Raw genomic sequence first — 121,896 nt, 5'->3', positions numbered from 1 at the left:
AACACCGAAAATATTAATTTATAAACAGAAGAAATTTCAGCAGATATTAAAAAATACAAATTCTAAAAGCTGCGTTTTCTTGGGCACAGATTCCATAAGACATTTTAAGTTATTTAAATTAAAAGTTTATTTAATTAAAACTGACATAATAACTTAACATCGTTTATTAATATAATAACTCAAAATCTATGATAAAATTAATTTTACAGATAAGTTTTAGCACTTTAAAAATGCCACTGTATTAAGTATACTTGTTTATATAAGTAACAATGTTAATAAACCATACAAAATAGACTTGCAAGGTTTAAAAAGTTTATTAATTGTCTTAAAATTGTTTTTATTTTAGTTTTGAGGTTCTAACAGTAAGCCGATGATATTATCATTATTTAACAAATGTAAAGTAAACAAAATACCTTTTATTTGGTTGAGAATTTTTTCTAACAAGATTGCAACATCGCAAGAACACTCTCCAATAGCCCCAACTGACCCCTTGGGACCTATGGGGCCAATTTCACCCCTGAAACCTTGCACACCTTTAACGCCAGGACCCCCAACTGACCCAATTTCACCCTTAGGACCTATGGGGCCAATTTCACCCTTGAAACCTTGCTCACCCCTGGCGCCAGGACCCCCAATTGCCCCAATTTCACCCCTTGAACCTTTTTCACCTTTCTCCCCAGCTGGGCCAAGCTTTCCTGGTCTACCTTGTTTAGTTTCAGAAGGTTCATGAGCAGATGCAGTGGGACATGCACTAAAACAAACTGGGTTGTTTTGGGATGCAGCTAAGCATAACCAGAAGCACAAAAACATAAATATTTTCAAACTCATTTCAGTAAGTTTCAAGTTACAATTGTTTTATTCTAAACTCATTTAACAAGCTAGTTATAATTTTGTTATTAATATTTATCACAAATAATTGGAACACTATGACATAACAATGATAATAACGCTGCATTAAAATACTTTTTCGAATTGTTATCCATTAAGATTTGAAGCGGCAGTAACTTAAACTGTTTGAGTGTTAGTCTCTGACTGTTTAAATGGAAATGTAGATATAATTTATTTGTGATGTCATAATCTACTAAAGTGACAATAAAAGTAACGACAAAGCCCGCTATAGTTTAATTGTGATGTCATAATCTACTAAAGTGACGTTAAAGCCCGCTATCGGAGCCGCAAAGCGAGTCAGTTATTGTGGCATGCAACGAGGTTTCCCATAACAGCGTTAAAAAAGTGAAACGTTTCAAGATTGTGCCAGTTAAAGTGTGGGGCAACAATCAAAGTAATTTTGTGAACGCTTTTCTGGATGACAGTTCAGATACAAGTATTTGTACTGCAAGGGTTTCTGAATGGCGTTACTGCAATAATTTGCAGCCTTTCGGCCCGCATACGGCGTTGGGTTGGACGTTGTTTGGCTCAGACCATTCCCCAAGAAAATCCTCCCAACGAACTAATGTTAACTTTATGCATGATTCTGAACAAGTATTGACATCATGCAACGAAATTTCAGATGTTTTTGTCGAGCAATTTTCACGACCTTGATTGTGCGCAAATAAGCGAAATGTCATTAAACGACAAAAGTACGTTGAAAATTATGAACAAAACAGTTTCGCGAAATGGCTGACACTATGAAATTGGATTACTCTGGAAAAAAAAATATATTAAACCTTTAACGAATAGAAAAATGACACTTCAAAGGCTGCAATCTTTGAAGAAGAAGTTTATTGCTAACCCTAAAACTTTTAGTTAATATAGGGAAGAAATCGATGAATATATAAAATAAGGACATGTGACTGTATTGGCTAATAGAAATTGTGTAAACGATATAACGTGTTATATACCACACCACTGTACGGACCGTATAGTGTTTGATTGTGCTGCAAACTCTGCGTTGTTTCTTTTAATGACGTTTTATTACAGGGACTTTACTAACAGCCTCGTGGAAGTGCTTTTACGATCTGGTTCCAGAACTACATATTAACACTTGGAATAATTGGCTTAACACTCTTGGTAATTAAGAGAGCATTAGTATACATAGATGTTTTAAACCTTAATATTGATTATGGTTGTATTTAGTTTTATCGCTGAAAGAACTGAAGCCCGGTTTTAGTCAAAGGCAATATGTACGTTGGTGGCAGGCTACATAATCTGTCCCTCTAATCACCAAACATCCGATGATTCTTCCATCTAACCAGGTTGTAACTGAGCTCATTGTAACAAAGTATCATGGCATGGGCATTCGGGAACAATTCATCTCTTGTCCGCCATTGATGGCTGAGGTGGAACGAATTTTAAACAGCAGACCTCTGGTGCCACTCAGCGACGACTGCAAGGATGAATTGGCATTGACGCCAAGTATGTTGCTGAACAATGGACAACGACCTGCCTCCAAACACGTTTGTCAAGGAAGACAGTTACAAACGATCTTGGAGGTTCTACTTCTTGCTGATCAATTTTGGGGGAGATTGACAAAGGAGTATTTGACTTTGTTACAATTGCGACAAAAGTGGATTCAGCTGATGAGGAATTTCACAGTTGGCGACGTGGTTCGTTAATGAGAACGCGAAGAGATGACTCTGACCGAAAGGGATCATCAAGAAGTTAGACAAGAACGGGATGGTGCGCCGTGTCCAGGTGCGCACTGCATATGCTACCTTAACCTGAGACAAAATTTGCCTTCTAGAAGGGATCGCATAAATTTTGTATTGCTGCCATTGATCTAAATAGCGCAACAGTTGCCATTGTGCAGGCAGTTAACAACAATCTTTTCCCTAGATTCCATTCCCATAAAACAATATCTTAGACGAATGTCAGATGATCATAAGCTTAAGATGCATCTAATCTTGCTGTTGACTGTGTATTGTCTCAGTGTTTTGAGGGGGAGGAGCATCCAGTTGCACTTGGAGGACGTTCGCTCACGAGAGCAGAATTACTTAACTACAAGAAAAGAGCTTTTAGCGATTTTCGTTCCGGTCTTGGCTGGACTGATGATGATATTTCTAAAGCGCAACATGATGATGAACATGTATCGATAATATTTGACTGGTTAACAAAAGGTCATCGATCTCCATTTAAAAAGTTAAAAATAGACACGATGTCGTTAAACATTTTTTGTCTATATTTGGAGAAATTACTTGCAGAAATGGAGTTTTATATCGAAATTGCCAAGATACTCTTACTAATACAAAATACCAACCTTTTTAGTGTCCACAAAACTACGGACCAACGTGTTAAAATTAATGCATGATGATAAATCTGGTGTAGGTCACATGGGTTTTAAACGAACATACGAGCGGCTAAACGAGCGCTTCTATTGGCCAAAATCAAAATCAACCGCGGAAGATTATTGTCGAACTTGCCCCATGTGCGATGTACAGAAGCTCCCGCAGAAAACGGTGCGAGCACCTCTAATGCCATGCAGCGACGATTGCCCAATAAAGCTTAATGGCTTACATACTACAAAAAAGGAAAATAAGTATATTTTGGTGGCTTGCGATACTTACACTAAATATATGCGAGCCTGGCCCATGTCTTGGCAAAATGCTCATGAAACAGCGTACATGCTATATCACAACTGGATTACAATTCACGGCGTGCCAGATTGTATTCATTCCGATCAGGGGCGAAATTTTAAAAGCGATGTGTTTAAAGAATTATTACAAATATTGGGCTGTAAAAGGTCTAGAATTAGCCTTTATCACCCTGAAGGTAAATGCGAAAGAAACAATCGTACAATTTATCCATGTTTTTGTTATGTGCAACGCGACCCCTTTTGTTGGGATGATGCATCAAGTTCAATCAGAGCCCTTTATAACGCTAGCATCCACGAAGAAACGAACATGTCCCGCATTTTCTTCTCACAGGCCGTTCGTTACGTCTTCTGGCCGATTTAAAGTGTGGGTCGCTTGTAATATAGTTGCACCTAAAACCGCAATGATGGTGGAACTTCAAGATAAAATAAGACACCAGGCTGCCTGCTATGATAGAAACTCCGATAGCAGTGTTTTTAATGTAGGCAATGCTGTTTTGCTTGGGAACTCTGCACCAAATGTGGCCAAAAATGAAAAGAAAAAGTATTATTTGCCTTTTTTTGGTTCATTCTATGTAAAACAAGTTATTTTCCCTGTAAACTATGTAATTTGCGACGAGGCACAAACAAAAGTTATGACCGTTCATCGCAATCGACTAAAGAAAAGTTTAGGCGACTACTGTCGTTTTGACGATAACTACGACAACCATGGTGAAATGGTTCAAGATGCAGAAAACTTCAGCATTCCTTTAAGCGCACCTTGTGTTCAATATTTTACCTACGCCCACGAAACCCAACCGCAACAGCAGACTTCAGCGACAACGCTGACTTTGAACCTGACAGCGTTCAAACACGCTTTTTAAGACCTCGATGCCAGGTTCGGCACCCCGTTTTTTCAGCGATATTTACAATTTATATACAGTTAGTTTTACTTTACACACATATTTTGTGTTTAAAGGGGATTATTAAGTGATTTTGTTGCCATATATATAAGATATTTTTAAGTTGTGTAAAATTATTGTTTACATGTTACTTGTATTTTTTGCACTCTGTGTTCGTTTTATTTTCTCCTAATAAAATAAGTTTTTTTTTCACCGTTTTAATTATTTTTTTTTTGCTTTAATAAACCACTTAAAGGTCCACATTTTGTTATGTTTCAATGCCTATTTTCAATGTTTATTTACCTTTGCTTTTAGTGTTTTTTTTTTCATGTTTTTGTTCTTGCTTCCTATGATATTTACTGTTAATAATTTGTTTAAAAAAAATACTATAAGTAGTTGTTTGCTTTGTTATTCATGTTATTTTCTAATTGATGTATCTTGCTTATGTAAGTCTATGTGTTGCAAGATTTCATTGTTCTCTTACTTGTATTTTACCTGATTGTTTAATCTTGTGAGCGACATATTTTTTGGTGGAAGAAAAAGTGTGTTACATATGAGGTTTAAAAGAACCCAATTTAGTGTTTGGTGCCAGGAAGCTTGTAGCGGGTCTGGATAAAATCGCACTAATTAACGGCGCGCAAGTATTTCTCTCTGATAGAGCGTGGTAGTTTTATGGTGATCATTCTACTTCTGAATGTTTCAATTGTTTACTGCTTTTATTTTATCGCAAGTAACCTGTTTTTAATAAAGAGTAAGCCAATAAGAACGCCTGTTTAAATCTAGCAGAAAGCGAACCTTGAACGTTTTTGTAACACATTCTTCACCAATCTACCGATAGTTGGTCATCGTAATATCGTGGGGCCGATCTAGCAATAGTTGGCCACCGTTGCATCTTGCAATAACTGGACCTACAAACCGTACTGTTACTTTAACGTCAGTCTAGCGATCTAGCTGATCTTGTAACGTAACTTTTAATCAAACCAAGTGATTTGCCATATTACAATAAAAGTATTATTGTTTACGTATTGTCGTTTATAAATAAAATTTAAACAAAATACTAAACCAGATAATAATAACAAATAGAGTCGGTAAACGGAGTCAAATTAAACCAAATAAACAATCAAAATAATTATAACAACAAATCTAGTAACTCTACAAATGGCGATTTTCCGGCCTGATTAAAGGTTAATAATATAGTTGTAGAGTGCTATAATTAACCTCGAATACGCAAACCTTCCGATACTTCAAATCTTTTGATATTTTTAACCTTCCGAATTACGATATAAAATAAGATACCTTTATAAAAGTGTTAAATAATTAGTTTACTATGCGCGCACAAATAAAATATAACTAACAACTGCCTAAGGCTATTATGCCATTTTAACAAAGCGCAGCAAATAAACGTTTTATAGCGCAAAAATAAAACAAACGCCAAAACCTACATTCTGTAGGAAGCGTCACAACAACTTTGTTTTTAGATAATCCGAGACAACATAAACCCTCATTGGAGGCACAACAAATTACGACAGTTCCCATATCTTCTCGAACATTGGCGATACAAACAAAAGTGGTGAACAAGGGGCATACGCACTCCTCCGGACTTCCAAACGGGCTACGATTTTCTGACTGCAACTATTCCCTTGCCTGTAAGCCGACATTTGACATGTCCATGTCTACAAAGCCCACAGATGGCTCGTCTACTTTAACGCTACTTCAATGTCATTGACCGGACACGTACAACAATTATTCTTGTTACAACGGGCGTCAACTTCAAACAATGCACACTAAAATCGCCTTTAACGAGAATTAACCACGTAACATGTACGTAGAAGGCCAACGGCTTTACAACAAACGAATTTTTATTGCCTTCCGGTTTTGCTATAAATACTTGAACAACTTAAACTTTCTTCACCAATCTACCGATAGTTGGTCACCGTTGCATCTCGCAATAACTGGTCCTACAAACCGTACTGTAACCGTAACGTCAGTCTAGCAATCTAGCTGATCTTGTAACGTAAATTTTAATCAAACCAAGTGATTTGCCGTATTACAATAAAAGTATTACTGTTAACGTCTTGTCGTTTATAAATAAAATTTAAACAATATACCAAACCAGATAATAATAATAAAAATAGAGTCGGTAAACGGAGTCAAGTCAAATTAAACCAAATAAACAATCAAAATAATTATAACAATAAATCTAGTAACTCTACAAATGGAGATTTTCCGGCCTGATTAAAGGTTAATAATGTAGTTGTAGAGTGCTATAATTAACCTCGAATACGCAAACCTTTTGATACTTCAAATCTTTCGATATTTTTAACCTTCTGAATTACGATATAAAATAAGATACCTTTATAAAAGTGTTGAATAATTAGTTTGCTATGCGCGCACAAATAAAATATAACTAGCAACTGCCTAAGGCTGTTATGCCATTTTAACAAAGCGCAGCAAATAAACGTTTTATAGCGCAAAAATAAAACAAACGCCAAAACCTACATTCTGTAGAAAGCGTAACAACTTTGTTTTTAGATAATCCGAGACAACATAAACCCTCATTGGAGGCACAACAAATTACGACAGTTCCCATATCTTCTCGAACATTGGCGATACAAACAAAAGTGGTGAACAAGGGGCATACGCCCTCCTCCGGACTTCCAAACGGGCTACGATTTTCTGACTGCAACTATTTCCTTGCCTGTAAGCCGACATTTGACACGTCCATGTCTACAAAGCCCACAGATGGCTCGTCTATTTTAACGCTACTTCAATGTCATTGACCGGACACGTACAACAATTATTCTTGTTACAACGGGCGTCAACTTCAAACAATGCACTCTAAAATCGCCCTTAACGAGAATTAGCCACGTAACCTGTACGTAGAAGGCCAACGGCTTTACAACGAACGAACCTTTATTGCCTCTCGGTTTTGCTATAAATACTGGAACAATTTAAACTTTCTTTACCAATCTACCGATAGTTGGTCACCGTTGCATCTCGCAATAACTGGTCCTACAAACCGTACTGTAACCGTAACGTCAGTCTAGCGATCTAGCTGATCTTGTAACGTAAATTTTAATTAAACCAAGTGATTTGCCGTATTACAATAAAAGTATTACTGTTAACGTCTTGTTGTTTATAAATAAAACTTAAACAAAATACCAAACCAGATAATAATAATAAATAGAGTCGCTAAACGGAGTCAAATTAAACCAAATAAACAATCAAAATAATTATAACAACAAATCTAGTAACTCTACAAATGGCGATTTTCCGGCCTGATTAAAGGTTAATAATATAGTTGTAGAGTGCTATAATTAACCTCGAATACGCAAACCTTTCGATACTTTAAATCTTTCGATATTTTTAACCTTCCGAATTACGATATAAAATAAGATACCTTTATAAAAGTGTTGAATAATTAGTTTGCTATGCGCGCACAAATAAAATATAACTAGCAACTGCCTAAGGCTATTATTCCATTTTAACAAAGCGCAGCAAATAAACGTTTTATAGCGCAAAAATAAAACAAACGGCAAAACCTACATTCTGTAGAAAGCGTAACAACTTTGTTATTAGATTATCCGAGACAACATAAACCCTCATTGCAGGCACGACAAATTACGACATTTCCCATATCTCCTCGAACAAAAATAAAACAAACGCCAAAATCTACATTTTGTAGGAAGCGTAACAACAACATTGTTTTTGAATAATCCGAGACAACATAAACCCTCATTGCAGGCACAACAAATTACGACAGTTCCCATATCTTCTCGAACATTGGCGATACAAACAAAAGTGGTGAACAAGGGGCATACGCACTCCTATAGACTTCCAAACGGGCTACGATTTTTTGACTGCAACTATTCCCTTGCCTGTAAGCCGACATTTGACACGTCCATGTCTACAAAGCCCACAGGTGGCTCGTCTACTTTAACGCCCAAGCTGGCTCAACTACGCCCACAGAGGCTCATTCATCGTCCCTTTCCAATGTCACTTGTCGCAAGCAGGCCCACGACACAGCCCAAGAATAAGGAAGATTGCAACATGTCAACCAGTTCACTCCTCAATTTCGATTCGCTTTTCCGAAGAAGATATTGATTCTGCCGAATTTTTATATGCCAGAAATGCACAACTTTTTCCAAGGGGAGGTGATGTAGAATCAATTGTAATAAGCCTATCACAATCAATTCTAAGTTCAAGTCAGTTCAATGTCATTGACCGGACACGTACAACAATTATTCTTGTTACAACGGGCGTCAACTTCAAACAATGCACACTAAAATCGCCCTTAATGAGAATTAACCACGTAACATGTACGTTGAAGGCCAACGGCTTTACAACGAACGAACTTTTATTGCCTTTCGGTTTTGCTATAAATACTGGAACAATTTAAACTTTCTTTACCAATCTACCGATAGTTGGTCACCGTTGCATCTCGCAATAACTGGACCTACAAACCGTACTTAACTTTAACGTCAGTCTAGCGATCTAGCTGATCTTGTAACCTAACTTTTGTACAAACCAAGTGATTTTCCGTATTACAATAAAAGTATTACTGTTAACGTCTTGTCGTTTATAAATAAAACTTAAACAAAATACTAAACCAGATAATAATAACAAATAGAGTCGGTAAACGGAGTCAAGTCAAATTAAACCAAATAAACATTCAAAATAATTATAACAATAAATCTAGTAACTCTACAAATGGCGATTTTCCGGCCTGATTAAAGGTTAATAATGTAGTTGTAGAGTGCTATAATTAACCTCGAATACGCAAACCTTTCGATACTTCAAATCTTTCGATATTTTTAAACTTCCGAATTACGATATAAAATAAGATACCTTTATAAAAGTGTTAAATAATTAGTTTGCTATGCGCGCATAAATAAAATATAACTAACAACTGCCTAAGGCTATTATGCCATTTTAACAAAGCGCAGCAAATAAACGTTTTATAGCGCAAAAATAAAACAAAAGCCAAAACCTACATTCTGTAGAAAGCGTCACAACTTTGTTTTTAGATAATCCGAGACAACATAAACCCTCATTGCAGGCACAACAAATTACGACAGTTCCCATATCTCCTCGAACAAAAATAAAACAAAAGCCAAAACCTACATTCTGTAGAAAGCGTAACAACTTTGTTTTTAGATAATCCGAGACAACATAAACCCTCATTCCAGGCACAACAAATTACGACAGTTTCCATATCTTCTCGAACATTTACGATACAAACAGAAGTGGTGAACAAGGGGCATACGCACTCCTCCAGATTTCCAAACTGGCTACGATTTTCTGACTGCAACTATTCCCTTGCCTGTAAGCCGACATTTGACATGCCCATGTCTACAAAGCCCACAGATGGCTCGTCTACTTTAACGCTACTTCAATGTCATTGACCGGACACGTACAACAATTATTCTTGTTACAACGGGCGTCAACTTCAAACAATGCACACTAAAATCGCCTTTAACGAGAATTAACCACGTAACATGTACGTAGAAGGCCAACGGCTTTACAACGAACGAATTTTTATTGCCTTCCGGTTTTGCTATAAATACTGGAACAACTTAAACTTTCTTCACCAATCTACCGATAGTTGGTCACCGTTGCATCTCGCAATAACTGGTCCTACAAACCGTACTGTAACCGTAACGTCAGTCTAGCGATCTAGCTGATCTTGTAACGTAAATTTTAATTAAACCAAGTGATTTGCCGTATTACAATAAAAGTATTACTGTTAACGTCTTGTTGTTTATCAATAAAACTTAAACAAAATACCAAACCAGATAATAATAATAAATAGAGTCGCTAAACGGAGTCAAATTAAACCAAATAAACAATCAAAATAATTATAACAACAAATCTAGTAACTCTACAAATGGCGATTTTCCGGCCTGATTAAAGGTTAATAATGTAGTTGTAGAGTGCTATAATTAACCTCGAATACGCAAACCTTTCGATACTTCAAATCTTTCGATATTTTTAAACTTCCGAATTACGATATAAAATAAGATACCTTTATAAAAGTGTTAAATAATTAGTTTGCTATGCGCGCATAAATAAAATATAACTAACAACTGACTAAAGCTATTATGCCATTTTAACAAAGCGCAGCAAATAAACGTTTTATAGCGCAAAAATAAAACAAAAGCCAAAACCTACAATCTGTAGGAAGCGTCACAACAACTTTGTTTTTAGATAATCCGAGACAACATAAACCCTCATTGCAGGCACAACAAATTACGACAGTTCCCATATCTCCTCGAACAAAAATAAAACAAACGCCAAAATCTACATTCTGTAAAAAGAGTAACAACTTTGTTTTTAGATAATCCGAGACAACATAAACCCTCATTGCAGGCACAACAAATTACGACAGTTCCCATATCTTCTCGAACATTGGCGATACAAACAAAAGTGGTGAACAAGGGGCATACGCACTCCTCCGGACTTCCAAACGGGCTACGATTTTCTGACTGCAACTATTCCCTTGCCTGTAAGCCGACATTTGACACGTCCATGTCTACAAAGCCCACAGATGGCTCGTCTATTTTAACGCTACTTCAATGTCATTGACCGGACACGTACAACAATTATTCTTGTTACAACGGGCGTCAACTTCAAACAATGCACACTAAAATCGCCTTTAACGAGAAATAACCACGTAACATGTACGTAGAAGGCCAACGGCTTTACAACGAACGAATTTTTATTGCCTTCCGGTTTTGCTATAAATACTGGAACAACTTAAACTTTCTTCACCAATCTACCGATAGTTGGTCACCGTTGCATCTCGCAATAACTGGACCTACAAACCGTTCTTAACTTTAACGTCAGTCTAGCGATCTAGCTGATCTTGTAACGTAACTTTTGATCAAACCAAGTGATTTTCCGTATTACAATAAAAGTATTGCTGTTACCGTCTTGTCGTTTATCAATAAAACTTAAACAAAATATTAAACCAGATAATATTAACAAATAGAGTCGCTAAACGGAGTCAAATTAAACCAAATAAACAATCAAAATATTTATAACAACAAATCTAGTAACTCTACAAATGGCGATTTTCCGGCCTGATTAAAGGTTAATAATATAGTTGTAGAGTGCTATAATTAACCTCGAATACGCAAACCTTTCGATACTTCAAATCTTTCGATATTTTTAACCTTCCGAATTACGATATAAAATAAGATACCTTTATAAAAGTGTTAAATAATTAGTTTACTATGCGCGCACAAATAAAATATAACTAACAACTGCCTAAGGCTATTATGCCATTTTAACAAAGCGCAGCAAATAAACGTTTTATAGTGCAATAATAAAACAAACGCCAAAACCTACATTCTGTAGGAAGCGTCACAACAACTTTGTTTTTAGATAATCCGAGACAACATAAACCCTCATTGCAGGCACAACAAATTACGACAGTTCCCATATCTTCTCGAATATTTACGATACAAACAGAAGTGGTGAACAAGGGGCATACGCACTCCTCCAGACTTCCAAACGGGCTACGATTTTCTGACTGCAACTACTCCCTTGCCTGTAAGCCGACATTAGACACGTCCATGTCTACAAAGCCTACAGATGGCTCGTCTACTTTAACGCTACTTCAATGTCATTGACCGGACACGTACAACAATTATTCTTGTTACAACAGGCGTCAACTTCAAACAATGCACACTAAAATCGCCCTTAACGAGAATTAGCCACGTAACCTGTACGTTGAAGGCCAACGGCTTTACAACGAACGAACTTTTATTGCCTTCCGGTTTTGCTATAAATACTGGAACAATTTAAACTATCTTCACCAATCTACCGATAGTTGGTCACCGTTGCATCTCGCAATAACTGGACCTACAAACCGTACTTAACTTTAACGCCAGTCTAGCGATCTAGCTGATCTTGTAACGTAAATTTTAATTAAACCAAGTGATTTGCCATATTACAATAAAAGTATTACTGTTACCGTCTTGTCGTTTATAACTAAAACTTAAACAAAATACCAAACCAAATATAATCATAATAAAATGAGTCGGTAAACGGGGTCAAGTCGTAAAGTTGACCTTCCCACATCGAGTATAAACAGTTATAAAGAAAAAAAAAACTTACTAGCCAAGTAAAATCCTGGGTAAACGATGTACAGTGCTTCCCTGAAACCTAAAACTTTGATCATAGGTGGTACTATAAGAGGGGCATTCCCTCCAATATTATTGATCACAAAAATAAACATAGCGATCGCTGTCGCGCGTGACTGGGCAGGAAAGAACTCAACCAAAACAGTGAACAAAACTCCAAACCACATTTCCGCTGTGTTTTAAATAAAATTTGATTACAATAAAGTCATCTCGAAACTGGGTCGGGGTAACTGTTGTTACTCTTAAAAAAATATGAAACTATTTACCGAATAAATAAGCTCCAAAGAGCGAAATGAAAGCATAAGGCGGAGAAAAGTAAAGCGTTCCCGCCGCTAGAGAGCAGGCTATTGCTTGACTAACGACCAAAACCCACAATCTTGTTCGTACACCTAAAAAAATTTGATTTAAAATTAAACCCCCCAAAAATGAAATATTTCTAAATACAAATCTACAAAATTTGTGTTATATTAATAACACTGCCAATTTATACATAATGGGACATTTATATTAAACCCCTTATACCCTATCCCTTCTCTGAAAATAAAACTGTTTTATTGTACTTATTTATCTTTAACGTGGGAAGGTCGAATGCACAACCTAAACATAGAGTAACATCAGTTACCCCGACCCGGTCTCAAGTTGACAGTTTGGGATGTTATAATTGCTCAATAATTAAGCTGCTGATTAAGTGCTGGCTCAGCAGAAGTTAATATCGTTTATAGCGCCTTACTTAAGGGCTCTACAGCATGTAAGCAGTGGAGATCGAACAACGGAACTTATGTAGTAAAGACAAAGGTTTTGACCACTACACCATGCTGCCAACCTTCAATTTATGTCAAAATTTTCAGATAATGCCATTTTCGAAAACTATTTTAGAAAAGTGTCCATTCAGTAAATTGGATTTTTAATAATATGATCAAAATAAAGATTACCGTATTTAGAAGCGAGTAAATCGGACAAAATTCCACCAGTGATTATCCCAATCGTTCCACCAACGATGGAAGTTAAACTCATCCACAACCCCACCTCTGTGCCGGGGTAATATTGATCAAAATATAACTGACTGTTGTAAGACCAACAAAAACTTGCTGAAAATATTAAAATTTGATTTAGATTTTGTTATCCTCGATGTGGGAAGGTTAACTTGACTAAACAAAGATGAATATTTGTTACCTTGACCCAGTCTCGAGTTAACTTTAGCAGTTTGGGATATTATTATTTTTTTTGTATATATCTTTATCCTCGATGTGGGAAAGTCGAATGCGCGACTTAAACATAGAATAACACAAGCTACTCCGACCCAGTCTCGAGTTGCCTGTAGCAGTTTGGGATATTATAGGGAATATAGTTGCCCGATAATTAAGCTGCTGATTAAGTGTTGGCTTAGCAGGAGTACATACCGCTTATAGCGCCTTACTCAAGGACACTACAACATGAAAGCAGTAGGGATTGAACCAAAGACCTACAGTATGCAGGGTGAGGTTTAAAGTTTGATTCCCAGTAGCGACATGTTGAAGCACCGACTAAGGATTTTATTCATAAATATAAAAACTCACCAGAATGTCTGAATGAAGCCCCAACCAGTAACAATAAGATAGTTGGAGATTTGATAAATAATTTGAAAGTTGTCAAAATTGATTTCAACACCGACTGCTTTTCTAAATAATAAAATTTATAGCCAGGTTTATAAATAGCTTAGTTAAAAATATAGTTTGCAAAATAGGCCAAATAACTTTTAAACATTTCTTCAAAAAAATAAGAAATTTTACGACAAACTTAAAAAATACAATTCTTATAATAAAAACGGCAGCATGGTGTAGTGGTAAGAACACTTGCTACACCACACATAAGGTCGTGCATTCTATCCCTACTGCTCTCATGTGGTAGCGCTCTTTAGTAAGGCGCTATAAACAGTATAAACTTCTGCTGAGCCAACACTTAATCAGCAGCATAATTATCGGGCAATTATAATCTATAATATCACAAACTGCCACAGGCAACTCAAGACTCCGGGGTAACTGATGTTACTCTATGTTTAAGTCGTGCATTCGACCTTCCCACATCGAGGATAAAGATATACAAAAAAAGTTTTATTTATTAAACATTTTATCAAAAGTATTAAATACCAAAGCCTGTCTCATATTTGTTTTTCTCTTCAGCTTGTTCTATAATTTTACGTTCTGGTTCTTTGACAGAGAAATATAAAATAATCGCCATAATTATGCCTGGAGCTCCAGCTATAAAGTAACACCAACGCCAGCTCTAAGAAAAAATTAACAAAAGATTAGTTAAAAATTAATTTAAATTAATTCTGTTTTTTTAGAGGTTGATTTGATAGAAAAACCTAAAAATAAATCGTTCAAAAAAAGGGTAGGCTATAAGAGAAGTAAGAGAAGTGGGAATCGAATAAGTAAGAGAAGTGGGAAATCGAATAAGAGAAGTGGGAATCGAACCCAGGTCCTCATGTAGTAAAGCCAAGTGTTTTGATTACTACACCGCACTGCTGGTCAAAAATATTTTCACCATTCCAAGACGTCAGTCACATAATTTCCAACAGCAAATGCCAAACCATATCCAAAATAAATTCCAAAGTTGAAAAAACTCATCGCAAAAGCTCGAACTTTCTGTGAGAAAATGTCGGCCACCAAACTTGAGGTAAGAGGAGTACAGGCCGACCCTCTGGGAAAAAAATTTTAGGTTTTTAAGAGAATTTATTATACATACAAAACAAAAAAATATGATATTATTAAGGTTTGTTAAGACCCTATAGCATAAGAGCAGTGGGAATTGAAGGTTGCCAGAAGCTTCGGCCGTGAGAAGCTTCGGCCAGAAGGTTCGGCCTGCAAAAAACACGGGGGTCGGTGACGAAATTGCCGCGTAAAATGTCAGTTTAAGACCATATTTTACCGATATTCAAAATAAAATTTGACAAAAAGTATAATACATAAAAAAAATTTAACAAGTTGTTACTTTAAATATATATGTTAGTTTTTAGAATATTTATTTTTTTTTTAATTTTTGTTCCAAAAATGTATTTTTAAAACGGATTAAAGACGGGCGCTTATGGCCTGCATAATTTTTTATCTAACTGCGGGAAGTCCACGACGTAAAGCCCGCGTTTGATATTAACGTAAGACCGTATTTTATCGAAATTCAAAATAAAATTTGACAAAAAGTATAATATATAAAAAAATTTTAATTGGTTGTAACGTTAATGACATACGTTAGTTTTTAGAATATTTATTTTTTTTAAGATTTATGTTTCAAAAACTAATTTTAAAACGGATTAAAGACAAGTGCTTTAGGCCTTCAAAATTTTACGACTAATCGCTCTCGGCCTGCGAAATTTTTCATTAAACTGCGGGGAGTCTGCAACGTAAAGCCCGCGTATACCTTTAATGCAAGAGCATATTTTACCAATATTCAAAATGAAATTTGGCAAAAAGTACAATAGTTACAAAAGTTTTTACCTGTTGTTTAGATAAATATATATGATAATTTTTGGAATATTTATTTTTTTTTTAATTTTTTTTTCGAAAACGTAATTTTAAAACGCATTAAAGACGGACGCTTTTGAGGTAAAAAATTCGTGCTAGCGTACATCCCATTGATTTTAAATTTATATTATCAATATTTAAAACGAAATTACGGAAAAGTTTAATTAAAATTTCAATCCTACTGAAATAAAACGCATTTCTAAAAAATAAAAAAAATCTTAACAAACACATAAGCATAAAATTTTAGGAAAAAGGGGAAATTGCTTTAAAACAATTATTTAAAAGATGAACTTTATTTTTTTGTACCAAATCCGCTATATAAAAAAATCCAAGTTTATTTAATATACAATCCCAGATTTAAAATACAAAGCAATATTAACCCCCGGATTCAAACTGATGTTTATTAATTACCCCCAGTTTAAAACTTTTGTTTATTATTTAGCCCCAACAACATAAAAAATGTTATCAAATCCCAAGTTTTTTTTAATTAACAGCCCCAAATTTAAAATACAATTCATTATTTACCCCCGGATTCAAATTTTAGTTTATTATTTACCCCCAGATCCAATCTTTAGTTTAATTAACACCAGCTATAAACTTTAATTTATTAATAACCACTAGTTTTAAACTTTTATAATTTAAAATAGACTAAAAATTCAGCTTATACCAGCTTTACTTTTTAAATTTGGTGCCAAATAACAAACTGAAAACTCTTAAACCATTAAAACTAAAAACAAACAAAAAACCTTAAATTTGTTTTACATAAACCAAAATTTAATTTAAAAAAAATTGAATTACTTAACAATAAACAAACTTTTATTTGCAAAAAAACAAATTTGTTTTAAAAAAACCTAAAACTTAAAATTAATTAAAAAAATAAAATCTAATTTTCAAATACCGAAATTTGATTTATTAAAAACAATTTTTACATGTTGAAAACTAATAACCTAAACTAATAACCTGATAATATAAGTTTAAAATCAATTGGATGTACGCTAGCACAAAATTTTGACCTCAAAAGCGTCCGTCTTTAATGCGTTTCAAAATTACGTTTTCGAAAACAAAATTTAAAAAAAAAAATATTCCAAAAATTAACATATATATTTATCTTAACAACAGGTTAAAACTTTTTTAACTATTGTACTTTTTGCCAAATTTCATTTTAAATATTGGTAAAATATGGTCTTGCATTAAAGGTATACGCGGGCTTTACGTTGCAGACTCCCCGCAGTTTAATGAAAAATTTCGCAGGCCGAGAGCGATTAGTCGTAAAATTTTGAAGGCCTAAAGCACTTGTCTTTAATCCGTTTTAAAATTAGTTTTTGAAACATAAATCTTAAAAAAAATAAATATTCTAAAAACTAACGTATGTCATTAACGTTACAACCAATTAAAATTTTTTTATATATTATACTTTTTGTCAAATTTTATTTTGAATTTCGATAAAATACGGTCTTACGTTAATATCAAACGCGGGCTTTACGTCGTGGACTTCCCGCAGTTAGATGAAAAATTATGCAGGCCATAAGCGCCCGTCTTTAATCCGTTTTAAAAATACATTTTTGGAACAAAAATTAAAAAAAAAAAAATATTCTAAAAACTAACATATATATTTAAAGTAACAACTTGTTAAATTTTTTTTATGTATTATACTTTTTGTCAAATTTTATTTTGAATATCGGTAAAATATGGTCTTAAACTGACATTTTACGCGGCAATTTCGTCACCGACCCCCCGCGTTTTTTGCAGGCCGAACCTTCTGGCCGAAGCTTCTCACGGCCGAAGCTTCTGGTCCCCGAATTGAACACAGAACCTCATGTAGTGATGCCAAGTGCTCTTACCACTACACCATGCTTCACCCACAAATTTAGTAATGACGCCAAGTGACGTTCTCGTTTGTTAAGACCCTATAGCATAAGAGCAGTGGGAATTAAACGCAGAACCTCATGTAGTGATGCCAAGTGCTCTTACCACTACACCATGCTTCACCCACAAATTTAGTAATGACGCCAAGTGACGTTCTCGTTTGTTAAGACCCTATAGCATAAGAGCGGTGGGAATTAAACGCAGAACCTCATGTAGTGATGCCAAGTGCTCTTACCACTACACCATGCTTTACCCACAAATTTAGTAATGACGCCAAGTGACGTTCTCGTTTGTTAAGACCCTATAGCATAAGAGCAGTGGGAATTAAACGTAGAACCTCATGTAGTGATGCCAAGTGCTCTTACCACTACACCATGCTTCACCCACAAATTTAGTAATGACGCTAAGTGACATTCTTGTTTGCTAATGACGTTTAAATAACGCGATTGTTAACTTAACGAGTTTTGTGATGCTGCCCCTTGTCAAAAACTGCCCCACTTTAAAGGTGGGTAATGTTTGATTATAAGAAAAACGGTGTTTTTAACGTAATGTCAGTTAATTGTTACTCAACTTACCATGGACAATGGTGGTCCATTCTTCTGATACAACGGCGACATATTTTGCAGTGGTGAGCTCTCGGGGGTCGGTAACTTTCGCACCGCTGGCACACAGTCCAATCCTGGCTGCTGCTAGACTAAAATATTAATTCCTCTTTAGTTTCATTGACTTTAAATAAAGAATTATAAGCAGAGCTGAATCTAGCCATAAGGGCAACATGAACAAAAATAAATTAATTTAAGGCATGATACAGTTTTAATGCAGAATTTTCTTTCAAATAATAAAAAACTTTTGTAATACTTTATTTTAGTGACGTCAATATTACAAAAAAACATAAAACGCATATGAACTTCTGATAAGCCAACACTTAATCAGCAGCTTAATTATTAAAAAATTATATTCTATAATATCCCAAACTACTAAAGTCAACTCGAGACCGGGTAACAGTAACAGTTGTTAATGTTTTGGCTGTAAAGTCGACTTTCCCACATCGAGGATAAAGATATATAAAAATAATTAACGGTGAAGTTAATTTTATTGAATATTTTAAATTCGAAAAAATTTAACCTGATCTTTAGAGTTCATTCTGACATCAGAGAAATCGAGGCCTCTGATTGGTAGAGGAACAATGCCAGGATCAGAAAACACAGATCTACTATGGGCAAACAACAATGCTAAAACAACCATGTTGAACATTACAGCATGAAATGGGCCCCATAAACTAAAAAATTAAGTTTTTTTATTGTTACAGTGAATGATACAACCTGTATAAACTTTATTTTTGAAATTTAAGTTGAACAACATCATTTTTTTGTTTATTTATTTATCCTCGATGTGGGAAGGTCAAATACGCATACTAAACTTAGAGTAACATTAGTTACCCCGACCCATTATCGAGTTGCCTGTGGCAGTTTGGGATATTATAGATTATAATTTACTGATAATTATGCTGCTGATTAAGTGCTGGCTCAGCAGGAGTTCATACCGTTTACAGCACTCACTTAAGAACGCTACAGCATGAGATCAGTGGAGATTGAACCCAGGACTTCTTGTAGTGAACATTGTACTTAAAATTAGTTTTTTCCTTTTACAATAAAAGTATTTACGTGATTCGAAAAATGACAAAAAAATTAAAACATAAATTATAATATTTATATTTTAAAAAAATCCAATTTATTAATAAGCAATACAAACCAACCTTCCAGATAGTGATGTCATAACAATGTGTTGTATGATCACATAATCAGCATAAATCACTAAAAAGTACGTGAAAATAATACAAAAAATACCACATGGGTCTTTATGGAACACCATTACTTGAGTTTTCTGAAAAAAATACAATTTTATTAAAAGTTTTACCCAATCAAGACCCCATTTTTTTGTATATATCTTTATCCTCAATGTGGTAAGGTCGAATGCGCGACTTAAACATAGAGTAACATCAGCTACTCCGACCCAGTCTCGAGTTGCCTGTTGCCTGTGACAGTTTGGGATATTATAGATTATATTTGCCAGATAATTATGCTGCTGATTAAGTGCTGGCTCAACAGAAGTTCATACCGTTTATACCTCCTTACTCAAGGACGCTACAGCATGAGATCAGTGGGAATTAAACCTAGGACTTCATGTTCTCTGCGCATATCGAGCATTAACATTTTTAAGACACCAATTAACAAGATTTTTTATTTAGTACTAAAATGAATGCGGAACAGACGGAATATACAAGGAAAGATAAGGGTAAGGTTATAGAAATTCCGCCCTTTCCGCATTCATAAACTTGGTGGACGACCCTTATAGAGCTCTGAACTTTAAAGTGTTTATTTACTTTACTACGTTAACAAATTTCTTTATTTCAGAATAAATTCTAAAAACTTGCAAAAAAATTAATAAAAATCGAGAATTTCGTTTACGGTAGAAATTATAACATCACTCTGAAATGTCGAACAATAGTAACTGTTGCGTCACAATGGTAACTGTTTTGTGATAATGTCGATTATTTCGTTACAAAATTTTTTAGGCGCCAAACTGTTACAAAAAAAAAACGCCAAGCTTTTCAGCGCGAAAACCGGCATCTATTTTACCTAGTCTAAAAATTCAGACATTAGTCGCAGAAATATTGTTAGCGTTTTAAACTATAGCATAAGTCAGCATGAGATGTATAACAAAATGTGATTTTTTTAGGTTTAAGCTATTTTAAACCCCAAATATCTAAAATTAAGATTTTATCTTAATTAGTTTGTATTTAGCAAATCAAAAAGTCCTTTTCAGAGCTACTTTATTTTCAGGGCTATCTTGAGTTATTTTTGGTATATATATTTTAATTTCTTTTTAAAGGCAGGTAATTTGTTAAAAACATTTTGTCTTGCTTTTTTATATTGTAGTTAATTAATAAGTCCTATACAAGGCTACTTTTTTCGTATATACCTTAAGTCATTCATTTCTAAATTTATTTAGAAATATAACAATTTTTCAAGAATATTTTTCAGAACGTACAATCATAGTGATCAACATTTACCAGTTTATACTGTTAGAAAAAGAGCAAAATGTACACCAATGATGCCAACCAGAATTCTAGGCCAAGGAGCATGGTACGCTGTTATAAATTTTGTTAATTTTATAAAGACCCTCAATGCAATAATATATATTGTTTTAAGTTTGTTTCAACGCTTGCTGCAGCTGCTGAAGAAGTTATTCGCTTTGAAACTTTTACGATGACAAAGTTTATAGAACGAAAAAAGGATGATCATAGATGTGTGGCTTGTTAAATATTATTTTACCTCAACTAGTAGTTATATATTGAAATATTTAACCACACTTATTAAAGTTTTAACCACTTAAATTGTGTTTTAGCGAGTGATATGGTTTATTGGGATGAAGAAAATATTCCTTTTAAGCGAATAGAAACTATTCGGAGGGAGTGTCAACATTCGAAAGATCGAAATAAAGCGAGAAACCTTCGTGCCCAACATGGTCATGTAGTTCCCCAGGTTTGTGGGTTAGAGTTTAATACAACTGTCCTTTATTTAAAATTGCTACCAATGGTTTATTAATAAGGTTAAGGCAGGCAGAATTTTGTAATGCTTAAATATAAAGTTTGGGCAAAATCGGGTGCCAGTTTATAGTTGAAGAGTCAATCAGTCAAACTGTAGTAATGTTGTATATTTCTTACTGAGTTGATTGGTAATTTTAATTTTTAGTTAGCAGATCACTTTGAAAAAAAAGCAACTTGTGCCTTCAGGGAACAAAAAAGTTTAACTGTACTGCTAGGCTTACCATATCAAAAATAGTCAGATTTTCAGAATATCAGGTTTTATTAATAATTAAGATAAGTTAAATATTTAAAATAGTTCTGATCGCAATTTAAGAGTTTAAAGTAGGGTTTATGATTTAATGTTTTTAAAGTATGTACATACTATACATTTGCCATTTTATTTATTTATTAACACTTTTTAAGATCAAATCAAGCCCTTAATGAAACTGATTCTAAAAATAAAAAAAGAGCTGCCAGTGTAGATATCAGGAAAAAATTAAAGTTTCAGAATTACTTTGGCATGGTAGTTTACAAAATTAAGTTTCCACAAGACGAGGACCATAGTGGACATGTTATTGGAAAGGTTATTATTTTGTTTTAATCAATGTATTGTGTAAAACTTTTAAATTAAATATTTAAATTATATATGTATATTTATATATTATTATATTACTTAGTTTTTCCAAATTTTAATAGCACACCCATTTATAACGCCACATAATATTGTAAATAGCATAAACCCTTAGTAAATAAGTTTAATTTATAATAGTTGTATTTTCATTTAAGGCACATTCTCTTGCATTATAACTTCTAATTTTTTTACAGGACGCAGGATATATGCAAATGGTGGACAAACAAATTATTGCTAAAATTGGAAAATTGGTTGATGACGGTGTAAGCAATGTAAGAGAATTACAAAGAGCGGTTAATTTTTATGTGAAGCATGACCTATTTAAAGATAAAGAAGTTCCCATTTCTACGAATCGCCGATTTTTCCCGACCACAAGAGATTTAGCAAATCATTTTTATAAAGCATTTGTACAAAGAAAGCTCTCAAAATTTGATCAAACAAATGTAAAACTTTTAATTGATGAATGGAAAAAGTCATATGGTACTGATGACAATGTTTTGTATCGACCCTATGTCGCAGATGGAAGGGGACCAACTAGTGAAAAAAATGATGTTGAATTGGATAAAATCCCTATTATCAAAAGTAGGCAGTCACTACTATTTGTTCACCAATTTTCATGGCAAAAACGACTGCTTGAACGATATGGTCAAGAGATGTGTCTTTTAGATGCTACTTACAAAACTTCAAAATATGCTCTTCCCTTATTTTTTCTTTGTGTTAAGACTAACGTTAACTATCAGGTTGTTGGATCATTCATTATACAAATGAAACAGCTGATGATATTCAAGAGGCTCTTAAAGTTTTGCAAAAATGGTGTCCCAAGTGAAATCCTTCTTTTTTTATGACAGATAAGTGCGATGCTGAAATAAATGCAATTGAAGCTACATTTAAAGGTGTATATTTTATAAATAATTAAAATGTTAGATACCAAGATTATTTCGTAAGTTTAAAAAAAATATTTATTTGGTTGTTAGTTTATTTATTTTTTTTCATATATATTTTTAAACAGGCTGCCGGGTTCTTATATGTGATTTTCACCGTGAACAGGCATGGGAGAGATGGGTAAAAAAAAGGTGAAAATGGTGTTGGAGATAAAGAAAAACGGCAACTTGTGTTAAATTTATTGCGATCCATTGCTTCAGCTGATACAGAGGAAATGTTTAGCAATGCCCTTCATGACCTGCACTGCAGTGAAATTTGGAGAGAAAACAACAAATTCAAAAACTACTTTAATAATATCTGGGAACCTACAAAGGAAGTATGTTTAAGTTGTAATAACAAATTAACATGGATTTTGTTAATGACAAATATTTAACTTATGTGTATTTGTAGCGTTGGGCTTGGTTGTTCAGGAAAGGAAAGCTTCATGTTATAATTAACACCAATAATGGAGTAGAACGACAAAATAGAACTTTAAAGGAGTGTCATATTCGGTTCCGCGCTGACAAATCTTTGTCCAGTGTTATAACAGTATTACATGAGGAATTTTTGCCAGAAAATCTAAAACGGTGGAAATAGTTTTTTATTCTAGTTCTAAATTATACTTATATATTTTTTAGTCATTTTAATGTTTAATTTCATTGGAGCTAAAGTAAATTGACAAATTTTTAGGGCCAATAAGACCTGTTTTTTGCTTTAAATACTAATTTAAATAAGTTAAATAAAAACAATCCTTTTTAAGGCATCTAGGACTATTTTAAATTAAAAACACAGTTTTATTTTCTTTTTATTTTAGATACAAAAACGGCAATATTGCTGCATCCAGCAACTACAGGCAATACAATGATTTTGTGCCAACCTATTTGCGAGACAGACCGCATGATGTTATTAGACACTGCATGCGTAGGATAACATCTGCAGCTGAGGTTACTCTGAAATCAATAACCAAAAAGGAAGATTTGTACTTTGTGGACAGCGCAACCACAAAAGAAATTTATACGATTTCAATTAAGAAATTTCCTAAATGTACATGTCAAGACTTTCAAAGACACTTTTTACCATGCAAACATATGTTTAGCATTTTTGAAAAATTTTCTGATGTATCGTGGAATAGTTTACCATCATGGGACATAAATTCATCCTCCATGACTCTGGATCCTTGCATTGTTGATCCTACCACCCCAGATACCCAATCAGTAAGTGAAATAGACCAAAAGATACCAACTCTTTTTAAACCTTTTTGTGTAAAACCAAGTTCACAAAATTTTAATAACTTAAATGCCACACCACAACAGATTACTAAATCTAAAAAATCTAAACGTGGAACCCTAACCAGAATCTCTGAAGCCTTAACAACTATACGAGATTTATCATTTGATGTCATTTCAGAGGAAGCCTTAATGTGACTCGCTTTAGTCGAGTTTTTCTTTCAAGTTAATGTGACTCGCTTTAGTCGAGTTTTTCTTTCAAGTTAATGTGACTCGCTTCAGTCGAGTTTTTCTTTCAAGTTAATGTGACTCGCTTTAGTCGAGTTTTTCTTTCAAGTTAATGTGACTCGCTTTAGTCGAGTTTTTCTTTCAAGTTAATGTGACTCGCTTTAGTCGAGTTTTTCTTTCAAGTTAATGTGACTCGCTTTAGTCGAGTTTTTCTTTCAAGTTAATGTGACTCGCTTTAGTCGAGTTTTTCTTTCAAGTTAATGTGATTCGCTTTAGTCGAGTTTTTCTTTCAAGTTAATGTGACTCGCTTTAGTCGAGTTTTTCTTTCAAGTTAATGTGACTCGCTTTAGTCAAGTTTTTCTTTCAATTTATTGTGACTCGCTTTAGTCGAGTTTTTCTTTTAAGTTATTGTGACTTACTTCTTTTTTGGGCACAAAAATTTTGTTCAAAATGTTGATTTTATTGGCTGTGTTTTATAATGGTTTTGTTGACTGTCTGTCTATCTGTTTTGGAATTCATTACATAATTCTTCACATAATTTTTTTTGCGTTAAAAGATGTTAACTATGCTGTTTTTTGTTCATAAAATTGAGAATTTGTTGTTAATTTTAAGTTTTTGTTTTGCAGATTTATTTATCCTAAAAATTAAAAAAAAAAAATTATTTTAATAAAAAAATTAATTTTTTGGATTGTAACAATATCACAATCAACACGGGTGGGTGGGGGTTACACAAATAACTACTACAGCGGGTGAGTAAACATTTATATTTACCGAGATGTAATATTGCTTGCTAAATTTTATTAATAATTTTAGTATTTAACCTATGTACCATATTTTGTGTTCATTTATTTTAAATTAAATGCAATTTATGCAGAAATGCCAACAACAACAACAAGAGTAACAAAAACACATATAGAGGTGGTGTCCGAAAGGGAAATGGGGCGAAACGAGGAAGGCGCGCCAAAAAAGTGGATGCCCGCAGTATTATCTCTGCCGCAAAGTATAATTTAGTCAATATTATATAATTAACTATGACTAAAGATAATCCTGATCATTTTTTTGCTTAACTGCTAAAATCTTATGCAAGTAATTTAAACTTCTAATGTAGATATTTTACAGAGAACAAAAAAGTGCTAGCCTGGAGCCAAACAGCTCCATCCTCTCCATTAGATCAGAGAGGTTCCAGGCTAGCCAACCTCTTCGGTCGGTATCAAGGGTCTCCCTTCGTCGCGGCGGAACAACAACATCTTCCCGCGACGGAGAGAAGTCCCTGGCCGGAGAGGCAGCGGCAGAGGCAGAGGCGGGCATCCACCAGGAAGGCGTGCCTTCTTTTTCGACACCAAGGCCCATTCGGACACCACCTAAAAATAACAATAAAATTATTTCGGCCCCAAATACCCCCAACCCCCCCCCCACCTTCTTCCCCATTACCAACAAAACAATCCTTATATCCCCCTATCCCCCTTCCACCCCTTTAAATTTACCCCATTTCTTATACTGTTGTTGTTGTTGTTGTTAAAAATTAAAAATTCTACCAAAAACATTTTTTGTGGTTAATGACAAAATACCAACTAATGGAGCTCAGTATTAAACTAAAGTTATACCGATACTTACGAATAAAAACGAATTTTTAACTTGTTCAACAGTTAAATCTAGCTATTAAAGGGTCTAAAAGCTTTTAGTTTTGCTTATACATCTTTTATCCATCAAAACACGCTATTTTTTTTTACGCAAATTCCATAGTAAAATTTCATCGATTTTTATTGTTACGTAACATTTTCTTGTTTACAAAACAGTTACCATTGTGACGCAACAGTTACTATTGTTCGACATTTCAGAGTGATGTTATAATTTCTACCTTCGTTTACGGAAATAATTAACGGAAAGAAACGTGGAATCCCAGCGCTTCCAACTTTTTTAACGTCATTAACATAAAAAGTATCTGCTCATAAAAAGTATCTGCTCATAAAGTATCTGCTCATAACAACTTTTTACCTAAATTTAGGTAGAGCTGACATTTAGGAAAGATATATAACATATTTAGAGCATGAGATTTTCTTAAAATAGCATTTCAAGGCACAAGATTTTAGTAAAAGGTTATTAAAAAGTTAACTCAGGACATGAGTTCTTTTTTCATAATGATGCCCGCTATAAGGCTAATAATAAAGATGCTACAATATGCCATCAGTGGGAATTAAACTAAGGACCTCACGTTTTTACCTTAAGATACTATAACATGCCATCAGTGGGAATCAAACTAAGGACCTCACGTTTTTACCTTAAGATACTATAACATGCCATCAGTGGGAATCAAACTAAGGACCTCAGGTTCTTACTTAAAGATACTACAACATGCCATCAGTGGGAATTAAACTAAGGACCTCAGGTTCTACTTAAAATGCTACAACATGCTATCAGTGGGGTTGAAACTAAGGACCTCAGGTTCTTACTTAAAAATGCTACAACATGCCATCAGTGAGAATTAAACTAAGGACCTCAGGTTTTTACTTAAAGATCCTACAATATGCCATCAGTGGGAATTAAACTAAGGACCTCAGGTTCTTACTTAAAGATCCTACAACATGCCATCAGTGGGAATTAAACTAAGGACCTCAGGTTCTACTTAAAGATCCTACAACATGCCATCAGTGGGAATTAAACTAAGGACCTCAGGTTTTTACTTAAAGATCCTACAACATGCCATCAGTGGGAATTAAACTAAGGACCTCAGGTTCTTACTTAAAAATCCTACAACATGGCATCAGTGGGAATCAAACCAAGGACCTCAGGTTCTTACTTGAAGATCCTACAAACATGCCATCAGTGGGAATCAAACTAAGGACCTCAGGTTCTACTTAAAGATGCTACAACATGCCAGCAGTGAGAATCAAACCCAGAACCTCAGGTCTTACACGAATGCTATAAAATGCCAGCGGTGGGAATCAAAGCCAGCCTTTTCAACTAAAAATCAATTTATAGAAATCATGTCTTTAACATTTAAATATTTTAATAATTGTAAAAGCATAGTTGCATAAAAACAAAAAAACTTTCTACAGTATTTTAATAATTAGTAATGTGCCGATCGCCGTTTTTTTTCGGATCAGATCACGATCTAACGTGACCGAACAATCGATAACTTTATCGTCACTAAATACATAAAAAATTGAACCTGTATGTTAAACACTTCTACTTATTTACACGTTTAAATATTTAACCGTAATATTCAGTATAATTTACAAGAACTAAAAACAATTTTACCAGCGCGGAAATAAAGCGCTGTAAAAGTTTATGGAAATCTATGTGGTTAAGGCATGTAAAGTGCGTGTTTATTTGTGACGTAAAATTAAATCTGACGTAATTACCGATTTTGGACCTTGATCGGGTGATCGCAAAATCCCTTCAAAAATCGGCGATTTACGATCACCATTTTGATCGGCACATCACTATTAATAATTTGCATTTTCGAAAAATAATCTGAAAAAATAGATGATATCAATTTTATAGTTTTCTAAAATTTTAAAAGAAGTAACAAAAACAAAATATATTTCAGAAATATAAAACAATAATTCTCATAAAATATGGAGTAATTATAAAGTAAGGGAATACAAAATCTTAAAAGTAATAAAAACTGTAAAATTAACATTACTTAAATTTCTGTTTAGTTGATATAAATTAGAAAATAAAAACAGCAAGAATGGCAACAAATAATTTAGGAACTAAAATAACTCACTAGTATAATATTAAAAATAACTTTAAAAAAATTTTGGCAAAAATTATAAAAAAAATTTCACTAATAAATATTTAATAAAATTAAAATATTGTCATGATAAAATTTTTTAAATTTATAAATGTTTAAAATAATTAAAACTTTTTTTTAATTTAAAGTTTCGTTTTATTAACTATCGCTTCACTTTCTTCACAATTATTCGCTTCAATGCTCATGTGAGGTGAACCACGCAGAAGAGGATTTGGGTCAACAAAAAGAAAAAAGAACCTGAAATTAGAAAAAAGTTTTCGTAAAACTAACTAAAAAAAGGGTTTAAAAATCAAACTATATAAACCAATAAAATATTATTCAAAAAACTTGGCTTTGCTGCATGAGGTCCTGGGTTCGATTCCTACTGCTCTCAAGCTGTAACTTTATTGAGTAAGGTGCTATAAACTCCTGCTAAGCCAACACTTAATCAGCAGCATAATTATCAGGCATTATAATCTATAATATCCCAAACTGCCACAGGCAACTCGAGACTGGGTCGGGGTAACTAATATACCTCCATGTTTAGGTCGTAAAGTTGACCTTCCCACATCGAGGATAAACAATTACAAAGAAAAAAAAACTTACTAGCCAAGTAAAATCCTGGGTAAACGATGTACAGTGCTTCCCTGAAATGATCACAAAAATAAACATAGCGATCGCTGTCGCGCGTGACTGGACAGGAAAGAACTCCACCAAAACAGTGAACAAAACTCCGAACCACATTTCCGCTGTGTTTTAAATAAAATTTGATTACAATAAAGTCATCTCTAAACTGGGTCGGTGTAACTGTTGTTACTCTTAAAAAAATGAAACTATTTACCGAATAAATCAGCTCCAAAGAGCGAAATAAAAGCAAAAGGCGGAGAAAAGTAAAGAGTTCCCGCCGCTAGAGGGCAGGCTATTGCTTGACTAACGACCAAAACCCACAATCTTGTTCGTACACCTAAAAAAATTTGATTTAAAATTAACCCCCCAAAAAAATGGAATATTTCTAAATACAAATCTACAAAATTTGTGTTATATTAATAAAACTGCCAATTTACATATAATAGGACATTTATATTAACCCCCTTATACCCTATCCCTTCTCTGAAAATAAAACTGTTTTATTGTACTTATTTATCTTTAACGTGGGAAGGTCGAATGCACAACCTAAACATAGAGTAACATCAGTTACCCCGACCCGGTCTCAAGTTGACAGTTAAGGATATATTAATTTCTCAATAATTAAGCTGCTGATTAAGTGCTGGCTCAGCAGAAGTTAATATCGTTTATAGCGCCTTACTTAAGGGCTCTACAGCATGGAAGCAGTGGGGATCGAACAACAGAACTTACGTAGTAAAGACAAGGGTTTTGACCACTACACCATGCTGCCAACCTTCAATTTATGTCAAAATTTTCAGATAATGCCATTTTCGAAAACTATTTTAGAAAAGTGTCCATTCAGTAAAATCGAATTTTTAATAATATGATCAAAATAAAGATTACCGTATTTAGAAGCGAGTAAATCGGACAAAATTCCACCAGTGATTATCCCAATCGTTCCACCAACGATGGAAGTTAAACTCATCCACAACCCCACCTCTGTGCCGGGGTAATATTGATCAAAATATAACTGACTGTTGTAAGACCAACAAAAACTTGCTGAAAATATTAAAATTTGATTTAGATTTTGTTCTCGATGTGGGAAGGTCGACTTCATGACCTGAACATAGATAAATATTTGTTACCCCGACCCAGTCTCGAGTTAACTTTAGCAGTTTGGGATATTATTATTATTTTTTTGTATATATCTTAACCTCGATGTGGGAAAGTCGAATGCGCGACTTAAACATAGAGTAACACAAGCTACTCCGACCCAGTCTCGAGTTGCCTGTGGCAGTTTAGAATCTTACTGATTATAATTGCCCGATAAATAAGCTGCTGATTAAGTGCTAGCTCATCAGAAGTCAAAAGCACTACAGCACGAGAGCAGAAGGGATTGAACCCATGACCTCATGTAGTGACGACTTAAACATAGAGTAACATCAGTTACTCCAACCCAGTCTTGAGTTGCCTGTGGCAGTTTAAGAGCAGAAGGGATCGAACTAAAGACCCCATGTAGTAAAGCCAAGTGATTCGACCACTACAGTATGCAGGGTGAGGTTTAAAGTTTGATTCCCAGTAGCGGCATGTTGAAGCACCGACTAAGGATTTTATTCATAAATATAAAAACTCACCAGAATGTCTGAATGAAGCCCCAACCAGTAACAATAAGATAGTTGGAGATTTGATAAATAATTTGAAAGTTGTCAAAATTGATTTCAACACCGACTGCTTTTCTAAATAATAAAATTTATAGCCAGGCTTATAAATAGCTTAGTTAAAAATATTGTTTGCAAAATAGGCCAAATAACTTTTAAACATTTCTTCAAAAAAAATAGGAAATTTTACGGCAAACTTAAAAAATACAATTCTTATAATAAAAACGGCAGTATGGTGTAGTGGTAAGAACACTTGCTACACCACACATAAGGTCGTGCATTCTATCCCTACTGCTCTCATGTGGTAGCGTTCTTTAGTAAGGCGCTATAAACAGTATAAACTTCTGCTGAGCCAACACTTAATCAGCAGCATAATTATCGGGCAATTATAATCTATAATATCACAAACTGCCACAGGCAACTCAAGACCGGGGTAACTGATGTTACTGCATTCGACCTTCCCACATCGAGGATAAAGATATACAAAAAAAGTTTTATTTATTAAACATTTTATCAAAAGTATTAAATACCAAAGTCTATCTCATATTTGTTTTTCTCTTCAGCTTGTTCAATAATTTTACGTTCTGGTTCTTTGACAGAGAAATATAAAATAATCGCCATAATTATGCCTGGAGCTCCAGCTATAAAGTAACACCAACGCCAGCTCTAAGAAAAAATTAACAAAAGATTAGTTAAAAATAAAATAAATTTAAATTAATTTTGTTTTTTTGAGGGGTTGATTTGATAGAAAAACCTAAAAATAAATTGTTCAAAAAAAGGGTAGGCTACTACATTATGAGAGCAGTTGGGATCGAACCCAGGACCTCATGTAGTAAAGCCAAGTGTTCTGACTACTACACCGCACTGCCGGTAAAAAAATATTTAAAAAATTTTCACCATTCCAAGAATGTTGGCGTCAGTCACATAATTTCCAACAGCAAATGCCAAACCATATCCAAAATAAATTCCAAAGTTGAAAAAACTCATCGCAAAAGCTCGAACTTTCTGTGAGAAAATGTCGGCCACCAAACTTGAGGTAAGAGGAGTACAGGCCGACTCTCTGAGAAAAAAGTTTTAGGTTTTTAAGAAAATTTATTATACATACAAAACAAAAAAATATGATATTATTAAGGTTTGTTAAGACCCTATAGCATAAGAGCAGTGGGAATTGAACACAGGACCTCATGTAGTAATGCCAAGTGCTCTTACCACTACACCATGCTTCACCCACAAATTTAGTAATGACGCTAAGTGACATTCTCGTTCGCTAATGACGTTTAAATAACGCGATTGTTAACTTAACGAGTTTTGTGATGCTGCCCCTTGTCAAAAACTGCCCAACTTTAAAGGGGGGTAATGTTTAATTATTAGAAAAATGGTGTTTTTAACGTAATGTCAGTTAATTGTTACTCAACTTACCATGGACAATGGTGGTCCATTCTTCTGATACAACGGCGACATATTTTGCAGTGGTGAGCTCTCGGGGGTCGGTAACTTTCGCACCGCTGGCACACAGTCCAATCCTGGCTGCTGCTAGACTAAAATATTAATTCCTCTTTAGTTTCAGTGACTTTAAATAAAGAATTATAGGCAGAGCTGAATCTAGCCATGAGAACAACATGAACAAAAATAAATTAATTTAAACTAGGCATGATACAGTTTTAATGCAGAATTTTCTTTCAAATAATAAAAAACTTTTGTAATACTTAATTTTAGCGACGTCAATATTACAAAAAAACATAAAACGCATATGAACTTCTGATAAGCCAACACTTAATCAGAAGCTTAATTATCAAGAAATTATATTCTATAATATCCCAAACTACTAAAGTCAACTCGAGACCGGGTAACAGTAACAGTTGTTACTCAATGTTTTGGCTGTAAAGTCGACTTTCCCACATCGAGGATAAAGATATATAAAATAATTAACGGTGAAGTTAATTTTATTGAATATTTTAAATTCGAAAAAATTTAACCTGATCTTTAGAGTTCATTCTGACATCAGAGAAATCGAGGCCTCTGATTGGTAGAAGAACAATGCCAGGATCAGAAAACACAGATCTACTATGGGCAAACAACAATGCTAAAACAACCATGTTAAACATTACAGCATGAAATGGGCCCCATAAACTAAAAAATTAATGTTTTTTTATTGTTACAGTGAATGGGACAACCTGTATAAACTTTATTTTTAAAATTTAAGTTGAACAACATCATTTTTTTGTTTATTTATTTATCCTCGATGTGGGAAGGTCGAATACACGACCTAAACATACAGTAACATTAGTTACCCCGACCCATTATCGAGTTGCCTGTGGCAGTTTGGGATATTATAGATTATAAATGCCCGATAATTATACTGCTGATTAAGTGTTAGTTCAGCAGAAGTTTTTACCGTTTATAGCACTTTTCTTAAGAGCACTAAATCATGGAAGCAGTGGGAATTGAACCTAAGACTTCTTGTAGTGAAGCAATGTACTTAAAATTAGGACGTTTTTCTCTTATTATAATAAAGGTATTTACGTGATTCGAAAAATAACAAAAAAATTAAAACATAAATTTTTTTTATATATCTTTATTCTTGATGTGGTAAAGTCGAATGCGCGACTTAAACATAGAATAACATAAGTTACTCCGACCCAGTCTCGAGTTGCCTGTGGCAGTTTGGGATATTATAGAGACTATAATTGCCCGGTAATTATGCTGCTGATTAAGTGTTGGCTTAGCAGGAGTCCACACTGTTTACAGCACTCACTTAAGAACGCTACAGCATGAGATCAGTTGAGATTGAACCCAGGACTTCTTGTAGTGAACATTGTACTTAAAATTAGTTTTTTCCTTTTACAATAAAAGTATTTACGTGATTCGAAAAATGACAAAAAAATTAAAACATAAATTATAATATTTATATTTTAAAAAAATCCAATTTATTAATAAGCAATACAAACCAACCTTCCAGATAGTGATGTCATAACAATGTGTTGTATGATCACATAATCAGCATAAATCACTAAAAAGTACGTGAAAATAACACAAAAAATACCACATGGGTCTTTATGGAACACCATTACATGAGTTTTCTGAAAAAAATACAATTTTATTAAAAGTTTTACCCAATCAAGACCCCATTTTTTTGTATATATCTTTATCCTCAATGTGGTAAGGTCGAATGCGCGACTTAAACATAGAGTAACATCAGCTACTCCGACCCAGTCTCGAGTTGCCTGTTGCCTGTGACAGTTTGGGATATTATAGATTATATTTGCCAGGTAATTATGCTGCTGATTAAGTGCTGGCTCAACAGAAGTTCATACCGTTTATACCTCCTTACTCAAGGACGCTACAGCATGAGATCAGTGGGGATTACACCTAGGACTTCATGTTCTCTGCGCATATCGAGCATTAACATTTTTAAGACACCAATTAACAAGATTTTTTATTTAGTACTAAAATGAATGCGGAACAGACGGAATATTCAAGGAAAGATAAGGGTAAGGTTATAGAAATTCCGCCCTTTCCGCATTCATAAACTTGGTGGACGACCCTAATAGAGCTCTAAGCTTTAAAGTGTTTATTTACTTTGCTACGTTAACAAATTTCTTTATTTCAGAATAAATTCTAAAAACTTGCAAAAAAATTATTAAAAATCGAGAATTTCGTTCACGGAAATAATAAACAGAAAGAAACGTGGAATCCCAGTGCTTCCAACTTTTTTAACGTCATTAACATAAAAAGTATCTGCTCATATTCTTTGAAAATTTAAAAAACAACTTTTTACCTAAATTTAGGTAAAGCTGACATTTAGGAAAAATATATAACATATTTAGAGCATGAGATTTTCTTAAAATAGCATTTCAAGGCACAAGATTTTAGTAAAAGGTTATTAAAAAGTTAACTCAGGACATGAGTTCTTTTTTCATAATGATGCACACTATAAGGCTAATAATAAAGATGCTACAACATGCCATCAGTGGGAATCAAACTAAGGACCTCACGTTTTTACCTTAGGATACTATTACATGCCATCAGTGGGAATCAAACTAAGGACCTCAGGTTCTTACTTAAAGATGCTACAACATGCCATCAGTGGGAATTAAACTAAGGACCTCAGGTTCTTACTTAAAGGAGCTTCAACATGCTATCAGTGGGGTTCAAACTAAGGACCTCAGGTCTTACTTAAAGATGCTACAACATGCCATCAGTGGGAATTAAACTAAGGACCTCAGGTTCTTACTTAAAGATGCTACAACATGCTATCAGTGGGGTTCAAACTAAGGACCTCAGGTTCTACTTAAAGATACTATAACATGCTATCAGTGGGAATCAAACTAAGGATCTCAGGTTCTTACTTAAAGATACTACAACATGCTATCAGTGGGGTTCAAACTAAGGACCTCAGGTTCTACTTAAAGATGCTACAACATGCCATCAGTGGGAATTAAACTTAGGACCTCAGGTTCTACTTAAAAATCCTACAACATGCCATCAGTGGGAATTAAATTAAGGACCTAAATTTCTTACTTAAAGATCCTACAACACGCCATCAGTGGGAATCAAACTAAGGACCTCAGGTTCTTACTTAAAGATCCTACAACATGCCAGCAGTGCGAATCAAACTAAGAACCTCAGGTTCTTACTTAAAGATGCTACAACATGCTATCAGTGGGAATGAAACTAAGAACCTCAGGTCTTACTTAAAGATCCTACAACATGCTATCAGTGGGAATTAAACTAAGGACCTCAGGTCTTACTCAAGGATACTACAACATGCCATCAGTGGGAATCAAACTAAGGACCTCAGGTTCTTACTTAAAGATCCTACAACATGCCATCAGTGGGAATCAAACTAAGGACTTCAGGTCTTACTCAAGGATGCTACAACATGCCATCAGTGAGAATCAAACTAAGGACCTCAGGTTCTTACTTAAAGATGCTACAACATGCCATTAGTGGGAATCAAACTAAGGACCTCAGGTTCTTACTTAAAGATACTACAACATGCCATCAGTAAAAATCAAACTAAGGACCTCAGGTTCTACTTAAAAATCCTACAACATGCCATTAGTGAAAATTAAACTAAGGACCTCAGGTTCTTACTTAAAGATCCTACAACATGCCATCAGTGAAAATCAAACTAAGGACCTTAGGTTCTTACTTAAAGATCCTACAACATGCCATTAGTGGGAATCAAACTAAGAACCTCAGGTTCTTACTTAAAGATCCTACAACATGCCATCAGTGGGAATCAAACTAAGAACCTCAGGTACTTACTTAAAGATACTACAACATGCCATCAGTGAAAATCAAACTAAGGACCTCAGGTTCTTACTTAAAGATCCTACAACATGCCATTAGTGAAAATTAAACAAAGGACCTCAGGTTCTTACTTAAAGATCCTACAACATGCCATCAGTGGGAATCAAACTAAGGACCTCAGGTTCTTACTTAAAGATCCTACAACATGCCATCAGTGGGAATCAAACTAAGGACCTCAGGTTCTTACTTAAAGATCCTACAACATGCCATCAGTGGGAATCAAACTAAGGACCTCAGGTTTTTACTTAAAGATCCTACAACATGCCATCAGTGGGAATCAAACTAAGGACTTCAGGTCTTACTCAAGAATACTACAACATGCCATCAGTGGGAATCAAACTAAGGACCTCAGGTTCTTACTTAAAGATGCTACAACATGCCATTAGTGGGAATCAAACTAAGGACCTCAGGTTCTTACTTAAAGATCCTACAACATGCCATCAGTGAAAATTAAACTAAGGACCTCAGGTTCTTACTTAAAGATCCTACAACATGCCATCAGTGAAAATCAAACTAAGGACCTTAGGTTCTTACTTAAAGATCCTACAACATGCCATCAGTAGGAATCAAACTAAGGACCTCAGGTTCTTACTTAAAGATCCTACAACATGCCATTAGTGAAAATCAAACTAAGGACCTCAGGTTCTTACTTAAAGATCCTACAACATGCCATCAGTGGGAATCAAACTAAGGATCTCAGGTTCTTACTTAAAGATCCTACAACATGCCATCAGTGGGAATCAAACTAAGGATCTCAGGTTCTTACTTAAAGATCCTACAACATGCCATCAGTGGGAATCAAACTAAGGACCTCAGGTTCTTACCTTAAGATACTATAACATGCCATCAGTGGGAATCAAACTAAGGACCTCAGGTTCTTACTTAAAGATCCTACAACATGCCATCAGTGGGAATCAAACTAAGGACCTCAGGTTCTTACTTAAAGATCCTACAACATGCCATCAGTAAAAATCAAACTAAGGACCTCAGGTTCTTACTTAAAGATCCTACAACATGCCATTAGTGAAAATTAAACTAAGGACCTCAAGTTCTTACTTAAAGATGCTACAACATGCCATCAGTGGAAATCAAACTAAGGACCTCAGGTTCTTACTTAAAAGATCCTACAACGTGCCATCAGTGGGAATCAAACTAAGGACCTCAGGTTCTACTTAAATATTATACAACATGCCATCAGTGGGAATCAAACTAAGGACCTCAGGTCTTACTTAAAGATCCTACAACATCGAGGCCTCTGATTGGTAGAGGAACAATGCCAGGATCAGAAAACACAGATCTACTATGAGCAAACAACAATGCTAAAACAACCATGTTGAACATTACAGCATGAAATGGGCCCCATAAACTAAAAAATTAATGTTTTTTTATTGTTACAGTGAATGGGACAACCTGTATAAACTTTATTTTTGAAATTTAAGTTGAACAACATTATTTTTTTGTTTATTTATTTATCCTCGATGTGGGAAGGTCGAATACGCGACCTAAACATAGAGTAACATTAGTTACCCCGACCCATTATCGAGTTGCCTGTGGCAGTTTGGGATATTATAGATTATAATTGTCCGATATTTATGCTACTGATTAAGTGCTGGCTTAGCAGAAGTTTATACCGTTTACAGCACTCACTTAGGAACGCTACAGCATGAGATCAGTTGAGATTGAACCCAGGACTTCTTGTAGTGAACATTGTACTTAAAATTAGTTTTTTCCTTTTACAATAAAAGTATTTACGTGATTCGAAAAATGACAAAAAAATTAAAACATAAATTATAATATTTATATTTTAAAAAAATCCAATTTATTAATAAGCAATACAAACCAACCTTCCAGATAGTGATGTCATAACAATGTGTTGTATGATCACATAATCAGCATAAATCACTAAAAAGTACGTGAAAATAATACAAAAAATACCACATGGGTCTTTATGGAACACCATTACTTGAGTTTTCTGAAAAAAATACAATTTTATTAAAAGTTTTACCCAATCAAGACCCCATTTTTTTGTATATATCTTTATCCTCAATGTGGTAAGGTCGAATGCGCGACTTAAACATAGAGTAACATCAGCTACTCCGACCCAGTCTCGAGTTGCCTGTGACAGTTTGGGATATTATAGATTATAATTGCCCGATAATTATCAGATTATGCTGCTGATTAAGTGCTGGCTCAACAGAAGTTTATAGAAGCTTACTAAAGGGCGCTACAGCATGAGAGCTGTGAGGATTAAACCTAGGACTTCATGTTCTCTGCGCATATCAAGCATTAACATTTTTAAGACACCCATTAACAAGATTTTTTATTTAGTACTAAAATGAATGCGGAACAGACGGAATATACAAGGAAAGATTGGGGTAAGGTTATAAAAATTCCGCCCTTTCCGCATTCATAAATATGGCGGACGACCCTATTAAAGCTCTAAGCTTTAAAGTGTTTATTTACTTTGCTACGTTAACAAATTTCTTTATTTTAGAATAAATTCTAAAAACTTGCAAAAAAATTATTAAAAATCGAGGATTTCGTTTACGGAAATAATTAACAGAAAGAAACGTGGAATCCCAGCGCTTCCAACATTTTTAAAATCATTAACATAAAAAGTATCTGCTCATACTCTTTGAAAATTTAAAAAGCGACTTTTAACCTAAATTTAGGTAGAGCTGACATTTAGGAAAGATATATAACATATTTAGAGCATGAGATTTTCTTAAAATAGCATTTCAAGGCACAAGATTTTAGTAAAAGGATATTAAAAAGTTAACTCAGGACATGAGTTCTTTTTTCATAATGATGCACACTATAAGGCTAATAATAAAGATGCTACAACATGCCATCAGTGGGAATCAAACTAAGGACCTCACGTTTTTACCTTAGGATACTATTACATGCCATCAGTGGGAATCAAACTAAGGACCTCAGGTTCTTACTTAACGATCCTACAACATGCCAGCAGTGGGAATTAAACTAAGGACCTCACGTTCTTACTTAAAAATCCTACAACATGCCAGCAATGGGAATCAAACTAAGGACCTCAGGTCTTACTTAAAGATGCTACAACATGCTATCAGTGGGGTTCAAACTAAGGACCTCAGGTTCTTACCTTAAGATACTATAACATGCCATCAGTGGGAATCAAACTAAGGACCTCAGGTTCTTACTTAAAGATCCTACAACATGCCATCAGTGGGAATCAAACTAAGGACCTCAGGTTCTTACTTAAAGATCCTACAGCATGCCATTAGTGAAAATTAAACTAAGGACCTCAGGTTCTTACTTAAAAATCCTACAACATGCCATCAGTAGGAATCAAACTAAGGACCTCAGGTTCTTACTTAAAGATCCTACAACATGCCATTGGTGAAAATCAAACTAAGGACCTCAGGTTCTTACTTAAAGATCCTACAACATGCCATCAGTGGGAATCAAACTAAGGATCTCAGGTTCTTACTTAAAGATCCTACAACATGCCATCAGTGGGAATCAAACTAAGGACCTCAGGTTCTTACCTTAAGATACTATAACATGCCATCAGTGGTAATCAAACTAAGGACCTCAGGTTCTTACTTAAAGATCCTACAACATGCCATCAGTGGGAATCAAACTAAGGACCTCAGGTTCTTACTTAAAGATCCTACAACATGCCATCAGTAAAAATCAAACTAAGGACCTCAGGTTCTTACTTAAAGATCCTACAACATGCCATTAGTGAAAATTAAACTAAGGACCTCAAGTTCTTACTTAAAGATGCTACAACATGCCATCAGTGGAAATCAAACTAAGGACCTCAGGATCTTACTTAAAAGATCCTACAACGTGCCATCAGTGGGAATCAAACTAAGGACCTCAGGTTCTACTTAAATATTATACAACATGCCATCAGTGGGAATCAAACTAAGGACCTCAGGTCTTACTTAAAGATCCTACAACATCGAGGCCTCTGATTGGTAGAGGAACAATGCCAGGATCAGAAAACACAGATCTACTATGAGCAAACAACAATGCTAAAACAACCATGTTGAACATTACAGCATGAAATGGGCCCCATAAACTAAAAAATTAATGTTTTTTTATTGTTACAGTGAATGGGACAACCTGTATAAACTTTATTTTTGAAATTTAAGTTGAACAACATTATTTTTTTGTTTATTTATTTATCCTCGATGTGGGAAGGTTGAATACGCGACCTAAACATAGAGTAACATTAGTTACCCCGACCCATTATCGAGTTGCCTGTGGCAGTTTGGGATATTATAGATTATAATTGTCCGATATTTATGCTACTGATTAAGTGCTGGCTCAGCAGAAGTTTATACCGTTTACAGCACTCACTTAGGAACGCTACAGCATGAGATCAGTTGAGATTGAACCCAGGACTTCTTGTAGTGAACATTGTACTTAAAATTAGTTTTTTCCTTTTACAATAAAAGTATTTACGTGATTCGAAAAATGACAAAAAAATTAAAACATAAATTATAATATTTATATTTTAAAAAAATCCAATTTATTAATAAGCAATACAAACCAACCTTCCAGATAGTGATGTCATAACAATGTGTTGTATGATCACATAATCAGCATAAATCACTAAAAAGTACGTGAAAATAATACAAAAAATACCACATGGGTCTTTATGGAACACCATTACTTGAGTTTTCTGAAAAAAATACAATTTTATTAAAAGTTTTACCCAATCAAGACCCCATTTTTTTGTATATATCTTTATCCTCAATGTGGTAAGGTCGAATGCGCGACTTAAACATAGAGTAACATCAGCTACTCCGACCCAGTCTTGAGTTGCCTGTGACAGTTTGGGATATTATAGATTATAATTGCCCGATAATTATCAGATTATGCTGCTGATTAAGTGCTGGCTCAACAGAAGTTTATAGAAGCTTACTAAAGGGCGCTACAGCATGAGAGCTGTGAGGATTAAACCTAGGACTTCATGTTCTCTGCGCATATCAAGCATTAACATTTTTAAGACACCCATTAACAAGATTTTTTATTTAGTACTAAAATGAATGCGGAACAGACGGAATATACAAGGAAAGATTGGGGTAAGGTTATAAAAATTCCGCCCTTTCCGCATTCATAAATATGGCGGACGACCCTATTAAAGCTCTAAGCTTTAAAGTGTTTATTTACTTTGCTACGTTAACAAATTTCTTTATTTTAGAATAAATTCTAAAAACTTGCAAAAAAATTATTAAAAATCGAGGATTTCGTTTACGGAAATAATTAACAGAAAGAAACGTGGAATCCCAGCGCTTCCAACATTTTTAAAATCATTAACATAAAAAGTATCTGCTCATACTCTTTGAAAATTTAAAAAGCGACTTTTAACCTAAATTTAGGTAGAGCTGACATTTAGGAAAGATATATAACATATTTAGAGCATGAGATTTTCTTAAAATAGCATTTCAAGGCACAAGATTTTAGTAAAAGGATATTAAAAAGTTAACTCAGGACATGAGTTCTTTTTTCATAATGATGCACACTATAAGGCTAATAATAAAGATGCTACAACATGCCATCAGTGGGAATCAAACTAAGGACCTCACGTTTTTACCTTAGGATACTATTACATGCCATCAGTGGGAATCAAACTAAGGACCTCAGGTTCTTACTTAACGATCCTACAACATGCCAGCAGTGGGAATTAAACTAAGGACCTCACGTTCTTACTTAAAAATCCTACAACATGCCAGCAATGGGAATCAAACTAAGGACCTCAGGTCTTACTTAAAGATGCTACAACATGCTATCAGTGGGGTTCAAACTAAGGACCTCAGGTTCTTACTTAAAGATCCTACAACATGCCATCAGTGGGAATTAAACTAAGGACCTCAGGTTCTTACTTAAAGATACTACAACATGCTATCAGTGGGGTTCAAACTAAGGACCTCAGGTTCTTACTTAAAGATCCTACAACATGCCATCAGTGGGAATTAAACTAAGGACCTCAGGTTCTTACTTAAAGATACTACAACATGCCAGCAGTGGGAATCAAACTAAGGACCTCAGGTCTTAATTAAAGATGCTACAACATGCTATCAGTGGGGTTGAAACTGAGGACCTCAGGTTCTACTTAAAGATGCTACAACATGCCATCAGTGGGAATTAAACTAAGGACCTCAGGTTCTTACTTAAAGATCCTACAACATGCCAGCAGTGGGAATTAAACTAAGGACCTCAGGTTCTTACTTAAAGATGCTACAACATGCCACCAGTGAGAATTAAACTAAGGACCTCAGGTTCTTACTTAAAGATACTACAACATGCCATCAGTGGGAATTAAACTAAGGACCTCAGGTTCTTACTTAAAGATGCTACAACATGCCACCAGTGAGAATTAAACTAAGGACTTCAGGTTCTTACTTAAAGATGCTACAACATGCCATCAGTGGGAATTAAACTAAGGACCTTAGGTTCTTACTTAAAGATGCTACAACATGCCACCAGTGAGAATTAAACTAAGGACCTCAGGTTCTTACTTAAAGATACTACAACATGCCATCAGTGGGAATAAAACTAAGGACCTCAGGTTCTTACTTAAAGATGCTACAACATGCCATCAGTGGGAATTAAACTAAGGACCTCAGGTTCTTACTTAAAGATGCTACAACATGCCATCAGTGGGAATTAAACTAAGGACCTCAGGTTCTTACTTAAAGATCCTACAACATGCCATCAGTGGGAATCAAACTAAGGACCTCAGGTTCTTACTTAAAGATCCTACAACATGCCATCAGTGGGAATTAAACTAAGGACCCCAGGTTCTTACTTAAAGATCCTACAACATGCCATTAGTGGGAATTAAACTAAGGACCTCAGGTTCTTACTTAAAGATCCTACAACATGCCATCAGTGGGAATTAAACTAAGGACCTCAGGTTCTTACTTAAAGATCCTACAACATGCCATCAGTGGGAATTAAACTAAGGACCTCAAGTTCTACTTAAAGATGCTACAACATGCCATCAGTGGGAATTAAACTAAGGACCTCAGGTTCTTACTTAAAGATCCTACAACATGCCATCAGTGAGAATCAAACTAAGGACCTCAGGTTCTTACTTAAAGATGCTACAACATGCCATCAGTGGGAATCATGCAAGAATATGAAGCGAATTTTATTAATTACAAACTGTTTTTAGTTGTTGGTTGTTTACATGAATATAAAATTCTGGCTAATTCTTACGGAAATAAACTCAGAATTTCAGTAATGTCTAAATCCATGTTTATTAAGTGGCGTCCGTTCAGCAGAACGGAATTGCCTAACTGTTTAAAACAAACATTTGCATTTAATAAAAAGCAGAAATGAATTGTTGAAAAAATGATTCAATACCAGAAAAACGATGTTAGAGTTCCCATGTAAAAAGAGTTGTTAAATAACCCGCAAATTCGATAAACGAGTTATAGTTAAAAGCATTGAAACTTATTATTTAAATAGGGAGGAAAAATACGTCAAAGCTTGTCAGCAAATAAATAACAAATTCATTTTAAATCAACATCAAAAACTGTTTGTTTATAAAATTAAAAGTTAACTGATGTGGATTTATCCAAAATAAGTTACAATTGTGACATTAATAGGGCCAATACCTTCTTTGTTTGACCCAGTTACACCGATGTAGCTAATTGTTTGCTTGCTGGTCCGCAAATCAGTAGTAATCGTAACAGCACTTACTTTTTGTTCAACCTCGTCTTCTAATCTTTCCCACACCTCTGTTTTAAGAGCAGGTAGTATTGTGCGGGATGGTATTTTAAACCTGGGCTCTAGAACTTTCATAAGATCTCCAAAACCTTCGTCATTTAAAACCTTTCGTCAATGAAAATGGCTGCAAATTTTTAGTATTATAACTTCTTTTGTTGCCTGGACAGCCACTTAAAATAACTAATTTGCATTTATTACCCATTGCTTTACTTTCATTATCTTTGATTACAATCTTTACCAAATATTAGACCTACGATTTGACATCGCAGTAACTGTTCACTTGAAAATTAGGAAATTTAAATATTACTACTATAGACTTTGTTACATTATGTTTATTTACACATTTAATAAACCCAATTATTACAGCCTTAACATTTTAGTACATTTACAGAATTTTGTAAGATTTAATTAATATAACACGGATTATTTGTTCAAAATTATAAAATTAATTAGTTTACAAGTTTTAATATATTACATAACTAAAGAATTTTAATTAACAACTAGGAGTTAAAATAATTAACCGAAAGAAATATGTGATTACTAGCAAGATAAAAGCTCTATGCGAAGATGGGGATAATCATGCCAGGTTTGTGGATACAATCGAACATAGCGAGCACTTATAGGTTGAGGAAAGTTGTTCAACTTGTGACCATTTCTATCTTCATTACCAACAAACCCTTTAAAAAGATTTAATATAATATTTAACGTAATAATATTCAAGTTTTGTTTAAGATATTAATTATTTAAATTTTATAACTTTAATAATCGCGCGTAGTTCATCGCTTTACATTTAACTTAAAGGGACTGCAACATGCAAAATTAAAATGTTTATAAAGGGCATTGTGACGTGTTTGCCAGCCCCTGATTATAATCTAAATGGCTTATTTCCTGCCCAAAAGTTACGGATTTTTGCTATTTTAAATAAAAAAATGTTACGACGGTGCTTAAATTTAAGTTATCGACTTTATATTTAAGTTGTGCATAAATTTAAGCTTAAGCGTTTGTGCTGACACTGGTTTTTAGGGAGCTAGAACAGCGTCCATAGCAACGTGATATAAATACGTTCCATGTCTTGCAAAAAACAGTTTTATAGACATAAATCACAACCACAAAATCAAATGTAGTCTGCACTTTAAAAAACTGTTTTTAATTAACACTAAGGCTAAGGGGGTATTTTCACACCGGTTCGCGGGATTTTTACAATGTCAATTTTTAAAATTACAAAACTTTAGATTAATAAAAATTTAAAACTGTCGCAGACCCTTTATTGTTAAAAACGACGAATAATTAAGTTTTGTAACAAGCTATGACGTCACAAAACAATTAGAATGGGGTTTGTTTAAACAATGGTTTGCTTGGTTATTATCATCTAGCTTGTAAACAACACACAACTTTTAAAAACAAGTTTTGGTGATTTTAATTAAAACATTTTTAATAAAATAAACTTTTAAAATTAATTAACACCAATTAATTAAAAACTGTTTCTAAACTTTAATAAGTTAAACAAAATAAATTTTCGTTTCAAATTTAAGCTTACCAGATCATTTCTATTATTTTGGATGAACTGCATATCTGATGTACTGGACCCATAAGATATCTTAAAGCTGGTGACCCAATAAGGACCATAGTAACTTCCTTGTGTCACAACTCCTGTCACTTGAGTTGATCTCTTGAGGTCAATTTGGATCCATTCCCCAACCCTGTCTATTAATTAAAACAATGTTAATGTTAATTTTCCACTAATTACAAAAGTTGTAAAACTTTATTATAAGATAGAAAATAATTCTAATAACTCACTTTGTTTAGGATACCAACCACTGTTATGAGCATCCAACCTTGCTTTATGTGGTGGGAAGTTGTTGTTATAATAAGAACTAGCTGTGATGTCACTATCCGGTATTCTTCCATCTTTTAACCCAAGCGCACAAACACTAACTATAAATATTTATGTTTAATTAGAATTAATCTTATAAGTTAGCATGATTTAGCTTAACTCTCAAATATTTAAATTGTAAAATTAAATATTACAAAATGTTTATAAATTTTTATATTGTCTGCTTACTGTTAGAACCTCGTAACTCAAAATTTGACAACAAATATAAATTTAGCGGAATTTAAAAAATGATTTTATTTGTTATTAAAAAATATCTTTTTATTAATTTATCATTTGATTTTTGAACTTTAAATAACCCTGTATTTTAAGTAAAAAGATCGAGTGGTTAAAGTTTTGTTAACATACAAATGTTGTTAAATTAAAACTGGCTTAATAACTAAATATCGGGTGTTAATATAATAATGTAGGAAAAGCACTTAGCATCGAAATCAGTTACGCTGCAAATGCTTTCCTAGCCTCAAAACAGCTGTGGTACTGGTTCGCAAAGAACGGCAAAAATCACCTGCATTGACAGCCGTGATGTAATTTTCGCCGTGAAACTGGGGGTATCAAAAGCAAAAATATTTACGAACTTTATCAACACTATCAACAAGAACCAACCCATTATGAAGTACAAAAAAAGGGGTCGAATGAAAATGAAGGATGGAAATTGAAGGAACGGAAAATGAAGAAACGGAAAATGAAGAAACCGGAAAACGAAGGAACCGGAAAATGAAGGAATCGGAAAAGGAAGGAACCGGAGAATGAAGGAACCGGAAAATGAAAGAACGGAAATTGAAAGGACCGTAGAATGAAAGAACGGAAAATGAAGGAACCGGAAAATGAAAGAACGGAAAATGAAAGGACCGTAGAATGAAAGAACCGGAAAATGAAGGAACAGGAAAATGAAGGAAACGGAAAATAAAAGAACCGGAGAATGAAGGAACGGAAAATGAAGAAACCGGAAAATGAAGGAACCGGAAAATGAAGGAACGGAAAATGAAGGGACCGAAGAATGAAAAAACAGAAAATGAAGGAACCGGAAAATGAAGGAACCGGAAAATAAAGGAACCGGAGAATGAAGGAACGGAAAATGAAGGAACCGGAAAATGAAGGAACCGGAAAATGGAGGAACCGGAAAATAAAGGAACAAAAAATAAAGGAACCGAAGAATGAAGGAAAGTGAAGTAAGAAGAGGCGGAATCCTAAAAAATAAAAAATTCCGCGTCCCCCAAAAAAGAATACGTAAGAACCCATTCTCAGGCAAAATAATAACTTTCGTTCTGTGAACCCAAATAACTGTGCAAACTCGCTGCCATCCTATGCGGTTAAAAGCCGTACAAATTTATTAACAATAAGAGAATTACAGAGAAACAATATTTATATGTATTGGTTACTTAAAAGGGTATGAAAACTAAGAAATACCTTTTTATTCAAGGACAGATTTAATTACCCATAAGGTAATTAAATAAGCAAATTTATTTCGTCATTATATTGAAGTAGTCAAACATTGTATAGACGCTATCTATGTACATATCAACGCCCCAATTTTGGATTTAGGTTATATCTCGATAACATTTCCTGTTGTTGTTTAGTTTTTACTATATAGTAAAAACCTTTAAAAAACATTATCAATAGTGACATAGTTCTTTTTATGTATGCGTTAGATTTTTGCTGAATATATTTTTTCCTGAATCTTGTGATAATTAATTAATTTGATATAGAATTACCATCCATTTTAATGACAGTGAAACGTACAGCCATGTAATGTAGTTTTGTATTATTTAACCCAGTATATTATTTATTTTCGCATCGCAGAATAATTTAGTTTATGTCTATTATGTAACATTTGATTAAGGTGTCGCTTTACGTGGAAGGCGAAGTTGTGAGTGTGTTGTATTTTTGATAATTGTGATTGTGGAGAAAGAAGTTAGTGTATTTTATATGATAATGATGTTAGTTTAGAAATGATTTAGCGTAATGTAATATTGTAATATTATCGCCCCCATTTTTGTATATATATTGTTACCAATAAAGTATGTTAACCAGAATTCTATTTGAATAAGGTTTTACCTAGGAATATATTTAAGTATTTTAATACATTACTGGACCTTTCTGTCACCTTAACCCAATTCCCTACAATAACTAAATATCTATGATAAAATTAATTTTACAGATAAGTTTTAGCACTTTAAAAATGCCACTGTATTAAGTATACTTGTTTATATAAGTAACAATGTTAATAAACCATACAAAATATACTTGCAAGATTCAAAAAGCTAATTATTTGTCTTAAAATTGCTTTTATTTTAGTTTTAAGGTTCTAGCAGTAAGCCGATGATATTACTATTATATAACAAATGTAAAGTAACCAAAATACCTTTTATTTGGGGGAGAATTTTTTCTAACTCCGACACGACCTCCCCATCGCAAAAACACTCGCCAGTAACCCCAACTGACCCCTTGGGATCTATGGGGCCAATTTCACCCCTGAAACCTTGTTCACCCTTGACGCCAGGACCCCCAATTGTCCCAATTTCACCCCTGAAACCTTTTTCACCTTTCTCCCCAGCTGGGCCAAGCTTGCCTGGTCTCCCTTGGGTTGATCTTAGCTCCCTGAAAGCGGGACTATCGGGGCTTGCATTAAAACAAACTTTGTTTTTTCTGGATGCAGCTAAGCATAACCAGAAGCACAAAAACATAAATATTTTCAAACTCATTTCAGCAAGTTTCAAGTTACAATTGTTTTATTCTAAACTCATTTAACAAGCTGGTTATAATTTTGTTATTAATATTTATCACAAATAATTGAAAATAACTTTCCGTCTGTTCCGATATTTTTGTATCAAAACACGCAGGTACCAAAACGCACCAAAAATTATATCTTGATTAATTTTAAATCGACTGCAATTTAAAATTAGTTAAAAACTTTTTAAACAAGATATGACGACACTATGACGTAACAATAATAGCAACGCTGCATTAAAATACTTATTCGAATTGTTGTCTAACAAGATTTGACGCTATAGTTTAATTGTGATGTCATAATCAACTAAGGTAACGACAAAGCCCGCTATAGTTTAATTGTGATGTCATAATCTACCAAAGTAACAACATAGCCCGCTATAGTTAAATTGTGATGTCATAATCTACTAAAGTAACGTTAAAGCTCGCTATCGGAGCCGCAAAGCAAGTCAGCTATTGTGACATGCAACGAGGTTTCCCATAACAGCGTTAAAAATGTGAAACGTTTCAAGATTGTGCCAGTTAAAGTGTAGGGCAACAATCAAAGTAATTTTGTGAACGCTTTTCTGGGTGACGGTTCAGATACAAGTATTTGTACTGCAAGCCTTGCAAAGAAATTGGAAGGAGACAAAAGAACACACCGAACTTTATATAGCAAATTAAAGAACTAGTCATGGGAGCCGAGTTGACTCACTGTATGTAAAGGAGGTCAAACCGAATCGTTTATTGTCGACAAGCTTTTGGTACTTGATCATATTGTCAATATAGGTGACAGCATTACAACCAAAAAAGTGGCAAACATGTATCCGCATCTGCGTGACCTGAAGTTTCCTGAACTTAAAAGAAAATCAGTGGAGCTACTTCTGGGAAACAATGTTCACGATGCATTCAGGGTTTCTGAATGGCGTTACGGCAAAAAGTGGCAGCCTTTCGGCCCGCATACGGCGTTGGGTTGGACGTTGTTTGGCTCAGACCATAACCCAAGAAAATCCTTCCAACGAACTAATGTTAACTTTATGCATAAGCCTGAACAAGTATCGACATTATGCAATGAAATTTCAGATGTTTTTGTCGAGCAATTTTCACGATCTTGATTGTGCGCTAAAGAGCGAAATGTCATTAAACGACAAAAGTACGTTGAAAATTATGAACAAAACAGTTTCGCGAAATGGCTGACACTATGAAATTGGATTACTCTGGAAAAAGAAATATATTAAACTTTGAAAGAATAGAAAAATGACACTTCAAAGGCTACAATCTTTGAAGAAGAAGTTTATTGCTAACCCTAAAACTTTTAGGCAATATAGGGAAGAAATCGATGAATATGTAAAATAAGGACATGTGACTGTATTGGCTAATAGGAATTGTGTAAACGATATAACGTGGTATATACCACACCACTGTACGGGCCCTAAGTTCATTATAGTGTTTGATTGTGCTGCAAAACACTGCGTTGTTTCTTTTAATGACGTTTTATTACAGGGACTTTACTAACAGCCTCGTGGAAATGCTTTTACGATCTGGTTCCAGAACAATATATTAACACTTGGAATAATTGGCTTAACACTCTTGTTGATTGAGAGAACATTAGTATACCCAGATGTTTTAAACCTTAATATTGATTATGGTTGTATTTAGTTTTATCGCTGAAAGAACTGATGCCCGGTTTTAATCAAAGGCAATATGTACGTTGGTGGCAGGCTACATAATCTGTTCCATTAATCAACAAACATCCGATGATTCTTCCATCTAACCAGGTTGTAACCGAGCTCATTTTAACAAAGTATCATGGCATGGGCATTCGGGAACAATCCATGTCTTGTCCCCCATTGATGGCTGAAGTGGAACGAATTTTAAACAGCAGACCTCTGGTGCCACTCAGCGACGACTGCAAGGATGAATTGGCATTGACGCCAAGTATGTTGCTGAACAATGGACAACGACCTGCATCCAGACACATTTGTCAAGGAAGACAGTTACAGACGATCTTGGAGGTTCTACTTCTTGCTGATCAATTTTGGGAGCGATTGACAAAGGAGTATTTGTCTTCGTTACAATTGCGACAAAAGTGGCTTCAGTCGATAAGGAATTTCACGATTGGCGACGTGGTCCGTTAATGAGAACGCGAAGAGAGGACTCTGACCGAAAGGGATCATCAAGAGTTTAGACAAGAACGAGATGGTGCGCCGTGTCCAGGTGCGCACTGCATATGCTACCTTAACCCGAGACAAAATTTGCCTTCTAGAAGGGGTCGCATAAATTTGTATTTTCTATGTTGTTTGTGTTTACGCCTGCCTCACAGTTTTCTTTTTTACACATTATTAATTTCGTTGAATGTATTTTTGTGATATGGTGTGCCTTGTATTGTATGAACTGGGCTTGCTACCTTATAGAAGTAACGTTAGCTTTATCGTTATGTTGACTGAAGACTTTGTGTGTTTGTTGTAGTTTCGAATTAATTTTGTCATTTGGGGCCGGTATGTTATTTCCCCAGCTGCGGGAGATTTTTCACTCTCCATCGTCATTGATGAAGCATTTGTTGTTTAGTTTATCGATTATGTTTTGTATCTTCTTTATTGTTTGTACGCGCTTTCTCCTATTTTAATTTTGCTTTAAATAACTGGCAATATAGCTTTTTGGTCGAAATACCAGACACTTCGGCCCCCAGACACCTCGGCCAAGACACTTCGGAAGTGTCTGGTTACCTTTGAAGTGTCTGGTTAACTTTTGAAGTGTCTGGTTACCTTTTTTGTTAGTTCGCTGGGGGCTGAAGTGTCTGGTTACCTTTTTTGTTAGTTCGCTGGTCGTAAAAACTCATAAAAAAGTAAGGCTGAAGTAAGGTTTAACATACAATTAGACTTTCGCTTCCATACTTAATTTGTTGATCGTATACTTTATAGTTTGTGTTTCGTATCATATAGTTTTTGTCGCATTTTTGTTTTAATAAAGCGTGGCCTTCTTATCGATGCGCATCTTTACAGCGTACTCTATTGGGGTTTAATAATTGTTTAAGTCATAGTAGGAGTTTATTAGATCCTACATTATTCAAGATATAAACTGCAGTCAACTAATCAAAATTTTGCGCCAGATTCATCCCGCGGTGCTGCGATTTTTTAAAATTATTCCTCCTTTCTAGTTATATAGCCCATGAGCCACCTCTGTTATCTACACTTCAAAAATAAAATATAATCTGACAACAACCTAACGTTAAAATAAAATTAAAATGTACGACCCTGAGCCCCACTGTTTAAAAATAGGTTTTGTTTATAAATTCTGGTATTTTTTCGTAAAGTTATTCTATATATATCTTAAACACTTTAACCTAGCAATCAAAATGCGATCCCAGCAAAAGAACACTCGTTTATAAATGCTGATTTGAAACAGGTAGAAAAAGGCAATCTTTAAATTAAGGAGAATTAGTCACAAGTTTTTTTTGAATATATCTTTATCCTCGATGTGGGAAGGTCGATTGCGCGAACTAAACATAGAGTTACCCAGTTTCGAGTTGCATTAAGCAGTTTGGGATAATATAGAGATTATAATTTCCCGATAATTATGCTGCTGATTAAGTGCTGACTCAGCAGGAGTTTATACCGTTTATAGCACTTTACTCGAGGGCGCTACAGCATAAGAGCAGTGGGGATTGAACCCACGACCTCTTGGTGGTGTAGCAAATGTTCTTACCACTACACCACGCTGCCAAATGTTTAATAATTACCAATAATTATTATTTTTTTAAATTAATTAAACCCCCCCCAAAAAAAAATTGTCCTGTTGCTAGGACATCGAACTAAAATTAAAAGCAACAAAATGTAAATAATTTAAAAACCAAACCAACTTTTAAACAACGAAATTTTTCAAGTTAATTTTATTACATTTTAAAGCAGTTAGATATCCCATACCAAACAACTTGGTAGTTTACATTAAACTGAGTATTGTCAACATGGTGGTGTCAGCTAAATATGACGCAAAACCTGATGCCGAATATTTATTTAAATTGTAAGCGAATATGTTATAAGGTTGTTGAACTTGGTTAATCATTTATAATATCGATAAATGAAACTCGGTAAATACAGCTAGGACAAATATTGATGGCTGAATAACAGGAAGTTCTATTGATGGCTGAATAACATATACGATCACCATTTTGATCGGCACATACCTTTAATAAATTGCATTTTCGAAAAATAATCTCAAAAAATAGATGATATCAATTTTATAGATTTCTAAAATTTTAAAAGAAGTAACAAAAACAAAATATATTTCAGAAATACAAAACAATAATAATTTCTCATAAAATATGGAGTAACTATAAAGTAAGGGAATACAAAATCTTAAAAGTAATAAAAACTGTAAAATTAACATTATTTAAATTTCTGTTTAGTTAATATAAATTAGAAAATAAAAACAGCAAGAATGGCAACAAATAATTTAGGATCTAAAATAACTCAAAAAAAAATTTTGGCAAAAAATTATAAAAAAAATTTCACTAATAAATATTTAATAAAATTAAAATATTGTCATGATAAAATTTTAAAATTTATAAATGTTTAACATAATTCAAAAAATCTTTTTTTTTAATTTAAAGTTTCGTTTTATTAACTATCGCTTCACTTTCTTCACAATTATTCGCTTCAATGCTCATGTGCGGTGAACCACGCAGAAGAGAAATTTGAGTCAACAAAAAGAAAAAAGAACCTGAAATTAGAAAAAAAAAGTTTTCGTAAAAACTAACCAAAAAAATAAAAATCAAACTATATAAACCAATAAAATATTATTTAAAAAACTTGGCTTTGCTGCTTAGGGTCCTGGGTTTGATTCCCACTGCTCTCAAGCTGTAACGTTATTGAGTAAGGCGTTATAAACGATATAAATTCTGCTAAGCCAGCACTTAATCAGTAGCATAATTATCAGGCAATTATAATCTATAATATCCCAAACTGCCACAACTCGAGACTGGGTCAGGGTAACAAATATACCTCCATGTTTAGGTAGTAAAGTTGACCTTCCCACATCGAGGATAAACAATTATCAGAAAAAAAAACTTACTAGCCAAGTAAAATCCTGGGTAAACGATATATAGTGCTTCCCTGAAACCTAAAACTTTGATCATAGGTGGTACTATAAGAGGGGCATTCCCTCCGATATTATTGATCACAAAAATAAACATAGCGATCGCTGTCGCGCTTGACTGGGCAGGAAAGAACTTAACCAAAACAGTGAACAAAACTCCGAACCACATTTCCGCTGTGTTTTAAATAAAATTTGATTACAATAAAGTCATCTCAAAACTGGGTCGGGGTAACTGTTCTCTTAAAAAAATATGAAACTAATTACCGAATAAGTAAGCTCCAAAGAGCGAAATAAAAGCATAAGGCGGAGAAAAGTAAAGAGTTCCCGCCGCTAGAGGGCAGGCTATTGCTTGACTAACGACCAAAACCCACAATCTTGTTCGTACACCTAAAAAAATTTGATTTAAAATTAAACCCCCAAAAAAATGGAATATTTCTAAATACAAATCTACAAAATTTGTGTTATATTAATAACACTGCCAATTTACACATAATGGGACATTTATATTAAACCCCTTAAACCCTATCCCTTCTCTGAAAATAAAACTGTTTTATTGTACTTATTTATCTTTAACGTGGGAAGGTCGAATGCACAACCTAAACATAGAGTAACATCAGTTACCCCGACCCGGTCTCAAGTTGACAGTTTGGGATATTATAATTGCTCAATAATTAAGCTGCTGATTAAGTGCTGGCTCAGCAGAAGTTAATATCGTTTATAGCACCTTACTCAAGGGCTCTACAGCATGGAAGCAGTGGGGATCGAACAACAGAACTTATGTAGTAAGGACAAGGGTTTTGACCACTACACCTCGCTGCCAACCTTCAATTTATGTCAAAATTTTCAGATAATGCCGTTTTCGAAAACTATTTTTGAAAAGTGTCCATTCAATAAAATCGATTTTTTAATAATAAAATCAAAATAAAGATTACCGTATTTAGAAGCGAGTAAATCGGACAAAATTCCACCAGTGATTATCCCAATCGTTCCACCAACGATGGAAGTTAAACTCATCCACAACCCCACCTCTGTGCCGGGGTAATATTGATCAAAATATAACTGACTGTTGTAAGACCAACAAAAACTTGCTGAAAAAATTAAAATTTGATTTAGATTTTGTTATCCTCGATGTGGGAAGGTTAACTTCATGACCTGAACATAGATGAATATTTGTTACCCCAACCCAGTCTCGAGTTGCCTGTGGCAGTTTAAGAGCAGAAGGGATCGAACCAAAGACCTCATGTAGTAAAGCCAAGTGATCTGACCACTACAGTATGTAGGGTGAGGTTTAAAGTTTGATTCCCAGTAGCGGCATGTTGAAGCACCGACTAAGGATTTTATTCATAAATATAAAAACTCACCAGAATTTCTGAATGAAGCCCCAACCAGTAACAATAAGATAGTTGGAGATTTGATAAATAATTTGAAAGTTGTCAAAATTGATTTCAACACCGACTGCTTTTCTAAATAATAAAATTTATAACCAGGTTTATAAATAGCTTAGTTAAAAATATAGTTTGCAAAATAGGCCAAATAACTTTTAAACATTTCTCCAGAAAAATTGGAAATTTTACGGCCGACTTAAAAAATATAATTCCTATATTAAAAATGGCAGGATGTTGTGGTAGTAAGAACAATTTTTATAATGAAAACGGCAGCATGGTGTAGTGGTAAGAACACTTGCTACACCACACATAAGGTCGTGGGTTCAATCCCCACTGCTCTCATGCTGTAGCACCCTTAAGTAAGGTGTTATAAACGGTGTGAACACCTGCTGAGCCAACACTTAATCAGCAAATTAATTATCGGACAAATATATTGAATAATATTCCAAAACTACCAAAGTCAATTTGAGACCGGGTCGGGGTAACTAATGTAACTCTTTGTTTAGGTCGTGGGATTGACCTTCCCACATCGAGGATAAAGAATTACAGAAAAACAGGTTCATTTATTAAACATTTTATCAAAAGTATTAAATACCAAAGTCTATCTCATATTTGTTATTCTCTTCAGCTTGTTCTATAATTTTACGTTCTGGTTCTTTGACAGAGAAATATAAAATAATCGCCATAATTATGCCTGGAGCTCCAGCTATAAAGTAACACCAACGCCAGCTCTAAGAAAAAATTAATAAAAGATTAGTTAAAAATAAAATCATAAAAAATTTAAATCAATTTTGTGTTTTTGGGGGTTGATTTGATAGAAAAACCTAAAAATAAATCGTTCAAAAAAAGGGTAGGCTACTACGTTATGAGAGTAGTGGGAATCGAACCCAGGTCCTCATGTAGTAAAGGCAAGTGTTCTGACTACTACACCATGTTGTCGGTCAAAAATATTTAAAAAATTTTTACCATTCCAAGAATGTTGTCGTCAGTCACATAATTTCCAACAGCAAATGCCAAACCATATCCAAAATAAATTCCAAAGTTGAAAAAACTCATCGCAAAAGCTCGAACTTTCTGTGAGAAAATGTTGGCCACCAAACTTGAGGTAAAAGGAGTACAGGCCGACTCTCTGAGAAAAAAAGTTTTAGGTTTTTAAGAGAATTTAATATACATACAAAACAAAAAAATATGATATTATTAATGTTTGTTAAGATCCTAGCATAAGAGCAGTGGGAATTGAACGCAGAACCTCATGTAGTGATGCCAAGTGCTCTTACCACTACACCATGCTTCACCTGCAGATTTAGTTAAAAATAATAACTGGTACAAAAAACTTTTTTTTTTTTAAATATTTTTTTACTGAAACAAACTTTAAACTCACCCTGCCCCAAAGCCAACTCTCAGCAAAGCTAACAACCAATAAGTGTCGGCAAATCCGGTGGTAAAAGTCATTACCGAGTAAAAGAAAACACTTGCAAATAATATCTGGATTCTAAACCATAAAATAAAAAGAGTTTTTTTAAAGTTAATTAAAAATTTAAATATTAAAAAACAAAATAAATAAAAAAAAGTTTTAAAAGATTTTAGGTTTGCATAGAAAATGGAGTTACTGACATTTTTACAAAAACTATATGCCCAAAACCACCATTTTATCGACAAAAAGACATTTTCTATTTTCTATTAACTCTCTTTTACCCAAGGAATAATCTCTTTAATTTCTTAAAAAAATAATATCCCCACAGCTCTCATGCTGTAGCGCTCTTGAGTAAGGCGCTATAAACAATATAAACTTCTGCTGAGCCAATACTTAATCAGCAGCTTAATTATCGGGTAATTATAATCTATAATATCCCAAACTGGCACAGGCAACTCGAGACTGGGTCAGAGTAAATGATGTTACTCTATGTTTAGGTTGTTATGTTGTCTGTCGCACATTGAGGATAAATAAAATAATTAGTCGGTAATCAACCTGTTATATTTATCGCCAACAATTCCCATTACAACTCCCATAACAGTAAAAATGGCAATAAACATTGGACCAGCAAGAACTTGCTATTCTATTCCCTGGCCTGAGTAATTTCATTCACAATATATCGTTCCATTCAATCCCATCTAAAAATTAAGAATATTAATAATTTACTTTGTTAGTTAGCATGTTGTAGCATCTTTGAGTAAGACCTAAGGTCCTGAATTTAATTCCCACTGCTGGCATTTTGTAGCATTCGTGTAAGGCCTGAGATCCTGGGTTTGATTTCCACTGCTGGCATGTTGTATCATCCTTGAGTAAGACCTGAGATCCTGGGTTTGATTCCGACTGCTGGCATGTTGTAGCATGCTTAAGTCAGACCTGAGATCCTGGGTTTGATTCCTACTGCTGGCATGTTGTAGCATTTTTAAGTAAGGCCTGAGATGTTGGGTTTGATTCTCACTGCTGACATATTGTAGCATCGTTAGGTAAGACCTAAAGTTCTTGGTTTGATTCTTACTACTGGCATGTTGTAGCATCGTTAGTTAAGATCCTGGGTTTGATTCTCACTGCTTAAGTAAATATCAACTTTATCTCGCAGTAAAATACAAAATTTTCTTTCCATCCCACATTCTGCAAATTTTTGTTAACGTTTACCTTTAGTATTGCTTAATATAGATCTAAGAAAATAAAATAATATTAGCATGCAAAATTAACAACTACTCACTGTGTTAAATTCTTCACATCTCTGCATTTTGTGTTTGACAGTTATTCAACATTTATGTCCAAGATCAAACAAGCCATGTCTCCAAAATGAACAGCCTGTGCCATTTCCTTTGAGGTGACACCGATCATAAAATGACCCAACTCCCCAAACCCATAACACAACATTAGGATTGTTATACAATACCAATGATACATGGGCTCCCCTTTAAATGTTTTAACCATTTTGAAATTGTTTTCCTAATGTTAAAGTAAACTAAATTTAAATTCTGTTAAAATATATTTTTACATTTATTAATTAGCGATGTAGAAAGGTTCACTTGACAACTTAAAAAAAGCTGCTGATTAAGTGCTGGTTCAAGTTCATACGGTTTATAGCGCCTTACTTAAGAGCGCTACAGCATGGAAGCAATGAGAATCGAACCCAGGACCTCATGTAGTGAAGCCAAGTGTTCTGACCACTACACCATGCTGCCATTATTACAGTATATATAATTTTTAAATTTGATCAAAAAAAATTGTTTGTTAATCGTTTAAATATTAATAAAATAATTAAAATCATATTCGGCAAAAAAGATTTAATTTATGCCTAAAATTAACTTAAAATTTTATCCAGAATATATCAGCTAACGCAAACAATTTTGGCAAATATTGCCAGACCATAACTTTTCTGATTTTTTTAACTTAAATATATCTTAACATCTTTTTGTTTTTACTTTATAATTTGCTCAATTAATCTAAAAACATCTGTTTTTGGTCTGTTTACAAAATCACATTTCCTCAACGCGATGTCAACAAAAAGTTGAAGTAGTTAATCATATGCGGCGTACGAAAAATGTCACCACTTTTTAAATACTTATTGGAAGAAAGTCGCCTTCAAGACCTAAATATAGAGTAACAACTGTTACCTTGACCCAGTCCTAAGTTGCCTTTAGCAGGTTAGAGTATTATTGATTATATTTGCACAATAAATAAACTGCTATATAAGTTATGACCCAGCAAGAGTTTATGTCGTTTATAGCACCTTACTTAAGAGCGCTACTGCATGAGAGCAGTGGGACTTAAGTCTAGGACCTCGTATAGAAAAGCCAAGTGTTTTGACTACTAAACCTGGCTGCCTTAACATAATTTAACTAAAAACATTTTACCAAATAAACATGAATTAGAAACTGTACAAAAAACGATGTTTTACCATTTTTATCACAAACAAACAAGCCCAAGATATTCACCTCAAAAACTACCAAGCGACCTAACTACTAAGACTAAAACGCAAGACATCTACCTAAAAACCTAGCAAGCGAACCAACTACTAAGACTGTAGTGCAAGACATCTACCAAAAATCCTAACAAGTGACCTAACTACTTAGAATAAAGCGCAACACATCTACCAAAAAATCTCGCAAGCAACCTAACTACTAAGACTGAAGCGCAACACATCTACCAAAAAAACTAGCAAGCGACCTAACTACTAAGACTGAAGCGCAAGACTTCTACCAAAAAAACTAGCAAGCAACCTAACTAATAAGACTAAAGCGCAAGACATCTACCAAAAAACCCAGCAAGCGACCTAACTACCTAAACGGACCAAAGCTTTAAAACTATGCCAACTTAGGGGAAAACAGTTCCTGCCATAGCGTAGGTGATCCGATATTTAAAAAAGCGAACAGTCGATCAAAGCCATCGGCCTAAAGGCACTACAAGCTAGTCAGACGCGCTTATAAAACCAACGAATATCCAGGTACGGAGAAGTGGTTGGCCTCCCATTGTCGCTGGGAGGCCTCCCATTTACACTTCCCTAACTGTTAGTTGAACATCGAAATCTTGAGCCTAGGTTAAGCTTAAAATAAAGCAATTTGTGGTCCTTTGTAAAAGTCCAAGTTTACGCTTTGTATATGTGTTGGCTTAGCATAAGCAAAAATTTATTTTAAACGACAATTTTTTTGATTTTTGTAAATAAAAAATGTTTTGGGTGAAAATTGTGACATGTTGAAAATTAAAAGCTTGCGTCGTTCGTCCGGTTTATAAAATGCGGAAAAGCGGAATTTTTAAACCTTACCCTAATCTTCCCTTGAAAAGTATCTGCCCATACTCTTTAAAAATAAAAAAAACGACTTTTTACCTAAATATAGGAAAGATATTTAACATATTTAGAGCATGAGATTTTCTTAAAATAGCATTTCAAGGCACAAGATTTTAGTAAAAGGTAATTAAAAAGTTAACTCAGAACCTGAGTTCTTTTTTCATAATGATGCACACTATAAGGCTAATAATAAAGATGCTACAACATGCTATCAGTGGGAATCAAACTAAGGACCTCACGTTTTTACCTTAGGATACTATTACATGCCATCAGTGGGAATCAAACTAAGGACCTCAGGTTCTTACTTAAAGATACTACAACATGCCATCAGTGGGAATTAAACTAAGGACCTCAGGTTCTTACTTAAAGATCCTACAACATGCCATCAGTGAGAATCAAACTAAGGACCTCAGGTTCTACTTAAAGATGCTACAACATGCCAGCAGTGGAAATCAAATTAAGGACCTCAGGTTCTTACTTAAAGATACTACAACATGCTATCAGTGGGGTTGAAACTAAGGACCTCAGGTTCTACTTAAAGATCCTACAACATGCCATCAGTGGGAATTAAACTAAGGACCTCAGGTTTTTACTTAAAGATACTACAACATGCCATCAGTGAAAATCAAACCAAGGACCTCAGGTTCTTACTTAAAGATCTTACAAACATGGCATCAGTGGGAATCAAACCAAGGGCCTTAGGTTCTTACTTGAAGATCCTACAAACATGGCATCATTGGGAATCAACCAAAAAACCTTAGGTTCTTACTTAAAAATGCTACAACATGCCAGCAGTGGAAATCAAACTAAGGACCTCAGGTTCTTACTTAAAGATCCTACAACATGCCATCAGTGAGAATCAAACCAAGGACCTCAGGTTCTTACTTAAAGATCCTACAAACATGGCATCAGTGGGAATCAAACCAAGGACCTTAGGTTCTTACTTGAAACTCCTACAAACATGGCATCAGTGGGAATCAAACCAAGGACCTCAGGTTCTTACTTAAAGATCCTACAACATGCCATCAGTGGGAATTAAACTAAGGACCTCAGGTTCTTTCTTAAAGATACTACAACATGCCATCAGTGGAAATCAAACAAAGAACCTCAGATTCTTACTTAAAGATCCTACAAACATGGCATCAGTGGGAATCAAACAAAGAACCTCAGGTTCTTACTTGAAGATCCTACAACATGCCATCAGTGGGATTTCAACTAAGGACCTCAGGTTCTTTCTTAAAGATGCTACAACATGCCATCAGTGGAAATTAAACTAAGGACCTCAGGTTCTTACTTAAAGATCCTACAAACATGCCAACAGTGGGAATCAAACCAAGGACCTCAGATCCTACTTAAAGAAGCTATAACATGCCAGCAGTGGGAATCATGCAAGATTATGAAGCAAATTTTATTAATTACGAACGGTTTTTAGTTGTTGGTTGTTTACAAGAATATAAAATTCTGGCTAATTCTTACAAAAATAAACTCAGAATTTCAGTAACTGCTTTTAGAAACGAACATTTGCATTTAATAAAAAGCAGAAATGAATCGTTGGAAAAATGATTCAATACCAGAAAAACGAGGTTAGAGTTCCCATGTAAAAAGAGTTGTTAAATAACCCGCAAATTCGATAAACGAGTTATAGTTAAAAGCATTGAAACTTATTATTTAAATAGGGAGGAAAAATACATCAAAGCTTGTTAGCAAATATAAATAACAATTCCATTTCAAATCAACATCAAAAACTGTTTGTTTATAAAATTAAAAGGTAACTGATGTGGATTTATCCAAAATAAGCTACAATTGTGGCACTAATAGGGCCAATACCTTCTTTGTTTGACCCAGTTACATCGATGTAGGTAATTGTTTGTTTGCTGGTCCGCAAATCATTAGTAATCGTAACAGCACTTAATTTTTGTTCAACCTCGTCTTCTAATCCTTCCCACACCTCTGTTTTAAGAGCAGGTAGTATTGTGCGGGATGGTATTTCAAACCTGGGCCCTAGAACTTATATAAGGTTTCTAAAACCTTCGTCATTTAAAACATTTCGTCAATGAAAATAGCTGCAAATTTTTAGTATTATAACTTGTTTTGTTGCCTGCCACTTTAAATAACTAATTTGCATTTATTACACATTGCTTTACTTTCACTATCTTCGATTACAGTCTTTACCAAATATTAGACCTACGATTTGACTGTTGCAGTAACTGTTCACTTGAAAATAGGAAATTTAAACATTACTACTATAGACTTTGTTACATTATGTTTATTCACACATTTAATAAACCCAACTATTACAGCCTTAACATTTTAGTACATTTACAGAATTTTATTGTTTGTAAGATTTAATTAATATAACACGGATTATTTGTTCAAAATTATAAAATTACTTAGTTTACAAGTTTTAATATATTACATAACTAAAGAATTTTAATTAACAACTAGGAGTTAAAATAATTAACCGAAAGAAATATGTGATTACTAGCAAGATAAAAGCTCCATGCGAAGACGGGGACCACTATGCCAGGTTTGTGGATACAATCGAACATAGCGAGCACTTATAGGTTGAGGAAAGTTGTTCAACTTGTGACCTTTTCTATCTTTATTACCAACAAAGACCTTTAAAAGATTTAATATATTATTTAACATAATAATATTCAGGTTTAAGATATTAATTATTTAAATTTTATAACTTTAATAATCGCGCGTTGTTCATCGCTTCACATTTAACTTAAAGGGACTGCAACATGCAAAATTAAAATGTTTATAAAGGGCATTGTGACGTGTTGCCAGCCCCTGATTACTATCTAAATGGCTTATTTCCTGCCCAAAAGTTACGGATTTTTGCTATTTTAAATATAAAAATGTTACGACGATGGTTGATTTTAACTTATCGAATTTATATTTAAGTTGTGCATAAATTTAAGCTTAAGCATTCGTGTTGACACTGGTTTTTAGAGAGCTAGAACAGCGTCCATAGCAACGTGATATAAATACGTTTCATGTTTCGCAAAAAACAGTTTTATGGACATAAATTACAACCACAAAATCAAATGTAGCCTGCACTTCAAAAAAACTGTTTTTAATTAACACTAAGGCCAAAAAGAAGGCTGTTTTTAAGTAAGTTAAGTACCAAAAACTACTTTCCAAGCTACTTCGTACGCTAGGACCAAAGTAGCTACGTTTGGCCTTAAGAAAACAGTAGATTATAACTTGCGTTAAATTATAAACTGGCAACTTATTTACTACTTGAAAAAACAAAAAAACGTCTTTCAACAAGTAGTAAACCCCATTTGTGGCTAAAAGTGTAAAAGAAAGTCAGCACTGGAAAATAATAAAACTGAAATAAAAAATCGGTAAAAAATTGTGCTCCAGTTTAGCCTTAGAACCTGTAGAATTTAAAAAAACATCAATATTGCAATATTGGACATGTTTCAATAAAAAAAACGTTTTTCCAGTCAAACAACAAATGAAGACCGAGTACAAACATAAGAAAAGCCCACATAATTATTTTCACACATGTTCGCGGGATTTTTACAATGTCAATTTTTAAAATTACAAAACTTTTCTTTTAGATTAATAAAAAATTTAAAAACTGTCGCAGACCCTTTATTGTTACACGACGAATAATTAAGTTTTGTAACAAGCTATGACGTCACAAAACAATTAGAATGGGGATTGTTTAAACAATGGTTTGCTTGGTTATTATCATCTAGCTTGTAAACATCACACAACTTTTAAAAACAAGTTTTGGTGATTTTAATTGAAACATTTTTAATAAAATAAGTTTTTTTAAATTAATTAACACCAATTAATTAAAAACTGTTTCTAAACTTTAATAAGTTAAACAAAATAAATTTTCGTTTTAAATTTAAGCTTACCAAATCATTTCCATTATTTTGGATGAACTGCATATCTGATGTACTGGACCCATAAGATATCTTAAAACTGGTGACCCAATGAGAAGCAAAGTAATTTCCTTGTGTCACAACTCCTGTCACTCGAGTTGATGTCTTGAGGTCAATTTGGATCCATTCCCCAACCACCCCTATTAATTAAAATAAAACAATGTTAATGTTTATTTTCCACTAATTACAAAAGTTGTGAAACTTTATTATAAGATAGAAAATAATTCAAACAACTCACCTTGTTTAGGTTCCCAACCCAAGGTACGAGCATCCAACCTTGCTTTATGTGGTAATGTGTTGCTGTACCGATAAGAACTAGCTGTGATGTCACTATCCGCTATTCTTCCATCTTTTAACCCAAGTCCACATACACTAGCTATAAATATTTATGTTTATTTAGAATTAATCTTATAAGTAAGCATGATTTAGCTTAACTCTTAAATATTTAAATTGTAAAATTAAATATTACAAAATGTTTATAAATTTTTTTATTGTCTGCTTACTGTTAAAACCTCGTAACTCAAAATTTGACAACAAATATAAATTTAGCGGAATTAAAAAAATGATTTTATTTGTAATTAAAAAATAACTTTTTAATAATTTATCATTTGATTTTTGGCCTTTAAATAACCTTGTATTTTAAGTAAAAAGATCGAGAGGTTTTGTTAACATACAAATGTTATTTAATTAAAACTGGTTGCGATTTAAAAAAACACCGAAAATTTTAATTTATAAACAGAAGAAATTTCAGCAGATATTAAAAAAAACAAATTCTAAAAGCTGCGTTTTCTTGGGCACAGATTCCATAAGACATTTTGAGTTATTTAAATTAAAAGTTTATTTAATTAAAACTGACATTATAACTTAACATCGTTTATTAATATAATAACTAAATATCTATGATAAAATTAATTTTACAGATAAGTTTTAGCACTTTAAAAATGCCACTGTATTAAGTATACTTGTTTATATAAGGAACAATGTTAATAAATCATACAAAATATACTTGCAAGGTTTAAAAAGTTATTTAATTATCTTAAAATTGTTTTTATTTTAGTTTTGAGGTTCTAACAGTAAGCCGATAATATTATCATAATTTAACAAATGTAAAGTAATCAAAATGCCTTTTATTTGGGGGAGAATTTTTTCCAACTCCGACACGACACCCTCATTGCAAGAACACTCTCCAATAGCCCCAACTGACCCCTTGGGACCTATGGAGCCCATTTCACCCATCAAACCTTGTTCACCTCTAACGCCAGGACCCCCAATTGCCCCAATTTCACCCCTTGAACCTTTTTCACCTTTCTCCCCAGCTGGGCCAAGCTTTCCTGGTCTACCTTGTTTAGTTTCAGAAGGTTCATGAGCAGATGCAGTGGGACGTGCACTAAAACAAACTTGGTTGTTATGGGATGCAGCTAATCATAACCAGAAGCACAAAAACATAAATATTTTCAAACTCATTTCGGCAAGTTTCAAGTTACAATTGTTTTATTCTAAACTCATTTAACAAGCTAGTTATAATTTTGTTATTATTATTTATCACAAATAATTAAAACACTATGACGTAACAATGATAGAAAATACTTTTTCGAATTGTTATCTATTAAGATTTGAAGCGGCAGTAACTTAAACTGTTTGAGTGTTAGTCTCTGACTGTTTGAATGGAAATGTAAAGTCGCCTCATTTTTCTCTAATATATAGACTCACAGTCAGAAGCTTTACGATATCTACTTATGACAATTCTTAATTAACTTAATAACCAAACAACGTTAATATTTGTAAACTTAAACAATTTTATCTAGTAACGCATTCAAATATCTTTTGAAACGGTAATTTAATTGTGATGTCATAATCTACTAAAGTGACGACAAAGCCCGCAATAGTTAAATTGTGATGTCATAATCTACTAAAGTGACGACAAAGCACGCTATAGTTAAATTGTGATGTCATAATCTACTAAAGTGACGACAAAGCCCGCTATCGGAGCCGCAAAGCGAGTCAGCTATTGTGGCATGCAACGAGGTTTCCCATAACAGCGTTAAAAATGTGAAACGTTGCAAGATTGTGCCAGTTAAAGTGTGGGGCAACAATCAAAGTAATTTTGTGAAAACCCTTATCTGGATGACGGTTCAGATACAAGTATTTGTACTGCAAGCCTTGCAAAGAAATTGGGAGAAGACAAAGTAACGAGCTATTGTGGCATGCAACGAGTTTTGAAATTACGTTTTCGAGTTAAAAATCTTTAAAAAAAGAAATATTTAAAAAATTAACATATATATTTATCTTAACAACCGGTTAAAACTTTTTTAACTATTATACTTTTCGCCAAATTTTATTTTAAATATCGGTAAAATATGTTCTTGCGTTAAAAGTATACGCGGGCTTAACGCTGCAGGCTCCCCGTAGTTTAATAAAAAATTTTGCAGACCGAAAGCTATTAGTCGTAAAATTTTGCAGGCCGAAAGCTATTAGTCGTAAAATTTTGCAGGCCGAAAGCTATTAGTCGTAAAATTTTGCAGACCGAAAGCTATTAGTCGTAAAATTTTGCAGGCCGAAAGCTATTAGTCGTAAAATTTTGCAGGCCGAAAGCTATTAGTCGTAAAATTTTGCAGGCCAGAGGCACCCGTCTTTAATCCGTTTATAAAAAGGTTTTTGAAACAAAAATCTTCAAAAAAAAATAATATTCTAAAAACTAACATATGTCATTAACGTAACAACCAATAAAAACTTTTATATATACTGTACTTTATGCAAAATTTTTATTTTAAATATCGGTAAAATATGGTCTTACGCTGACTTTATTCATAGGAATTTCATTGCCGACTCCCCGCCGTTTTTTGCAGGACAAATCTTCTGGCAACTCTTTAAACGTTTCATTCTTTGTGTTTTAATATATAAATTGATATACATTAACACGGGCAATAACTAATAACATATTTATGCACATTCTCCAGTGTAAAAAATGATAAATTAATGCTTTTTCTTCAAATATTGTTTAGAGATACGGCCTATTTCGCAAAATACGTGATATCATAAGGCATCGTCTTGCGTCACCTAAAAGCGCGCGCGCTTTCAAAATTAGTTTTTTATAAGTTTTAGTTGTAAAATTAAAAAATTAATTGACACGGGAAAAGAAAGATAACATGTTCTTGCACATTATTCTTTCAAAAAAATATTAATTTACTGCTTATTTTATTTCAAATACTGTCTAAAAAACTGTATAAAACTACGCGAAAATAAAATTTCTCGCGGTAATTAAAATGCAAAATCCTAGCTGTTCTAAAAAAAATCTTCGGGCTGAAGTGTCTGGTTACCTTTTTGGTCAGTTCGCTGGACGTAAAAACTCATAAAAAAGTAAGGCCGAAGTAAGGTTTAACATATAATTAGACTTTCGCTTCCATACTAAATTTGTCAATTAAATACTTTGTAGTTTGTGTTTCGTATCATATAGTTTGTGTCGCATTTTTGTTTTAATTAAGTGTAGCCTTCTTAACGATGCCCATCTTTACAGCGTACTCTATTGGGGTTTAATAATTGTTTAAGCCATACTAGGAGTTTATTAGATCCTACATTATTCAAGATATAAACTGCAGTCAACTAATCAAAATTTCGCCAGACTCATCCCGCGGTGCTGCGGTTTTTTAAAATTATTCCTCCTTTCTAGTTATATAGCCCATGAGCCACCTCTGTTATCTACACCTCAAAAATAAAATATATTCTGACAACAACCTTACGTTAAAATAAAATTAAAATGTACGACCCTGAGCCCCACTGTTTAAAAATAAGTTTTGTTTATAAATTCTGGTATTTTTTCGTAAAGTTATTCTATATATACCTTAAACACTTTAGCCTAGCAATCAAAATGCGATCCCAGCAAAAGAACACTCGTTTATAAATGCTGGTTTGAAACAGGTAGAAAAAGGCAATCTTTAAGTTTAGAAGAACTTAGTCACAAGTTTTTTTTGAATATATCTTTATCCTCGATGTGGAAGGTCGATTGCGCGAACTAAACATAAAGTTACCCAGTTTCGAGTTGCATTTAGCAGTTTAGGATGAATGCCAGACACTTCGGCCCCCGGACACTTCGGCCAAGACACTTCGGCCAAAATTTTTTTTTCAAAACAGCGGGGATTTTGCATTTTAATTACCGCAAGAAATTTTATTTTCGCGTAGATATATACAGTTTTTTAGACAGTATTTGAAACAAAATAAGCAGTAAATTAATATTTTTTTTAATAATAATATGCAAGAACATGTTATCTTTCTTTTGGTGTGTCAATTTTTTAATTTTACAAACTAAAACCTATAAAAAACTAATTTTGAAAGCGCGCGCTTTTAGGTGACGGAGGACAATGCATAATGATATCTCGTATTTTGCCAAATAGTGCCGCCTTTCTAAACAATATTTGAAGAAAATAGAGCGTTAATTTTTTATTTTTTCCACTAAGGATTATGCATAAATATGTTATCTTTCTTTTTCCGTGTTAATTTTTTAATTTTACAAACTAAAACTTATAAAAAACTAATTTTGAAAGCGCGCGCTTTTAGGTGACACAAGACGATGCATTATGATATCACGTATTTTGCGAAATAGGACCGTCTTTCTAAACGATATTTGAAGAAAATAGATCATTAATTAATCATTTTTTACACTGAGGAATGTGTATAAATATGTTATTAGTTATTGCCTGTGTTAATATATATAAATTTATATACTAAAACACAAAGAATAAAACGTTTAAAGAGTTCCCAGAAGATTTGTCCTGCAAAAAAACGGCGGGGAGTCGGCGATAAAATTCCCGTGTATAATATCAGCGTAAGACCATATTTTACCGATATTTAAAATAAAATTTTGCATGAAGTACAGTATATATAAAAGTTTTTATTGATTGTTACTTTAATGACATATGTTAGTTTTTAAAATATTTATTTTTTTTAAATTTTTGTTTCTTTTACCAAATTTCATTTAAAATATCGGTAAAATATGTTCTTGCGTTAAAAGTATACGCGGGCTTAACGCTGCAGGCTCCCGCAGTTTAATGAAAAATTTCGCAGGCCGAAAGCGATTAGTCATAAAATTTTGAAAGCCAAAGGCACCCGTCTTTAATTCGTTTTAAAAAAGGGTTTTTGAAAGAAAAATTAAAAAAAAAATAATATTCTAAAAACTAACATATGTCATTAAGGTAACAACTAATAAAAACTTTTATATATACTGTACTTTATGCAAAATTTTATTTTGAATATCGGTAAAATATGGTCTTGCGCTGACTATATACACGGGAATTTCATCGCCGACTCCCCGCCGTTTTTTTGCAAGGACAAATCTTCTGGCAACTCATTAAACGTTTCATTCTTTGTGTTTTAGTTTATAAATTTATATACATTATCACGGACAATAACTAATAACATATTTATGCACATTCCTCAGTGTAAAAAATGATTAATTCATGATCTATTTTCTTCAAATATCGTTTAGAAAGACGGCCCCCATTTCGCAAAATACGTGATATCATAATGCATCGTCTTGTGTCACCTAAAAGCGCGCGCTTTCAAAATTAGTTTTTTATAGGTTTTAGTTTGTAAAATTAAAAAATTGAAACGGGAAAAGAAAGATAACATATTTATGCATAATACTCAATGGAAAAAATAAAAAATTAACGCTCTATTTTCTTCAAATATTGTTTGGAAAGGCGGCACTATTTGGCAAAATACGAGATATCATTATGCATTGTCCTCCGTCACCTAAAAGCGCGCGCTTTCAAAATTAGTTTTTTATAGGTTTTAGTTTGTAAAATTAAAAAATTGACACACCAAAAGAAAGATAACATGTTCTTGCATATTATTATTAAAAAAAAATATTAATTTACTGCTTATTTTGTTTCAAATATTGTCTAAAAACTGTATATATCTACGCGAAAATAAAATTTCTCGCGGTAATTAAAATGCAAAATCCCCGCTGTTTTGAAAAAAAAATTTTGGCCGAAGTGTCTTGGCCGAAGTGTCCGGGGGCCGAAGTGTCTGGTTACCGTTTAGGATATTGTAGATTATAATTGCCCGGTGATTATGCTGCTGATTAAGTGCTGACTCAGCAGGAGTTTATACCGTTTATAGCACTTTACTCGAGGGCGCTACAGTATAAGAGCAGTGGGGATTGCACCCACGACATCATGGTGGTGCAGCAAGTGTTCTTACCACTACACCACGCTGGCAAATGTTTAATAATTAACAATAATTATTCTTTTTTAAATTAATTAAAAACCAAAAAAAAACATTTAAAAAAATTGTCCTGTTGCTAGGACATCGAACAAAAATTAAAAGCAACAAAATGTAAAAAATTTAAAAACCAAACCAACTTTTAAACAACGGAATTTTAAGTTAATTTTATTACATTTTAAAGCAGTAAGTTATCCCATACCAAACAACTTGGTAGTATATATTAAACTTAGTATTTTCAACATGGTGGTGTCAGCTAAATATGACGCAAAACCTGATGACGAATATTTATTTAAATTGTAAGCGAATATGTTATAAGGTTGTTGAACTTGGTTAATCATTTATAATATCAATAAATAAAACTCGTTGGTATCAGCTAGGACAAATATTGATGGGTGCATAACTGGAAGTTCTTTATAACACTTGATGTTTTTATAAGGTCGATATCAGCTGTGATTACAAAAATTCTGCGAAATATTTACGCAATGTTTTCGAAATTCTCAGTAAATTTGTGTTTACTGAATTGCAACATTTTGCAGACCTTGAACTAAAGTCAATATAATAAACATGTCAATCACTTGAAACTTTGGTTTAAAATTGTGTAAAACTTAAGGTAATGTTGCTAACAAATTTCCACTAAAATAAACGACAGTTTCATAAAATTAAAGCAATTAAATATCTATAACTATTTGTTTTACATGTTTATAATTATTTACCAACCAATTACTAATTTTTAGGCCTTACAGTTACCCAGTCTCGAGTTGCATTTAGCAGTTTGGAATAATATAGAGATTATAATTTCCCGGTAATTATGCTGCTGATTAAGTGCTGACTCAGCAGGAGTTTATACCGTTTATAGCGCCTTACTCAAGGGTGCTACAGCATAAAAACAGTGGGGATCAAACCCACGACATCATGGTGGTGCAGCAAGTGTTCTTACCACTACACCACGCTGGCAAATGTTTAATAATTAACAATAATTATTCTTTTTTAAATTAATTAAAAACCAAAAAAAAAACATTTAAAAAAATTGTCCTGTTGCTAGGACATCGAACAAAAATTAAAAGCAACAAAATGTAAATAATTTAAAAACCAAACCAACTTTTAAACAACAAAATTTTCAAATTAATTTTATTACATTTTAAAGCAGTAAGTTATCCCATACCAAACAACTTGATAGTTTACATTAAACTGATTAAGTATTTTCAACATGGTGGTGTCAGCTAAATATGACGCAAAACCTGATGACGAATATTTATTTAAATTGTAAGCGAATATGCTATAAGGTTGTTGAACTTGGTTAATCATTTATAATATCGATAAATAGAACTCGTTGGTATCAGCTAGGACAAATATTGATGGCTGCATAACAGGAAGTTATTTAAAACACGTAATGTTTTTATAAGGTCAATATGAGCTGTGATTACAAAAGTTCTGCGAAATATTTGCGCAATTCTTAGTAAATTTGTGTTCACTGAATTGCAACATTTTGAAGACCTTGAACTAAAGTCATTATAATAAACATGTTGTTTACATGTTTATAATTATTTACTAACTTTAAGGCTTTACACGAATGCTACAAAATGCCAGCAGTGGGAATCAAACCCAGCCTTTTCAACCAAAAATCAATTTATAGAAATCATGTCTTTAACATTTAAATATTTTAATAACTGTAAAAGCATAGTTGCATAAAAACAAAAAAACTTTTAATAATTTCAGAAATTTAAAACAATAATAATTTGTCATAAAATATGGAGTAATTATAAAGTAAGGAAATACAAAATCTTAAAAGTAATAAAAACTGTAAAATTAACATTATTTAAATTTCTGTTTAGTTAATATAAATTAGAAAATAAAAACAGCAAGAATGGCAACAAATAATTTAGGAACTAAAATAACTCACTAGTATAATATTAAAAATAACTTTAAAAAAATTTTCGAAAAAAATTATAAAAAAATTTCACTAATAAAAATTTAATAAAATTAAAATATTGTCATGATAAAATTTTTTAAATTTATAAATGTTTAACATTATTCAAAAACTTTTTTTTTTAATTTAAAGTTTCGTTTTATTAACTATCGCTTCACTTTCTTCACAATTATTCGCTTCAATGCTCATGTGCGGTGAACCACGCAGAAGAGAAATTTGAGTCAACAAAAAGAAAAAAGAACCTGAAATTAGAAAAAAGTTTTCGTAAAACTAACTAAAAAAAGGGTTTAAAAATCAAACTATATAAACCATTAAAATATTATATAAAAAACTTGGCTTTGCTGCATGAGGTCCTGGGTTCGATTCCCACTGCTCTTGAGCTGTAACTTTATTAAGTAAGGTGCTATAAACGATATAAACTCTTGCTAAGCCTGCACTTAATCAACAGCATAATTATCGGGCAATTATAATCTATAATATCGCAAACTGCCAAAGTTAACTTAAAACTAGGTCAGGGTAACATATATACCTCCATGTTTAGGTCGTGAAGTTGACCTTCCCACATCGAGGATAAACAATTATCAGAAAAAAAACTTACTAGCCAAGTAAAATCCTGGGTAAACGATGTACAGTGCTTCCCTGAAACCTAAAACTTTGATCATAGGTGCTACTATAAGAGGGGCATTCCCTCCAATATTATTGATCACAAAAATAAACATAGCGATCGCTGTCGCACGTGACTGGGCAGGAAAGGACTCAACCAAAACAGTGAACAAAACTCCGAACCACATTTCCGCTGTGTTTTAAATAAAATTTGATTACAATAAAGTCATCGAAACTGGGTCGGGATAACTGTTGTTACTCTTAAAAAAATATAAAACTATTTACCGAATAAATAAGCTCCAAAGAGCGAAATAAAAGCATAAGGCGGAGAAAAGTAAAGCGTTCCCGCCGCTAGAGGGCAGGCTATTGCTTGACTAACGACCAAAACCCACAATCTTGTTCGTACACCTAAAAAAATTTGATTTAAAATTAAACCCCCAAAAAAATGGAATATTTCTAAATACAAATCTACATAATTTTTGTTATATTAATAAAACTGCCAATTTACATATAATGGGATATTTATATTAACCCACTTACACCCCATCCCTTCTCTGAAAATAAAACTGTTTTATTGTACTTATTTATCTTTAACGTGGGAAGGTCGAATGCACAATCTAAACATAGAGTAACATCAGTTACCCCGACCCGGTCTCAAGTTGACAGTTTGGGATATTATAATTGCTCAATAATTAAGCTGCTGATTAAGTGCTAGCTCAGCAGAAGTTAATATCGTTTATAGCGCCTTACTTAAGGGCTCTACAGCATGGAAGCAGTGGGGATCGAACAACAGAACTTATGTAGTAAAGATAAGGGTTTTGACCACTACACCATGCTGGCAACCTTCAATTTATGTCAAAATTTTCAGATAATGCCATTTTCAAAAACTATTTTAGAAAAATGTCCATTCAGTAAATTGGATTTTTAATAATATGATCAAAATATAGATTACCGTATTTAGAAGCGAGTAAATCGGACAAAATTCCACCAGTGATTATCCCAATCGTTCCACCAACGATGGAAGTTAAACTCATCCACAACCCCACCTCTGTGCCGAGGTAATATTGATCAAAATATAACTGACTGTTGTAAGACCAACAAAAACTTGCTGAAAATATTAAAATTTAATTTAGATTTTGTTATCCTCGATGTGGGAAGGTCAACTTCATGACCTGAACATAGATGAATATTTGTTACCCCGACCCAGTCTCGAGTTAACTTTAGCAGTTTGGGATATTATTATTATTTTTTTGTATATATCTTTATCCTCGATGTGGGAAAGTCGAATGCGCGACTTAAACATAGAATAACATCAGTTACTCCGACCCAGTCTCGAATTGCCTGTGGCCGTTTGGGATATTATAGATTATAATTGCCTGATAAATAAGCTGCTGATTAAGTGCTAGCTCATCAGAAGTTTATAGCACTTTATTTAAGAGCACTACAACATGAGAGCAGAAGGGATCAAACCAAAGACCTCATGTAGTAAAGCCAAGTGATTCGACTACTACAGTATGTAGGGTGAGGTTTAAAGTTTGATTCCCAGTACCGGCATGTTGAAGCACCGACTAAGGATTTTATTCATAAATATAAAACTCATAAGAATGTCTGAATGAAGCCCCAACCAGTAACAATAAGATAGTTGGAGATTTGATAAATAATTTGAAAGTTGTCAAAATTGATTTCAACACCGACTGCTTTACTAAATAATAAAATTTATAGCCAGGTTTATAAATAGCTTAGTTAAAAATATAGTTTGCAAAATAGACCAAATAACTTTTAAACATTTCTCCAAAAAAATAAGAAATTTTACGGCAGACTTAAAAAATACAATTCTTATAATGAAAACGGCAGGATGGTGTAGTGGTAAGAACACTTGCTACACCACCATGAGGTCGTGGGTTCAATCCCCACTGCTCTCATGTGGTAGCACCCTTAAGTAAGGCGATATAAAAAAGTATAAACTCCTGCTGAGCCAACACTTAATCAGCAGCATAATTATCAGACAAATATATTTAATAATATCCAAAACTGCCAAAGGCAACTCGAGACTGAGTCGGGGTAACTAATGTTACTCTATGTTTAGGTCATGAGATCGACCTTCCCACATCGAGGATAAAGAATAACAAAAAACAGTTTCATTTATTAAACATTTTATCAAAAGTATTAAATACCAAAGTCTATCTCATATTTGTTATTCTCTTCAGCTTGTTCTATAATTTTACGTTCTGGTTCTTTGACAGAGAAATATAAAATAATCGCCATAATTATGCCTGGAGCTCCAGCTATAAAGTAACACCAATGCCAGCTCTAAGAAAAAATTAACAAAAGATTAGTTAAAAATCAATTCAAAACAATAAAATAAATTTTTTGGGGTTGATTTGATAAAAAACCTAAAAATAAATTGTTCAAAAATAGGGGAGGCTACTACGTTATGAGAGTAGTAGGAATCGAACCCAGGTTCTCATGTAGTAAATTCAAGTGTTCTGACTACTACACCGCACTGTCGTTCAAAAAATATTTAAAATATTTTCACCATTTCCAAGAACAAAGTTGAAAAAACTCATCGCAAAAGCTCGAACTTTCTGTGAGAAAATGTCGGCCACCAAACTTGAGGTAAGAGGAGTACAGGCCGACTCTCTGAGAAAAAAAGGTTTAGGTTTTTAAGAGAATTTATTATACATACAAAAAATTTGATATTATTAAGGTTTGTTAAGACCCTAGCATAAGAGCAGTGGGAATTGAACACAGAACCTTATGTAGTGATGCCAAGTGCTCTTACCACTACATCATGCTTCACCCACAAATTTAGTTAAAAATATTAACTGGTACAAAAAACTTTTTTTTTTTTAAATATTTTTTTACTGAAACAAACTTTAAACTCACCCTGCCCCAAAACCAACTCTCAGCAAAGCTAACAACCAATAAGTGTCGGCAAATCCGGTGGTAAAAGTTATTACTGAGTAAAAGAAAACACTTGTAGATAATATCTGGATTCTAAACCATAAAATAAAAAGAGTTTTATAAAAGTTAATTCAAAATTTAAATATTGTAAAGCAAAATAAATAAAAAAAAAATTTTTAAGAGATTTTAGGTTTGCATAGAAAATGGAGTTACTGACATTTTACCAAAAACTATATGCCCAAAACCACCATTTTACTAACAATAGCATATTTTCTATTAACTCTTTTTTACTCAATGAAAAATTCTCTTTAATTTCTAAAAAAATTTTATCCTCATAGCTCTCATGCTGTTGCGGTATAAACAGTTTAAACTCCTGCTAAGCCAACACTTAATCAGCAGCATAATTATCGGGCAATTAAAATCTATAATATCTCAAACTGTTGAAGGCAACTTGAGACTGGGTCGGAGTAAATGATGTTACTTTATGTTTATGTCGTGCAGTTGACCTTTCCACATCGAGGATAAATTAATATAAAAAATAGTTGGTAATCAACCTGTTATATTTATCGCCAACAATTCCCATTACAACTCCCATAACAGTAAAAATGGCAATAAATATTGGACCAGCAAGAACTTGGTATTCTATTCCCTGGCCTGAGTAATTCCATTCACAATATATCGTTCCATTCAATCCCATGAGATTACATCTAAAAATTAAAATTATTAATAATTTACTTTGTTAGTTAGCATGTTGTAGCATCATTAGGTAAGACCTAAGATCCTGGGTTTGATTCCCATTGCTGGCATGTTGTAGCATCCTTAAGAAAGACCTGAGATCCTGGGTTTAATTCCCACTGCTGGCATGTTGTAGCATCCTTAAGTAAGACCTGAGATCTTGGGTTTGATTCCACTACTGGCATGTTGTAGCATTCTTAAGTAAGACCTGGGATCCTGGGTTTGATTCCCACTACTGGCATGTTGTAGAATCCTTTAATAAGAACCAAGATCTTGGGTTTGATTTCCACTGATGGCATGTTTAAGCAAATTTAAGTTAGCTTTAGAATTTATGGATATTATTAAATATATTTTACAGTCATTAATCTGCTGATAATTGTCGTAGCAAAAGTTTATATTAATAATGGCTCCTTACTTAAAGAAGCTACAGTATGGAAGCAGTGGGGATCAAACCTAGAACCTAGTTTAGTGAAGCCAAGTGTCTTACCACTAAACTATGTCGTCAGGAGTTAGATTTATTTACAATTAAACCTTTTGAAACTGGAAATAAAACAGTCAATATATAAAAGATGGTACTAAAATACAGAATGCAAAAAGTTCAGGGTGCAGAAAATAGTGAGGCCATATTATGTAAACCTTAACAAAAAATCACTGAATGCGGAAAGGGCAAAATTTTTATACTTTTTCCTATCATCCCTCAGTCCTAAATAAATACAGACTTTAACCCACAGTAAAATACAAAATTGCCGTTCCATCCCACATTCTCCAAATTTTTGTTAACGTTTACCTTTAGTAATGTCTAATATAGATCAAAGAAAATAAAATAATATTAGAATGCAAAATTAACAACTACTCACTTTGTTGAATTCTTCACATCTCTGCATTTTGTGTTTGACAGTTTTTCAACATTTATGTCCAAGGTCAAACAAGCCATGTCTCCAAAATGAACGTCCTGTGCCATTTCCTTTGAGGTGACACCGATCATAAAATGACCGAACTCCCCAAACCCATAACACAACATTAGGATTGTTATACAATACCAATGATACATGGGCTCCCCTTTAAATATTTTAACCATTTTGAAATTGTTTTCCTAATGTTAAAGTAAACTGAATTTAAATTTTGTTAAAATATATTTTTACATTTATTAATTAGCGATGTAGAAAGGTCGACTTGACAACTTAAAAAAAGCTGCTGATTAAGTGCTGGTTCAAGTTCATACGGTTTATAGCGCCTTACTTAAGAGTGCTACAGCATGGAAGCAATAAGAATCGAACCCAGGACCTCATGTAGTGAAGCCAAGTGTTCTGACCACTACACCATGCTGCCATTATTAAAGTATATATAATTTTAAAATTTGATAAATAAAAATTGTTCGTTATTTGTTTAAATTTTAATAAAATAATAAAAACATTATTTAGCAAAAAAGATTTAATTTATGCCTAAAATTAACTTAAAATTTTATCCAGAATATATCAGCTAACGCAAACAATTTTGGCAAATATTGCCAGACCATAACTTTTCTGATTTTTTTAACTTAAATATATCTTAACATTTCTTTGTTTTTACTTTATAATTTGCTCAATTAATCTAAAAACATCTGTTTTTGGTCTGTTTACAAAATCACATTTCCTCAACGCAATGTCAACAAAAAGTTGAAGTAGTTACTCATATGCGGCGTACGAAAAATGTCACCACTTTTTAAATACTCATTGCAAGAAAGTCGCTTTCAAGACCTAAATATAGAGTAACAACTGTTACCTTGACCCAGTCCTAAGTTGCCTTTAGCAGGTTAGAGTATTATTGATTATATTTGCACAATAAATAAACTGCTATATAAGTTATGACCCAGCAAGAGTTTATGTCGTTTATAGCACCTTACTCAAGGGCGCTACTGCATGAGAGCAGTGGGACTTAAGTCTAGGACCTCGTATAGAAAAGTCAAGTGTTCTGACTACTAAACCAGGCTGCCTTAACACAATTTAACTAAAAACATTTTACCAAATAAACATGAATTAGAAACTGTACAAAAAACGATGTTTTACCATTTTTATCACAAACAAACAAGCCCAAGATATTCACCTCAAAAACTATCAAGCGACCTAACTGCTAAGACTAAAACGCAAGAAATCTACCTAAAAACCTAGCAAGCAACCTAACTACTAAAACTGAAGCGCAAGACATCTACCAAAAAAACTAGCAAGCGAACCAACTACTAAGACTGTAGTGCAAGACATCTACCAAAAATCCTAGCGAACGACCTAACTTTTAAGACTAAAGCGCAACACATCTACCAAAAAACCTAGCGAACGACCTAACTACTAAGACTAAAACGCAAGACATCTATCGAAAAACCTAGCAAGCGACCTAATTATTAAGACTAAAGCGCAACACATCTACCAAAAAACCTAGCGAACGACCTAACTACTAAGACTAAAACGCAAGACATCTATCGAAAAACCTAGCAAGGGACCTGACTACTAAAACGGACTAAAGCTTTAAAACTATGCCAACTTAGGCGAAAACAGTTCCTGCCATAGCGTAGGTGATTCGATATTCAAAAAAGCGAACAGTCGATCAAAGCCATCGGCCTAAAGGCACTACAAGTTGATCAGACGCGCTTATAAAACCAATGAATATCCACGTACGGAGAAGTGCTTGGTCTCCCATTGTCGCTGGGAGGCCTCCCATTTAATCTTCCCTAACTGTACGTTAAACATCGAAATCTTGAGCGTAGGTTAAACCTAAAATAAAGCTATTTGTGGTCCTTTGTAAAAGTCTAAATTAAAGCTTTGGCAAGAGAGATTTGTTCAATCTCGTCTTCTAATCCTTCCCACACCTCTGTTTTAAGAGCAGGTAGTATTGTGCGGGATGGTATTCAAACCTGGGCTCTAGAACTTTCATAAGGTCTCTAAAACCTTCGTCATTTAAAACATTTCGTCAATGAAAATGGCTGCTAATTTTTAGTATTTTAACTTCTTTTGTTGCCTGGACAGCCACTTGAAATAACTAATTTGCATTTATTACACATTGCTTTACTTTCACTATCTTTGATTACAGTCTTTACCAAATATTAGACCCACGACTTGACATTGCAGTAACTGTTCACTTGAAAATAGGAAATTCAAATATTACTACTATAGACTTTGTTACATTATGTTTATTCACACATTTAATAAACGCAACTATTACAGCCTTAACATTTTAGTATATTTACAGAATTTTGTAAGATTTAAATATATTAACACGGATTATTTGTTCAAATTATAAAATTAATTACTTTAAAAATTTTAATATAGTACATAACTAAAGAATTTTAATTTACAACTAGGAATTAAAATAATTAACCGAAAGAAATATGTGATTACTAGCAAGATAAAAGCTCCATGTGAAGAACGGGACCATGAACGGGACCACTATACCAGGTTTGTGGATACAATCGAACATAGCAAGCACTTATAGGTTGAGGAAAGTTGTTCAACTTGTAACCATTATAATCTTCATTACCAACAAAGACCTTAAAAAGATTTAATATAATATTTAACGTAATAATATTCAGGTTTAAGATATTAATTATTTAAATTTTATAACTTTTTTAATCGCGCGTTGTTCATCGCTTCACATTTAACTTAAAGGGACTGCAACATGCAAAATTAAAATATCTATAAAGGGCATTGTGACGTGTTTGCGAGCCCCTGATTACAATCTAAATGGCTTATTTCCTGCCCAAAAGTTACGGATTTTTGCTATTTTAAATAAAAAAATGTTACGACGATGCTTAAATTTAAGTTATCGATTTTATATTTAGGTTGTGCATAATTTAAGAATTCGTGTTGACACTGTTTTTAGGGAGCTAGAACAGCGTCCATAGCAACGTGATATAAATACGTTCCATGTCTTGTAAAAAACAGTTTTATGGACATAAATCACAACCACAAAATCAAATGTAGCCTGCACTTTAAAAAACTGTTTTTAATTAACACTAAGGCTAAAAAGAAAGCTGTTTTAAGTAAGTTAAGTACTATAAACTACTTTCCAAGCTACTTCGCACACTGGGACCAAAGTAGCTACGTTCGGTCTTAAGAAAACAGTAGATTATAACTTGCGTTAAATTATAAACTGAAACTTATTTACTACTTGGAAAAACATAAAAACGTCTTTCAACAAGTAGTAAACCCCATTTGGGGCTGAAAATGTAAGAGAAAGTCAGCACTGGAAAATAATAAAACTGAAATACAAAATCGGTAAAAAATTGTAATCCAGTTTAGTCTTAGAACCTGTGGAATTTAAAAAAACATCAATATTGCAATATTGGACATGTTTTAATAAAAAACGTTTTTATACCGGCTCGCGGGAATTTTACAATGTTAATTCTTAAAATTACAAAACTTTTACTTTTAGATTAATAAAAAATTTAAAACTGTCGCAGACCCTTTATTGTTACACGACGCATAATTAAGTTTTGTAACAAGCTATGACGTGACAAAACAATTAGAATGGGGATTGTTTAAACAATGGTTTGCTTGGTTATTATTATCTAGCTTGTAAACATCACACAACTTTTAAAAACAAGTTTTGGTGATTTTAATTGAAACATTTTTAATAAAATAAGTTTTTTTAAATTAATTAACACCAATTAATTAAAAACTGTTTCTAAACTTTAAAAATTTAAACAAAATAAATTTTCGTTTTAAATTTAAGCTTACCAGATCATTTCCATTATTTTGGATGAACTGCATATCTGATGAACTGGAACCATAAGATATCGTAAAGCTGGTGACCCAATAAGAACTATAGTAATTTCCTTGTGTCACAACTCCTGTCACTTGAGTTGGTGTCTTGAGGTCAATTTGGATCCATTCCCCAACCCTGCCTATTAATTAAAATAAAACAATGTTAATGTTTATTTTCCACTAATTACAAAAGTTGTGAAACTTTATTATAAGATAGAAAATAATTCCAACAATTCACTTTGTTTAGGTAACCAAACCATGGTATGAGCATCCAACCTTGCTTTATGTGGTAATGTGTTGCTGTTAAAATATGAACTAGCTGTGATGTCACTATCCGGTATTCTTCCATCTTTTAACCCAAGTCCACATACACTAGCTATAAATATTTAGGTTTATTTAGAATCAATCTTATAAGTTAGCATAATTTAGCTTAACTCTTAAATATTTAAATTGTAAAATTAAATATTACAAAATGTTTATAAATTGTTATATTGTCTGCTTACTGTTAGAACCTCGTAACTCAAAATTTGACAACAAATATAAATTTACAAATTTTAAAAGCTGTATTTTTTTGGACACAGATTCCATAAAACATTTAAAGTTATTTAAATTAAAAATTTATTTCAATAAAACTGACATAATAACTTAACATCGTTCGTTAAAATAATAACTAAATATCTATGATAAAATTAATTTTACAGATCAGTTTTAGCACTTTAAAAATGCCACTGTATTAAGTATACTTGTTTATATAAGGAACAATGTTAATAAACCATACAAAATATATTTGCAAGGTTTAAAAGGTTATTTAATTGTCTTTAAATTGTTTTTATTTTGGTTTTGAGGTTCTAACAGTAAGCCGATGATATTATCATTATTTAACAAATGTAAAGTAACCAAAATACCTGCTTTATCAGGAAAAACTCGTTTTATTACTGCAACAATTTCATCATGACACGAACACTCTCCAGTAGCCCCAATTGCCCCAATTTCACCCCTTGAACCTTTTTCACCTTTCTCCCCAGCTGGGCCAAGCTTGCCTGGTCTCCCTTGGGTTGATCTTAGCTCCCTGAAAGCGGAACTATCGGGGCTTGCATTAAAACAAACTTGGTTGTTTTGGGATGCAGCTAAGCATAACCAGAAGCACAAAAACATAAATATTTTCAAACTCATTTCAGCAAGTTTCAAGTTACAATTGTTTTATTCTAAACTCATTTAACAAGCTGGTTATACTTTTGTTATTAATATTTATCGCAAATAATTGAAAATAACTTTCCGTCTGTTCCGACATTTTTGTATCAAAACACGAAGGTACCAAAACGCGCCAAAAGTTATATCTTGATTAATTTTAAATCGGCTGTTATTTAAAATTAAAAAAAAATTTTTAAACGAGATGTGACGACACTATGATGTAACAATGATAGGAACGCAATAAAATACCCATTCGAATTGTTATCTATTAAGATTTGAAGCGGCAGTAACTTAAACTGTTTGAGTGTTAGTCTTTGACTGTTTGAATGGAAATGTAAAGTCGCCTCATTTTTCTCGTATATATAGACTTACAGTCAGAAGCTTTACGATATCTACTTATGACAATTTTTAATTAACTTAATAACCAAACAACGTTAATATTTCTAAACTTAAACAATTTTATCTAGTAACGAATTCAAATAATTTTTAAAATTTAATTGTGATGTCATAATCTACTAAAGTGACGACAAAGCTCGCTATCGGAGCCGTAAAGCAAGTCAGCTATTGTGACATGCAACGAGGTTTCCCATAACAGCGTTAAAAATGTGAAACGTTTCAAGATTGTGCCAGTTAAAGTGTGGGGCAACTACCAAAGTAATTTTGTGAACGCTTTTCTGGATGACGGTTCAGATACAAGTATTTGTACTGCAAGCTTTGCAAAGAAATTAGAAGGAGACAAAAGAACACACCGAACATTATACAGCAAATTAAGTAACTAGTCATGGGAGCCGAGTTGACTCACTGTATGTATAGGAGGTCAAACCGAATCGTTTATTGTCGAAAAGCATTTGGTACTTGATCATATTGTCAATATAGGTGACAGCATTACAACCAAGAAAGTGGCAAACATGTATCCGCATCTGCGTGACCTGACGTTTCTTGAATTTAAAACAAAGTCAGTGGAGCTACTTCCGGGAAACAATGTTCACGATGCATTCAGGGTTTCTGAATGGCGTTACGGCAATAAGTGGCAGCCTTTCGGCCAGCATACGGCGTTGAGTTGGACGTTGTTTGGCTCAGACCATAACCCAAGAAAATCCTCCCAACGAACTAATGTTAACTTTATGCATAAGCCTGAACAAGTATCGACATCATGCAACGAAATTTCAGATGTTTTTGTCGAGCAATTTTCACGATCTTGATTGTGCGCAAAAAAGCGAAATGTCATTAAACGACAAAAGGACGTTGAAAATTATGAACAAAACAGTTTCACGAATTGGCTGACACTATGAAATTGAATTACTCTGGAAAAAGAAATAATTACACTTTTAACGAATAGAAAAATGGCACTTCAAAGGCTACAATCTTTGAAAAAAAAGTTTATTGCTAACCCTAAAACTTTTAGCCAATATAGGAAAGAAATCGATGAATATGTAAAATAAGGACATGGGACTGTATTGGCTGATAGGAATTGTGTAAACGATATAACGTGGTATAAACCACACCACTGTACGGGCCCTAAGTTCATTATAGTGTTTTATTGTGCTGCAAACTCTGCGTTGTTTCTTTTAATGACGTTTTATTACAGGGACTTAATTAACAGCCTCGTGGAAATGCTTTTACGATCTGGTTCCAGAACTATATATTAACACTTGGAATAATTGGCTTAACACTCTTGTTGATTGAGAGAACATTAGTATACCCAGATGTTTTAAACCTTAATATTGATTATGGTTGTATTTAGTTTTATCGCTGAAAGGACTGAAGCCCGGTTTTAGTCAAAGGCAATATGTACGTTGGTGGCAAGCTACATAATTCAACCGTCCCTCTAATCACCGAACATCCGATGATTCTTCCATCTAACCAAGTTGTAACCGAGCTCATTGTAACAAAGTATCATGGCATGGGCATTCGGAAACAATTCATGTCTTGTCCGACATTGATGGCTGAGGTGGAACGAATTTTAAACAGCAGACCTCTGGTGCCACTCAGCGACGACTGCAAGGATGAATTGGCATTGATGCCAAGTATGTTGCTGAACAATGGACAACGACCTGCCTCCAGACACGTTTGTCAAGGAAGACAGTTACAGACGATCTTGGAAGTTCTACTTCTTGCTGATCAATTTTGGGGGAGATTGACAAAGAAGTATTTGCCTTCGTCATAATTGCGACAAAAATGGCTTCAGCCGATGAGGAATTTCACGGTTGGCGACGTGGTTCGTTAACGCAAAGAGAGGACTCTGGCCGAAAGGGATCATCCAGAAGTTAGACAAGAACGGGATGGTGCGCCGTGTTTAGGTGCGCACTGCATATGCTACCTTAACCCGAGACAAAGTTTGCCTTCTAGAAGGGGTCGCATTAATTCTGTATTTTCTATGTTTTTTGTATTCGCGCCTGCCTCACAGTTTTTTTCTTGACACATTCATATTAATTTCGTAGAATGTATTTTTGTGATATAGTGTGCCTTGTATTGCATGAACTGGGCTTGCTACCTTATAGAACTAACGTTAGTTTTATCGTTATGTTGACTGAATACTTTATGTGTTTGTTGTAGTTTGGAGTGTATAGTTATTGTGTTTATTTCTTGTATTTTGTTATCGTATAATAAACATTTTTGTTGTTAAATGCCCTCGTGTTAGTACATTTTGTCATTTAGGGCCGGTATGTTATTTCTCCAGCTGCGGGAGTCTTTTCACTCTCCATCGTCTATAACACATATGTTGTTTAGTTTATCGATTATGTTTTGTATTTTCTTTATTGTTTGTGTGCGCTTGGTCGAATACCAGACACTTCGGCCCCCGGGCACCTCGGCTAAGACACTTGCGGCCCGAAGATTTTTTTTTTAAACAGCGGGGAGTTTGCATTTTAATTACCGCGAAAAATTTTATTTTTGCGTATTTATATACAGTTTTTTAGTTTGTAAAATTAAAAATTTGACACAGGAAAAAAAAAATTAACATGTTCATGTTCTTGCACATTATTCTTTAAAAAAATTATTAATTTACTGTTTATTTTATTTCAAATACTGTCTAAAAAACTGTATAGGAATACGCGAAAATAAAATTTTTCGCGGTAATTAAAATGCAAAATCCCCGCTGTTCTAAAAAAATCTTCGGGCTGAAGTGTCTGGTTACCTTTTTGGTCAGTTCGCTGGACGTAAAAACTCATAAATAAGTAAGGCCGAAGTAAGGTTTAACATACAATTAGACTTTCGCTTTTATACTTAATTTGTTGATTATATACTTTGTAGTCTGTGTTTCGTATCATATAGTTTTTGTCGCATTTTTGTTTTAATAAAGTGTGGCCTTCTTATCGATGCCCATCTTTACAGCGTACTCTATTGGGGTTTAATAATTGTTTAAGTCATAGTAGGAGTTTATTAGATCCTACATTATTCAAGATATAAACTGCAGTCAACTAATCAAATATTTTGCTAGAATCATCCCGCGGTGCTGCGATTTTTAAAATTATTCCTCCTTTCTAGTTATATAGCCCATGAGTCACCTCTGTTATCTACACCTCAAAAATAAAATATAATCTGACAACAACCTTACGTTAAAATAAAATTAAAATGTACGACCCTGAGCCCCACTGTTTAAAAATAAGTTTTGTTTATAAATTCTGGTATTTTTTCGTAAAGTTATTCTATATATACCTTAGCCTAGCAATCAAAATGCGATCCCAGCAAAAGAACACTCGTTTATAAATGCTGGTTTGAAACAGGTAGAAAAAGGCAATCTTTAAATTAAGGAGAATTAGTCACAAGTTTTTTTTGAATATATTTTTACCCTCGATGTGGAAGGTCGATTGCGCAAACTAAACATAGAGTTACCCAGTCTCGAGTTGCATTAAGCAGTTTGGGATAATATAGAGATTATAATTGCCCGGTAATTATGCTGCTGATTAAGTGCTGACTCAGCAGGAGTTTTCACCGTTTATAGCACTTTACTCGAGGGCGCTACAGCATAAGAGCAGTGGGGATTGAACCCACAACCTCCTGGTGGTGTAGCAAATGTTCTTACCACTACACTACGCTGCCAAATGTTTAATAATTACCAATAATTATTATTTTTTTAAATTAATTAAAAAAAATTCCTAATTTGCTGCCCATAATAAATGATTTACCCTATTACAGTATTGCTGTCTGGCAGTAAAAAAACAACATAAATATTTAGTTTTGGTAATAAAAACGCAAATAAGGCTTGTTAATTTAAATCGGATCTAATGTTGCCTGCACTTTCTATTTTTAAACTAACTGCTACATTTTCAGCTTGCACGTCAGTCCTACCAATTCGGCTTCTGAATCTCCCGCTGATTTCGCTTGTTTACATTTGCGACGCTAACTAGTACTTGTGACGTCACACGAAAAATATGGTAACCTGGTATTTGGCGTTTATTATTTTCAATATTTTTTGAAAATTAAATTGTAAGTACCACATACATTTTTTAGGAGTTCTAAAGACATTTTGTGATTCAGTGTCAACTATACTAACGTGATATATATATACATTACTTACAAAATTGCAAAACCTACTAACATAGCTGTTTAAGTTAATTTTATTACAATTTTAAAGCAGTTAGTTATCCCATACCAAACAACTTGATTGTTTACATTAAACTGAGTATTTTCAACATGGTGGTGTCAGCTAAATATAACGCAAAACCTGATGCAAATATTTATTTAAATTGTAAGCGAATATGCTATAAGGTTGTTGAACTTGCTTAATCATTTATAATATCGATAAATAAAACTCGTTGGTATCAGCTAGGACAAATATTGATGGCTGCATAACAGGAAGTTATATATAACACTTGATGTTTTTATAAGGTCAATATGAGCTGTGATTACAAATTCTGCGAAATGTTTGCGCAATGTTTACGAAATTCTTAGTAAATTTGTGTTTACTGAATTGCAACATTTTGCAGACGTTGAACTAAAGTCCATATAATAAACATGTTGTTTACATGTTTATAATTATTTACGAACTTTTAGGCCTTACACGAATGCTACAAAATGCCAGCAGTGGGAATCAAACCTAGGATCTTAGGCCTTACATGAATGCTACAGAATTCCAGCAATGGGAATCAAACCCAGGATCTCAGGTCTTACACGAATGCTACAAAATGCCAGCAGTGGGAATCAAACCCAGGATCTCAGGCCTTACACGAATGCTACAAAATGCCAGCGGTGGGAATCAAAGTAAGCCTTTTCAACAAAAATCAATTTATAGAAATCATGTCTTTAACATTCAAATATTTTAATAATTGTAAAAGCATAGTTGCATAAAAACAAAAAAACTTTCTACAGTATTTTAATAATTAGTAATGTGCCGATCGCCGTTTTTTTTCGGATCAAATCACGATCTAACGTGACCGAACAATCGGTAACTTTATCGTCACTAAATACAAAAAAATTGACCCTGTATGTAAAACACTTCTACTTATTCACAAGTTTGTTTAAATATTTAACCGTAATATTCAATATAATTTACAAGAACTAAAAACAATTTTACCAGCGCGGAAATAAAGCGCTGTAGAAGTTTATGGAAATCTATGTGGTTAAGGCATGTAAAGTGCGTGTTTATTTGTGACGTAAAATTAAATGTGACGTAATTACCGATCTGCCAATTTTGGACCTTGATCGGGTGATCGCAAAATCCCTTCAAAAATCGTCGATTTACGATCACCATTTTGATCGGCACATCACTATTAATAATTTGCATTTTCGACAAAATAATCTTAAAAAATAGATGGTATCAATTTTATAGTTCTCGAAAATTTTAAAAGAAGTAACAAAAGCAAAATATAACTAGATTTATTTGATAAATAAAATATGGTTCGAAATCGTTTGATTCTTTTTTATAAATATAATTTATTTAGTAGGTTTATTAAATAAATTATAAATTTAAGTATTAACTTTTTTAAATTTAAACCTAATTTTAACAAACGAACACGCATTCATTGATATTGTAATATAAAAGTAAACTAAATTTAAAAGCAAAATACCGTTCTTAATTTTTGGTAATCAAACGAGTATTAAAATATAATAATAACAAAACAATTAAAAAAAAAATTTTACACATTTTCTACTTATACTTTAACATTTTACTTAAATTTTCAACCAATATATTTTACTTTAATGGACAGCGAAAAGGACGATTTTTGACGGCGACCAGAACGCTATTAAATTATTCAAGCGTTAAACTCACACTGATTCGTTATTTTATAAAAAACTAAAATAATGATTAAATGATATTTAGCTAGAGTTAAATCTTCATTTTAAATAGCAACATACAAAATAATAATACCAACAACATATTAAAATTTCAGAAAATTTAATCTTTAAATTTTAATAATAAAATATATTAATTAGTAATTAGTGACATTTAAATGTCGTAAATAGGAGGTTTGCGATTCGTTGGGATAATAACAAACATACTAAAAATTTAGAACTTTTACTTTTAAAGAACAAAAGTTATCGTCTTTCAAAATTTGTCAAATAAGAATAAAAACAATAATAAATATAATGACAATAACAATATGTTTCGAAATCTAAGATTTCGAACCATAATAATTTCAGAAATATAAAACAATAATAATTTCTCATAAAATATGGAGTAATTATAAAGTAAGGGAATACAAAATCTTAAAAGTAATAAAAACTGTAAAATTAACATTATTTAAGTTTCTGTTTAGTTAATATAAATTAGAAAATAAAAACAGCAAGAATGGCAACAAATAATTTAGGAACTAAAATAACTCACTAGTATAATATTAAAAATAACTTTAAAAAAATTTTGGCAAAAAATTATAAAAAAAATTTCACTAATAAATATTTAATAAAATTAAAATATTGTCATGGTAAAATTTTTTAAATTTATAAATGTTTAACATAATTCAAAAACTTTTTTTTAATTTAAAGTTTCGTTTTATTAACTATCGCTTCACTTTTTTCACAATTATTCGCTTCAATGCTCATGTGCGGTGAACCACGCAGAAGAGAAATTTGAGTCAACAAAAAGAAAAAAGAACCTAGAATTAGAAAAAGGGTTTTCGTAAAAACTAACTAAAAAAAGGGTTTAAAAATCAAACTATTAAAAAAAAAACTTGGGTTTGCTGCATAAGGTCCTGGGTTCGATTCCTACTGCTCTCAAGCTGTAACTTTATTGAGTAAGGTGCTATAAACTCCTACTAAGCCAGCACTCAATCAGCAGCATAATTATCAGGCATTATAATCTATAATATCCCAAACTGCCACAGGCAACTCGAGACTGGGTCGGAGTAACAAATATAACTCCATGTTTAGGTCGTAAAGTTGACCTTCCCACATCGAGGATAAACAATTATCAGAAAAAAAACTTACTAGCCAAGTAAAATCCTAGGTAAACGATGTACAGTGCTTTCCTGAAACCTAAAACTTTGATCATAGGTGGTACTATAAGAGGGGCATTCCCTCCGATATTATTGATTACAAAAATAAACATAGCGATCGCTGTCGCGCGTGACTGGACAGGAAAGAACTCCACCAAAACAGTGAACAAAACTCCAAACCACATTTCCGCTGTGTTTTAAACAAAATTTGATTACAATAAAGTCATCTGGAAACTGGGTCAGGGTAACTGTTCTCTTAAAAAATATGAAACTATTTACCGAATGAATAAGCTCCAAAGAGCGAAATAAAAGCATAAGGCGGAGAAAAGGAAAGAGTTCCCGCCGCTAGAGAGCAGGCTATTGCTTGACTAACGACCAAAACCCACAATCTTGTTCGTACACCTAAAAGAATTAGATTTAAAATTAAAACCCCCAAAAAATAGAATATTTCTAAATACAAATCTACAAAATTTGTGTTATATTAATAATACTGTCAATTTACACATAATGGGACATTTATATTAACCCCCTTATACCCTATCCCTTCTCTGAAAATAAAACTGTTTTTGTACTTGTTTATCTTCGATGTGGGAAGGTCAAATGCACAACCTAAACATAGAGTAACATCAGTTACCCCGACCCGGTCTCAAGTTGACAGTTTGGGATATTATAATTGCTCAATATTTCAGCTGCTGATTAAGTGTTGCCTCAGCAGAAGTTAATATCGTTTATAGCGCCTTACTTAAGGGCTCTACAGCATGGAAGCAGTGGGGATCGAACAACAGAACTTATGTAGTAAAGACAAGGATTTTGACCACTACACCATGCTGGCAACCTTCAATTTATGTCAAAATTTTCAGATAATGCCATTTTCAAAAACTATTTTAGAAAAATGTCCATTCAGTAAATTGGATTTTTAATAATATGATCAAAATAAAGATTACCGTATTTAGAAGCGAGTAAATCGGACAAAATTCCACCAGTGATTATCCCAATCGTTCCACCAACGATGGAAGTTAAACTCATCCACAACCCCACCTCTATGCCGAGGTAATATTGATCAAAATATAACTGACTGTTGTAAGACCAACAAAAACTTGCTGAAAATATTAAAATTTGATTTAGATTTTGTTATCCTCGATGTGGGAAGGTCGACCTCATGACCTGAACATAGATGAATATTTGTTACCCCGACCCAGTCTCGAGTTAACTTTAGCAGTTTGGGATATTATTATTATTTTTTTGTATATATCTTTATCCTCGATGTGGGAAAGTCAAATGCGCGACTTAAACATAGAGTAACATCAGTTACTCCAACCCAGTCTCGAATTGCCTGTGGCAGTTTGAGAGCGGAAGGGATCGAACCAAAGACCCCATGTAGTAAAGCCAAGTGATTCGACCACTACAGTATGCAGGGTGAGATTTAAAGTTTAATTCCCAGTACCGGCATGTTGAAGCACCGACTAAGGATTTTATTCATAAATATAAAACTCACCAGAATGTCTGAATGAAGCCCCAACCAGTAACAATAAGATAGTTGGAGATTTGATAAATAATTTGAAAGTTGTCAAAATTGATTTCAACACCGACTGCTTTTCTAAATAATAAAATTTATAGCCAGGTTTATAAATAGCTTAGTTAAAAATATAGTTTGCAAAATAGGCCAAATAACTTTTAAACATTTCTTCAAAAAATAGAAAATTTTACGGCAGACTTAAAAAATACAATTTTTGTAATGAAAACGGCAGCATGGTGTAGTAGTAAGAACACTTGCTACACAACACATAAGGTCGTGGGTTCAATCCCCACTGCTCTCATGCTGTAGCACCCTTAAGTAAGTGTTATAAACGGTGTGAACACCTGCTGAGCCAACACTTAATCAGCAGATTAATTATCGGACAAATATATTGAATAATATCCCAAACTGCCAAAGTCAACTCTATGTTTAGGTCATGAGATCGACCTTCTCACATCGAGAATAAAGAATTACAGAAAACGGGTTCATTTATTAAACATTTTATCAAAAGTATTAAATACCAAAGTCTGTCTCATATTTGTTTTTCACTTCAGCTTGTTCTATAATTTTACGTTCTGGTTCTTTGACAGAGAAATATAAAACAATCGCCATAATTATGCCTGGAGCTCCAGCTATAAAGTAACACCAACGCCAGCTCTAAGAAAAAATTAACAAAAAATTAGTTAAAAATTAATTTAAAAAAAGTTAAATCAATTTTGTTTTTTTGGGGGTTGATTTAATAAAAAAACCTAAAAATAAACTGATCTAAAAAAGGGGTGCTACATCATGACAGCAGTTGGGATCAAACCAAGGTCCTCATGTAGTAAAGCCAAGTGTTCTGACTACTACACCATGCTGCCGGTCAAAAATATTTAAAAAATTTTCACCATTCCAAGAATGTTGGCGTCAGTCACATAATTTCCTATAGCAAATGCCAAACCATATCCAAAATAAATTCCAAAGTTGAAAAAACTCATCGCAAAAGCTCAAACTTTCTGTGAGAAAATGTCGGCCACCAAACTTGAGGTAAGAGGAGTACAGGCCGACTCTCTGAGAAAAAAGTTTTATGTTTTAAGAGAATTTATTATACATACAAAACAAAAAAATATGATATTATTAAGGTTTGTTAAGACCCTAGCATAAGAGCAGTGGGAATTGAACAAAGAACCTCACGTAGTGATGCCAAGTGCTCTTACCACTACACCATGCTTCACCCGCATATTTAGTTAAAAATATTACCTGGTACAAAAAACTTTTTTTTTTTAAATATTTTTTTACTGAAACAAACTTTAAACTTACCCTGCCCCAAAGCCAACTCTCAGCAAAGCTAACAACCAATAAGTGTCGGCAAATCCGGTGGTAAAAGTCATTACCGAGTAAAAGAAAACACTTGCAGATAATATCTGGATTCTAAACAATAAAATAAAAAGAGTTTTATAAAAGTTAATTAAAAATTTAAATATTGAAAAGCAAAATAAATAAAAAAAAAGTTTTAAGAGATTTTAGGTTTGCATAGAAAATGGAGTTACTGACATTTTACCAAAAACTATATGCCCAAAACCACCATTTTACTAACAATAGCACATTTTCTATTAACTCTTTTTTACTCAATGAAAAATTCTCTTTAATTTCTAAAAAAAAAATTATCCTCATAGCTCTCATGCTGTTGCGCTATAAACAGTTTAAACTCCTGCTAAGCCAACACTTAATCAGCAGCATAATTATCGGGCAATTAAAATCTATAATATCTCAAACTGTTGAAGGCAACTTGAGACTGGGTCGGAGTAAATGATGTTACTTTATGTTTATGTCGTGAAGTTGACCTTTCCACATTGAGGATAAATAATATAAAAAATAGTCGGTAATCAACCTGTTATATTTATCGCCAACAATTCCCATTACAACTCCCATAACAGTAAAAATGACAATAAATATTGGACCAGCAAGAACTTGGTATTCTATTCCCTGGCCTGAGTAATGCCATTCACAATATATCGTTCCATTCAATCCCATGAGATTACATCTAAAAATTAAGATTATTAATAATTTACTTTGTTAGTTAGCATGTTGTAGCATCTTTGAGTAAGACCTAAGGTCCTCAATTTAATTCCCACTGCTGGCATTTTGTAGCATTCGTGTAAGGCCTAAGATCCTGGGTTTGATTCCCACTGCTGGCATGTTGTATTATCCTTGAGTAAGACCTGAGATCCTGGGTTTGATTCCGACTGCTGGCATGTTGTAGCATTCTTAAGTCAGACCTGAGATCCTGGGTTTGATTCCTACTGCTGGCATGTTGTAGCATTTTTAAGTAAGGCCTGAGATGTTGGGTTTGATTCTCACTGCTGACATATTGTAGCATCGTTAGGTAAGACCTAAGGTTCTTGGTTTGATTCCCACTACTGGCATGTTGTAGTATCGTTAGTTAAAATCCTGGGTTTGATTCTCACTGCTTAAGTAAATATCAACTTTATCTCGCAGTAAAATACAAAATTGCCGTTCCATCCCACATTCTGCAAATTTTTGTTAACGTTTACCTTTAGTATTGCTTAATATAGATCTAAGAAAATAAAATAATATTAGCATGCAAAATTAACAACTACTCACTGTGTTGAATTCTTCACATCTCTGCATTTTGTGTTTGACAGTTTTTCAACATTTATGTCCAAGGTCAAACAAGCCATGTTTCCAAAATGAACGTCCTGTGCCATTTCCTTTGAGGTGACACCGATCATAAAATGACCCAACTCCCCAAACCCATAACACAACATTAGGATTGTTATACAATACCAATGATACATGGGCTCCCCTTTAAATGTTTTAACCATTTTCAAATTGTTTTCTTAATGTTAAAGTAAACTAAATTTAAATTTTGTTAAAATATATTTTTACATTTATTAATTAGCGATGCGGAAAGGTCGACTTGACAACTTAAAAAAAGCTGCTGATTAAGTGCTGGTTCAAGTTCATACGGTTTATAGCGCCTTACTTAAGAGCGCTACAGCATGGAAGCAATGAGGATCGAACCCAGGACTCTCATGTAGTGAAGCCAAGTGTTCTGACCACTACACCATGCTGCCATTGAAGGATATATAATTTTTAAATTTGATCAAAAAAAATTGTTCGTTAATCGTTTAAATATTAATAAAATAATAAAAACATTATTCAGCAAAAAATATTTAATTTATGCCTAAAATTAACTTAAAATTTTATCCAGAATATATCAGCTAACGCAAACAATTTTGGCAAATATTGCCAGACCATAACTTTTCTGATATTTTTAACTTAAATATATCTTAACATTTCTTTGTTTTTACTTTGTAATTTGCTCAATTAATCTAAAAACATCTGTTTTTGGTCTGTTTACAAAATCACATTTCCTCGAATCGGACTTAATCTACCTGACGAAAATATATATTTGACGGATCAACGGATCGAACGGATTAATGGATCGAGTTTTATTAACTGAATTAAATATATATTAAATAGATATTACATAGTTCAAATGCATATTTGACGGATATTTAATTAAACAAAAAAAATTTCATGAATTAAACCCTTACCCTAACCCTCACCTATTCAGATTACCCATTAACACATCCGACCCATTCGATCCTTCTATCCATGTAATAGTCAATCAATCCATACGATCCGAAAATATATTCTCGTCAGGTGGATTAAGTTGTAATCCATTTCCTCAACGCGATGTCAACAAAAAGTTGAAGTAGTTACTCATATGCGGCGTACGAAAAATGTCACCACTTTTTAAATATTCATTGCAAGAAAGTCGCCTTCAAGACCTAAATATAGAGTAACAACTGTTACCTTGACCCAGTCCTAAGTTGCCTTTAGCAGGTTAGAGTATTATTGATTATATTTGCACAATAAATAAACTGCTATATAAGTTATGACCCAGCAAGAGTTTATGTCGTTTATAGCACTTTACTCAAGGGCGCTACTGCATGCTACAGGGGTTATAACTTTTTTTGTCGGTTGTCGGGTTGTCAGGTCTAGGTTGTCGGGTTGTCGGGTCTAAGTTGTCAGGTCTAAGTTGTCGGGTTGTCAGGTCTAGGTTGTCGGGTCTAGGTTGTCAGGTCTAAGTTGTCGGGTTGTCGGCTTGTCAGGTCTAGGTTGTCGGGTCTATGTTGTCAGGTCTAGGTTGTCACGTCTAGGTTGTCGGGATGTCAGTCTAGGTTTTTTTTGTATGTAACTTTATCCTTAGTGTGAAAGGTCGAATGCACGACCTATAAATTTTTTTTTATTATTTTTATTTTGGTTTTTCGCACACTGATAAAAGTAAATAATAATTACGATATACGATTATAATTACAACAATGCGACGGGAAAAAATGACAAAATCAATTTAATGATTTAAAACATGCCAAAAGTATTAATGTTTACATAAAGATTTTAAGTATGTTATGGCATGGTCACCAAACCCAAAAATAATAAAGTAACATCAGTTACCCCGACCAAGTCTCGAGTTGCCTATGCCAGTTTGGGTTATTATAGATTATAATTGCCCAGTAATTATGCTGCTGAATAAGTGCCGGCTTAGCAGAAGTTCACACCGCCTTACTTAAGGGCTACAGCATTAGATCACTGGGAATCGAACCCTGCACCTTGTGTATGGTAGAAGAGTGTTCTGACCACTACACCACGCTGCCGGTTGTCGGGATGTCATGCCCATGTTGTCAGGTCTAGTTTGGTCTAGATTGTCTTTTTCGGATTGTCATGTCTTAGGTTGTCGGGATGTATATTGAGTTAAAAATAAATACATATTTTTATAAATCATATTTTTGGGTGGAATTTTATTCTTGTTTGTTTTATTTTATACAATCCTTTAAGGGTAGATATACCGATAATGTGTATGAATATATATTTAAAAAAATAAAAGAACCATTTATGAGTTTATTTGACGACAATATACAACAATCAATACAAAATATAAGTGGTCAGTCAATTCATCCCATAGACAACTCATCGAACGACTCAACTCGTGGACAATTCAACCCATGGATAACTGACCATGTAGACACATAACTTGTGTGTTAATGGGTTATCTGAATGGGTGAGGGTAGGGATAAGGGTTTAATTCATGCAAAATTTTATATCTGTTTGATATACGTTCGATCTATTAAGTTGTTTACGGGTTGAATTGTCCGCTGTTGGGTTGTCTGGTGTTAAGTTGTCCAGTGCTAAGTTGTGCTCGGTTTGAATTGACTTATGAATTGGAACCAAAATATTTACAGCAATGATAAGGCAGCAAAAATGACACACTAAGGGGCGCAGAATTTAATCGAACAAAAAATAAAGAACAAAAAAGGATAGGCAGATTTAAAAAAAAATGCAAAAATTGTGTAGACTGATTATTTGTACTTGATTTAATATTATTTTAAAAGTTATACCGAGTTTTTCACAAAAAGGTTAGGGTAAGCTTAGGTTCCTTCAATTTCAGTTCTCCTTTTTTCAGGTGGTCCATTTAAAAGAACATCATTTTGAATTTTAAAAACTATTTGCAATTATTGCAAAAAAAAGCATTCTTTTGGTCAAAGGGAACATTAATGCAAAGTTTGTGAGCCCATCTTAAGCAACCGTCACAATGTACCTGTAAAAATATTGGTGTAGTATTTTATGACAACATATTTAATTTATTTTATTATTTAAATAAAAATTTAAATTGAAACCTGTTTTATTTAGTTGTTTTTATATAGAATAAGTAAAACCCCACACCTTACCCAATCAGTATTCTTTTTTTTGGTAGCAGTTGATCGAAAGTTACAGTGGATGCAATAGTCATTAAGTTTATCAAAATCTAATTAAAAAAATTGCAAAATAAAAAACACATAGCAAATTTCAAAAGGCCTAAACAAACGACTTAAGTCAGAAAACTAGTATGTGGAACACAACTAGTCCTGTGTCATCTCATGTGTAATTTACCAATTATTTTCTGTTTTTTATTTTTTTTAAATAAATATTTAACTAAATAAATTTAAAAAGATAAGTGTACATACCAGTAAGGTTTAGCAATACATTGCCAAAGTCACTGCGATAATCTTGGCAGGCAGCAGCAGAACAACACAAATCTTTAATAGCCTTTTTTGTTATCCAATATTCAGCAGCCTTAAGTTTACATAACAATTGTTTAGGTTAAATTTTAAAACATTGATTACGCTGTAGTAAAAAGTAACCTTTAAAGTAAATGGCCCGCAGTTGAATCCATCCTCTTGTAAGGGATGTTTGCTTGAACTGAAGTTCCACTTATCACCTACATCTATCTCCTTACAATAAAACTGACAAAATTTTCTAAAAGAAATATTTGTTTACACCAAAAAAATTAATATTAACCTTAATTAATAAGACCTTGCTTTCTATTTTACACGTTAAATAAAAAAATTTTAATTTATGTAGCCCAGCAAATATTGCCATACTTCCAGGAAATTTGCAATTTTTTGATAAGTTTAGATTCTCCCCCTATTGGATCATTTAGAAAAAATTCTATAACATAAAAATATCAAGATTTAGTTTATTTTACTAGTTTTGGGTGGAATTATTTTTGTTAATTTATTTTAATTGATACATTGTCACCTACATTAAAACAAAGACCTTGAATAACTCTATCCATTATCTAAATAAAACAGTAAATTAACAAAATACTCTAAAATTTAAAATATATTTAATTTTTTTACGTAATCATCAAGTTCGTTAGCGCCCTCCAACAATCTCATTGTGTTAGTATTTAAAACAATGTCGGAAAAAACAACTTCAATTCTATTTTGCAGTGATGAAGACCACAAATGCATTACTTCTAAAAACCCCAAAAAATGATGAGAATCACTTTTACATGATGTTAGATTTAACAGAACATAAATTGAATGCTAACCAAGAAATTTTGGAGGATCGTATTTTTTTTCTGATTGCAAATGCTTCACATTTTCCTTTTCTTTTTCCTTAATTAAAATACCTTCACAATTAGCTGGATTCACCTCTTCAATTAAGTTGCCCTTATAGGATGAAAAAGAAATGATCCTTCGGTCTAATAACAAAACATTTGTTTGTCCCCTTTATAACCTGTATATATTTAAATATACATAAATACAGTCTCTATGAGTTTTTTCATATCTATAAGTCTTTTGTATGGTGTTTAAATCGCACAGGATGGCAGCGAGTTCGCACTGTTTCGGTTCGCCGAACGAAAATTATTATTGCGCCTGTGAAAATGGGTTTCAATATCAGTAGATTCTGGTTAATAATGTTCTGTTTTTGGTACCCCAGTGGCCAACGCTGTATTTTATTGTCCAAGGCCCACAACAGGTCATACGGTTTTCTCGTCGCTCGGTGTGAACCGGCATCAAGTCTGGTTTGAGGCTAGGAAAGCCTCGGCATTGGAATTAATGGAGATGCTAAGTGCTTTCCTACAAAAGCTTACAACCTGACTAAATATTTATATAATTTATGCATCATATAACATATTACCTAAACTAGACTATCTTAACCTAACAACTCGACAAACTAGTCCTGACTGCTACAGGGGTTATAACAATTTTTTGGCGGTTGTCAGGTCTAGGTTCTCGGGTCTAGGTTGTCGGGTTGTCAGGTCTAGGTTGTCGGGTCTAGGTTCTCGGGTCTAGGTTGTCGGGTTGTCAGGTCTAGGTTCTCGGGTCTAGGTTGTCGGGTTGTCAGGTCTAGGTTGTCAAGTCTAGGTTCTCGGGTCTAGGTTGTCAGGTCTAGGTTCTCGGGTCTAGGTTGTCGGGTTGTCAGGTATAGGTTGTCGGGTCTAGTATTTTTTTGTATGCAACTTCATCCTCGCCGTGGGAAAGTCGAATGCGCGTCTTAAACATAGAGTAACATCAGTTACCCCAACCCAGTCTCGAGTTGCCTATGCCAGTTTGGGATATTATAGATTATAATTGCCCAGTAATTCACTGCTGCATAAGTGCCGGCTCAGCAGGAGTTCACAATTTTAAGCAGGAGTTCACACCGCCTTACTCAAGGCCTACGGCATGAGATCACTGGGAATTAAACCCTGCACCTTGTGTATGGTAGGAGAGTGTCCTGACCACTACACCACGCTGCAGGTTGTCACGTCTAGGTTGTCGGGTTGTCAGGTCTAGGTTGTCGGGATGTATATTGAGTTAAAAATAAATACATATTTTTATAATTCATATTTTTTGGGTGGAATTTTATTTTTCTTTGTTTTTATTTTATATAATCCTTTAAAAGTAGATATATGGTTAATGTGTATAAATATATATTTAAAAAAAATTAAAGAGCCATTTATGAGTTTAGTTGACGACAATATACAACAATCAATACAAATATAAGTGGCTAGTCAATTTACCCCATTGGCAACTCAACACCAGACAACTCAACGAACGCCTCAACCCGTAGACATTTTAACCCATGGATAACTGACCATGTAGACACATAACTTGTGTGTTAATGGGTTATCGGAATGGGTGAGGGTTGGGGTTAGGGTTTAATTCATGCCAAATTTTTGTTTAATTTTATATCCGTTTGATTTCATTCGATCTATTGAGTTGTCCATGGGTTAAGTTGTCCGCTTTTGGGTTGTCTGGTGTTGGGTTGTTGTAATGTTCAACATCTTTTTGTTTGATATTTGGTTATAAAGCAAACATTTTATATTCTATAATAGTAAACAATTTTGCCTACAAATAACCCAAAAATTATACAAGTTTTTTTGTAATGTGACCTTTTTTCAATAGCATTAATAATTGATAGATGCATTTTTGCATAAAATCTGATAGTAGAGTGTTAAACCACTCAACAACCTACTGACCAAAATCAAACAACCTAGATAGCTAACAACCTGACCAAATATTTATATAATTCATGCATGCACCATATAACATATTACCTAAACTTGACTAACTTGGTCTAACAACTCAGCAACCTAGACCTGACAACCTGGGTATGACAACCCGACAACCTAGACCTGACAACCCGACAACTTAAAACCTGACAACCTAGACCTGACGACCCGACAACCTAGACCTGACGACCCGACAACCTAGACCTGACAACCCGACAACTTAGACCTGACAACCTAGACCCGACAACCTAGACCCGACAACCTAGACCCGACAACCTAGACCTGACAACCCGACAACCTAGACCTGACAACCCGACAACTTAGACCTGACAACCTAGACCCGACAACCCGACAACCTAGATCTGACAACCCGACAACCGCCAAAAAATAGTTATAACCCCTCCTCACTGCATGAGAGCAGTGGAAATTAAGTCCAAGACCTCATATAGAAAAGCCAAGTGTTCTGACTACTAAACCAGGCTGCCTTAACATAATTTAACTAAAAACATTTTACCAAATAAACATGAATTAGAAACTGTACAAAAAACGATGTTTTACCATTTTTATCACAAATAAACAAGCCCAAGATATTCACCTCAAAAACTACCAAGCGACCTAACTACTAAGACTAAAACGCAAGACATCTACCTAAAAACCTAGCAAGCGAACCAACTACTAAGACTGTAGTGCAAAACATCTACCAAAAATCCTAACAAGTGACCTAACTACTTAGACTAAAGCGCAACACATCTACCAAAAAATCTCGCAAGCAACCTAACTACTAAGACTGAAGCGCAAGACATCTACCAAAAAAACTAGCAAGCAACCTAACTAATAAGACTAAAGCGCAACACATCTACAAATAAAACTAGCAAGGGACCGAACTACTAAAACGGACCAAAGCTTTAAAACTATGCCAACTTAGGGGAAAACAGTTACTGCCATAGCGTAGGTGATCCGATATTTAAAAAAGCGAACAGTCGATCAAAGCCATCGGCCTAAAGGCACTACAAGCCAATCAGACGCGCTTATAAAACGCGCTTGTAAAAATAAAACCAACAAATATCCACGTACGGAGAAGTGGTTGGCCTCCCATTGTCGCTGGGAGGCCTCCCATTTACACTTCCCTAACTGTTAGTTGAACATCAAAATCTTGAGCCTAGGTTAAGCTTAAAATGAAGCTATTTGTGGTCCTTTGTAAAAGTCCAAGTTTACGCTTTGTATATGTGTTGGCTTAGCATAAGCAAAAATTTATTTTAAACGACAATTTTTTTGATTTTTGTAAATAAAAAATGTTTTGGGTGAAAATTGTGACATGTTGAAAATTGAAAGCTTGCGTCGTTCGTCCGGTTTATAAAATGCGGAAAAGCGGAATTTTTAAACCTTACCCTAATCTTCCCTTGAAAAGTATCTGCCCATACTCTTTAAAAATGAAAAAAACGACTTTTTACCTAAATATAGGAAAGATATTTAACATATTTAGAGCATGAGATTTTCTTAAAAGAGCATTTCAAGGCACAAGATTTTAGTAAAAGGTAATTAAAAAGTTAACTCAGGACATGAGTTATTTTTTCATAATGATGCACACTATAAGGCTAATAATAAAGTTGCTACAACATACCATCAGTGGGAATCAAACTAAGGACCTCACGTTTTTACCTTAGGATACTATAACATGCCATCAGTGGGAATCAAACTAAGGACCTAAGGTTCTACTTAAAGATGCTATATCATGCCATCAGTGGAGTTCAAACTAAGGACCTCAGGTTCTTACTTAAAGATGCTACAACATGCCAGCAGTGGGAATCAAACTAAGGACCTAAGGTTCTACTTAAAGATGATATAACATGCCATCAGTGGAGTTCAAACTAAGGACCTTAGGTTCTTACTTAAAGATGCTACAACATGCCAGCAGTGGGAATCAAACTAAGGACCTAAGGTTCTACTTAAAGATGCTACAACATGCCATCAGTGGGAATTAAACCCAGGATCTCAGGTCTTAAGGATGTTACAACATGCCATCAGTGGGAATCAAACTAAAGACCTCAGGTTCTACTTAAAGATCCTACAACATGCCATCAGTGGGAATTAAACTAAGGACCTAAAGTTCTTACTTAAAGATCCTACAACATGCCATCAGTGGGAATCAAACTAAAGACCTCAGGTCCTACTTAAAGATCCTACAACATGCCATCAGTGGGGTTAAAACTAAGGACCTCAGGTTTTTACTTAAAGATCCTACAAACATGCCATCAGTGGGGTTCAAACTAAGGACCTCAGGTTCTACTTAATGATCCTACAAACATGGCATCAGTGGGAATCAAACTAAGGACCTCAGGTTCTTACTTAAAAATCCTACAAACATGGCATTAGTGGGAATCAAACCAAGGACCTTAGGTTCTTACTTAAAGATCCTACAACATGGCATCAGTGGGAATTAAACTAAGGACCTCAGGTTCTTTCTTAAAGATCCTACAACATGCCATCAGTGGGAATCAAACTAAGAACCTCAGGTTCTTACTTAAAAATCCTACAACATGCCAGCAATGGGAATCAAGCTAAGGACCTTAGGTTCTTACTTAAAGATCCTACAAACATGGCATCAGTGTGAATCAAACCAAGGACCTCAGGTTCTTACTTGAAGATCCTACAACATGGCATCAGTGAGAATCAAACTAAGGACCTCAGGTTCTTACTTAAAGATGCTACAACATGCCATCAGTAAGAATCAAACTAAGGACCTTAGGTTCTTACTTAAAGATCCTACAACATGCCATCCGTGGGAATCAAACTAAGGACCTCAGGTTCTTACTTAAAGATCCTAAAACATGCCAGCAGTGGGAATCATGCAAGAATATGAAGCGAATTTTATTAATTACAAACTGTTTTTAGTTGTTGGTTGTTTACATGAATATAAAATTCTGGCTAATTCTTACGGAAATAAACTCAGAATTTCAGTAATGTCTAAATCCATGTTTATTAAGTGGCGTCCGTTCAGCAGAACGGAATTGCCTAACTGTTTAAAACGAACATTTGCATTTAATAAAAAGCAGAAATGAATTGTTGAAAAAATGATTCAATACCAAAAAAACGAGGTTTGTTTATAAAATTAAAAGGTAACTGATGTGGATTTACCCAAAATAAGTTACAATTGTGGCACTAATAGGGCCAATACCTTCTTTGTTTGACCCAGTTACACCGATGTAGCTAATTGTTTGCTTGCTGGTCCGCAAATCAGTAGTAATCGTAACAGCACTAACTTTTTGTTCGATCTCACATTCTAATCCTTCCTGCACCTCTATTTTAAGAGTAGGTAGTATTTTGCGGGATGGTATTCAAACCTGGGCTCTAGAACTTTCATAAGGTCCCTAAAACCTTCGTCATTTAAAACATTTCGTCAATGAAAATGGCTGCAAATTTTTAGTATTATAACTTCTTTTGTTGCCTGGACAGCCACTTGAAATAACTAATTTGCATTTATTACACATTGCTTTACTTTCACTATCTTTGATTACAGTCTTTACCAAATATTAGACCTACGATTTGACATTGCAGTAACTGTTCACTTGAAAATAGGAAATTTAAATATTACTACTATAGACTTTGTTACATTATGTTTATTCACACATTTAATAAACGCAACTATTACAGCCTTAACATTTTAGTACATTTACAGAATTTTGTAAGATTTAAATATAATAACACGGATTATTTGTTCAAATTTATAAAATTAATTACTTTAAAAGTTTCAATATATTACATAACTAAAGAATTTTAATTTACAACTAGGAATTAAAATAATTAACCGAAAGAAATATGTGAATACTAGCAAGATAAAAGCTCCATGCGAAGAATGGGATAAATATGCCAGGTTTGTGGATACAATCGAACATAGCGAGCACTTATAGGTTGAGGAAAGTTGTTGAACTTGTGACCATTTCTATCTTCGTTACCAACAAAGACCTTTAAAAGATTTAATATAATATTTAACGTAATAATATTCAGGTTTAAGATATTAATTATTTAAATTTTATAACTTTAATAATCGCGCGTTGTTCATCGCTTCACATTTAACTTAAAGGGACTGCAACATGCAAAATTAAAATGTTTATAAAGGACATTGTGACGTGTAGCGGGCCCCTGATTTCAATCTAAATGGCTTATTTCCTGCCCAAAAGTTACGGATTTTTGCTATTTTAAATAAAAAAATGTTACGACGGTGCTTAAATTTAAGTTATCGATTTTATATTTAAGTTGTGCATAATTTAAGCATTCGTGTTGACACTGGTTTTTAGGGAGCTAGAACAGCGTCCATAGCAACGTGATATAAATACGTTCCATGTCTTGCAAAAAACAGTTTTATGGACATAAATCACAACCACAAAATCAAATGTAGCCTGCACTTCAAAAAAACTGTTTTTAATTAACACTAAGGCCAAAAAGAAAGCTGTTTTTAAGTAAGTTAGGTACTATAAACTACTTTCCAAGCTACTTCGTACGCTGGGACCAAAGTAGCTACGTTCGGCTTAAGAAAAGCTCACATAATTATTTTCACACCGGTTCGCAGGATTTTGGCAATGTTAATTTTTAAAATTACAAAACTTTTCTTTTAGATTAATAAAAAATTTAAAACTGTCGCAGACGCTTTATTATTGAAAACGACGAATAATTAAGTTTTGTAACAAGCTATGACATCACAAAACAATTAGAATAGTGATTGTTTAAACAATGATTTGCTTGGTTATTATTAGGTTGTAAACAACACACAACTTTTAAAAACAAGTTTTGGTGATTTTAATTGAAACATTTTTAATAAAATAAACTTTTCAAATTAATTAACACCAATTAATTAAAAACTGTTTCTAAACTTTAATAAGTTAAACAAAATAAATTTTCGTTTTAAATTTAAGCTTACCAGATCATTTCCATTATTTTGGATGAACTGCATATCTGATGTACTGGACCCATAAGATATCTTAAAGCTGGTGACCCAATAAGAACTATGGTAACCTCCTTGTGTCACAACTCCTGTCACTTGAGTTGATGTCTTGAGGTCAATTTGGATCCATTCCCCAACCCTGCCTATTAATTAAAACAATGTTAAAGTTTATTTTCCACTAATTACAAAAGTTGTGAAACTTTATTATAAAATAGAAAATAATTCCAACAACTCACCTCGTTTAGGACACCAACCATTGGTATGAGCATCCAACCTTGCATTATGTGGTGAGTAGTTGTTGTCATAATAAGAACTAGCTGTGATGTCACTATCCGGTATTCTTCCATCTTTTAACCCAAGTCCACATACACTAACTATAAATATTTAGGTTTATTTAGAATCAATCTTATAAGTTAGCATGATTTAGCTTAACTCTTAAATATTTAAATTGTAAAATTAAATATTACAAAATGTTTATAAATTGTTATATTGTCTGCTTACTGTTAGAACCTCGTAACTCAAATTTTGACAACAAATATAAATTTAACGGAATTTAAAAAATAATTTTATTTGTAATTAAAAAATAACTTTTTATTAATTTATCATTTGATTTTTGAACTTTAAATAACCTTGTATTTTAAGTAAAAAGATCGAGTGGTTAAAGTTTTGTTAACACACAAATGTTGTTAAATTAAAACTGACATAATAACTAAATATCGGGTGTTAATATAATAACGTAGGAAAAGCACTTAGCATCGCAATCAGTTACGCTGCAAATGCTTTCCTAGCCTCAAAACAGCTGTGGTGCTGGTTCGCAAAGAACGGCGAAAATCACCTGCATTGACAGCCGTGATGTAATTTTCGCCGTGAAACTGGGGGTATCAAAAGCAAAAATATTTACAAACTTTATCAACACTATCAACCAGAACCAACCCATTATGAAGTACAAAAAAAGGGTCAACTGAAAATGAAGGAACGGAAAATGAAGGAACGGAAAATGAAGGAACCGGAAAACAAAGGAACCGAAAAATGAAGGAACCGGAAAAGGAAGGAACCGGAGAATGAAGGAACCGGAAAATGAAAAAACGGAAAATGAAGGAACCGGAAAATGAAAGAACGGAAAATGAAGGAACAGGAAAATGAAGGAACGGAAATTAAAGGAACGGAGAATGAAGGAACCGGAGAATAAAGGAAGGGAAATGAAGGAACCGGAAAACGAAGGAACCGGAAAATGAAGGAACCGGAAAAGGAAGGAACCGGAGAATGAAGGAACCGGAAAATGAAAAAACGGAAAATGAAAGGATCGTAGAATGAAAGAACGGAAAATGAAGGAACCGGAAAATGAAAGAACGGAAAATGAAAGGACCGTAGAATGAAAGAACGGAAAATGAAGAAACAGGAAAATGAAGGAACCGGAAAATGAAAGAACCGGAGAATGAAGGAACGGAAAATGAAGAAACCGGAAAATGAAGGAACCGGAAAATGAAGGAACGGAAAATGAAGGGACCGGAGAATGAAAAAACAGAAAATGAAGGAACCGGAAAATGAAGGAACCGGAAAATAAAGGAACCGGAGAATGAAGGAACGGAAAATGAAGGAACCGGAAAATGAAGGAACCGGAAAATGGAGGAACCGGAAAATAAAGGAACAAAAAATAAAGGAGCCGAAGAATGAAGGAAAGTGAAGTAAGAAGAGGCGGAATCCTAAAAAATAAAAAATTCCGCGTCCCCCAAAAAAGAATACGTAAGAACCCCTTCTCAGGCAAAATAATAACTTTCGTTCTGTGAACCCAAATAACTGTGCAAACTCGCTGCCATCTTATGCGGTTAAAAGCCGTACAAATTTATTAACAATAAGAGAATTACAGAGAAACAATATTTATATGTATTGGTTATAGAAAAGGGTATGAAAACTAAGAAATACCCTTTTATTCAAGAACAGATCTTATTACCCATAAGGTAATTAGAATAACCAAATATATTTCGTCATTATATTGAAGTAATCAAACATTGTATAGACGCTATCTATGTACATATCAACGCCCCAATTTTGGATTTAGGTTATATCTTGATAACATTTCCTGTTGTTGTTTAGTTTTTACTATATAGTAAAAACTTTTAAAAAACATTATCAATAGTGACATAGTTCTTTTTATGTATGCGTTAGATTTTTGCTGAATATATTTTTTCCGTAATCTTGTGATAATTAATTAATTTGATATAGAATTACCATCTATTTTAATGACAGTGAAACGTACAGCCATGTAATGTAGTTTTGTATTATTTAACCCAGTATATTATTCATTTTCGCATTGCAGAATAATTTAGTTTGTGTCTATTATGTACCATTTGATTAAGGTGTCGCTTTACGTGGAAGGCGAAGTTGTGAGTGTGTTGTATTTTTGATAATTGTGATTGTGGAGAAAGAAGTTAGTGCATTTTATATGATAATGATGTTAGTTTAGAAACGATTTAGCGTAGTGTAAAATTATCGCCCCTATTTTTGTATATATATTGTTACCAATAAAGTATGTTAACCAGAATTCTATTTGAATAAGGATTTACCTAGGAATATATTTAAGTATTTTAATACATTGCTGGACCTTTCTGTCACCTTAACCCAATTCCCTACAATAACTAAATATCTATGATAAAATTAATTTTACAGATAAGTTTTGGCACTTTAAAAATGCCACTGTATTAAGTATACTTGTTTATATAAGGAACAATGTTAATAAACCATACAAAATATACTTGCAAGGTTTAAAACGTTAATTAATTATCTTAAAATTGTTTTTATTTTAGTTTTGAGGTTCTACCAGTAAGCCGATGATATTATCATTATTTAACAAATGTAAAGTAACCAAAATACCTGCTTTATCAGGAAAAAATCTTTTTAATATTGCAACAATTTCATCATGACAGGAACACTCTCCAGTAGCCCCAACTAACCCAATTTCATCCTTAGGACCTATAGGGCCAATTTCACCCCTGAAACCTTGTTCACCTCTAACGCCAGCGCCCCCAACTGACCCAATTTCACCCTTAGGACCTATGGGGCCAATTTCACCCATGAAACCTTGTTCATCCCTGGCACCAGGACCCCAATTGCCCCAATTTCACCCCTGAAACCTTTTTCACCTTTCTACCCAGCTGGGCCAAGCTTTCCTGGTCTACCTTGTTTAGTTTCAGAAGGTTCATGAGCAGATGCAGTGGGACATGCACTAAAACAAACTTGGTTGTTTTGGGATGCAGCTAAGCATAACTAGAAGCACAAAAACATAAATATTTTCAAACTCATTTCGGCAAGTTTCAAGTTACAATTGTTTTATTCTAAACTCATTTAACAAGCTAGTTATAATTTTGTCATTAATATTTATCACAAATAATTGAAAATAACTTTCCGTCTGTTCCGATATTTTTGTATCAAAACACGCAGGTACCAAAACGCGCCAAAAATTATATCTTGATTAATTTTTAAATCGACTGCAATTTAAAAATTAAAAAAACTTTTTAAACGAGATATGACGTAACAATAATAGCAACGCTGCATTAAAATATTTATTCGAATTGTTGTCTAACAAGATTTGACGCTATAGTTAAATTGTGATGTCATAATCTACTAAAGTAACGACAAAGCCCGCTATAGTTTAATTGTGATGTCATAAACTACTAAAGTGACGACAAAGCCCGCTATCGGAGCCGCAAAGCGAGTCAGCTATTGTGGCATGCAACGAGGTTTCCCATAACAGCGTTAGAAATGTGAAACGTTTCAAGATTGTGCCAGTTAAAGTGTGGGACAACAATCAAAGTAATTTTGTGAACGCTTTTCTGGATGACGGTTCAGATACAAGTATTTGTACTGCAAGCCTTGCAAAGAAATTGGGAGGACACAAAAGAACACAACGAACTTTATACAGCAAATTAAGTAACTAGTCATGTGAGCCGAGTTGACTCACTGTATGTATAGGAGGTCAAACCGAATCGTTTATTGTCGAAAAGCATTTGGCACTTGATCATATTGTCATTATAGGTCACAGCTTTACAACCAAGAAAGTGGCAAACATGTATCCGCATCTGCGTGACCTGAAGTTTCCTGAACTTAAAACAAAATCAGTGAAGCTACTTCTGGGAAGCAATGTTCACGATGCATGCAACGAAATTTCAGATTTTTATCTGCTAAAGAACAGAAAAATGGCACTTCAAAGGCTGCAAACTTTGAAAAAGAATTTTATTGCTAACCCTAAAACTTTTAGGCAATATAGGGAATAAATCGATAAATATGTAAAATAAGGACATGGGACTGTATTGGCTAAAAGAAATTGTGTAAACGATATAACGTGGTATATACCACACCACTGTACGGGCCCTAAGTTTATTATAGTGTTTGATTGTGTTGCAAAACACTGCGTTGTTTCTTTAAATGACGTTTAATACAGGGACTTTACTAACAGCCTCGTGGAAATGCTTTTCGTGGAAGTGCTTTTACGATCTGGTTCCAGAACAATATATTAACACTTGGAATAATTGGCTTAACACTCTTGTTGATTGAGATAACTTTAGTATACCCAGATGTTTTAAACCTTAATATTGATTATGGTTGTATTTATTTTTATCGCTGAAAGGACTGAAGCCCGGTTTTAGTCAAAGGCAATATGTACGTTGGTGGCAGGCTACATAACTCAACCGTCCCTCTAATCAACAAACATCCGATGATTCTTCCATCTAACCAGGTTGTAACCGAGCTTAATGTAAGTATCATAACAGGCATGGGCATTCGGAAATAATCCATGTCTTGTCCGCCATTGATGGCTGAGATGGAACGAATTTTAAACAGCAGACCTCTGGTGCCACTCAGCGACGACTGCAAGGATGAATTGGCATTGAGGCCAAGTATGTTGCCGAACAATGGACAACAACCTGCCTCCAGACACGTTTGTCAAGGAAGACAGTTACAGACGATCTTGGAGGGGCTACTTCTTGCTGATCAATTTTGGGGGAGATTGACAAAGGAGTATTTGACTTTGTTACAATTGCGACAAAAATGGATTCAGCCGATGTGAAATTTCACGGTTGGCGACGTGGTCCGTTAATGAGAACGCGAAGAGATGACTCTGACCGAAAGGGATCATCAAGAAGTTAGACAAGAACGGGATGGTGCGCCGTGTCCAGGTGCGCACTGCATATGCTACCTCAACCCGAGGCAAAATTTGCCTTCTAGAAGGGGTCGCATTAATTCTGTATTTTCTATGTTTTTTGTATTTACGCCTGCCTCACAGTTTTCTTCTTTACACATATTAAAAAAAGAAATATTTAAAAAATTAACATATATATTTATCTTAACAACCGGTTAAAACTTTTTTAACTATTATACTTTTCGCCAAATTTTATTTTAAATATCAGTAAAATATGTTCTTGCGTTAAAAATATACGCGGGCTTAACGCTGCAGGCTCCTCGCAGTTTAATAAAAAATTTTGCAGGCCAAAAGCTATTAGTCGTAAAATTTTGCAGGCCGAAAGCTATTAGTCGTAAAATTTTGCAGGCCGAAAGCTATTAGTCGTAAAATTTTGCTGGCCAGAAGCAGCCGTCTTTAATTCGTTTTAAAAAGGTTTTTGAAACAAAAATCTTCAAAAAAAAAAAATATTCTAAAAACCTACATATGTTATTAACGTAACAACCAATAAAAACTTTTATATATACTGTACTTTATGCAAAATTTTTATTTTAATTATCGGTAAAATATGGTCTTACGCTGACTTTATACACGGGAATTTTATCGCCGATTCCCCGCCGTTTTTTGCAGGACAAATCTTCTGGGAACTCTTTAAACATTTTATTCTTTGTGTTTTAGAATATAAATTTATATACATTAACACGGGCAATAACTAATAACATATTTAGGCACATTTTTTAGTGTAAAAAATGATAAATTAATGCTTTTTCTCCAAATATTGTTTGGAAATACGGCCCTATTTCGCAAAATACGTGATATCATAAGGCATCGTCTTGTGTCACCTAAAAGCGCGCGCTTTCAAATTATTTTTTTATAGGTTTTAGTTTGTAAAATTAAAAAATAAATTGACACGGGAAAAAGAAGATAACATGTTCTTGCACATTATTCTTTAAAAAAACTATTAATTTACTGCTTATTTTATTTCAAATACTGTCTAAAAAACTGTATAAAACTACGCGAAAATAAAATTTCTCGCGGTAATTAAAATGCAAAATCCCCGCTGTTCTAAAAAAAATCTTCGGGCTGAAGTGTTTGGTTACCTTTTTGTTCAATTTGCTGGTCGTAAAAAATCATAAATAAGTAAGGCCGAAGTAAGGTTTAACATACAATTAGACTTTCGCTTTTATACTTAATTTGTTGATTATATACTTTGTAGTTTGTGTTTCGTATCATATAGTTTGTGTCGCATTTTTGTTTTAATAAAGTGTGGCCTTCTTATCGATGCCCATCTTTACAGGGTACTCTATTGGGGTTTAATAATTGTTTAGGCCATAGTAAGAGTTTATTAGATCCTACATTATTCAAGATATAAACTGCAGTCAACTAATTAAATTTTGCGCCAGACTCATCCCGCGGTGCTGCGATTTTTTAAAATTATTCCTCCTTTCTAGTTATATAGCCCATGGACCACCTCTGTTATCTACACTTCAAAAACTGATAAAATATAATCTGACAACAAACTTACGTTAAAATAAAATTAAAATGTACGACCCTGAGCCCCACTGTTTAAAAATAAGTTTTGTTTATAAATTCTGGTATTTTTTCGTAAAGTTATTCTTTAACTATCTTAACCACTTCAGTCTAGCAATCAAAATGCGATCCCAGCAAAAGAACATTCGTTTATAAATGCTGGTTTGAAACAGGTAGAAAAAGGCAATCTTTAAATTAAGGAGAATTAGTCACAAGTTTTTTTTTGAATATATCTTTATAAAACTATAAAAAAGATAAATAAAACTCGTTGGTATCAGCTAGGACAAATATTGATGGCTGTATAACAGGAAGTTCTTTATAAAACTTGATGTTTTTATAAGGTCAATATGAGCTGTGATTACAAAAGTTCTGCAAAATATTTGCGCAATGTTTGCGAAATTCTTAGTAATTTTGTGTTTACTGAATTGCAACATTTTGCAGACCTTGAACTAAAGTCAATATAATAAACATGTTGTTTACATGTTTATAATTATTTACTAACTTTAAGGCTTTACACAAATGCTACAAAATGCCAGCAGTGGGAATCAAAAACAGGATTTCAGGTCTTACACGAATGCTACAACATGCCATCAGTGGTAATCAAACCCAGGATCTCAGGCCTTACACAAATGCTACAAAATGCCAGCAGTAGAAATCAAACCCAGGATCTTAGGTCCTACACGAATGCTACAAAATGCCAGCAGTAGGAATCAAACCCAGGATCTCAGGCCTTATACGAAAGCTACAAAATGCCAGCAATGGGAATCAAACCTAGAATCTCAGGCCTTACACGAATACTACAAAATGCCAGCAATGGGAATCAAACCCAGAATCTCAGGTCTTACACGAATGCTACAAAATGCCAGCGATGGGAATCAAACCCAGGATCTCAGGTCTTACACGAATGCTACAAAATGCCAGCAATGGGAATCAAACCCAGAATCTCAGGTCTTACACAAATGCTACAAAATGCCAGCAATGGGAATCAAACCCAGGATCTCAGGTCTTACACGAATGCCGCAAAATGCCAGCAGTGGGAATCAAGCCCAGGATCTCAGGCCTTACACGAATGCTACAAAATGCCAGCAGTGGGAATCAAACCTAGAATCTCAGGTCTTACACGAATGCTGCAAAATGCCAGCAGTGAGAATCAAACCCAGGATCTCAGGCCTTACACGAATGCTACAAAATGCCAGCAGTGGGAATCAAACCCAGAATCTCAGGTCTTACACGAATGCTACAAAATGCCAGCAGTGGGAATCAAACCCAGGATCTCAGGCCTTACACGAATGGTACAAAATGCCAGCAGTGGGAATCAAACCCAGGATCTCAGGCCTTACACGAATGCTACAAAATGCCAACAGTGGAAATCAAACCCAGAATCTCAGGTCTTACACGAATGCTACAAACTGCCAGCAGTGGGAATCAAACCCAGAATCTCAGGTCTTAAACGAATGCTACAAAATGCCAGCAGTGGGAATCAAACCCACAATTTCAGGTCTTACACGAATGCTACAAAATGCCAGCAGTGGGAATTAAACCCAGAATCTCAGGCCTTACACGAATGCTACAAAATGCCAGCAGTGAGAATCAAAACCAGAATCTCAGGCCTTACACGAATGCTACAAAATGCCAGCAGTAGGAATCAAACCCAGGATCTTAGGCCCTACACAAATGCTACAAAATGCCAGCAGTGGGAATCAAACCCAGCCTTTTCAACAAAAATCAATTTATAGAAATCATGTCTTTAACATTTAAATATTTTAAAATTGTAAAAACGTAGTTGCATAAAAACAAAAAAACTTTCTACAGTATTTTAATAATTAGTGATGTGCCGATCGCCGTTTTTTTTCGGATCAGATCACGATCTAACGTGACCGAACAATCGGTAACTTTATCGTCACTAAATACATAAACAAAATTGACCCTGTATGTTAAACACTTCTACTTAATCACAAGTTTGTTTAAATATTTAACCGTAATATTCAGTATAATTTACAAGAACTAAAAACAATTTTACTAGCGCGGAAATAAAGCGCTGTAAAAGTTTATGAAATCTATGTGGTTAAGGCATGTGCGTGTTTATTTGTGACGTAAAATTAAATGTGACGTAATTACCGATCTGCCGATTTTGGACCTTGATCGGGTAATTGCAAAATACCTTCAAAAATCGGCGATTTACGATCACCATTTTGATCGGCACATCACTATTAATAATTTGCATTTTCGAAAAATAATCTTAAAAAATAGATGACATCAATTTTATAGTTCTCTAAAATTTTAAGAAAAGTAACAAAAACAAAATATATTAGTTTCAGAAATATAAAACAATAATAATTTCTTATAAAATATGGAGTAATTATAAAGTAAGGGAATACAAAATCTTAAAAGTAATAAAAACTATAAAATTAACATTATTTTAATTTCTGTTTAGTTGATATAAATTAGAAAATAAAAACAGCAAGAATGGCAACAAATAATTTGGGAACTAAAATAACTCACTAGTATAATATAAAAATAACTTTAAAAAAATTTTGGCAAAAAAATATAAAAAAAATTTCACTAAAAATTTTAAATAAAATTAAAATATTGTCATGATCAAATTTTTTAAATTTATAAATGTTTAACATAATTCAAAAAATCTTTTTTTTTAATTTAAATTTTTGTTTTATTAACTATCGCTTCACTTCCTTCACAATTATTCGCTTCAATGCTCATGTGCGGTGAACCACGCAGAAGAGAAATTTGAGTCAACAAAAAGAAAAAAGAACCTGAAATTAGAAAAAAGTTTTCGTAAAAACTAAAAAAATAAATTAAACCAGGTTTAAAAATCAAACTATATAAACCAATAAAATATTATTTAAAAAACTTGGCTTTGCTGCTTAGGGTCCTGGGTTCGATTCCCACTGCTCTCAAGCTGTAACGTTATTGAGTAAGGCGTTATAAACGATATAAATTCTGCTAAGCCAGCACTTAATCAGTAGCATAATTATCAGGCAATTATAATCTATAATATCCCAAACTGCCACAACTCCAGACTGGGTCAGGGTAACAAATATACCTCCATGTTTAGGTAGTAAAGTTGACCTTCCCACATCGAGGATAAACAATTATCAGAAAAAAAAACTTACTAGCCAAGTAAAATCCTGGGTAAACGATGTATAGTGCTTCCCTGAAACCTAAAACTTTGATTATAGGTGGTACTATAAGAGGGGCATTCCCTCCGATATTATTGATCACAAAAATAAACATAGCGATTGCTGTCGCGTGTGACTGAGCAGGAAAGAACTTAACCAAAACAGTGAACAAAACTCCGAACCACATTTCCGCTGTGTTTTAAATAAAATTTGATTACAATAAAGTCATCTCGAAACTGGGTCGGGGTAACTGTTCTCTTAAAAAAATATGAAACTATTTACCGAATAAATAAGCTCCAAAGAGCGAAATAAAAGCATAAGGCGGAGAAAAGTAAAGAGTTCCCGCCGCTAGAGGGCAGGCTATTGCTTGACTAACGACCAAAACCCACAATCTTGTTCGTACACCTAAAAAAATTTGATTTAAAATTAAACCCCCCAAAAAATGGAATATTTCTAAATACAAATCTACAAAATTTGTGTTATAATAATAATACTGTCAATTTACACATAATGGGACATTTATATTAACCCCCTTATACCCTATCCCTTCTATGAAAATAAAACTGTTTTATTGTACTTATTTATCTTTAACGTGGGAAGGTCGAATGCACAACCTAAACATAGAGTAACATCAGTTACCCCGACCCGGTCTCAAGTTGACAGTTAGGGATATATTAATTTCTCAATAATTAAGCTGCTGATTAAGTGCTGGCTCAGCAGAAGTTAATATCGTTTATAGCGCCTTACTTAAGGGCTCTACAGCATGGAAGCAGTGGGGATCAAACAACAGAACTTATGTAGTAAAGACAAGGGTTTTGACCACTACACCATGCTGCCAACCTTCAATTTATGTCAAAATTTTCAGATAATGCCATTTTCGAAAACTATTTTAGAAAAGTGTCCATTCAGTAAAATCGAATTTTTAATAATATGATCAAAATAAAGATTACCGTATTTAGAAGCGAGTAAATCGGACAAAATTCCACCAGTGATTATCCCAATCGTTCCACCACAGATGGAAGTTAAACTCATCCACAACCCCACCTCTGTGCCGGGGTAATATTGATCAAAATATAACTGACTGTTGTAAGACCAACAAAAACTTGCTGAAAATATTAAAATTTAATTTAGATTTTGTTCTCGATGTGGGAAGGTCGACTTCATGACCTGAACATAGATGAATATTTGTTACCCCAACCCAGTCTCGAGTTAACTTTAGCAGTTTGGGATATTATTATTTTTTTGTATATATCTTTATCTTCGATGTGGGAAAGTCAAATGCGCGACTTAAACATAGAGTAACACAAGCTACTCCGACCCAGTCTCGAGTTGCCTGTAGCAGTTTGGGATATTATAGAGAATATAGTTGCCCGATAATTAAGCTGCTGATTAAGTGTTGGCTTAGCAGGAGTATATACCGCTTATAGCGCCTTACTCAAGGACACTACAACATGAGAGCAGTAGGGATTGAACCAAAGACCTACAGTGTGCAGGGTGAGGTTTAAAGTTTGATTCCCAGTAGCGGCATGTTGAAGCACCGACTAAGGATTTTATTCATAAATATAAAAACCCACCAGAATGTCTGATTGAAGCCCCAACCAGTAACAATAAGATAGTTGGAGATTTGATAAATAATTTGAAAGTTGTCAAAATTGATTTCAACACCGACTGCTTTTCTAAATAATAAAATTTATAGCCAGGTTTATAAATAGCTTAGTTAAAAATATAGTTTGCAAAATAGGCCAAATAACTTTTAAACATTTCTCCCAAAAAAATAGGAAATTTTACGGCAGACTTAAAAAATACAATTCTTATAATGAAAACGGCAGCATGGTGTAGTGGTAAGAACACTTGCTACACCACACATAAGGTTGTGGGTTTAATCCCCACTGCTCTCATGCTGTATAGCCCTTGAGTAAGGCGCTATAAATGGTATGAGCTCCTACAGAGCCAGCACTTAACCAGCGGCATAATTATCGGGTAATTATAATCAATGATTTCCTAAACTACCAAAGTCAATTTGGGACCGGGTCGGGGTAACTAATGTTACTCTATGTTTAAGTCGCGCATTCGACCTTTCCACATCGAGGATAAAGATATACAAAAAACAGTTTTATTTATTAAACATTTTATCAAAAGTATTAAATACCAAAGTCTATATCATATTTGTTATTCTCTTCAGCTTGTTCTATAATTTTACGTTCTGGTTCTTTGACAGAGAAATATAAGATAATCGCCATACTTATGCCTAGAGCTCCAGCTATAAAGTAACACCAATGCCAGCTCTAAGAAAAAATTAACAAAAGATTAGTTAAAAATAAATTCAAAAAAATATAAATCAATTTTGTTTTTTGGGGGTTGATTTGATAGAAAAACCTAAAACTAAATTGTTTAAAAAAAGGGTAGGCTACTACGTTATGACAGCAGATGGGATCGAACCCAGGTTCTCATGTAGTAAAGCCAAGTGTTCTGACTACTACACCGCACTGCCGGTCAAAAATATTTAAAAAATTTTCACCATTCCAAGAATGTTGGCGTCAGTCACATAATTTCCAACAGCAAATGCCAAGCCAGCACTTAATTAGCAGCTTAATTATCGGCTTATTGTAATTTATAATATCCCAAACTGTTGAAGGCAACTCGATACTGGGTCAGAGTAAACGATGTTACTCTATGTTTATGTCGTGAAGTTGAACTTTCCACATTGAGGATAAATAAATATAAAAAATAGTCGGTAATCAACCTGTTATATTTATCGCCAACAATTTCCATTACAACTCCCATAACAGTAAAAATGGCAATAAATATTGGACCAGCAAGAACTTGGTATTCTATTCCCTGGCCTGAGTAATTCCATTTACAATACATCGTTCCATTCCATCCCATAAGATTACATCTAAAAATTAAGATTATTAATAATTTACTTTGTTAGTTAGCATGTTGTTGCATCCTTAAGTAAGACCTGTGATCCTGGGTTTGATTTCTACTGCTGGCATGTTGTAGCATCCTTAAGAAGACCTGAGAGCCTGGGTTTGATTTCCACTGCTGGCATGTTGTACCATCCTTAAGTAAGACCTGAGATCCTGGGTTTGATTCCCACTGCTGGCATGTTGTAGCATCTTTAAGTAAGACCTAAGATCCTGGGTTTAATTCCCACTGCTGGCATGTTGTAGCATATTTAAGTAAGACCTAAGATCCTGGGTTTGATTCCTACTACTGGCATGTTGTAGCATTCTAAAGTAAGGCCTGAGATGTTGGGTTTGATTCTCACTTCTGACATGTTGTAGCATCGTTAGAAAGACCTGAAGTTCTTGGTTTGATTCTTACTACTGGCATGTTGTAGCATCGTTAGTTAAGATCCTGGGTTTGATTCTCACTGCTTAAGTAAATATCGACTTTATCTCGCAGTAAAATACAAAATTTTCTTTCCATCCCACATTCTGCAAATTTTTGTTAACGTTTACCTTTAGTATTGCTTAATATAGATCTAAGAAAATAAAATAATATTAGCATGCAAAATTAACAACTACTCACTGTGTTGAATTCTTCACATCTCTGCATTTTGTGTTTGACAGTTTTTCAACATTTATGTCCAAGGTCAAACAAGCCATGTCTCCAAAATGAACGTCCTGTGCAATTTCCTTTGAGGTGACACCGATCATAAAATGACCCAACTCCCCAAACCCATAACACAACATTAGAATTATTATACAATACCAATGATACATGGGCTCCCCTTTAAATGTTTTAACCATTTTGAAATTGATTTCCTAATGTTAAACTAAACTGAATTTAAATTTTGTTAAAATATATTTTTACATTTATTAGTTAGCGATGTGAAAAGGTCGACTTGACAACTTAAAAAAAGCTGCTGATTAAGTGCTGGTTCAAGTTCATACGGTTTATAGCGCCTTACTTAAGAGCGGTACAGCATGGAAGCAATGAGAATCGAACCCAGAACCCTCATGTTGTAAACCCAAGTGTTTTTTGTTTGAAAATATCTTTATCCTCGATGTGGGAAAGTCGAATGCGCGACTTAAACATAAAAAGTATATATAAATTTAAAATTTGATAAATAAAAATTGTTCATTATTCGTTTAAATATTAATAAAATAATAAAAAGATTATTCAGCAAAAAATATTTAATTTATGTCTAAAATTAACTTAAAATTTTGTCCAGAATATTTCAGCTAACGCAACAATTTTAGCAAATATTACCAGACCATAACTTTTCTGATTTCTTTAACATTAATATATCTTAACATCTCTTTGTTTTTACTTTATAATTTGCTCAATTAATCTAAAAACATCTGTTTTTGGTCTGTTTACAAAATCACATTTCCTCAACGCAATGTCAACAAAAAGTTGAAGTAGTAACTCATATGCGGTGTACGAAAAATGTCACCACTTTTTAAATATTCATAACAAGAAAGTCGACTTTAAGACCTGAATATAGGGCAACAACTGTTACACCGACCCAATCTTGAGTTGCCTTTAGCATGTTAGAGTATTATTGATCATATTTGCACAATAAATAAACTGCTGATTAAGTAATGAGCCAGCAAGAGTTTATGTCGTTTATAGCACCTTACTCAAGGACGCTACTGCATGAGAGCAGTGGGAATCAAATCCAGGACCTCGTATAGAAAAACCAAGTGTTTTAAACTACCTTTACTTAGTTTATAACAAACAAAACTAACTATACACACAACTAGCGCAAGACATCTAAAAAAACCTAGCGAGCGACCTAACTACTTAGACTAAAACGCAAGACATCTACCAAAAAACCTAGCAAGCAACCAACTACTAAGACTAAAGCGCAGGACATCTACCAAAAAACCTAGCGAGCGACCAACTACTAAGACTTAAACGCAAGACATCTACCAAAATACCTAGCAAGCAACTTAACTACTAAGACTAAAACGCAAGACATCTACCAAAAAACCTAGCAAGCAACCAACTACTAAGACTGAAGCGCAGGACATCTACCAAAAAACCTAGCGAGCGACCAACTACTAAGACTGAAGCGCAAGACATCTACCAAAAAACCTAGCAAGCAACCTAACTACTAAGACTAAAACGCAAGACATCTACCAAAAAACCTAGCAAGCAACCAACTACTAAGACTGAAGCGCAGGACATCTACCAAAAAACTAGCGAGCAACCAACTACTAAGACTAAAACGCAAGACATCTACCAAAAAAACCTAACAAACGATCTAACTACTAAGAACAAAGCGCAAGACATCTACTAAAAAACCTAGCAAGCAACCAACTACTAAGACTAAAACGCAGGACATCTACCAAAAAACCTAGCAAGCGACCTAACTACTAAGACTGAAGCGCAAGACATCTACCAAAAAACCTAGCAAGCAACCAACTACTAAGACTAAAACGCAGGACATCTACCAAAAAACCTAGCAAGCGACCTAACTACTAAGACTAAAACGCAAGACATCTACCAAAAAACCTAACAAACGATCTAACTACTAAGAATAAAGCGCAGGACATCTACCAAAAAACTTAGCAAGCTACCTATCTTAAGCAACCTAACTAATAAAACGGACTGAAGCTTTAAAACTGTGCCAAAATTTAGGGAAAACAGTTCCTGCCATAGCGTACGTGATCAATATTCAAAAAAGCGAACAGTCGATCAAAGCCATCGGCCTAAAGGCACTACAAGCTGATCAGACGCGCTTATGAAACCAATGAATATCCACGTACGAAAAAGTGGTTGGCCTCCCATTTTCGTTGGGAGGCCTCCCATTTAAACTTCCCTAACTGTAAGCTAAACATCGAAATCTTGAGCCTAGGTTAAGCCTAAAATAAAGCTATTTGTGGTCCTTTGTAAAAGTCTAAATTGAATTGAAGTTAAAGATTAAAGTTGGCTCAGCATAAGCGAGAGAGATTTGTTCAAACTCACCTTCTAATCCTTCCCACACCTCTGTTTTAAGAGCAGGTAGTATTTGTGCAAGATGGTAGTATTTGTGCAGGATGGTATTTTAAACCTGTCTTAGCATAAGCGAGATAGTATTGTGGCTCAGCATAAGAGAGATAGTATTGTGTCTCAGCATAAGCGAGATAGTATTGTGGCTCAGCATATTTTAAACCTGGGCTCTAGAACTTTCATAAGGTCCCTAAAACCTTTGTCATTTAAAACATTTCGTCAATGAAAATGGCTGCAAATTTTTAGTATTATAACTTCTTTTGTTGCCTGGACAACCACTTGAAATAACTAATTTGCATTTATTACACATTGCTTCACTTTCACTATCTTTGATTACTGTCTTTACCAAATATTAGACCTACGTTTTGACATCGCAGTAACTGTTCACTTAAAAATAGAAAATTTAAATATTACTAGTATAGACTTTGTTACATTATGTTTATTCACACATTTAATAAACCCAACTATTACAGCCTTAACATTTTAGTACATTTACAGAATTTTATTTTTTGTAAGATTTAATTAATATAACACGGATTATTTGTTCAAAATTATACAATTAATTAGTTAACAAGTTTTAATATATTACATAACTAAAGAATTTTAATTAACAACTAGGAATTAAAATAATTAACCGAAAGAAATATGTGATTACTAGCAAGATAAAAGCTCCATGCGAAGACGGGGAGCACTACGCCAGGTTTGTGGATACAATCGAACATAGCGAGCACTTATAGGTTGAGGAAAGTTGTTCAACTTGTAACCATTTCTATCTTCATTACCAACAAAGACCTTTAAAAAGATTTAATATAATATTTAACGTAATAATATTCAGGTTTAAGCTATTAATTATTTAAATTTTATAACTTTATTAATCGCGCGTTGTTCATCGCTTCACATTTAACTTAAAGGGACTGCAACATGCAAAATTAAAATGTATATAAGGGACATTGTGACGTGTTTGCGGGGCCCTGATTACAATCTAAATGGCTTATTTCCTGCCCAAAAGTTACGGACTTTTGCTATTTTAAATAAAAAAATGTTACGACGATGCTTAAATTTAAGTTATCGATTTTATATTTAAGTTGTGCTTAATTTAAGCATTCGTGTTGACACTGGTTTTTAGGGAGCTAGAACAGCGTCCATAGCAACGTGATATAAATACGTTCCATGTCTTGTAAAAAAACAGTTTTATGGACATAAATCACAACCACAAAATCAAATGTAGCATGCACTTAAAAAAACTGTTATTAATTAACACTAAGGCTAAAAAGAATGCTGTTTTAAGTAAGTTAGGTACTATAAACGACTTTCCAAGTTACTTCGCACGCTGGGACCAAAGTAGCTACGTTCGGCCTTAAGAAAACAGTAGATTATAACTTGCGTTAAATTATAAACTGATAACTTATTCACTACTTGAAAAAACATAAAAACGTCTTTCAACAAGTAGTAAACCCCATTTGTGGCTTAAAATGTAAAAGAAAGTCAGCACTGGAAAATAATAAAACTGAAATACAAAATCGGTAAAAAATTGTGATCCAGTTTAGTCTTAGAACCTGTGGAATTTAAAAAAACATCAATATTGCTATATTGGACATGTTTTAATAAAAAAACGTTTTTCCAGTCAAACAACGACTGAAGACCGAGTACAAACATAAGAAAAACCCACATAATTATTTTCACACCGGTTCGCAGGATTTTTACAATGTCAATTTTTAAAATTACAAAACTTTTACTTTTAGATTAATAAAAAATTTAAAACTGTCGCAGACCCTTTATTGTTAAAAACGACGAATAATTAAGTTTTGTAACGAGCTATGACGTCACA

At 33.7% G+C, this 121,896-nt stretch overlaps 2 protein-coding genes and 2 pseudogenes across 2 annotated transcripts in view; all 4 read right to left on the bottom strand.

The window, feature by feature from the left end:
- Positions 1-4,551: 4,551 nt before the first annotated feature.
- On the bottom strand, positions 4,552-57,549 carry LOC145755934 (MFS-type efflux pump MSMEG_3705-like). The gene is given in 12 exon segments (XM_082572161.1): positions 4,552-4,599; positions 4,714-4,769; positions 12,532-12,729; positions 53,227-53,424; positions 53,515-53,637; positions 54,183-54,338; positions 54,612-54,669; positions 55,286-55,366; positions 55,602-55,764; positions 56,017-56,127; positions 56,605-56,747; positions 57,379-57,549. Coding segments are annotated over 12 exon segments (1,506 nt in total).
- On the bottom strand, positions 18,492-19,792 carry LOC145755228 (palmitoyltransferase ZDHHC3 pseudogene; annotated as a pseudogene).
- A 30,993-nt stretch (positions 57,550-88,542) lies between the features above and the next one.
- Positions 88,543-93,338, bottom strand: LOC145755933 (MFS-type efflux pump MSMEG_3705-like; annotated as a pseudogene).
- A 27,384-nt stretch (positions 93,339-120,722) lies between these two features.
- Positions 120,723-121,896, bottom strand: part of LOC145755932 (putative carboxypeptidase X1) — a 4,494-nt gene continuing 3,320 nt past the window's right edge. Inside the window, exon 4 of the mRNA XM_082572160.1 lies at positions 120,723-120,860. Within this exon, the coding sequence (XP_082428286.1) occupies positions 120,723-120,860 (138 nt within the window). The remainder of the gene's footprint in view (positions 120,861-121,896) is intronic.

This window comes from Corella eumyota, chromosome 6, assembly GCF_963082875.1.
Source record: "Corella eumyota chromosome 6, kaCorEumy4.1, whole genome shotgun sequence".
NCBI lineage: Eukaryota > Metazoa > Chordata > Ascidiacea > Phlebobranchia > Corellidae > Corella > Corella eumyota.
This window is presented reverse-complemented; position numbering and strand designations above follow the sequence as displayed.